The 144,179-nt window shown below is 40.7% G+C and overlaps 1 protein-coding gene across 3 annotated transcripts; it reads left to right on the plus strand.

Moving 5' to 3' along the window:
• The first annotated feature begins 9,346 nt into the window (after positions 1–9,346).
• LCLAT1 (lysocardiolipin acyltransferase 1) lies at positions 9,347–121,497 on the plus strand. Of its 3 annotated transcripts, XM_041424144.1 has the most exons (7): positions 9,347–9,454; positions 9,596–9,689; positions 46,969–47,137; positions 49,307–49,505; positions 61,921–62,067; positions 70,655–70,771; positions 117,336–121,497. In XM_041424144.1, exons 3-7 carry the CDS (start codon positions 46,973–46,975, stop codon positions 117,842–117,844), a joined length of 1,137 nt encoding a protein of 378 aa, XP_041280078.1. In that variant the 5' UTR covers positions 9,347–9,454; positions 9,596–9,689; positions 46,969–46,972; the 3' UTR covers positions 117,845–121,497. The 3 variants fall into 3 exon arrangements, with proteins under 3 accessions (XP_041280078.1, XP_041280079.1, XP_041280077.1); XM_041424145.1 differs by lacking the exon at positions 9,596–9,689 and having other exon boundaries at positions 9,362–9,454; XM_041424143.1 differs by lacking the exons at positions 9,347–9,454; positions 9,596–9,689 and adding an exon at positions 9,979–9,996.
• The last annotated feature ends 22,682 nt before the right edge of the window (positions 121,498–144,179 follow it).

Raw genomic sequence — 144,179 nt, forward strand, 5'->3', positions numbered from 1 at the left:
TGCAGGTACAACAGTAAATTACCCTGCCCCAAACCCTGTGTGCCTCAGAGGGCTGACGGCAGCGCTGAGCTCTGGGTGATGAAGAGCCAGGGCCCTGCAGCCAGAGGGGCAGATTCAGGTGCTGGTTACAGCACTGCAAATCTCCCTTTCAAGCACAAGCAGTGCTTTATGCTTCGCACAGGGAAAAGGAGAAAATACCACTGGGCAGTAAGTTGAGAGACCTGGAAGATTTTTACGTCTTAGTTAGGGCTCTTTGTGTTAGTGTCAGCTCTTCCACACTGATGCACATATGCTTTCCTAACCACAATGCTATCCAAAGCCTCCATCTTGGTTAACATTTCATCATTCACACTCCGGGAATTATCATTTCCTCTAGACATGCTGACAAAGCTCATTGTTTATTGCTCACAGCATGTCAGAACTGCTGGTTTTGCTTTGGACTGCAAGATGTTTGGAAAGCCACATGCTTTTTCTGAAGCCGGCTCAGTCCCCTCTGTGCCAGCTTCAGCTGCTGCGTTCGCTTTCGCCCAGAATGTCAGATCCTGTCCACATGCACCAGAGCAGAGGAGAGCGTCAGCTTCAGACTGACCAAACAGCACTGGATTTCATGTAACCATGGCCAAAGTCTTCCTGGCAGCCACAGGTTCAGACTTTACCGCAGAGAGGGCTGGCACTTTACTACCTTGCTCCCCTCCAGACCTGCAGATAAACCTGCTGCATGAGTGAGCCAGTGAGTGTGACTGGGACACGTGCCTGTTGTGCCATTTCCCAACCCAGGAGAGATTACAGCTCTTCCTGGCAGCAGAATTGCCCATGGAGAGACTCTAACAGGGAAGGAGGCCATGCACCACCCCTTCTGGAAAAGTAAATGATCTTCAGCCATGGTTCTGTGCTCCAGATCTCCCCAACCAGAAATGGGGGCAACACCTGTCTGCTCACTGACCTGTTACAACACTGCAGTCATGAGCAGTTGCTAAATGGTGCAGAAAAACAGGTCATTATTTATTAGTTACTGCATTTCATATGACAGGACATATATTTTTCCCTAAGTCCCTGAAAGCTGAACGAACACAGAAAACACGGGACTGTTCCTACAGATCTGTACAGCGTTACCTCTGGCTGAATGGCTGAGCTCTCCTCTCAGTCCAGGAAGGGTGAGAGCAGAGTATTTTGGTGAAAGCTTAATTTCTGTCTTGCAGGTAAAGTCCTGAGCCACATAATGTGACCTCCCCAGCTAAAATCTCTGCTGGAAGATCTGTCTTGCCCACAGCAGTACCACAGGCAGGAGAGGGGACACACAGCACAGGAGCTGCCTGTCCTGGGAGAAAGGGTGCAGCTGCACCCATCAGTAGAGGCAGAGCAGCAGGAATGGACTGAGAGCTGTAAGACCAGCAAAGCAGCAGTCAGGGGATGTCCTCAGCATGCAGCATTTTTTTTTTCTTTTAATAGCCAGGGATTAGCAGGGTGACCTCCACACTCCTCACTGCATGGGACAGACATGCTTAAAGGCACAGAACACATTCTCTACAGGATGGAGGTCCCTCTGCATCCAGTGATTGCTCCCGAGGTTGTTACTCTCCCCACAGTAAACCCAAAGGGACTAGTCCAGCCCAGGGAGGTAGTAAGGAGGGCTGGAGAGTCTGTTGTCAGTGGGAAATCAGTAAGTGGTTTGAGTAAGTTTTTTGGGAAAGCAGACAACTCCTAAGGGTCACTGGCACTGATGACAAGAGAAGCTTTACCACAAAGAGCCCAGGCAGATCCGTGTTCCTGGGAGCACTGCCATTCCTCACCCCTCACCTGCACCTCACTCTGTCTTGGCCTGACAAGCCCCTGTAGCTGTGACCTGTCTCTTGGAGCTTGTTATCCCACATCTTATTTGCATCGTGAAGGATCTGTCCAGGTGGTTAAACAAAAGACATCTTTTCATTATTGTTGTTGTTTTTACTGTGCCATTGCTATGTTCTTTATAAAAGCTTTGCTTTTCCTGTGAGGAATAATCTCTGGAAACTTGGATAGAATCCTTTGGCTCACACTAGAAAAGGTAATAAAATCCTGGGAACCCAAAATGTTTCTCTGTTTTTTTCACCAAACATATTTTTCCAGCTTGAAAAATGCATTTCTTGTTTCTGATTTGTTTCCTGATTTAGGGGAAATTTCTTTCTAACCGGCCAGTTTTCCTCCTGTCCAGCACACTTGGGCATTTGGAAGACTGTGCCCAAGTGTTCAGAGGGCTGCAGAGACCTTTCTCTTGCTCCCCACCACAACTCTCACTCTCCCTACAGTTACAAGGAAGCCACTCATTTCCTCATTGCTCTGGTTTCTCCATCTGCCACCTTATGATACAATATTTACTTATCTTTTCAAAGCATTTTAAATCTCTGTAGGAATGCATTATAAAAGTGCATTAATGTTATTACTTTACTCTGTTGTGTAACTTTGAGAAATGGCTTACGTAAGGCCGGCTCCTCTATCCCCTCTCTGACCCCCAGCCATTGTTGTGCTGCTCTTGCTGCCTCCTCCCATGACAGCAATAATTAAGCTCTGGTTTCCCAGTACCCTCCTTGGTTCCTACCCAGAGTTTGGGGAGTTGCCATCCAGTTCTCTCTACTTCAGTCCAGAGATTGGCAGCTTTGGATTCAAAGGTTCTGTTGCTTCTCTCTCCACACCTCTGTCGCCTGCATTAGGGTCACAAGATATATTTTCAGAGGCTACAGAATTAGTTGTATGAACTCAAAGCACCTTTTTCTGGCATCTAGAAGTACCCTATCAACAACAATCTTTGACACTTCCTTATAACTGACATGAGTTTTATTGGGAAAGCATTTGTAACCTCTTAGCCCCGTACTCTCTCAGGTTCAGCCTTCACAAACCAAGACAGCAGGAGCAGAGGAGCAGTCCAGCAATAACTTAAAGCAGAATGTATTCAGATGGTGTGGTGAGAGGAATGGAGTTCTTGATGAGACTGACATAGCTGACTCCTGATGTGCTACTGTGACCTGCTTTTTTTTCCACAGCATTTTTCTTTTTGGTAGGTAAGTGAAATTTTTTTGTTCCTTGTATTTTCTGTCATGCTGAAACACCTATTTTCAGTGAGATAAAAGGCTGTCAAAAAAGCAGGTACTTGAATTAACAACACTGTGTAGAAGAGCTTTCACTAAAGAGGCAGATGACAGGAATACAAAGGGTGCAAACTAGTCAGACTCCTCCATGCTCTTTTTCCTCTTTCTCTTCCTCTTTTCCTGAAGGATATTGGTCCACATCCTGACCATTTTATGTGAAACAGCTGCCAGGTTTCATGCCAGAGGTGACTGCATTTCAGAGACAAGCAAATGTGCTGCTGTACTACTGCCAGATACTGACCTCATGTGCATTAGCTTTGGCTTTTCAAAGTGCTCCATTGGACTTTGGTGGTGCAGCTCCAGCCTGACCCCAGCATAAAAGAGATCTGAGCCCATTCCACTAATTTTTGGCATTCAAAAACATAAAGTGTGTGTCCTATAACAATGTGTCCATACACTCTGCCACCCTGCTAACACCCATCTCACACAGGCTGTCTCTCTCTCAGTCAATTATTTGGACAAGAACTGGTGACTAATAGAAGCAATTTGTAGGAAACACGCTGTTCCCAAGTGACCAGCAGCAAATTGCTAATGACTGACATTAGAATGACCATTCTCCAAAGAGGAATAGTTGAAAGCTCACTGTGCACAGCACTGATCACATTTAGCAACAAAACAACCCCTCCTGATTCTGACATCTGCCATTTATGCTGGCTACTGCTTGCTTCCTTTCCCTGGTACATCCAGAAGACCAATTACACTGAAATTAAGCAACCACATACTATTTGTTGACATAAACATGAAATGTAATGAAAGGTACACTTCACTAATGTGACCTTATAAACTTGATGGACAAAACACTAAAAATGCAAATGCACTATAGGGAGAAATCCTGCATTTTTCAGGAGATGGATCATAGGGTTTAATAGATCATTTCCATCTCTGAAATTTCTGAGTTGTGATGAATGGAATTTCTTAGTATTTGAGGCAAGAGAGGGGCATGTTTAAACAGACTGGAGAGGGCTGCAGTGTAAAATCTTTGCACTATAAAAAAGGCAGCCTTGGTTTTTACTGCCCCTGTGGGGAGTCTCCTGTGAACCAAACAGCAACTAAATCAAATAAACATTTCTGAATCAACTCCATCTTCTCTTCAGCTTTGGAGAGTTTAAAAAACCCTGCAATTTATTGAATCGCCTTTTATGGTTGTACCTACAGATGTCTTTTGAATTTGATAGTAAAAACATTTAAACTCATAATGTTTCCCAAATCAGCTAAATCCATTATATCACCTGTGCCAGTTACTATATTTGTAGGGCAGTAAACAGTGGCCTTTATTGTTTGCTGTTCATGGGGCTGTGCATAAGAATGAGCTTAGTCTGTCTCCAGAGATATACGCCTACCTTGCAGGCACCAGAAATATTATACCAGCTTAAATCAGTTCAGGCTTTCCATGCTGTCACTGCCTCCCCTGTTTTGATTTGGTGACGGTAATCTCTATTCACTGCTGTGCTGATACCCTTCGAGTCAAGGCCCCTTCTCTACTTCTGCTGTTTCTGGAAGAAAAATTAACAAGTGCAGCTTAGGCATGTTATGAACAGTTAGCAAATTTCCACACCTAGGAGGGTATGTGGGCTCAGATATCTGATTTTCTTTGCAAGCAGATGGAGAGGTGCAAATCCTTATGTGGGCTTGTCATATCCTCATCTCAAACCCTCCAGAAAAGTAGGCAAATGGAGGTGAGACGGTGAATTATCCAGACATCAAGTAACTTAGCTCTTCTCACAGACAGTGAAATTTGCTCAGAAAACCCAGGAGAGAGGAAAAACCCAGGTGGATGTGGAGCATGGCAGTTTCAGTAAATGAGCTACACGAGGTCTGTTAGGGGAGAGCATGGGGGTGAGAGCAGAGCCATCCCAAGGTGCCCTTGGGTAAAGGCAGTGGGAGCCCTGAGGATCACATCTGCACTGCTCTCTGGGGCACAGGGCTTTGGGGAATGCACCTCATTGCCTCCCACCTCGGGCATTTAATGGCCCCTTCTCATCTTTCACTTTCCCTCATGCAATCCTTTCCTCTTCCTCTTCTTCCACTCATCGAATTTATCATTTAATACCATCTCTGGGGCTAATTTTGCCACTGTTTACATGGTATAGGACCATTAGGAAAGCAATTAACACATGCTGATGAGATTTAGGAAGTGGAAATAGCCATGTAAACTGCAGATTCATACGCAGCTTGTGAGACTCAATTTGAAAACCATTTGATGCAAGCACAGCCTAGGCCATTTCTCACCAAGAGCTCCTAGAAAGTCTCTTTATTCAAGTGACTGAGCCTTTTCCAAGGAACAGGAGAACATGAGTTATCTTTCTGCTGTTCTTTGGCAGTTATAGAGAGGCGTGACTGGCTGCCTAATGATATTTTCCATATTGTTTATCTTTTCTTCCCTTTGAGTGCCACATGGTCTATCATTCCCTCAGCTCAGATACAGGCCCCAAGGGGACTTAGTCTGCAAATAAAACACGGAGCTAAGCAATAGTGATTAAAACCCCAAATGTTTTAGGCATACTGCTCTTGTTAGTAACACTGGTTTCAAATGATTTCCCTCCTCTCTGTGTCCCCTCTTGGAGACTTGTTATGAGCTCCATGATGCCACTTGTCATCCAGCTGAGCTAACACAAGATGAATGGAGGGGTCCCACTACAAATCATATAGCCAAAAAAATGTTTAGTAAAGCTAATCCCAGATATAATAAAAAAAATTCCTTGCTCTTGTGTTCCTATGAAGACCTTAAATTCTTCATGCCATATGTTTGCAGGTCCTGTCAGTGGACAGATAGTAGCTTGTATAATTTTCTGTTTTCCCTTTCTGTTTCTCAGGTGCTAATACAACTTGAAGGACTCGATAATTTTCAATTTCATCCCATTGCAAAAGGATGTTAATTGTTGTGAGGTTTCCCCCCCATTGTGGGCAACTTTCTAGTTTTTCAGTCTGTTTTTTCACATGAACTTTGCTTATGTGGCCATGTTTTCAGTTTGGCTGCAAGTCCCTTTCCAAGAGCTTTTGAACCTTCTTGAGGAATTTTGCTTAAATTTGATGGAAGGGCAGAAAGGCAGAATTCTCAGAAATAATCACGCTCTTACAAGATCCGTTAATACAGACATTATGATAGAGGAGTGAGAACTAAATTCATGCCCTGACTGAGCAAACATTATTGTTTCTCTTGGCAGCTGGTACTCGCTGGCCCACCTGCACCTACTGCTTCTTGCTTTGCAAGGATGCTGTCCATGGGGTGGGAAGGAGACAAAATTAATGCAGTGGGGATGGAGATGGGTTGAGGGGCACAGGGAAGCACGTCTGTTGGGAATCAGAGCTTGCTGCTTCCAGGTCTCCCCACAGGAATTGTTGTGTGGCTAAATTAAATCTATATTGTTTTATTTCAAACACGTGGAAAGCTTGACTTCGGCATCAAATGGCATTCTTTTTGTGGACGTAAAGCCAGTACCTTAATATTATTTTAACAAAGCCTTCTGAAATGCACATACATTTCCAGTCAGCCGGATTCTTCCTTTTTGCTGAATACTGAACATTCTTTTCTTCCCCTCACTGTTGTCTTTGGCTGTAGAAATTGTACTTTCCACTTTCACAAAAACTGTAGGGGCATTATGAATGCCTGTATTTTTCTTGAGCAGACTTTTTGCTTTCTAACAAAATGCCTACACTAACTCACTTCACACAAGTTCAGCTTTCAGTGTCTGTGTGCAAAGCACAAGGTGCTTATCTACTTTGCCTGTGTAGTTGCAACTGAAAATTAAATTTGCCTTTGTATTTTCTACTAGAGTGCTATGGTGAAGGCTTGAAAAGATGTCATGTCCTTCTTCAGCTGCCTGCATGTCAATGTGATAGACAAAGAGATTTATCTCCAAATGGTACAAAATTGTTCTGGGGTTCTCAAGGAAAACAGGAACACCATTGCTCATTATTGTTTGTGTTACCAATTTTCTCCACAGTTTTAAGTATAAAATATCTTAACCGAAAGTTTATATAGTGAGGTGTTGGCATTGAAAGGAGTGCTGTATAATGTTTCACATTTCCTAATCAAATTACAAGCTTTGATTATCATCTCCTGACAGCACTCTCAGCAAGAAGAAAATGTCATTATTCTTACTACTCTGATAGGAAAGTGAGATGATTTATCCAGGGTCACCCTGGAAGTGGCGGAGAGTGGGCTGCATTTTTGTTTTCTGGTAGATTCTGGTCTACATTTTGGTGCACGGAGTGCCAAAGCTCCTTACTTAGCTACTTATGAAATCTTTCCCAGTATTTTATTAACCCATTTTAGCATGTATTTCTTCCATGCAGAGAGCTTCAACCCAAGAGGCAATTAGCCATATGCATTTTTGCCCAGTTTATCAAACTAATGAGAGAGCCATGACTGCCCTACAGTACAAATACCAAAAGCCACATGTAGACATGACTGTATTTTCACCCCTCTCACCTTCCTAGACTACAGCAGCATAAAAATTTTGGGACAGCTTTCCATTTAGCATTACAGGGTTGGACCGGGATTTTTGCAGATATTGCAGATGCCATCACTGCCCTGTTTCTGTTTGAAGCTTTGAGGCTGCCCAGGAGTCTGGCCACAAGTCCATGGCTCACAGCCCATGGCACATGCTACTCTTGGGGACATTCTGCTGATGCTATGTCTTTCATGCTAAGTTATTGCTATTTAAAATTCAGCAGTTTGCCTTGCTCTTGTCCTTATTTTCAGGAGGCACCAGTGAGGACTAATTTCACCTGGCTTTAACCGTGTCATCAGCCAGAGTGATCTCAAGGTGAGCCATTTCAGCTCCCCATGTGCTGGGCTGTTTTAGGCATCCAGTTTGGGATAGAATGGAGCTCTTTTTGGAGCTGCCTAGAGGAGGGAATCTTGGTGACTAAGTCTGACTAAATGCCTGTTTCCTGGTTAGCACAAGTCAGCTGAGGTGAATCACACAACAAAGAGCCTCCTGACACAAGAGGCAGAGCGCGCCAACACAGTTGCCTTGATCTCTTCAGCTAAAGCATTTCAAAGGATTTCAGATGCTATTGTTAATTTTGCATTAAGACCCGGTCCATTCTGGGTTTGAGATTGCACAAGGTCTTTGGGAAGCCCATTCCAGTGCTTGACTGCTCTAATGTTGAAGAATTCCTTCCTATTAACTAACTGGGATTTCTCCTGCTGCATCGTGGGACCAATGCCTCTCATCTGCCTGCTGTGCACCTCGGAGAAGAGTCTGGTGGTAATTTCTTAATTACCTTCCACCAGTTGTAGACAACAGCTAATTACTCCCCTCAGCTCCTACTCCTCCAGGCTGAATGAACAAATGAGAGCCTTCAAAAAGATATGACAGGAGAATTTCCAACATTTTTATGACTTTTAGGAAGAAATTCCCCAAAGGCTCATTCCCTTTTTTTTTTTTTTTTTTTTTTAAATTTCACGTATTGACGAAATTGATGACGGATTCTCAAGTCCACAAAGGTACTCTCTAAGGCAACAAATTCTCACTGGATCACTGTAGGCATATCAGATGAGGCAATGTAGCTGCAGTGGGAAAGAAGGATCTCAGAGGAGGAATGGCTATGCGGGGATATATCCCTAAGTGGATATGGGATCAGGTTGTGCCCTGGCATTTGTACTTTGCAGAAGTTTTGCAGAGGAACATGTTCATCTACAGACATGTGGAATCAGGCAGAGCACCCAGGTTGCTTTGGTCCTCATCCAGCAGCTCTTGTCAGCCGGGCATGGACTCACTTTGGTTTCACACAAACATAAAACTTTATTTAAAACCTCCTGGAGTTTCCATTCTTGGACTGGGGGTTTCACCAGGTTTGTTTACCTTATAAAAACATACATGTGGAAAGAGTGCAAAGAGGTTAACTCCATCAACAGTGAGCGGTGGCAAAGGCCGTGCAATAAAAACTGGAAATACGGCCCGTTTCGGGGAAAGTTAAGACAAACCATCTCCTCACAGCAGTGGAAATTATGCCACGGTCGTTTTCCACTACTCTCCCACCGCACAGGCTATTTTATGACAAATTCCGCAGCTGAACAGTAGTACGGTTTTCCCCTTGATGCAGCGCTGTGGGGGGGATGAGCCACTGTCCCTTTTGTGCTAATTCCCGAGTTGAGCCGCCCGCTTTCCCTGGGCGGTGCCCGCAGGCCCCGAGCCCCCGGCCCGCGCGGTCCCTTTAAGGAGCCCGGCCGGGAGCGCTGCCATGGCAACGGCGTGACAACCGTGACCGGAAGTGAGCGGGGTCAGAGGCCGCGGGAACATGGCGGCGGCCCTGGCGCCCACGGGCGGCGGCGGCGGCGCGGCGGCTCCCTGAGCGCCTCCCGCCGCGGCGCTGCCCTGTCCCAGGTGAGGGAGGGGCGGACGGAGGGGAGGCCGGACCGCGGTGCTGGCGGGGCTCCGCAGCTCCCCTGGCCCCGCCGGGTCGTTCTCGCCCGCCGGGCTCTCAGCCGCCTCCCGGGCTCTCACCTGTCACTTGTCCCACCCCAGGCATGGTTGCCGCGCTGTAGGACGGCCGGGAGCCGCGGCGATGGAGGAGAGCGCTTGAGCTTGTCTGCGGAGGCGTTCCGTGTGTGTGAGACGTGTACGGTACCCGAAACCTCGGTTTCACTGCTGCTGTTTTTGTTGCACTTGGAGGAATAAATAACCGGAGGCCTGTTGTTATAATGTCATCCTTAGTATCTTTCCTTTTGGGGAACAAACTGAGTGTCTTGTTTCTCTTGTACATACACAAGCCAGTCAGGTTTTTTTCCAGCTGTAACTGGGTGGTTTTCCTTGGTTATTGTGCCTGTTGTCACTTTTCCCGTTAGTACTGGCGTGTGTGCTGCCGTCTGGGCTGGAAGTGCCCTCTGGCAAAGCTAAACTTTGACCTGAATGGCCTCTTGTGCAGGGTGAGTGCTGCAACAAGGCTCGTAGCTTTGCACAACCGGGCTGCTCAGCACATAGCTGTGACTGCAAGAAGCTGCACACTAAAAATAAATGCTGGAGTTAAACTGGGCGTCCAGCTTCACACTGGTGCTTCTGTGTATTCATTGAAATACAGTTCTTGGTCACTGGAATTCTTTAATCTCTACTTTTTTAGTGCATGGAGTGGGCTACACTAATGGGTAGTGTATTTTACTTACTGATTGAAAGCATCACCATATCTCATGTACTTCATAGCAGCTGTGTGTTCTGTCCAAGGCACAACCCAGTCTCTGCTTTTGGACCATTGGACTTTCCAGTTGTAGATAGCATGGTGGCCTTCTTATGTTTCTCAAGCATGAGCTTCTTCCCCTGTAAAACAGAGATTAATAGATGGGTCCCCCCCATCCTGCTTCTTACTTAACAAATGGGGAAACTAGGATTAAAAAAAGCAGCAAAATATGTCTTAAATTGAACACAGAAATCTAAAATGAGTTGGTTGACTTTGCAGTCATGTTTTACAGTGTTAGCTCGTAGTCTGAATGCAGAGCTGCAGTAGAAGCTGTACCTCAGCAAATCAAGGTGCCCTTTACCAGTGTGAATTCATATTTGGTCAGTGTGTGGGCTGCAGCTGAAGAGTGTGGTCTCACTCTTTTCCATGGCTGGCCATGGGTTCTTGTTACTCTCTTTGTAGTGGATTTAGTGGTTGGATGATTTCAGGGACAGTTGATCTAACAGTTTTATGGGGATGGAAGTTATTCCAGTGAGTGCTTGCTCTGATATGAATGAAAGCTGTTTTTCCTTCTGTGTTAATGTAACCCAGCTGCGGGTCAACCATAATGTGAAACTGTACCTCACATGAGAAACCAAATCTCAGAGTGGTCATTCAGAAAATCAGAACTACACCTCAAACTTCTGAAAAGTTTCAGTTTTAAAAAAAGAAAAGTCAGCCATGTGTAGGGAGTATGTGGTAAGACTGAAGAGAGTATAAGCCTGTGAAGGAACTTTCTCATCTTCCAAGCGTTTTTGCTCCATTCACTGCTTGCCAGTGTTTCTGTGCTGAAAGAGGGAAGTCACTTGCAAACCTTTATTTAGTCCTCAGAGGCTAGTCCACCATGTGTACTCAGTGAGGCAGAATCTTGAAGCAAAGATAATTTTATACCCTACTGTGAAAACCAGACTGAGATTCCTCAGGGAAACCTTGATTCTGGTATGGTCCAGCTCCTCAGTCTCAATGAGTTTTGCTTTCATGGCGTTGCCCGCCTTCCCCACAAAAGCAATCTGGAAAGAAGATTGGAAGCGAAATAAGGTGTCATCTTCACACCTCCCTGGGGTTTTAGTGGTGTTAGGATTTGCTGGATCACATAACCCTTTCTCCAGCTGCTCATGTGGGAAACTCTCACGTGTTTCATCTGTTCCTGCAGAGTCTCTGCTCCTTCAGCAGCTATTTTTAGTAAAGCCAGATTTTTAATTCTTAGATTCTTAATCTGAACTGCCATGAGTGCAAATCCTCTTGTTGTTCTGCTGGCTTTCTACCTAATTCTGTCCAAGAGTTTTCCCCATAGAGTTTCCTTCTCTTAATTTTTGTTTGGACAGTCTCTGTGTGTCTTTCCTGTCACTTGTCCCATCCTTCAGTGTGCTGCTACCCCTTACTCCTCCCAACTCTGCTTTGCCAAAGCACCTTTTTTTTTTTACTTTTGCTGGCTGCTTCTTCCAGCTTCTTGGGATGTGCAGAGTCTTTGTCTCAATTTATGCTTTCTTCCTAACTCATCATTATTTACAAATAATTGTGTTTTCCTCTGTCCTTCTTTCCTTATTTCGTTCTCCTCTTCTCCACTTACAGTCTTGTTCAAGGCTGTCCCTTCCTTGTTCCCTTGTTTCTTCAGGTCGTGGTGCTGGGAACACACAGACATGAGGCACTAAGCTCCACAGTCTGGTTAAATGTATTCTTGGCACTGGCCTGAGGAGAGCTGGCTTGTTTGTGCCGTGTGTGTGTGGTGCTTGGTCAGCACTTAGGGCTAAGAGAGGGGGAGATGGAACCTTTACGGAGTTGAATTTTTGGAACGGGTCCCTGCTGACTGTGAGCAAAAGCTCACAGTTTGATTTTACTACTTGTTGCCTTTGCTTAACAAGTAAATTGCTCCTGAAAGACAATTCTGCATTGTGAATTGTCCAATTTTTTGCTATAGCAGGGCACAGTGAGATGTGATAGATCTATGATAGCAGAATTCTTCAAACATACCCAAAATGTCTCTTCATTTTCCTATTTTTTTTCTGTTAGCTGACCTAGTTTACTTGTGAACTTGACCTTGTTTTGATAAAATCAATTTAATTTACCTAATTACATTTGTTTGTATTAGAGTTCTTGTATGCTTAGGGGATAAAAACTGGGAGAGTCTTTACTTACCAATGCAAAATTAGTAGCTTCACACACTATCCTTTCATGAGTTTGAGGAAATTAATTTGCCTTTAATCCGATAGTAGGCTTAAGGTGGTTTCCCCTTGCTTTTTTCACCTTGCTTTTCCAAGATTTTGCTTGTATGATACTAAAACTCCCCTGACTCTTGAGGAACTTGTTTCAGACATCCTTTGGTGTAAAACCTGCTGTTGATGTTATTTTAGGTATCAAGGGAGCAGGTATTACTTTCATTACAGTGTTTCTGAAAGGTATTTCTTAATCTCAGGTGCTTTTTCATTGTGCTTACGATGGTTTTATTGTTTTTAAGGCATCCAGCATCTCTTAGTTTTGAGAGAAATTGATCTCTATTTGCTCTTCTCCTTTGATGGCAGCTCCAGAGGTGCCATCAAGGCTAAATGAAGACTGCCTCATGAGTGTGTATGAAGCAGTTATGTGGATCACCTCACAATGCTGGTAGAAAGAGAATTAATTTTTGCTGAAGAGTTTCTCTGGTCCATTATAAAATTACTCTTTGAATGATGGTGGTTCTGTGAACTGCTGTGTCCCCAGACATGCTCCTCTGAGTTCCTATGTGTTTTCATACATAAATGACAGATTGTTTTGTACTCCTTTCACCAAATCAGTGAAACAACAGACTGGACTGTAGTCAGAAGAGTCAAAAGATAACTGAACACTCAGGCTTTCACAGGAGACCCAAAAATAGAACACAACCAAATCATTAATTTTTCTTCCTAAATCAAAGATAGACAATCAAAGGCAGTGCAGGTACTGACAAGTATGTGCCATCATGATTTTGAAAGAAGAATGGAGTTACTTTGAATTTCTTGCAATCCTGCTAATTCCATCAAACTGTTAATGATTGTTGCAGATCAAGATTTAACTTTTCAAAGTAACTGGAATTTACAATGGTTATACATGAAATGGTCAAACAGATCTGGGGTGAGCATGTGATTATGTTTAATTATTGTTTCCTTTTAACTTTTGCATGGTCAAGTATGATAACGATCCCATGAAGATATGAATGTTAATTATGAAGTAACAGAACATATGTTCTATGACCCTTTGAATCTATTTGAAGACCCTCTCTGGTGTTTAAAGGTAAAAGTATTGCTGTCTTGCTACACGTGAGAGCTTGGATGCAATTCGTCCTGATGCAATTTTAACAGGGATAAAAGGGCTGAGGACCCTCTGTTCAGCTTGAGCAGCTCTTGGAGACAGAAGAGCAGAGAGAGATTCCAAGCCTTTTTTTTTTTTCTTCTCCTCAAAGAAAATTCTTGAAGTAATTAATTCCACATCACTTGGTAATTTTGCTCTTAGATTTCATTATGGTTACTCCTATCTGGTGTTGGTATTGATGTTTAACACTGATTTCCTCAGTCTTCACATAAACAGTCTGCTTTTGTTCAGATCGAGTATTAGCATTGTGTTTGAATTCAGAAGATAATTGCATATCTTGCAAATTACCCAATGGCTGTTTCATCTTGAAACATTTAGAAATCCATTTCAGTTTCTCATAATTATAATGTTTTAGTCAGACAGCAATCTAAACTTAGGACTGCACTTTGGCAGTGATATGCTTGTTTTTCTAAAATGAGCAAAGTTTTTGTGGTTAAATTTTCCTTTCATTTAAGTATAGATTTTAATCAGTGTAGGCCAAACTTTTCCAACCATCTTTAAAATTAGCTCAAGCCATATTTTAAAAACTGTGTTCTCCTAATAGGATTTAACTTACTTTGAAAAATGTATGCAGAAATTAATGTTTTTAAGCTGATTAATGCTTTTGAACTGTTTTTACAATTTGTTTATAGACAGCCTCAAATAGGATACTAGTAGTCTGTCTGTAATAAATACCACTGAAAGCACTTCATGCTGTATTTCTGAAATTTGAAAGGTAGCTGTTCAGAAATAAACTGTAAATTCCATTAATCAAGCAGCTAAATTACAACATCAAAACATAGTAAAATGCCTCTGTTTTTCCAGACTTCTTTGCAAGCAGTGTGTGAAGTTTTGGAGATTACTGAAGTTTTCATTGGTTCTCTTGTATGTCCTTGGGCAGGGTATGGTTACCATTTTCAGTTGGTGAGTTAAAGCTGTAAACAGATGTATAGCAAGTGTACAGCTCTGGCTAGGTGATATTCAGCATTTTATGTATTCCCACGCAGAAGTGGAAAGGAATCTGAATTGCCTCTATCAGGTGACTATTACAACCCTCTGAGTTGCTGCTAAACATTTGCTTGTTTCACTTTCTAGAAAAGTGCTAGAAAACCCCTCAACTAAAAAGACCCCAGAAACTGTTACCAATCTTGTATCACTGTTTTATACCCAAATGAAGAAAAAAAGGTCTTGGCTATACTGAGAGTTTTCCAGTTGGCAGAGTGTTCAGAGATCAAGGGAGTCAATCTGTCAGCAGACTTCTCTTCAGATAGACCATTTCTTCTGATCACAGGTAGAGTGAATTCCTTTCCCTAAGTGTGAGGAGAAATGTAAGAGAATGAGGAGTCCTCTGGATTTCCATTATGTGGTTTTATATGAGATGTGCTGGTTGGCTTTGATAAACTGTTTCTCTAGTGAAAATAATGTCAAAAAATTCTGTCCTCGTTTGGACATGGAATTGTGAGAAAGCTTATTCAGTTTTTTAGGCGCTTTATTTTATTATCTAGAAGACTAGATCCTGCTGGTTTTTAATACCTCTAGTAATCAGGCATTTGTTCAGATGATCAGTTCCATTTGTTATCAAGATCGTGTTTGTGATCTGCTTGAGTGTAAAGAGCATTGGTTTTGAAAAAGCAGATAGTACTTTAGCAAGAATAAAAAATAATAAATTTAATAATGACTGGTAAAGCTTTCCTTTTTTTCTAATTGCTGCAGCTTGTGCTATTACCTTTAAGAAATTTATATGATGAAGCACTTTTAATTTCACTCAATGATTTTGTCTTCTAAACTCAACTAACTCTTCCCCAGAATTCTTGTGGTACAGTGGGAATTTCTTAAGCATTCTGTTCACAGAACAGCAGTTACATGTTTTGTCCTCATTGAGAAACAACTTTTAACTCTTCTAATGATAAGCCAGGACACAGGTATGATAAGCCAGGACACAGTGATGACCACATGCTGATCCATGGAAGATAAAACTTTTCAAAGTGAGCCAAGCTGCAAATGGGCTTTCAGGCTATGGTCAGAACTTGGAGCTTGTTTCTGGTTCTGCTGGGTAAATTTTTGAGATTGTGTTATCAGCTGGAGCTGGGGGCCATGTGCTCCAGGGAAGTCGCTGCTTGGTTCTTTAACAAAGCCAAGGAAAACTGCAAAAGATTTCTCAAAGAGCAAAACAAGTAAAAGAAATTTAGTCTCTGTTGGGAACTAGCCCTTTTTTTTTTTTAACTCTTCACTCATGGAAATCCTCTTTCCTTGAAGAATCCAACATTTTAGAAAGCGTGAGGTAATACACTCCTGCCAAGGTTATCGAGACAACCTGTAGTCTGGTAAGGTAAGGCTAATAAATTCCTTTCAGCCTCCTAAACAGCAGCTTTCTTCTGGTCCTCCCTCTTCAGTGTGAAAACACTACTAATCTGTCAACTTACCTAGTGAATTCCTTTAAAAAAAACCCCAGTTTTAGAAATTTCTTTTAGGATCTCTTGCCCAGGTCAGTAGATTTGTCCTCAGGACAAGTAAAAATGGTGGGCTGCCAGCAAGCTATTTATGTGTAATTAATCATCAGATAGTGGATTTCCCAGTTAATGTCCTGGGTATTGGCATGCATCTCACATATGGAGAGGGGGTGTTTGGTTTGTTCAAAACTCTCTTAAATAATTACAGACTGTCTAGGAAGATGGAATGTAGTTTTCTGGTTATGTTTGATCTTTCTAAACTTTGGTGACAGACTGTTTGAGGAAAGGATTGGTCTTGCTGCATTTTGTGCTGCCTCCATGACATGGATAGATTTTGCACTAGTTTCCTTAAAAAAGTGCTGGTGTCTCAATATGATTTACAATAAATGTTTTGCAGACTCATCTATTTCTAACCATTGGAAGTGACAAAGGGTGTGTCTCTCCTAAAATTGTGGCTTTGCTCAGAGAAGTGTGTTCTTTTATTAGGAACATCAGGTTTAAATTTTCTCTTGAATACCAAGTTTGAAATGAAATCCTTACAGTTATCCACTATTTTGAGTCCTTGCATGGGTCTACCATTCATTACAGAATGAATACTTCATTAATTTGTCATAAATTATTCTATCTTGAGATGCCAATTTCCAAAATTTACTTATATTTTTATAGAAATTATTATTCTATCTCACAGAATATTTTTACTTGTGATGCATTAAAGGTAGGCATTGTATGTATTGTGTCTCAGTCCCACTATGAAGAAAGAATCTTGGTCTTTTTAAATACTGAGAAGCATTTAGTTTTGCACCTCTCTTGGATGCAGTGTTAGATGTTGAACAGTGTCAACTCCACTAAGCAATAAAAAAACCCACACTTTCAAACAATGTTTGAATTGAACAGCACATCTTATTTAGATTATGACAGTGGGTAAAAAAGCTGCCTGTTTGTCTTGTCTGCCACCTCAATAGTTTTTGAAAGACAAATGCTTGCAAAGTTGTCAGAGGTCAAACAGCTATTTTTTTGTGTGCGTGTTCTAATTACAGCAGGCCATCAAAGGATCTTTAGAGATGTCCGACCTGCAAAACTGAGACAATGGCTCTGTAGTTATGGAAGCATGGAAATTAAGTTCAGACAGAAACAAATGTGCCTGAAGTGGTCACAACATGGATATTGCTAAAATGGTTATTGATAGCACAGGAATACATATTCTATCTAAAGGGAAAAATAGCTGAAAAGACAGGGTTTTTTAAAGTAATTTGTTGAAGTAAATAGGCTGGTCTACTGAAGAACAAACATGATGTGTTACACAGCACTCTTGTGCAGTAGTTCTCTTTGAAAACATACTAATAGCAATTATTTTTAATTGGAAAGAACCTTATGACAAGTTTAGAGGATTTAGTAAAGTTTTTTTCTTTCAGTCACATGTTAGTTGGGTTTTCTGGTGGTCTGCCTTCTCTCTGTGCCTTTGCAGCTTGGCAGACTTTCACCCTCCTGCAACAGAACCAGGCCCCTGAAATGGCTGTAGGAAATCCTTCCCCTTTTTAAAGGGAAGGTGTAAGTTATTCCTGTGTTGTCTGTGATCCCAAGTTCCTTCAGGTCCTTGTTCATTTTACATGTCATCAGTGGCAAATAGAAGTGCTAAATACAGCTGTTCTTTCTTTTCTAACCTTATGGAAGGCATCCATAAAAATCTTTTAGGGAAACTGGCGCTGCACATATTGCCCAAAACTTTGTTATCATGAGCTTTGGGCATTCAGCTGGCCTTCAGAACTGAAGGTAGCATTGCTGTGAGCAGAAAGCTAAAATGTATTTGCATACTAGAAAGAAAGATTATATTCCCAGTCTCCATGATCTCTCACTGTATTGAAGTACAAAAGTTGCTGGAAAAGGCATATTTAGAATAGGGTTTTGTGAAATTTAGAAATATGTCATTTCTTCATAAGGTAGGCAAACCTTCAAATTTAGGGAAACTGTCCGGTAGCTTTGGATTTCAGTGCAAGATATTCTCTCTGAACACAGTATTAACACAGATGATAACATTTACTAGAAGTCTCACAAAATGGCATATTGACTAAGAGATGCCCAAAAATGGAAAGTAGTAACTGCAAAATATTGTTGTAAATATAGTTCCACAGGCGGCAGAATATTTTAGAATAAAAATTTTCAGCTGTACAGACAATTATTTGATCTGTTAGAAAAGTAATATTTTAGTGAGTGCTTATAGCGTAACAAGAGGAAAAAGAAATTATCAACAGGTATTTCTTTACATTTAGCTAAAGGTTTACAGCCTTTAAAGGGAGTGTATATTACAAGCTGCAAACCCAGTACCTTTGGCCTGAATATCCCGCAAAGATCCATTTCCCCAGGATTTTTACTTGTGGAACCTTAGTTCTTCTGCATCCAGCTGGTACAAGTCTCCCTCTTAAGAACTTGTGTTTTGATGTTAATATGGAGGAGTGGCCCACCCGTAAGAGCTGCATCTACTTCTGTGAGACCTCGGTATCTGTCCTCCTCCTGAGAAGGATTATGGTGTGCTTTTCTGCTGATTGCAGTGTTTTGAAAGATTTTGGAGGGAAGTCATAAGAACTTTCCTTTCTGGTTTGGGAGGTATTTGTTACAGAACTATCAGTCTGTTCTTGAAAACAATTGCCCAGTTAACATCTCTCTCCTAAGCTGAACCTTACTGAGATCTGTCAGATTTCACCAGACATGGGACTGAGGAGTAGAACATAAAAGAGAAGTTAATTTTGGAGTGGAATCTGGAGAGAAGCAGTGTTGTGGGCAAGTATTTTTCCGTTTTCCAAATGTTAAGCTTCAACCACGTTAATAATATTTCTACAAAAATGTTACTCGGCTAATTTAAAGCAAAACTCTAGAACTCTTATATCCCACATGACGTGAAACATTCCTGTTTTTTTTTTTTTTCTTGGTGTATTAACTTCTTACACAGAAAGGAAATGAATTTTAGAAAGAATGTTATACATAAACCATTTGAGACATTCTCTGTTAAGGAAATACCATCTGTCAAGAAAGATGCAGCCAATGTTGAGTTATATTAAAAACATTGTAAAGGAAACATTTCTCAAGGAAAAGTGGTTTAATTAAAACATTTTAACTGTTTTGCTCTGGAGAAAGCTTAAGAAATTTCTATATAAGCATTCTAAATGCAATCATAATAAAAGCTCAGTTAATTTTTTCAGAAGGAAGTTAGCTTGGATAAGTTGTTCCTTAATGTAGAATAAAGAATTTTCTGACTACAATGTAACTAGTAGGAAAAAAAGAAAAAGTCTTAGAATCATTATTTTATTACCTTCAAATTCTATAGTTTGATTGATTTAATTGATTTTTTCTTGATGGACAGAATTTATTTCAAAAGGAAAACAGGTTACATTTTAGGGTTTTCATATTAATGTTTTTATTTGAAAATCAGGGTTTTTTGAGCATTTAATAGCACTAGAAGGCATTATTTTGCTTCTGTGAAGGAAAAGTGAAGTATTCATAAAAAGGTACCTAGATTAAGAATGAGAAACATTAAATATGATAGGATTTGCTTTTTCTTTAACTCAGTCAAGCCTGCTGATTTAAGGAATTGTACATTGACTATACAGATTTACTCTAATGGCTTGAAATAAAAGCTTCTGCTTTAAGTAATACTTTGCTCTTTCATCTATTAACCTGTTGGTGTTATCAGACCTACCCTGAAATGTAGCAAATACAGAAACAGTTATGTCTGATTCTTTCTAGCTCCAATTGTTTGGGGTTTTGTTTTTTGGGGTGTTTTTTTGTGTTTTTTTTTTTTTTTTTTTTTTTTTTTTTTTTTTTGTTCTTTTTATCTATTTTTTTTTTTTTTTTTTTTTAATTTAGTTAAAGAATTTGAAGGCAATGCTTGGAAGTTAGGGGTTCTGGCCAACTTAAATACTTAGGTTTTGATTTTTAGGAAACCTACTTATTGTACATGGGAATGTTGGATCTTCCTCTGTTTAAGATATCCTACCTTGTCACTGGACTGTTTTCCTTTCCTTTCTTCCTTGAAAATAATAAAGTGACATTTCTTAAGTTACATGATTGCTATTAGAGATGAGCAGCTGTTATTCTCCCAGATTCTCTTCACAGTAGGCTCATGATCTTAGACTTCATTAAAATACCAACAGAAACATAAGTGACAAGTGATATATGGGCTAAGTTTCTTAATGTCACCCACATCTCCTTATTTGAATTGACAGGATGTATTTCCATTAACACATTATCTTTTTTTCCACCTTAAAAAACTTGCTGTTTACCATGGCTTGTATTTTAGGAACACCTTAGATTTAAAGAAAGTGGTCTGTAGAACCCATTTTACTTGTTGCATGTGCTGGATGTTGTATCCTGAACTGAACAAAAGATTGGAGATGATCATCTGAAGGTTTCTGTAGAAAAAAACAGAAGAAGATCTGGATTTTACTTTTTGCTTAAGAAGCAAGATATGTAACATTATTAACAGTAACCACTTGTGATCCTTGTATTTGAATAGAAAGGTTCCAAATTGGACATCTATAAAATAAAGAATGCAAAGCTTTCACAGCTGCTACTGTAGCTGATAACAACTGTGAATTGTGCTTGTGACAAATATTCTGAAAAAAAATTAGTCTGGAAACATTCCAGATTAAGCAGACACAATTCATATGCTGTGTGCTGAGTTGTAATATAGGCCTTGAGTTACAAAAATATAAATAGGATCTTTTGTAAAAATAAATTATTGAAATGCAACACTTTCATATAGCAGTATAATAAACTTAAGATGGAAGAAAAAGAGGAAAAAAAGGTTTTGCCCTCGAATTTTAATATGTGAGCACTCTACTATGGGAAGGGGAAAAAGAAATACAAAGTAATTTCTCCTTCACCCTGTGGTCACCCTGTGGTCAAGACCTGTGCATTAGATAAGGTGGAGTTCCTGTGTGAAAGAACAAACCAGACAGGGAGCAACAGCCTTACATCTGTTTTTTTTTTAATAATTTCTCTATGTTTCATTGTGCAGCTTCAGTATCCCAAATGGTTTTTTTGAGTGGTGCTGAATCCCCTGATCTCTGCTGTGATTGTAGCAAATTGTACTTACACTGAGGATGACCCCTTGCTAAATGTCATCTTCTCCCTTCTGTAAATTCTGATGTTGCTGTATCTGACCAAAACACTTTTTGGGCCAAAACTAATCATTATGTGTTAGATTTCCACAGAATCACTTCATCTGTAGTCTGAGACTGATTTCCTGGCACTCTGTTTTATTGTAGGCAAATGACAGATACTTGAGATCGGTGCTGACTCCACAGAGAGGTCACTGGATTGACTTCATGAATATAGGATCAAGAGCACCAGAAGAAGAAGTCTATTAGTATTCCAAGTTATTTCTACAAAGCCATTTACAATTGCAAATGGTTCTGCAGTTTGACTGAGTTCTGCTTTATGCCTCTCACTTAAATATTTCTGTGGTCCAGAGTGAAGCAGTTCCTTGTCTATTGACATGTGCATGATTGAGCACATAGGTTCTTGTCCCAAGAAGTAGGAGGAAAATAGCCTGTTCTAATTTTTCAACTCACATTCTGAAATTTTCCTCACAGTAACGTGTGAAAATTGTACTGGCCATCCAGGACCACTTGTTCTAGTTGCAGGCTGATAGCTCTGCAGTCAAGGTGAGGGATTTTGATTGGGATACCTTTCTCCTAAGGAATCAATACTGAACCTCTGTGCTTTGACTTTTACTGTCTAATTGGTGATAGACAGCTTTCCCTAATCTTGGTTGGCTTTCACAGTGAATTTCAGCCTCCTAAAAATGTACTTGAAGTTACTTGATGTAAATGCACCTTAGTCTTTTATGATATTTAGAATGAGACAAAGCTGATTTGCTGAACTGGCGGACATCTTTGCAGTACGTAACTTGGAGAGATGCATTTTGAATGAGGTGTGAAGTTTGGAGTTTTAGATTTATCATACTTTACCTTATTTGGTAATCAGTCTTTTTCAGCTTTTGATGGAGGGCACAGTGATTGCCTTTATTGGTACATCTGATAACAAATTATAATTAATGCCTTGAATTCCCTGCTAGTGGTAAAAAAAATAATGTTCCTCTATGCACCAAGTAAACTTTGATGGGAAAAAGTGTTACCATTTCTAAGTATATTTTTTGTTATGTGGTCTGCATAATAGAAAGTGAAATTGTGCTATCAAAATGTGTAACAGCTTTACAGAAATTGCAGGTTAGAGATGTTATGTTATGTGGTCTGTATAATAGAAAGTGACTAAATTGTGCTATCAAAATGTGTAACAGCTTTACAGAAATTGCAGGTTATAGATGTTATTTTATAGGGTATCTTGCAGCTGACTTGAGGTGGTTCATAATATATAGAAAAACCTACTTCGAGCTTAAAAGAATCAGTTATGGTATCTCTTCATGTAGTTTCCCATTTGTATGTTTGATATCTCTATCTGACAGTATGGAAGCTAGAAATAGAAAGTTATAAAGAGAAATTATTTGACTAGATAAAGTGTAATGGGAGAGTTCATATTGAGTCCCATTAGCTATGTTGTGTTGAACTGCAGCCAGACATTTTGAAATACTTTAAATCCCTAATGTTCCTGAACAACTGGAGGAGAATCCTGTTCTAATATTCCTTCTAAAAGGGATTATTATTTATTTTTGTTGTAGTTTGGTCTAAGAATTTCAGTGAAGTATCAGGAAATTATTATATTTTTCCTTACTGACTCATGCAGTCAAACCTGATTTGAAGCTTGGAGTCTGTTACGAGTAAAAAAGACTTCTAAATATGCTGTTAGACATTTTAGATCACTTTCAATTTTGTATTTTCCATAATGTACATAAAATCCCATTTCTTGCTTGCTCTGTTGCCATTAATCTCTTTCTTCTTTGCTACGGTGTTAGTTATTAAAAATTCTGACATCCTAAGAAATGCTCATCACATAACATCTCATTTTCTTTGTCTGTTACATTCCTTTTTCATAGTGCAGATTACTGTAAATTGCTCCGGAAGCACTATGAAAGAATAATGGCTTAATATAAATAAGTGTAAAGGAACTTGCAGTTGCTGCTCATGTCTTCTAGTCTGCCTAGGTATTTGGTTCTCTTACCAAAATGTGGAGGGAGAAAAGTTGGAAGATTGGTAAACTTTTTTTTTTTAAATATATTTACAGTTTCCTAAAGTAATTTGAACTATTTTGATAGGCCGTGCTGTGACACAGAGCTGCTAGGTTTTTCTCTCAGCCTTGCAATATTTCACAACAACATTATCAGCTTTATTATTTGCTTCACGAAGCTTAAACTGTTCGAAAGGAAACTGAGGACTGGTGAATTTTTAAGTGACTTTATAGTTTCCCTAATTTTGCAGCTAGCAGGGAGATATTTTCAGACAGAATTTAGTTTCCTGAAAGCTGGCCTTAATTGTTCTGCTCTGAGTTAGAACCAGGACCAAGGCTATTATTGTAGTGGCTAAAGCAGAAACCCCCTCAACAGTGAATTTGGTGGGCTCTTTGCCTTCTTGTAAAACCCTGTGCAGCAGCTTTGGTGAGACTTTCAACCCTTCAGGCTTAACTTCCCAGCTTATCAGGATACTCTATTTCTTCCAGAAATGTTTAGGATTGAGTTCCTGCGCAGACACATACTGGATATACAGGAGAGAGTTCAGTGAAGGGCCACAAAGATGGTGAGGGGACTGGAGCATCTCTGACATGTGAAGAGGGGGAGGGAGCTGGGGCTGTTCAGCCTGGAGGAGAAAAGGTTTGGGGAGGGACGTGTTATCAGTGTGTAAATGCCTGAAGGGACGATGCAGAGAGGACAGAACAAGGCTCTTCTCAGTGGTGCCCAGTGACAGGACCAGAGGCAGTGGGCGTAAGGAGAGACACATCAGAAAACACCTTTTTTGACTGGGAGGGTCAGTGAGCACCAGCACAGGTTGCCCACGGTGGTTATGGAGTCTCCCTCAGGTATTCATCAGCTCACTGGCTGATGGTCCTGCTTGAGAAGGATAGGACCAGAAGACCTCCAGAGATCCCAGCCATTCTGTGTGGATTTGTTGTCTGTAGGGTTTGTGTCTGTATGGGTTTGAGATGACTCATGGATGACTCTCTTTAAAAGAAAAAGATGTCTTATTAACTCCTGTAAAATTCTCACAGGAAATAACTACTTAGCTTTAAGTAAGCTGCAGAATAAGGGGTATTATTTAGGAACAAATTTCCTTTCCACTTCTAAGTCTAGGGAATCATGTGAATTGAAAGTAGAAGTTGTAGTTTTAGCTGTTGTTGGAGCAGCTTAAATGTGCATTTTAACTAAGCCACCCTAGGAAAATAATACTCTTTCCTGAGGAGGGGAAGGACAGAGGCACTTGCTATGTAGTCTTGCTATAGGTTGTTTGTCCTCCTGTGTTAATGGTCTTGCCCTGTAAGAAAGGAAAGAAGCACTTTAAAACATAGGAAAATGTGGTTGTTGAGCCACAAAAAGAAAATAAGTTTCAAGAGTGGTATTGATACTATTCACAATCTCTCTCATTCTTGATATTTGCTTTGATTTTGATAGTGACAGTTTAAAGAAAATTCATTGAAAACAATGGTTTTCCTTAAGGTAATGGAAATCTGCTTGTCATTTTTGTCATGCTTCCATTTTGAAAATGCTGGTTTGTTTTCATAACTCTAAACTCAGTGACTTCAAAACGTGCCTGTACATTTTAATTGGCCTTCTTAACACATGCTTGGTTGTTAAATGAAACATTTTTATTGGCACAAAGATATTTGCCCCACCTATTTTCATTTGCTAGTGGTGGGAATGGTAACATTAAAGGCTGTTTAAAATATATGAAGGGAGTTCTGGGGTCATTCCCCACCTGTTGTTTATTTTGGTTTATGCAAGAACAGTCAAAAGTAATCATGTTGGTGTAGCTCTGTCATTTAAGTAGTGCTTTTGGAGATTCATAATTTACACATCAACAGGTTTGGCTTCTTCAAGCAAAACTTGGGACTTTTATGTTAGTGAACAGTGAATGTTGGCAAGAAAGGTCACAGCTTTAAAGTAACCTAAAGTACATTGCACTGTGTTATGGAACAAAAGACAGTAAATACAGAAAGTCTTTGATTAACTTCTCCTTTTCAAAGTGTCTTGACCTTTATTGAGTTCCTCTAGCTGACATTTTTAGAAGACTTTTAGTATTCCTTTCATTATAAAGGGTTTATTTGTGTATTTGCTCCCACATATTTCATTGTCATCTTCTCTGCCATTTGACTTTCTTTAGTTACAATGCCATCTACATTTCATATCAGGATGGTTTCTGTAGTAGTGGAATGATGTAGTCCTTTTTTGTACAAAATTCTAGAAATGCATTTTTGTGACTAGATGGTATCTTGGTACACAAAAATAATAGAAAGCAAAATTGAGTGAAAAACAAAAAAATTACCAAAGCTGAAAGCACCTAGGAAAACATTTGAAAGACAGCATAATATGTTCATGTTAGGAGTAAGTCATATAGGATTCACATCACATATCTTTCTATTTTTAGTTTTAAAATTATTAGTTGCCATTTCTATTTAAAGATAATGACATATTTAGTCAGACTTAATGCAAGTGAATCATAGTATTGCATTATTATTGTATTAAACAGTGATTGTTGGTTGTGTTTCTTGTACTCCTTATATTCTGGAGGGCAAAAATAACTTCTCAGTGCTCTGGAAGTTGCTCAGACATTTCAGTCTGGGGTGGTGATGAATAAATTATACTCTAAATAAGGCAGGCAACAGGAATTCATATTTTTGTTTTCTTCGACCAGCCTTCTCCAGCTGGCCCCTTTCCTTCTCTTTACCCCCTGTGGTTTTAGCCATGTAGGCTGGATAAGATTACAGATACTTGTTTTACAAGGAGTCACTGCAGACTTGATCTTTTTACATGACTCTTTGTGCTGGTTCTGCTGTCTGAGCTGGTGGCTCCCAGCTGTTCTTTAAAGGCTGTGCCAGGGGTGCCTTTTTTTGCCCAGTTCCACTCCTGGGCTTGCTGCAGGAGAATGAGAACTTCCTCCAACAGTTAAAGGTTGATTAATCTTAGTAGTTGGCACCTTGGACAGCTGGCCAGCCCAACCAGACCTCCCTGGCTTGGAGAGGGAGCTTCTCAAGAGCATCCCTTGCTCTCTAATAACTGAACAAATCCCAGATGTAAGATTTAATATTCTCCTTACTACTTTCTTCCTCTGTAATACTGTGCTCCCTGAAGCCTTGAAGCTGTTTTACACACTCTGAACCACCATTCGCAGCTAACAATGCCTCCTAGTAAGATATTCCATAAAATGGGAACTTTTCCTTAGAACAAGATACAGCATTTAGACTTTATTTTAAAGTGACAGGATTTTAAGTGTGGGGTTTCTGACTGATTTCCTACTACTGGTAGCTGAGTGAACCCGAGGGTGTGATTTGTACCTTTGTTGCTTGAAGGGGCAGGTTGTCTGGCTGCTGTCAGTCCTTTTCCTTAATGAATCTGGGTACTCAGCAAGAGTGAAGAAGGCTTTAAAATTGCTTGTAGAACAAAAGGATTAGGTCTTTTTATATAGAAGACAAGAACAGTCTGCTAATGAGTGAGTAGTAGTGAGAAGAATGTGAGCCTGAGTATTTTATGGCATAAGATAAATGTTACCAGAGGCTAAGAATAAACTCACCATCTCTGTCTCTTGCAGGCTTTCTTCCTGCACGTTCTTATCGAGGTGTCTGACAAGACACTGTCAGACAGGACAACTAGCCAGCACTGCTGCTGATTGTTTGGCAGTTTCTGTGGTTTTTCCACTGGTCATTACTTTGAACATCATACAAGATAACAAAGTTTCCTAGGTCAAGACACTGGAAATATTAATTCTCCATAAATGTTGTTCTGTTCAGCACAAGTCAGATCTGAGTTTATAGAATACTTTCTTTCTTCAGCCTCGGCAATTTTCCAGTTTTCTGAGGGCAAGCAGCCCAGCAAACACTCCTTCAGACAATTCCTCATCTTTCTCCTTTTTCCAGAATGAAAATCCAAAAATCTTGGCAATGGGGGCCAAGATAACAAAAGAAAAGTGGGTGTTGCCACTTCTTGCCAAGTTTTTTGTAAATGTTTCTCTCCTTCCCTGTCCCAGCATAACAGCAAAACTTCCCAAAAAATCCACAAAATAAACCAGACTCTTTTTCAACCTCTGCTCTAATTCAGAATAGATGCCATAAGGAAAATGCTAGAGAACAAGTACTGTAAAGGGTATATGGTTTATCTGACTGTTAAGGTTTTATTCCTCATCAGTTAAGGTTGCAGAAAGCTCTAGGGCAACTGGTAGGTCCTTGATTATGCTCTGGTGTTACTCTTGTTTCTAGGGTATCCTTTGGGTTGGTGCCAGTTGCTTTTCTTTTACTTGGTTGCAAGGGGTCTTAACTGGGGCATGAGTGGATAGGTCTGTAGTTAAGGGCAGGCAGGAGTGAAATACTGTTTAAAGAAGTGGAAAACACAGAGGTACAAGCTCCAGAGAGTGATTCTAGGCTAGGTGTTCTCTCCTGCTTGCTTGTTCCTCCTCCAGTGTCAGTGAAATGATTAGAAATAGTAGGGAAGAGGAGGGGGCATGGTAGGCAGTGAGATCCAGGAATTAGTGTTAAGCAGGCCAGAGGTGGGATTAGAAACCAAGGCTGTGCTGGCAGAATGAGTTCATACAACTGAGGGGACAAAGAGCACTGCTGGATCAGAACTTAAGACCAAAGGGCAGCAAGAGGGACAGGAAGCAGGTTCTTAGAGCAATAAACAAGATGCTATCTGTAGCTGCAGAATAAACTCTGTTTGGGTTTCTTCTGTACCAGGAGTGTGTAGCAACCTCCATTGATGGAGTTCACAAGGTCAGCTCTTTGGCTCGTCTTATGCTGGTGGCTGGCTGCAGCTTTTGTCTTGAGTCACGTGTGCTGCTTTTTCTACAGATTGTTCTTATTTTAATTGAAGTTCTTGCAGCTACAATGAATTTACTAGTAGGAGAGTTTTAAGAGGTTTTTTTTCCCCCAGAGGTGTTTTTTTATTAACAAACCATTGAACTTAAACATATTCATGCGTGTGATAAGAAGGAATAATTTTTTGACCAGTGGCTTTACTAGAACTAATTCTGTTTGAATTTATACATTCAAACTGTTGAGTTTGCTGCTTTTTGCTGTGTCAGGTGTGCAAAATTGATCTGTATAATGAAATGGCTGTGTGTGAACTGTGCCATGACACATTCAAACAGCTAAAACTCGATTCCTTGAAACTATCTCTATATGTGTGAGCCATAGTGGGACTTGTGACCTCCCTAAAATGTTGGGGTTTTTTTTCAGGATCCTGATTGTGACCATTCCCCAAGAGTTAAGTATCTATAAAGTATTTCCAGGTCAATGACTGTCAAAGTAGAATTCCAAATCAAAGGGAACAGCTATCCAAATTGAGACATAGCCTGGAATCTAAGTACCATGTCTGTGTAGGAAAAGACCTTCTCAATTTCTGTGCTTTTGCTTCTATTTTGATTGCTAATATAGTTTCTTCTTTTATTTATTTTGGAAAATGCTAAAGCTAGAAAATCTGATTCACTGAATCCAGGCAATGTCTCACTGGAAGACTCCTGGAAAACCACACTTGTTCAAGACAAACATGATGTCATTTCAGTAGCAGAATCCTTTTGTGAGCCTCCTGGAAACAAATGTTTTGCATGAGGACTCAATTTTTCTTGTTCTGGATTAATTCAAACAAATTACCCTGCAGACTGTATTTGTGGTAAGCTTTTTTTGAGAAAGCCTTTTCTTCGGCCACATTCAGAGACAAAACTGACTCTGAGTGATGTTTAGAAGCTGCAGAGGTTTTTAGCTTGTGAACAGGTAAATGTATCAAGCAGAGCAGTGTGTTTCAGTCTTCTGAGCAGCTGGGAAGATCAGTGTTCTTTAGAGCTTCCAGCAGGTGTTTCCATCTGCTCTACAAACTATTGTGCTCTCCATAAGCAAAATATGTTGGTCTGGAACAGCAAAGCAGCTTGCTTTCCTTTCTTTAATTAGGTGATGACTTAAGATATTTACAGAGGAAAGAAGATAATTTGCTTAAGTAAAGCCAATTTATAATAGGGATGTTGAGGACTCAGCTTTATCTCTTGGAATCTTTTTTCCCCTTCTATATATGAACATTCCCAAGTTTCTGGTTTCTCTAGTGCAGGAGCAAAGACAGAAGGCTGCCTCTGAATGTCAGGGAGGGACTTAAGATATAAATCCAAATGACCTTATTGGGACTTTGACACATTTGCTTTCCAGCTGATTGAGAACATAGCCATGAGAAGAACGTGCTTGGGAATTTTCCACCTGCCCATTTGACGTAAGAGAAGAAAGAAACCATTCATTTCCTGACAGCATGTCTGAAAACTGGAGATGGAATGGTTATTTAATGTGTTTGGGTTTTGGCAATCTGATTCATAGTTTTTGAATGCTTGTAGTTGCCAGTTCTTGATGCAATGCATTTTTTTATTCCGTGAATAAAAAGATGCAGCAGACAAATCTTCAGAGTGTCAGAGCACACTGTGGCCTGTTCTCTGTCTTGTTCTCCCTCTAATAGCAGAATAAATAAAAGTATTTTGAGGCCTTTCCTCTTCCATCAAGCTTCTGGGAAAGAAAAAAGAAAGGGCGGGGGGGGGAGAGGGGGAGGACAACAGCATGGAAAACTTTATGAAATTGCTTATGGGTTTCCTTTTCATGTGAAATTTCCCTGAAATTTTCCCCATGACTCATTTCCTTCTTATTTCTTTTTAAGTCTGTAGTTTGGGCTTTTTAATTTTTTTTTTCTTTTCAAAGACAAGTTGGTAGCTTTTTCCGGCCCAGTGTGATGTTGATTTTGCAATGGTATAGTCTCCATATGGGCAGTTGTCCTCTTGTCTCTAATTTCTCTGCACAGAGCAAAGACAGGAAGCAAGGAATACACTTCCACAGAAAACAAATATAAATCATGTGTATTGTGTGAGGGAAGAGGTGGTAGGAAGCAGGTTTTTTATTTTAGCAGATGTGTATTGATGCTTACAAAGGTCCTGTGCTGAAAGAAGGTCAGTGAGAGAGTTTGTAATGATTTCATAGCTTCTGGCTTGCAGTTTTCCACTCATGCTGATGTACACTCCCTGCTGGGTGTAGAATTTTCTAGAACTCATTCCCTGAAATGTGATCCACCATCTTCTAAGTAATAAAGGCAGCTCTTTCCTGGATTGAAAACTTGTATAATTAACTCATTTTCCTCGTCCAGTGTGGGAGATGCGAAAGCTTGACAGAATGCCAGTCTTTAACCAAGACATAGTCATTGCTACACAAAAATGGAGCCCAAAAATACTTATATTTACTGTGAATCCATTCAGTCTGGCCCAACTCTTGCATATGCTTAAAACAGTACAATCTGACTTCTCTTGCAAAGGAAAAAATCAATACTCTCAGGGTTCTTGTTGTACTGCTAGGATAAGACTTACTTCTTTTACGGAAATATACACAAAAATGTGTTCCTCTTGTGCAACTAGTGTTTAATAAAGCAATTCAGTGCATCTGAAGAATTGTAAACTCTTCAGGACCTTGGCAGTGTTTCTTGGAATATCTGATTCCATAGAAGCTTGTGTGATCAGATCACCAAACTATCTGAGTGCTGCTCGCAGTGAATTAAGGCTACTCCTCTTCCCTACCCTCATCCAGGGCTCAAATAGATCAGTTGAGTATTTAAAAAAATCATGTGATCCCTCTAGTGAAGCAAAATTATTTAAATTCCCAATAATTCATTTACTGGGAAATAAAGCATAAATACTATAAGTAAAACTCTCTGCAGAGATTAATTAGATTTTGATCTCTACATTGGTAGAGGTCAAAACAATGACATAGTGATTTACATAAACACATACTACTTCTATAACTAACTGTTCCTTTTTTAAAACATAAGCAACTAAATGGAGAACCTTGGAAGAAGAATGTCACTTACTCTTTAATTAGAAATACCTGCTCTCCTCTTAAACAGTACAGTCCTCCTAAATGTTGAAAATTTAATGGTTTAGCATCCTCATTTTTTATGAAAAAAAGAGCTTTTCTTTTAGAGAAATTAAGTGACTTCTTATCTAGGCCCTTTTTACATCATTAATAGCATAATTTCTTCTAGTTGGACAAATTGCTACATCTGAAACCAGTTCAGGATACTCAAAAAGAGGTCTCAAGAACAAACTGGAAACTGAAATCCAAAATAAGATTAAAGTTAATAAAAAATATTAAACTACCCACACATGCCTTCCTATCCCAATATAACTAGAAAAATGTCCCCTGCATTAACTTAGAGCTGTTGCCTGGTAGGATGTTGCAAATACTAAGAGAAAGTGGCATTTTCCTCAGCTATGGCAATGCTGTCTTAGTTCCCTTTCCAAAGATGAAGTGAGTTTTCCATCCAGGAGTAAATAGCTGTGTTGCAGCTCACTTTCAATTCTGCATTTCCATGTGTAAAGGGTGAATTCTTAGCTTGTTTTTGGGTATCAATACATCTAAACATTGATAGATGCTCTCTAACTGTTCAGCCAGCTAGGAACCCTGAGCAAAAGCTTTGCAATCTAATTTTTATGTTCTTGTCTCTGAACATACAAATAAATGTAAGGAGTAGTTGTTGAAAGGCCAAGTTCTTCAAAATTGCTCAGAAAATTCCCTGTTCAACTAGGCAAACTAAATTTCTGAGCTTGGTCGCTGTTTATTCTTTTGGATTATGAATTATTTAACTGGAGACTGGCTGATCATGGTATATTACTATTGTCCAGTTTATCTAAGTGAAGACTGAAGTTTTGTGGTTAGCTTGCAATTCTCTTTACAGATCAAAGTTACCATATGAAAATATGGGGAAACCTTTTTGCAGACCAACTGTTGTTGAATATTGTGGAATGGCATTCAATAAACATTTCATTAAGTGAACCAATGACATCTTCTGGCCTTTAACTTTGAGGAGGACAAGTCCATGATAATTAAAATACCACCTCAATCTAACACAGTTTTTCCAAACTGGTGGCTTTGATTGAAGGATCTTTTGTATGTTCAAATCAGCAGGATCAAACTGAAAGAAAACTGAAGAGGGAGCTATTTTGCATAAGCAATTAATTTTGCAAACAGGGTTTTTTTCGTTACTGAAATTTGTTATGATTCTGCACATTTAGTAATTTTTTATATGTGAAGAGGAAAATGGCAATTTTATTGTCACTTTTTATCCTTTACATATCTCAATGAGTCTGATGACCTGGCTCTTGAACTGATCTCCAAACAGCTTGAAAGGGCTAAATTTCATTAGATTCTGAAATTCAGTTTAGAAATCCAAGATGTGTGGGTCTACAGAGATAAGCATGTTCTTGTAAAAAAACATTTTATTCCTAACAGGAAGCTCTTCCATGGCATCCTGTACCTTTTTCCCTCACCCCCTTTTCTCAGAGGAAAAACTTGAAAAATCTTTGCTTTCACAGTAATTTGCATCTGGAGTGTCCTAATGTCACAAAGATGTGAGGCATTCCTGAGGTTAAGTGTCTCTTTAGCTTTTCCTACTGTGATTGCAGATTTTACTTAGGAGTTCTAATATATTAACCCCCTGTAGATCAAGCCTTCATGAAAATAAGCTGTATGTATATTTGCTGCTTCACAGAGAGAGAAAGTGCAGTTTTCTTTTGTCAAATTAAGTTATAGGATGAGCCATCTGAATAGAGTGGGATGGGATGGGGAATGAGGGAGAATAATTCCAGTGACCCAACTTAAGGTACTTATGTAAATACCCAAAATTAAATGAAGGAAATCCTTCTTTGATGGATTGGTACTGGGCTTGGCAAATTCAAAATTGCATAAGGTAGTTTTGATCCAGGATTTAAAAAAGTCTGTACTACTTTGCTGGTAGGAAGCAGAAGGCAGCTAATTTCTTTTCAATTTAATCTTATCTCAAAGATTTTTAAAAAGTAAAAACAATCAAACCCTTACTCCAAAAACACAGTAATGTTTTGTATTATACATACAAAAGAGGTGAAAGCTGAGTTAGAAGGCCATTCTTAAAAGTACATTAATATCTATTTAAACTAAAACACTTGAAGAAATGTGCTCCTTTCTGTAAGCAGGTCTGACTATGGAAGCTGCTTGTGGTTTAATGTTTCATCACAATAATGGCAGCTTATATGTGCTTGCCAAGAGACCATTACTGTTTCTTCTGCTGCTCAGGCTCTTCCAGTTAAATATCTTTAAGGTGAGAAAATGCATATTTAACAGAACCTGTCATCACTGCCTGTGCAGTGAGAGCTTTGTGTGAACTTCTTACCCCATTCCACCAAGCATAATTGCTTATGTTTCTGTGGAGCAAAGTTTAATTAAAAAAAAAAAAAAGGAAAAAAGGATAAAATAAAACCGAATAATAGAATTAAATATGATTTACAAGGAGAGGTTTTAAAAGTGACTTTTGTAAATAATAAAGTTATTTGATTGTAAATACTGTAGCATTCTACAAAAAGTGTTTTCCTTTCTGTAAGGAAATAATGGGGAATGTTCATCTGATGTTGTCAGAAAATGGATTGTTCTGTAATAAAACCTGGATACTTTGAGTTTTTTATTTTTATCCCTTAATGATATTCCTTTCAAAGAACCAGCTGTACCTTTACCTCGACATCCTTTGCCTGATGGAAAGAAATCAACGAGCAGCACACGTTGGGACTAATGAGGGCTACCCATGTGCTGTTTGACCAGTCAGCTTCTTCCCAACAGTTCATATGGCTGTGTTACTTCACTGGGTTTGTATACATTGGTTATGTATTTCTCTTTGAAAAGGGTGTTAAATTGTCATATTAAACTAGTGAAGGTGGGGGAAGGATCTAAAAATGCTGGGTTTGATGACTGTTGCTAGCTTACCTTCTATAGCAGAAATCCTCAAAGGTGTCCATTTTTTGTCTGTTCCCATTTCTCTATAGCAAAAATCCCCAAACAAAATAAAACTTTGATTGCTTAGTAAGTACGCTAATTATTGATGAAGAGGATTGTTTGCATTTCTTAGTATTCAGTCCAGGGCAGAGGGAAAGTAAAGACTCAAAGAATAGTTTCATGGGCATTTGTCTTCAGTTTGTTTTCCTGAATACGCTGTTCTGAAGTTCTCATCAATACGTCAAAATTAATAATGGGATTTAATTGCCCAGCAATCCTTGACATCACTTAGTCTGATGATTGATTCCTCTTACGGGCATTGCTTTAATAATATATCTGTTTGATCCCAAAAGAAGAGAGCTTCATAAAGTTGTTGTGAAAGCTGCTTTTCTTACTGTAATGCTTCAATGAAATGTTCAGCTGTGGCTGAGTTGGAAAGGAAACACATGCTGTTGTAGCTTGTATCTATGTTGGAAAAAAATTTCAATACAATAAATCTTAGCTGTTGTTGAAAACTCTATGCTCAGCAGGAATCCGTGTTTCCTCAAGTTGTTTTCAAATTTTCTCCTTACTGCATTTTCAAAATTCTAAGCAGCTCTACCCCCCCTTCCACGCATTAGACAAGGATTCTTGGGAAATACGGGCGGTGGAAAACTCAGGCTCATCCACGCCTGAGTCAGTACATTAATCTTCTGGGTTGTAATTGGTTTCAAATTGTCTTTGTTAGAAGGCATGTTGTATTGCCTTGCTTAACTGGAGTACAGGGCTTTCCAATAGCTTTAGGCTTCCCCTTTGACACAGTGTGTTCCTTCATTCCCAACGCTGTGTTGTTTTGCTGCTGTCTGTCTTCTCTCCCTTGTTGCTCATCTGTAGCAGGAACAGGTGAAAATTATTTGTCTGAGAAGAAAGTTTTGAATGTTAAGCAACTTCCTGTAAAATTAATATTTATATGTTTTAGCCTTGAGAAGTTATGGCCTTCTTTCTTCTAAGCTATTTGTGTTAGTTCAAGTATATAACTGATACTTTAACTGCCGGGGGTTTTTCTCACAGCGTATTTGTAGGTACCAGTAGAATTTACAAACTTTATCTTCTATTTAAACTATGAAAAATGCATTATTTATCTTTAAATAAAACAATACAATGCTATGTGCATTTCTAAGGAGAGCTTTTAAAGCCATCTGCATATTAAGAGCTACCCTCATGGAAGCCTGTGCTCCTGTATAAATTTAGATCCAAGTATATACAAGAACTCATCTTTAGTGTTAGGAGTGGAAGCACTCAGAAGTGTCCACATATGTTCTCCTGTGGAAATTGTAGTTTTTAGCTTAACAATCACAGCTAACTTCTTCAGAAATGCCACTGCCTCAGCCACTGTTCAAGGTGGGTCTGTTGAGGGGAGAAGTCAGAGCTATGAAGAGCAAGACCTTGCTTGTCACTGGGGCTCTTATTTTAGTGCCATTGTGGAGAATTGGGTGTAAAACCCTGCTTAGTAGGAGTTAAGACATAGGAGTGAGTTATCTTCATTTGGTGCCTCTCCTAGAACAGAAATTCCCATACTATTCATTCTGCTCATGAACTTGGAAAGTGGCATCCCTGTGTGTTGTCTTGGGTTTATGCCTTTGGGAAAGACGGCAAGTTGACCCAGCTGCAAATTAATTAATTCATAACATTTTAGTAAAGGGTTAGAACAATTTTCCTGTGCCTTGTTTGATGAGGATTATGTAACTACAGTTTCTCTAAATAGTTGCCATGTATTTACTTATGTTAACATAAATTAATGGCTTTAATGGACTCCAAGTGATCCTGTGTAATTTCAGGTCTTTGATCTCTGTGTTACATCCTTTACTATCACTACTCTTGCTCTTGTTTATCAAACTGTTTGTGATGGTCTTTCTGGCAACAAAAATGTTTCAGAAGTGAACATCTCAGTGTAGGAGAATATAGTTGTCTCTTCATTGCTCAGGTGAAAAATGTCACTTAACTCTGGAACATAAGAATATTTCATAGTCAACACTCTTATTGCTGGTGTTTCTGTCTTTAACTTCGTACCTGTGTTTGTGATGTTTTTCTTAACTTGAGCATGCCTTGCAGTCATACTTAAGGTAGAGTAATTTTCTTGAGGCTGTTGTGTTTGAATGCAAAGTATCCCAGTAAGTAAAAGCATACTGTCCTTTGATTATTTGAAACTACTCTGGGAGTTTCAGCATCGTATTTACGTTCAGACAACACAGGGAGAGAAGCCTCAACCTGATGAGGAAGAGAGGGAAGTGGAATGTCATAAGCAACTATTTTTGAGAAGTCCATAATTTATAATTTCCCCAATAAAAACATCACTTCCTCAATGCCCATTGCAATGAACTCATTAAAAGGATTTCAGGAGTGTGGTTATATTTGAGAATCCTTCTACAAACTAGAAAGATGTGCTTGCTTTCTCACATATATCCTTAGTTGTCCAGTTACTTACTGATGAGCATGTTTTATACCTTGAAGGTAAGTTCTTGTTTCTGTGATATTACTGTGCTAATCAGAAAGAGCAAATTCTTTCCAGGAATTCTGTGTTTTTGTATAATCTTTTTCCTGCAAGGTCATGGCCCTTGCTAAAAGGGAAAGCGCACACCAGGGTGTGTTCCCACTTGGAAATAACTGAGACAATACTAGGTCTTGGAAGAGATTCTTGTAGCAAAATAAAAAAGGGGAAAAAATCCTTATAATGAATTAGTAGATCATTAAATCTTTCTGGCCCTAAGGAAAAGTCTAGAAATGGCTGATGTTAAATGTGTTCCATGACTGTAAGAGCTGCTGTGAGAAGATTCTTGATTTAGGTATTTCTGCTAGCATGATCTGCACAGCCAGATTTGAACAGTATCTTCCTTTTTTGGATAAGATTTATCTAGTGCAAAGATTGACTCATTGCATTTCCTCTTAGATTCCCTTTTTATTGTTATTTATTTTAAGAGGGAGGGGGGATACCAATAAATAACCTTTTCTAGACTATTTCTGCCTTGTCACCTGTTTCCTTTAACTTTCACATGATAGCTTTGGTGTAGGTCAGGTTGTTATTTATCTTTTGGCCTCTCATTCTCTGTGTATGTCCTGTGTACCTGTGTAGTTTTCTGAATGATCCAAATGAGTGGTGGTTTTTTGTTTGGGGTTTTTTTTTTTTGTTTTGTTTTGTTTGTTTGTTTTGGTTTTGGTTTTTTTTTTTTTTTTTGTTTTGGTTTTTTTTTTTTTTTTTGTTTTTTTTTTTTTTTTTGGTTTTTTTGTTTGTTTTGTTTTGTTTCAGTGGTCTTTTAAGAGTTGTTCTTTTTGGTTTTTTTCTGCTATCGCTTTTCAGCTTTTAAGGCACTTTTGTAGCAACATCAGTGGTACTGAGCCAGAGACTGGAAGGGGTTTTCCTTGCTCTGTAACAATGCCCCAGATGTTATTGGGAGGTTCTTTATCTGTAGCTCTTGCAGGCTTTCCTTCTTCCCCCCTTTTTTCCTAATAGCTCTTGTTAAGCCAGAGCATTGCTCACATGTCTAAAATCTAGTAGTCCCTGAGTAGCTGTAATAGGTTATTTCCCTGACTGGGTCACTTGCTGTTCTGCAATTATTTCATGGATACTTTGTTCTTGGATTGACTAGCATCTCTGTGTCTGCCCCAGCACGTCTGTCTAAAGCATCTGCAACTGCCAAATGTGTTTGTAGCTGACTTGAAGCTCATTCTTACTGTACACTGACTTGGTCTTTGTGATGGGAAATGCAGTACCTCTTAAACTACTTCTAATTATTTTTATAAGCTCCTTTCAGTTCTGGCAAACTTTATTAGAAACAGAGTGTCTATTTCAAATGAGCTACTACTTTACATAATGAAAGGCTAGAAAACTAAAAACCGTGGTCTTAGAGGTTGCTTTTTTCCCCCGTTTGTCTTCTGGCAGCTTAGTAAAATATTGCATAAGCACTGGCAGATAAACTTCCCCAGTTGTCTCAGCATTGAATCACTTTATTTAGCTTCTTATGCTGGTAATTTGTTTTAGGCTAAAATGACCTTGATAAATTTTCATGCAAAACATTTTGTTACTCATTTGTCAATAGCCCTGGATCCTTTGCATCTAAATGCCAAAAAATTTACAAGTAAGAATCAAATGGTTGCTCATATCTTTGTAGGTGTTTGAGGGACCAAAGCCATTCAGCTTTAACAAGGAACATGAGCTGCTTTATTGTACTGTACTCATGAGATATTTTCTGGCTTTGAGAGCATTTAAGTCTGAAGAAAAATGTTTTATCGAATCACATTCAGTAGCCCTGGAAGCAGAAGGAGCATGTCTGCATCAGGTTGCTGCCATAAGAATCCCTGCTGAATCATGGAGCTTTACTAGCACAAGTACAGATGGACCAACTTAGTTGTGCTTCTTCCCAGGCACAGCCTGCATCCGTGCACAGCACAATACCCACAGCTTACACCCAGAAATGCTCTGCTAGAAATGGCTTTGAAGACCTCAATCCACCTGAAACCCTGAGGACATCCTTTTGGAGTCTTGTCAGAAGAGAAAAGCTTCCCATTGCAACTGGTGGGAAGAGGAAATTACAGAGCTGGAGATGGGGTTAAAGCTACCCTTAGCAATGGTTTGTAATGTAATCTTAGAAATAGCCAGATATGCTGTTGACTGATCCTACTGGTGAGCTGTGCAAATGAGATGTGCAGGCTGTTGTTTAGAAGACTGAAAAGCACAGCAGATCTTCATCTCTGACTGTGAGGTCCTGAAGCAGAAATATTGCTAATTAATAGTGGGATGGTTTTTGGCTATGATTTGGATATTGTTCTGCACCAAAATATAATAGATTGAAAACAGGGTTTCATGTCCAGAAATGGAGCAAATGCAAATAAACTCTTTTCTGCTTCTTCTGGTGGGAATGAAACATTTATAAATTTTCTGCAGAACTGCTGCATTTTTCTTCTTTTGCTCTGGAGTCTGCCAGGTAACCCATCTATTGTTTGTTCTATGCTTACCTTGGAAAGCAGCCAGGTTGTAAGCACAGCTCACTAGAAAACTATAATTTATGTGACTTTTAAAGTTGTTATAAACTTGTGATACTTGCTGATGTGTAAGTATGCTTCAAAGTGCTGTGTACTCCTGACACAAAGGCAGCTCTGCAAAATTTCAAGTTCTCAAATGGAATTTTCCAATTAAATGGCTGGGACATTTTTAACGTTATTTGCAAATGGTTTTTTCTTTGATATTTGTCTTGGAAATACATTTTTAAAAGCCCAAGGTGGTTGCAGAGACTCAGAGGCTTGGCAAAGTTATATTCCATTGATAATAGCAATTTATCTTTATTATTATTGAAAAAAAATAATGACATAAATTTGTCTGTAGGTGCTCTTCTCCATCTCTCATCTAAGTACTGTTGAACCAGGATCACTTACATGGTGGGCAAATGAAGATAAGTGTCTAGTCTTTTTCTTCAGTCATTTAATAATTCTGAGAGTAGATAAAATCCATAATCTGATCTTGCAACTGATTTTAGATGGAAACTCACTGGCTTCACTGAGGTTGCTGTTGCATTTTTAGCATAGGGCCTGCTGAACTTTTGCAGCATATAATGTGCTACTGAGAAAAAGAATAAAGTAGTTTAGCAGTTGTTGTATAGGTGATGACTGTCACAGTATAAAAGATACTAAAAAACAACATAGCTGCAGCGGATAAGAAAAACAAACCACACTGCAGTATTACCCATCCAGAATCAAATTCATTTGCAGCATACATTATAGCTGGAAAAGGAGGAATTATTTGGGTCAATATTATTCTGTTATGAAACTGAGAGAGGTTTTTATAGAGGATGGTCACAAACACAGAACTCTCAATGAAACTTTTTCCAAGCTGGGTACCTTGCTTAAGACCTCTAAAAGTCTGGTTTTACATCCCCCCTCTTTATTTTCATAACTGAGCTCTCTGACTAATGAGTTATCATAAGTTGTCATGCTGTTACTGTCCTGATGATAGCCACTGGTTTTCCCAGGCTACATGAGTTTTCTTCATATGCCTTTCCTGTATTTCTTGAGTTGTTAACCTGATGAGAAAATTCTGTCTTGATGAGGGCAAAAAAAGCCACTTGAAGTTTCTTGGTGTTCCCTTCTCTGAGAGTGATTTTTAGTTCAGTGCCAGTGGCAGAGATTTAAAGATACTCCTGTGAAAATTACTAGTTTTCTATTTGAGTAACTGTTTTTCAGCATGAAGTCCTTTATTTCTGTTTCCCCACTGAGGATTTTGTTGTGAAATAGATACTTCTGAAATTATAAATGTCACCCCTTCCCACCAAGAATAGTTCTGAACTAAAGTGTTGGGGTGCCCTTATGCAGGGGAAAAGAAATTGATTTATTGGTTTGTTTGTAACATCTCCAGTTACAAAGTGGAATTTTTTTATCTGTTTTTCATAATTTCCACTTGGATTTGTTATCCATCAATGTTGGTCAGCTTTTTGGTCTGTAGACTTTGAAAACCAAAGGACTCAGATTTGCCAGCTGTTGACCACAAGTAACTTTTTTGAAAAATAGAGTGGGCCTCAAGCTGATTTGCAGGTTTTATATAAAGTACGTAATAAACCCCTAAAACTGACACTGCTCCATGTTTATTGCAAGGTTATGTTGGTTTTTTGTTTGTTTCTTTTATTTAAAGAGAAGATGGGAGGAATACAGCAGCTGTTTTTTATCTGCCAAACCTATTCTTGATGACTTGTCAGCCAGGGCACTCTATTTATATTGGTTGTTGTTTAATACAGGCTTGTGGGGCCCCAGCAGCTTGATGGATAGTGCAGAGCACAGCTCCATGCATGGAAAGCCATGAAGAAGGAATTCAGAATTATTAGTGTCTGTGCAATATGCATAACAACAAAAAAAAATGAGGTAGCTTTTGGGAGTAAAAGCTCTTGAGTAGTTATTCCTACAGCAAACTTGCAATTCATCTAGATTTTCTGATTATAGTAAGGAATAAAAGCAAGCTACTTTTCCATAAATCATTGGGGGGTTCAGGAAGCAGCTGTAGCTATTGCATGATACCCTCTTACCCTCTTACAAATTATTTCAAATACCTTAGCTCATGCTTTCATTCAAGCTTTATTGGTCTAATGGTTGTCTGGGGCAACAGTGGAAAGAGAACAGGTAAATGAAAGTGAAAAGGTATCAGACTGATTTGATGTCTGTACCCTGACTGAATTACCTGCTTACAGTGTCTAAAGGCTGTACTGCAAAGAATCTCAGCCAGCATTTTTGCATTTGGGAAGACAAAATTACTTTGGAAGAGCAAATTCAATATTCTATTAAATTTTTTATTGAATTATAATAGTCAGATTAAGTCTTGGCAAATAAAAGAGATAATAAATTGTAAGATGCAGTAATAATTATATTTTAGTCGTAATATTTACAGAAATTGCTCATTGAGTTTTGTACTTTCTGTATTTTATGTGTAAGCTAGTATCTGCTATACTGTCAGGGGTATGGCTTGTGATGATAATTATTGCCCTTTTATTGCCCTATCCTATATTGTTTTATGTTGAATGTATCTCTTAAGTTTTTTAAATGCAAGAATTGTATAAAAAGGAAGTAGTTTCAGTGGTCAAGTGCCTGTTTCTTCACATATTTTTTTGGTGATAGTGATCTATGCATATCTTAAAATACTGAAGTGCCCAAGAGAAGGATCAGAAACAAAATATAGTTCATAAAGAGTTCTGTGGAGACTGACGGAGCTTCCTGCCTGTGTTGCATGGACTTCTGATTAGAGTGGCTATATCTGCAATTAATAATTCAGCTTCCTCCTGCCATTGCTTCCCCTAGAACCTCTTCTAATTCTGCAGTTCTTTTTAACTGAGGCACAAGTGAGAAGTTATGTGATCAAAGAGATGGGGTGAGTTGTAGATCTGGAAATACAACTAAGTCAGTCTGCACAAACTTGCTGCGAGCAAGTTTCTTTTTAAATACGGTGCTACATAGAAAGTAGTTTCCTGCTCGGGGGGCAAGAATTGATAAAAATTTCCTTTGAAATGCTGTTATGGAAGAAAACCATAAAATGCTCAAATAGAAAAGCATGGTGATTTTGTTGGGCTTGAAACGTTCTGCTAGGATGTGTCATTTGCACTGAAACTTTGCATGGCTGATGTTCAGCACCTGCTCAGACCTCTCATTTGCATCACTAAAACTGGAAAGGGCTGTCAATCTGCCTGCTCTCTTGTCTAGATGATTTTGTTTAGTAACGTAAAAAAACAATAAACAAGTGAAAGTTTGGGTCATTCATTTGCTGGTTCATTTAATGGACACCTAAGCAGTTGGCAAACTTTTTTCCTCTCTTGCCCACCTCCTGGAACTTCAATTCATGGCACCCAGATCAAAGGTTGTAAAAATTGTTATGAAAATGGTATCTTCTGATTTGGAAATTATGTTTCCAAATGCAAAATTGAACATGGGAGCTGGAATTTACAGCTCACCTGTTTCACTTGCCCTGCTTGGAGGAAATGCAGAAGTTAAGTCAGTTTGGAGTTAAGTGCTTGCTTTCTTTGCAGAACTGTTAGAGAAGAGGCATTACTGGCTGTCTGTGTGAGTTTCTGCTTGATTTTAATTGAAGATGTTTACCTTTTCTACTGGTAATTGACTGGAAGAAGCATTAAATCCAGTGCCTAATATTTCCCATTCAGATTTGAAGACTAATGAGCAGTTTTATTGCCCGTACTGATTGAATGGAAATGTGCTGACCAGTTGTTTTATTGGCACTGAAGAGTGTTTCTTTATTTTTTCAATGGTGTAATAAAAACTGATTTCCTCACTTCGTAGTACTAAGTGCTTGAAAATTTCTCTTTTTATCAGGCAGCTGGCTCTGTTTGTCAGGTAGTATTGCTCAGTGCTATGCTGAGGCTAAAATCTTGTTTTACATTGAGCCTGGAAGATGAATTAACCTGTTTGTACAAGCACTTTGAATTAGCTGGGAGCTGTTAAGGAAATTTGAATCGTCTGGTGAGTGTTGACTCTGCTGAGACTTCCAGACCTTAAAGTTTAGAACTTTTTTGTTTCTTATCAGATACTTATTTTGCATCCTTTGCATCCCACTTACAAGCCACAGAAGCAGTTGTGAAGAAAAGTTTTGTTGTAGAGAACAGTAACTTTTGAAAATCATCATCACAACAAGCTGTGGTTTGTCTGTCATTCCAGCTGTACCTTCAATAAAAGCATTTAGATGTTAAACAAAACAAGCCAAAATCGCATCACAGGAAGATATCTTTGCTTTATCTTACTATGCAAATGTTTTGTTTGCATAAGATTATCGAAATAATTTCATGTAAATAGTCTCATAAAAATGAAGTTTACAAAATCTGTTTGGGAAAGTATTTTCTACCCTTGTAGCCAAGAATTTTTCAAATTAACTGAAATAGAAAGCAAAAATTGTATTTAAAGAATTATTATTTCCAGTTACCTGGAGACAGAGTATGTTTTCCTTCTGCTGTGGCAACAAGAATATGTGAAGTACAGTACCCCAATAACTTGGAGTTCTGCCATGAAATAGATGAAGAACTACAAGCCCAGTATGAGGGTGCTGGGTGCTGTCTTCATCACTGTGTGCAGCTTTCAGTCTGAATTGTAAAATAATTTTGACTGACTTCCCACAGCTCTGACCCACACAGCTAATGGAAAGTGGCTTTAAGATACATAAAGATCATCATACATGTTAAATTCAGTGTTGAGGGAGATTGCTGCATTAGAAAGAGAGTTGTCAGCAGCAGTAAGAGAATACTTCTGTACTTTGAAAATGCTTGCATCCTCTTCAAGCTTCCTGTTGAATCCTGTAATTCATTCCTTGGGTGTCTAATCTCTGACATGAGTCAGCTCCAATTTTCTTTGTTTTGAGATTTTTCACATTTGTTTTAGATCATTTTCCAAGTCCTCATTAAGTACTCCTTTCTTTGGCTGGTTTTTATCATGTTTTGAGGTTGCAGGCATGTATTTTGCATTGATTTGTAGCTGTTACTTGTTGAATTCAGTTGTTAGATTTGGGATGGCTGACATATCTTAGAGACAGTTTGTTTCTAAGGTAGGTATTTAAGGGCTGAGGAGTGCAAAAGGATGAAAATAGTCAGTTCCCTCCTGTCCTTGGTGGTAGGTGTGTGGAATGGTAAACTTTATACAACAGCCTGGGTTTGCAGAGCCTGGCCTGGCCCAGCTGTGTGCCAGCCCTACATCCTCAACCCTTACAAACTTGTGCACTGCACTCCCAGTTGGATCTGCTGAAACTTCCTCCATTTCTCTCCTTCATTGTGATGGAAATAATTCAAAGTCCAAGTCTATCTGTTATTCTAGATAAATGCATGTGTAAAGATATATAATGTGTTATATAGAAGCAATAACCAAAATGGGGTATTTATCACACTAAAAATGTGGCTTTAAGAGTGATAAAAGGCATCGATTGAAAACACACGTGGTATCTTTTGTGTCTAGAAATAAACAGCACAGTGTTTAACCCACTGGAATGCACTGTAACTTGCAATGTATACGCTGGAATGTAAAAGAAAGTATTGCTTGGTGCTGGTTGAAGAAGGGGAAATGCAGAACTTCCTCAGGTCTTTTCCATAGCTCAGATACTTTCATCTAAAGCAAATAAACAAACAAAAAGTATTTATGAGATAGTCTTTCACAGAAAATACAAGATTTTTTTTCCTTAAGTCTTTGGTTGTGTTTAACAATTTGAGGGAAGGACCATTGTAAACTGTGAAAAAGACAGCCCCTAAATAAGTGACTCACATTGCTTTTCTAGGAGTCTAGAAGGATGACAGAGCAGTATCTCCTCTGATTAGCTCTGGGGGTACCTGTGTGCAGCCGTCAGGTGTTTGGAACTGGAGCGTGTCCTCTGTCCCTGTTGTCTGGCAGCCTTTTGGAGCCGGCAGTGTCTGCCTGGCAAATGTCACTGCGTCTGACTGATGGCTCTGAGAGCCACACAGAGGAGCAGAGCAGCTGGCTAAAGCCTAACAAACTCCTGTTCTGTGTCTAGTAGCAGGTTTTACCTGTCTTAAAGCTGTTTCCAGTTGTTCCTCAAAAAATGCCTGTTCAGATCAAGCACATAGAATTTTAATTCTGTCTACTGCCTTTTTAGTAGGTCTCAAATCTTGATGTCAAGAGAAGGCTTTTTCTTCTATTTGTTGCAACTAATAATTCCTCCCAAACCCCCTCTCTGTTGGCTCCTGGTTTTTTTCTGGGTTTTTTGTTTTGGTTTTTGCTTTTTTTTTTTTTTTTTTTTTTGTCCTCTTCTGCCTTTATCGTGGACTTCCCCCACAGAGGTTTGCAATAACAAATAGAAAAAGTCCTAACAAAAAGAAAATTTCCTCCAGGGCCTTACTCTTCAAGGATCTCTTAATGTGTCAGAATTGATCCTACTTAGTGGATGCATATGTGCAGACATGGTTACTTAGTTCCTGGTTTTGGCAGAAAAGAGAGAGAGCACTGTACTCCAGGAGATAAATATTATGTATTCGTTTGAATTCAAATTTCATTGTGTCAAAATCTTTCCAATACAGCAATCAGCAAACATTTGTATTTAGTGTTGCTTTTTTTACTGTGCTGCAGAAGCAAAGTTAAATACAGCTTCCTATATCCTTGCATTAAAAATTTGTGTAGCCTCTTGTATCAGCCTTTCTCCAAATACAATACAGTTTAGGAAATTGTTTAAACCTAAAAGTATCTCAAGAGTAGAGCTACTTTCTTGTTATTTGTCAAGATGAAGTAGCAGAAGCAAATTTCATCTGCTAGCAACCCTAGTGTTGCCATTTCTCGACTGTCAAATACTTTGCTGTGCAAATATCACTGTTATGGACATTGTACAAAACATGCTTGAGATAAATCATGTATGTTACAATACACAAGGCTTAATGGATTGCTTTTCCATTGCTCATTTTAAAATTAAACCCACCAGCTTCCTGTTTTTCTTGTCCTGAAGTCCTGTCTATCTGAGCTCTTAAAATTTCTAAAATAGCCTGTCAAAAAAAGGAATTCACTAAAGTGACTAAAAAGTGACTTCTGCTTAACCTTTGGTTTTATAAACAATTGGCTGAGTCCTAAATAGATGAAAACAGTCTATTTTTAGGCCCTAATTTAGAGAATTGATATTTCCACATTTGCTTTGTCATAGCTGGTAGTAGTTGCTAAATTGTGAAAGCTTGTAGCTATTACAAATGCTTGGAGGATTGCTGAGTGTTCTGCCATAATGCACTAAGAAGCTCAGTGTACTGTACATTTCAATTTATAATAAGACAGTGTAGCTGATAGCACAGACACTGAAATATTTCAAGTCTAGACTATGCCTTAAGAAACATAGGCTATTGGCTTTTTGGTGCAGCAAGTTGGAAAATAACTGATAAGGGCAGTTGAAGTACAGCAGACTTCAGAAAGTGATGAGTTCTCTAAGCCAGGGTGGGTTGGGAGGGTTCAGCCACTGCTTGCCTGCCTTGTTGGGATGAAACGGGAACTGCTGTTTGAAAGGGCTGGTCAGTCTTGCCAGGTTTGAGTGGTTTGTGAGGGAGGTCACACATAGATGGGGAAGATGAGTTTCTGCAACACTGTGTTTACTAAGAAGAAATGGGATGGAGAAATAGAAGAGCAAAGTTTCCTGTCTTTAGAACATAGTAACATTAGTATTTCTCCACAGAAAAAGATAATGGCCAAAAAGTTTAATGTCACTGGTGTTCTCTTAATAGCCCTTTTGTACCTTTGGATAATAAAAATAGCTTGCTGAAGGTTTTGAGTGGAACTACATATCGTAGTAATGGGAGAAAATTATGATGTAGCTGATACTTTTATGGCCCCTTTAATATCCCAATTCACCTTACAAATCACTGTGTTTATAAAGCCCTTCTCTTACTGCTGCCGGGGAAAAAGAACATTTTGGTTGTGTTTACTGTTGTCCTGTGTTGTTAGCTGTGGAAAAAAGGAGGAATATTACCTCAGACCGGGCTTGTGGATGTGAAGAATTACATAATTTCTTTCAGTTTGTCTCTCTCTAACGTAATGCCAACCCTGTTTTTCAGAGCCATGGTGTCATGGAAGGGGATATACTTTGCACTTGCACTGTTCCTGGGAAGTTTCTTTGGAAGTATATTCATGCTGGGCCCTTTTCTGCCTTTGATGTTTATCTCTCCAGCCTGGTACCGCTGGATCACCGACTGCATTGTGGCCACTTGGCTCACACTCCCTGTGGTAAGTGGCTCATAATCCAGGGCTGGGCAACTCTCCATAATCCCACAATTTAGCTTGCTCACTAGCACTTTGGATTTTATTTTAGGGTTTTTAAAGTTACTTATGCTTCTGTCTAAACAGGTCCTTGCACACTTACTATCTGTGGAGACTTTGGGTTTAGCTCAGTGTTGTAAACTGTGTGCCTATTTGCAGTCCCCCTCTTCTTTCACAGTTTAATTTATAAATCAGCTAATATTGTGTGTTCATTTTATGCTTGAAAAGGTCTTTTTTTGACCTTTTTGACCTTCTCCATCCAGTGTCAGTCAGATGCAGAGAAGAGTAGGTGAAACTTTAATAAACAGAAGGAAGTTTTTTTAAACTGTTGACTTCCTAAATGAGTTGTCTTGTACACCGTTTCTTTGAATTGTGCTCCAAGTGTTGTATTAGGAAAATTATCCACTGTCTGGTGGATTGTTGTCAACCTTCACCATTCTGTTACTTAATCCTTGTAGAATTTAGCCCTTGTAGTTGAATTAGAGATAAATGTTTTCAGGGGAAAAAGAAGAGCTCCCCCTAGAAAGGATGTATTCCTCACGTATCATCAGCTTTACAGCTATATGAATCTGGAAATCAATAACAAAGCTCTTCCCTGAATTGTTCCAAAGGAAAGGAAATGTGAATGGGATCTGTCTCTTCTTCCGTTCTCTAAAAGCCAGGGAACATTGTTCCTCTAGGCCATTAGAGATTTGTTTAACTTTTTCTGAAGTAAAATGCCATATTTGTGTGAGAAGTATGTGTCTTGTGGCATAAAGGAAGTTCTGTCCTTATTGTAGATCAAATAGTTTCTGCTTTTGCTGTTTCTTCCTTCTGTGTTTTAAAGGGACCTCAGCTGTTTCTTATTTTAAAACTTTTGTTGTTTTTATCATTACTAAATGCAGTGAAATTAGGAGGGCTGATATAATCAACAGTAAAGGAAATAGATTATTACTTGTCATGATGAAATTTAACTGGGAACTGATACTGTCACAAAATAACTCTTTCTCTGTTTGTCTTCAATGTTTTTAATAATTTCAAACCCCCCAAAATCTAATACTAGTCTTTTCTTTGATTAGTTGCCTGGGCTTTATAATTTTGGGTTATTAAAACTAGTTTGTGATAACTGTTTCAGTCTAGAAGTTTGATTTTTAGCCCACACTAGAGCTAGACCAAAATAATTTTAATATCTTTGTGAAAACAGTTCTGTCTTCTGAGAATCTTGGGGATTTAGGTTCAGGAAGGGAGTCTCAAAAAGATTTTGTATCCAACCATTTTGAGGCTCAGACCTTGTCTGCCTTAGGTTTGTGTCCTTACGCTCACTGCATTCTTAGTCAGGAGAAACAGGTTCTTGGTTTGTGTCTCCAGACAATGAAGTGCTCTTGTGCCAGTTGGACTCCAGCAGGGAAACTCTGACCCTGACCTCTGTGATGTAAGAAATTTTCACCTTCCTCACTCTGCTATCATATTTTATTTCCTTTCTAGGAGTCAGCAGGATGGGACAGTGAGATGGGTCTGAAGTGTTTCAGTTTAGTTTGGCTTATGTTAGGCATACACAGAACTGGCAGAAATATGAACAGAAGTTGTTTTACTTTCTAGAGCTCTGTTTAAATCCCCAGTGTTTGTTCTTTTGTGGTTTTTGGTGGGTTTTTTTGTGGTTTTTTGTTTTGGTTTGGGTTTTTTTTGGAGAAAGAATGGGAAAGAGAGGGTTAGGAGGTAATTTGAAGGCCTTTTTCTTATGGTATTTTGCTGGTTTCTTCTTCTGTGCTGACCGGGGTGGACAGTGTGCTGTCGCTGACCCTGACCTTAGGGGCAATAGATGTTTGTGCAGCCAATCTCTCCTTAGATTACCTATCCATACTGAATCACTTACATTCCTACATTATAGTATTCCTGGAAAACCAGGGAAAGGTAAGTTTAATGCAGTGATGGGAATAGAGTGCTTTTTAAGAAGTGCTGCTTAATTGTTGCTTCCTCTTCCAGTGAAGAGCTATTACTGGACAAAAGCTGGCTGCTTTATTAGAAAACAGAAGTTTGTTTACCAGTTGTAATGTGAGCGAATAAGTGAAATGATATAATTCAAATTAATTTTTATTGCTAATGGAGTGATGCTTTTCTTCTGGGAGTAAAGCCATAATACTGAGATACTATTTCTAGGCCTTGCTGGAAATGGTGTGTGGTGCCAAGGTGGTTGTCACTGGAGATGGATTTGTTCCTGGAGAAAGGAGTGTCATTATCATGAACCATCGCACACGAATGGACTGGATGTTCCTGTGGAACTGCCTGCTGCGATACAGCTACCTCAGACTTGAAAAAATCTGTCTCAAATCCAGTCTCAAAAGCATTCCGGGATTTGGTATGTCACTAAACCCTTTAATTTGAAAGGAGAGTATGTTTAAATTATGTCCAGCACAGTTCATAACCCGCTAAATGACATAGGTTTAAATTCTGTTTCAGGATTTAAAAAAAAAACTTGTGTAAAATATGTGGCATGTGGAGCGATTAAACCGTAAATCTCCAGAGGACACCTGGACCACATGCCTAAGCATTTCTTTTTTAAGATACTGCATGTGCTGCTGTTGCTCGTAGGTAAATATATTTCTGCTTTACATACCAAAAGTATTTTTCAGGATGATGAAAAATGATTTTGAGTTTTTTCAAAGTCTCTTTCAGCATTGTGGTTTGGGTGCTATTTCACCCCCATATTGCAAATGCTCTCATCAAGCTTCTTTCTTCATTATCCAATGTAAACTATTGTGAAGATTAAAAAAAAAAGCCCTGTAGGCAATTCCAAAGTTAATGGTTCATTTTAATAACTAATTTTAAATTGAACTTGGCTATGCAAAATATTCTGTGCAGGATATGAAATCATCAGGATTTATAGTGATGTAGGCTGGAAAGAGATCTGAGTTGCACGTATTCAGAGAAATTGTTTCAGATAGTCCAAAAATTGTTGCACAAATGGTTTCTGAATAAATAGGCAGACTTATCTGAAATAAAAGCATCTCTGCATTTTATTTATCTCTTAGATTTATTTGCTGTTTTATACAAAACTAGCTTGGGCAGGATATGCGTCAACTTTATGATGTCGAAAGAGTAACCTTATTTATGGTTGCCTTTTGTCAGGCCATTTATCTGAGCAGATAATTTTGGCAGGATTCCATCCTGAGGAGCTCTCCTACTGTTGCATTGGATTGCATTCACTGTTGCATTGTGTTGCATTCAGTGCTCTTTAAGTAACAGCAGCAAGAGGGTAATGTGCTTTTATTTCCCTAACAGCCACATATTAAGGTCAATTTTACTTGACAAATGAAAAATCTCTTTTAACATGACAGGAAATGAGAAAATGCATATTAGGTATCTTCATTATACAGCAAAGATGTTTTGAAATCTTGGAATCAGCTGTGTGTGCAACTTTTTGTAGCATGATGGAAGATGAAGTCAGGAGTATCCTGGGGAAAATTCTTAGATTTCTGTCTTCAAAAGTAATATATGTCTTGTTATTAAAAAAACCCTTTGTATCTGTGCTTATTAATGCCATTAATAAAATTGAAAGGTCAGCTCCAGGAGCTTGGATGCTAAGCTATACTTGGTAAAATGCAGTTCCTGAAAGGATGTTAGGAGTCATTTAGGGATAGGGTTTTTGGGTGTTTTTGGTTTTTTTTAAATTTTATTTTATTTTTTTTAAATTCAATTCTCAGTTTTCTGCATAAACTGAGCACATCTAATAGATTTGATTAGTGGACTCAGGCAGATGGATCTCTGTCAGGTCACTATTAGCAGACCATGATGCCATCTTTGTTCTGATATAGCAGCTTAAGCCACTAACAAAATTCTGGGCTCATCCTCTACTTTGTGATGTAAAGGTGATACATGCAGACATTTGCTCCTGTTGTTTCCGTCACTGGATGACAATTTCTGGTGGTAGAGCTGACACTTGAGTCTGTAGTGTTACAAACAACTATTTTTATGCCAGATCCCCAAGAGTTCTCCACAGTACATGGGCTTTGAGGACTTCGGTTGCAATTTTGTGAATTATAGCTTATTTTCCAGTAAACTGTTAATGTTGGGTTATTAATCACAGAAGGGGAGTTCAGCTAAACTGCATCCTTCACTGAAGCCATGATTTGATGTCCTAAAATTCTGAAAGATAAACTTCTGTTTTATCTTAGTGTATCTAAAAAAGAGGCCTTAAAAATGTGTGTCTCTGTGTTCAGTCAGGCTGTGTTTTGGGTGGCATTTTCTTGCAAAAATAAAGTATTCTGTGTATCTATGTAATTGTTAGAAAGTGAGACTCTTGGATTAAATGAAGACTGATGGAAAAAGATGAATCTGTAGGAAGTTTGTTAGGGCAGGATCACTGCAGAGAATGGTGTCCAAAGAGGAGAACCCTAAATCTCATCAGTGACGGCAGAATTTCTCCCACTTATTGCTCTCAGCCATGCTGTGTTATATGATAGACCCTTAGTAAGTGTTTATTCAGGTTTTTGGCTTGTTTTTAAGTTGTGTCCTGTGGTTTTTAACTAAATGGTTTTTTTTATGAGCTTGTAAAAGCCAGAAGATCACTTGGAAATCAGCCAGACAATTTCAGTGCACTGCATCTGTAATTGATACTTTAGATGTTGATCATTTAAGATATAATATTTGTGATAATTCACTGAGCTATTTTCATCATGTCTTTCAGATTTATCTTTTCATGTATTTATATGGATTAGTTGTACATAGTCAGATGTATAGGGTTAGGGAAGTTTGATACACTGGCTAAATGCATCTTCTAATAAATCTTAACATAATGGTAATCATGCTCTGAGTTTCAGAAATATTTGAGTGACTATACCATATTTCTTTCTGTGCAATTTTTTGTGATCTTTCAAAGGCTTTTATTTTTTTAAACAAGCATTAAATTTAAAATTATGTTTAAGATAAGGTTTGTAATGCAAACCTTCCATATCCATGTTTCTGAAAGCCTTGCTCTATTCAGCATAGCACTTTTGTTGTCATAAGTAATTTCCCATTTGGGTGTAAAAATAGGTCTGTGAGAGATTATGCTCTTTCCAGTGGCATATATGATAGGTGAAAGGCAAAGCTGGGAATGGAAATAGATCCAGAGTTCTTGTGGCCCCCTTTGTAGGTTAAAAGTGTAAAGGTATCAGATTTAATGAGTCTGTATTACAAGTAGGCTGTTATTTTCTATTTAATTATAATTAAAATTAGAGGATTCACTATTTCAAGGAGACACATTGAGTCATTTATCTAGTTCTTAAGTTATTAATTCTTTGCATTCCAGTGAATGAAAAACTTTAAAATTGATTAAAGGTGAGCCTTAAAAAAAGAAGTCCAAAGAAAAACAGATGGTCCTTTCTTCCTGGAACTGTAGCTTTGGCTTGATGAATTGTGTGCAGTAAAGTTTTCAAAAAGAGATATTACGTTTCAGTAATCTCAATTTCAGAAACATTCTTGCAGCATTTCAGTACATCTTGCCAAAGCTGGTGTCTCCAGGGAGCACTACTCTGCTCTTGGCTGTTGCTGCAGTTTCTCATCTGACATCATCAGAAGCTACTGACACATTCTGCAGTATCAGTTTTCAAGGAGAATTTCTAATGGCATTGACAGTTTCCTGCATGGTCTGACATGATAGGACTTCTCTACAGCACTTGTAATAGATAGGAGCAATTAATATTCTCATCTATTCTCAATTAATTAGGAGTAGTTTGGGAAGTGATACAGATTATGGTGCAGTCATGTTAGAATGTGCTATGGAACACATACTGTTGCAGTAGGTACCAAGGAACATACAAGGTAGTGTGGGATGACCAGATAATGACTAGGAGATGGTTTTAATTTTTTTCTCAACAGTTTCATTTGTGGAAGTCTTCTTGTGATAACGAGTAAGACTTCACTGGAAATAGTTATGCGTTTCAATGATGGACGGTTTGGTTGTGTTGGATGAACTTACAGTAATATTTGAATTTTAATGGTTAAATGTACCTCAACATGTATGTGAACAATAAATGGAAATTGGGGGATAATTTGAGCGCTGTCAGATTAATTTATTGAAAAGTTAGGGAGGGTAACCAGAGGGACTAATGTCAGATCATGGTTGCCACATGAGATAATACTAATTCAAGTTTTGCTTAGTGCAGATGGAAAAGATAAATAATTCAGTGTACAAACGTAAAGTATGCAGGTGTTGCAGGCACCGTTAATGGACATATCTTGAAGACTTCCCTGTTTTGAAAAGGTCACTAAGGCTGCTAAAGGAGGGAATTATAGTTGAAGCAGACTGGACAGGAACAGGTAAAGTAAGGACAAGATGACAAAGAAAAAAGAGGAGAATAAGCAAAGCTGACAAGCCTGGAGTAGTTAGGAGCAGAGATAACTGAGTAACTCTGTCCAGATCTTCATCTCTGGATTCAAGTTATTCCATGGCTAACATTACTCTCTACAGAGAAGACTGCAAGATGTTGGAGCTTTTTAGTTGTTGTTTTTCACTCATCTGTTCACTCACATGTTGTAGCTCACAAAGGCTCAAGTTGAATGCCAGGGGGGAAAAAAGAGGAAGCTTGCTCTATTTCAGCACTGGGCTCAGCCCCACCAATCTTCTGCTACACGTCAGTTGATCCATTATAGCTGTCCAAGTGTGCGAGCCTCGCCCGAAGCAAGCTCAAAGTAATTTGAGTCATCTTGTTTTTCAATGAAGCAGGGCAAAACAACTCAAATTATCCTGCCTTTGCCACAGGCTAAGAGCATACACACCGACAGCTATGATGGATCAGCTACCATGAAGTAAAATATTGTTGTCACTAAGCCTAGAAAATTTTAACACTTAACTCAATTGGAATATAGCTAAAGCAGTGCACTGTGGAGGATCTGTACACATTTGTATTGACATGGAAATGTTTGTGCTGCCACAGCTACTTCCATAGGTAGGGATGGAAATGCTTCAGCATAAAGCTTCTTTGCTCAGGCAAAAGCAAATCTATAGCTGGATTTACATTAAAATTCTTACCAACAGAGTGTATTATTAAAAAAAAATAAAACTGTAACCTACTGAACTTTCTAGTACAGTTCCTGTGTCAAGTATCTTACATTAAAATAGGCTGAGTGTTTTGAGAAGCTGTGATGTTTTGTCTTCTAGCAATTCAATTATGGGCTGCCAGACTTAATTACCATAGAGTTGCTAACCTACGTGATTTTGAAAGTAGAAGTTGAAAAGCATGCTCTCTAATGGCAAGCACAATTGTTATTCTACCAGCTATTTCTGGTGGAGACTCTCTTGAAGAAATTTTAAGTGTGAATGAAGGATTGTTACTTTGCAGCAGAAATGCAGCTTAAGTTGGCTGTAACCTCAAAAGGCTTTTTTTTTTTTTCTTTTGTAGGGAAGAAAAGCTTAGGGGCCTGTTTCCCAGCTTGTCTCATCCAGGAAGGGCATAATAGGTTTCTCCCACCCCTGTCAGGGGAAAAAAAAAAATCCCACAACCAAAGCCAACAAGCATGTGTTCCATTAAACTTTCCTTATCCTTTCTATATAATAAGGACTCCATTTGTTCTCTACCTCTTTCCCTCTCCAAAATGCACATCAAAAGTGTGAGATGAGATGCTAACTTCTTTCATTCTTCCCATTTTACAAACAATAAGTGATGGAGGGAGAGGTTGTTTTGTCCAAACTCACAGAACAAATCAGAGCAAAATTAGGTTGGCGTCTTTTCCTGACTTGCATTCCTTTGCTGTTACCAGTGGGTTATGCAGCATCTGTACAGCTCAGCTCTTCAGGCTGGGTTCCTTTCATGGTCCCCCATGGAGGAGATGAAGCATCTGAAGAGGATGCAGGCCTTTGGAAGAGGTATTTTATTGTAGAATCTCTGACTGGCAGTTCAGATGACACATCCGTGGGAGAGTCTCACGCTGTTTGGTAGAGCCTGCTTGTTCTTCCTCACAGTCTCTCAACTGGAGGTTGTTTTCTGCATGTCTTTGGAGATTTTGGAGTGACGTAGGGCTTTTCTCCAGCTACGTATTGGGCAAGATTCATATTTTTTGACACTTAGGTTTTCATGTGCTGTTTCACTGTATTGATGTATTTTTAAAATGCATCAGAAAAAGCTACTTTCCAGCCATCCCAGAGCCTTTGCTTTAGCTTGCTTTGCTTTTGAGTGATGTCATGTGCTGTTATGCTATTCTGATTTTACACAGTGCATCAAATCAAATAAAATTCAAAATAAAATTTAAGATGCGTTCTGTAACCAAAGAGGTTTAACAGTCCGTAATGCCATTTATAGCATTTTGTAAGTAGCAATAATATAATGGTAGAGTTAATCATCTAATTGTCCATATTCTATAAAAATGGCATAATTTAGGAAATGAATTTTTGAATATGAAGTGGCCAAATAATATCCTTCCAAACCACAATTAAGGCACTGACTATTGAAAGAATGCTTTCCAAGAAGATGGTATATCTCTGGGTGCTTTATATATACGCATATCTTGCTTCTCCTGTATTGAGTTTTTCCCACATGCTCACGTGCTCTCTGTTTCTTCCTTGGCTGAGAGATACCAATTCTTCAATGGAATATTCTTTTTAGAAGGTTCCACAGTTATATTTTCACAGGTGAGACATAGGCCACTGTATCTGACTAGCTTGTTGACAACATTGTTCTTGCCCTGACCAGGAAACCTTGTGCTGCAAACCTCGTTTGAAGACGTTTCTAATTGTGTTCTCAGTAAAGAGTAAGCTAAAACAGGGGTTTGTAGGCACATCCTATATTCTTCCTCAAGAGAATGAAGCAGAGCAAAGGAAATGAAGAAAGCATTAAGACTTGAATGTGACTTAAATTAACATAAAATTTGGAATAGTTTGGTACTGAAATAAATGCATGAGAACTATGGGGAATTCAAAGATAAAACTAACTAATCAGAGCAAGACCAGAACATTTTTGGTTTTTTCCAGTTACCTTGAAAATCTTTGTTTTTAACATTGCTGTTTGTTAATTGTTTTGATAGGGCAAAAAAAGGTTGGTTAGGCTCCACATACATTGAAAGAGATGATATTCTGTAGAATGCATGGTAGACTACATAGTGATCCATATATATATATATATATATATATATATATATATATATATATGAAATATAATCTGAACATAAGATGGACATGACCATAAAAATAATTTTAAAACAAATGTTCAGAATCTGTTAGTGCAAGGCAATAGAAAAAGCATGGTGGTTTTTAAATGGGCACCTCACAGATTGAATCAAATTAATAAATAGACTGAATCAGATGATTCACTATAAAAACAAGAGAACTACTGTGAATATGTATTTGTGAATTTAATCTCTTATTTTATCTTGTAATTTGCTTAAAGAATTCACCCAATCAGATAGTAATCATTCAATTAATTATACTCCTATTAACTAAATTATTGGAAATGAGCATGGTGTAAGAAAACTTGCCAGGAGCAGAGATTGTACTTTACAAGATTGTTTCAGGAAGCATTTTTTCCTTTATTTTTCTAGTTTCTGCTCTCAAACCATTGCATGAAATATATTAAAAAAGTTGCTTTGGGCTTTTAGACATAAAACTACCTAGGAAATAGGAACAACAGCAAAATGCCCAATTCTAATTGAATTTGCAGAAATGTGCTTATGAGTCTATACTGATTAAAACTCAACAGTGTATATGCACAGTAACTTTACACCCTGGCTTCCTGTGTGATTTTCTATGAGCCAGCATCTTTTCAGTATCCACAGATCTCTGAAATAGGGGACATTCACAACTGCATACTTGTTGCCTTGTGGTAATTTTATACAGCAAAACACTGGGAGTAACAAACTGTTAATGGCCCAATTATTTGTGTACAGTGGGATCATGAGCTTCCGAGTGATTTCCCTTATTAAGCCTGGATGTCTGGTTCCCTGATGCCTCGAAAGCCCTGATCAGGACCAGACCCCTGCTGAATACAGACACACTGAATAAGGCTTTTATTTTTGACCAAGATAGTGCTATGAAGAAACAGTGAGTAATCCAGTTGTAGAAAAGAGAGAGGATGAATGAATATAATAGCAAATCCCATAGTTAGGCCTTTTACCTTCCTACTTGTTTTTGTAATTTTGAATAATTTATTGAATTTGTTTGCAGTGGGTTTAGTATTATAAGTTGTTCTTTTACATTGCTTCAGGTAACATACTGTAGATACCATTTTCTTGAGGTGTGTGTGTGTGTGTATGTGTATGTTTGCTTTCAATATCAGCCAAAATATCCCTCTTTGAGATGTGACATTTTGGGGGATATCTAATTTCTGAGGCTGTGTAGATGAAATTGTGACACGAAACCAAATAAAGGCTTTTTTTTTTGGCACAGCTCAGCTCTTTTTCACTTTTGTTTATTGTAACGTCCATGTTTGGTATCTGCTTACTTCCAAATTACCTTTGCAATGAAAACACATAAAGGGAATTTCAGCTTTGAGTGTTGTTTTCTTCTAAAGGATTTTGGGGTGAGGAAAATAGAAGTGCAGGGTCTTAGAATTTAAAAAGCTTTAGACTTGGAGCTAGCATTTTTAATACATTGCTGCAAATTCTCGACCTGCATAAGCTGTAGTTTGCTTTATCCCCAAGGCAGTAAGGAAATTCTGATGTACAGCACATCTCTCTATTTCAATAGCAGGCTTTTCTTTTTGTGCGAGCACTTTTTTTTTTTCTGTGCAGAATTACATCCTAATAGGATACATATCATTACTGTGTCTGTGCTCCTAGAGATTTTAAGCTGCTTGTTTATTTTTTCAGCTCTGAAATGTTGATTTAAAGGTCAGTGTGGCTAGCTATTCTCTCTGGTGGGTTTTTGCACTGCTGTTTGGCAATTTGGAACAAGAGCTGTGATGCTTTTTGTGTGCCTTTCCAAGTGATGTTAGTCATCCAAAATGTCGGCTCCGATAAGAAGATTATTTTAGCAAAGAAATGGATTTGCATTGTTATGGTTTCTTTAGCTTTGCTGTTTCTCTGCTGTGTTTTTGTCATCAATGATTTCTTAAGAATCTGCAAATCCAAAGGCAACCATTTTTTCCCAGTCAAGTAAATGCTGCCTTTGCTAGGAAAATTCCTGTTGTCCAGGAGCTTTTAGAAAACCAGAAATGCTGTGCAAAGAAAGCAAAATATATTTAATTCAGTTGAACAATATGTTGACATAAACTGAATAGCAAGTCTTACTGCAGGCTGCACATGAGAAGGGACTGCCTTCTGCTGCTTTTTCATAAATATTACTGATTAGCAAAACCTTTCATTCTGCCCAGTGATTTACTGAATTCCTCCTGTTTCCCCATGCATTCCCATTTGGCTCCCACGTCATGTCTTGGACTTGTAACATGTTATTTCTGCAGCAGCACAATGCAGACACACTGGAATGGAAATCAAAGCAAGAGCTGCTTTTGCTTTGCTCAAAGGCAAGCAAAAGTGGGGTTTCCTTACTCACTTGACACTGGTGGGGTGGTGAAACACGAGAACATCAGGCACTGTCCCCAGTGCTGCATGAACTAGGGCTTCACAGAAATCAGGAATTCACAGTTTTGTTCCCTGGAGACCTTGAAGCATGGGCAAATGTGGAAATTTCTCCACAGTCATAGATGGTAAAATAGCTTGGCCCAGTGTGCTGTGCTGGGGTAAGTCAGGAGGAAACCTGGGTCATTTACTCTTAGTCATCTATCTGTTAGATAATCTTTTTTGAACAGTCAGGACTGTTTTATCTAATTAGATATACATTAAAGACAGACACATTCTTCCAGAACATTTGATGTTATTTATTGGAAAGTTAGAAAATCAAACCTGTTGTTTATCTTAAAAACTGGATGCCTCCCAACTCCTTTCCCACTCCTTCTCCCTGATATTGTACTGTCACTACATTACTGCTTCTGTTTAATTATTCATAGCCCATGTATAACACCACCACTTAGAGCAGGAATGGGAAACTACTGCACTCTATCCTCTGCTTTATGCAGTTTAGTCAGGTAAAGTCACCCAAGTCACCCAAGCAGCATCTTTTGTTGGTAGCTAAAGGTGTTTGTAATTGGATGCTCATGGTGCTGTTGACGAATGATAACTAGAGTGAGTTTATGTGCAAGTTTTGATATAATTTAAAGCTTTGTGCTGCATGAAGAAGCACAAAGTATTCCCTTTGTTATGGACCCGAATGACTCCTAAGGAGCTGCTGACCTGGGAAAGTATCAGCAGGCTTCTTTAAGTGAGCATTTATTTTGCTTTTTGCTTGCATTCTTTTAGCCTACAGACTATGGTGCAGTGAGAACACAAGGACTGAATAATTTAGGCCTGGTGTGTGATACCACACAATAAAATAGCTTAGCACAGTACAGGTTTCCATATACTAGCTTAGGTGTAGTGTCCTGTGTACATAAAGCATACAAAAGGTCTGGGCTGAGGGCTAAGAAGGATTGGAAAACACTGAAACCACAGCAGAACTTTCCTAATATCTGTGTATTTTTCCACTCTGTCCTGTGGAGCATCTGCATTCTCACAGTTGCAAATGGTATAGTTCAAGGCATCTCTGTTTCTGCTCAGAGGGATTTTGTCCTTTGCATTGTCCATTTTTATGAATTTGATATCAGATGAAGTATCACAGAATATATCAAGTTGGAAGGGGCCCATAAGGACCATCAAGTCGAACTCCCTGCTCCTCACAGGACTGCCTAAAGCCGAACCATGATCAGGAGCACCACTCAGGTGCTCCTTGAACGCTGCCAGGGGAGATGCTGTGATGACTTCCCTGGTGACTGACCACCCTTTCAGTGAAGAACCTTTTCCTAACATCCAATCTGGACTTTCCCTGATGCAGCTTTGTGCAGTCCCCACCTGTCTTCTAGAGGAACCAAATGCTTGGGCCCCATTTGGTATGAAAAGATGTCCTCTTTATATAACACTAGTGTGGAAGTGAAGCCCTGATTAGTTCAATTTCAAATACTAGTGTGGCACCATTTTAATGCCATGTATTGTAACAGTAGGAGATGATTACATGCCAAAAGATAGCATAGTTAAATTGCATCAGTTATTTTAAAGTTACTGTAAAATGTACCTTTATTTTTTTCCTGCAAGCAATTTGTTAAACGTGGATGGCCTCTGTTAATAAAACTGTACTGACACTTCTTGATACTGCAGATGTGGGAATGTGATAAATGCACATAAAATGTTGTGGTCAAAGTTGAGTTTCCTTTACAAAGGGTTTTTCACAAATATAGTATGCAGATATGGAAAGATTTGCTGAGACTGCATTCTGGGCATTTCTTTTCTTAAGTCATGTAGCCACTTCTAGTATTCAGTTACTTGAATATCATTGATTATCTGGATATCTGACATGCATTAGGTCCAGATTGCTGACAGCTTGTTAGTTATTCATGTTCCATCTGTTTAACTGATTTAAAAATTAGAAGTATTTACCCCATGATATAGGTCACAAATCTTTAACAATACAATTGATGTTTCTAACCAATACAGAAAAGATAATGCAGCAGGTTAATGTATTGTCCAGGCTGAATGACTTACAAAGTTGATGGAAAAATGAGTGACTTTAATAAGTAGTTTTCTAGCATATGGTCCTTATGAGATACTGCTATGAACAGAATATAAAGGAATCCTGTGAAGAGGAGCTGAAATGAAGGGCAAGAATGACATGTTGTAAGTCACCAGCAAAGGAAAAACAGGCTTTGAGAATGGTGGTGAGCAAAGAGGAGAACGGGCAGCTGTGATGTTTTCTCTTTGATGTGCAGGATCTCTCTGCAGGTTTTCTGATGAGGTACAAGCTCGCCAAGTGCGGTGGCAAGGCAGTGTCATGCTCTTCTGAGCCCTGTTTAAGAAGGGAGCATTTCAGGCATGTGGTGGAGCTGGAGCCCTGATTTTTCATCCTGCTGTCTGAGCTAATGGACAGAACTTGTAATATTATGTGATGTGCTGTATACTTGTGCCAAAAAGAACCAAGAATACTTACTGAAGATAATGGGGTGGGACCCCTGAGCTGCAGGTTGAGCAGCAGTTGCACTTACCTTCACTGCCCTACATTGTCAGTTTGATGGCAGGCTGCAAATCTTTGTGTGTATTAGTACAAACAAATGGATATATATATAATTTTTTATTCTATAATCAAATGTGAAGAAAAGCTGAAAGTATTTTCTTCTGTGAGTAATGAAAATGATAAGGCGGTATATGTAATAAAGCCCTCAAAGGAACAGATACTTTCTGGTTTTAAATGCTTCACTTCAGAGAATCATGACATTGTTTAGGTTGGAAAAGACCTTTAAGATTAACAAGTCTGAGCACATCCCTAAGCAGCACATCTGCACAGCTTTTAAATACTCCTGGGGTGGTGACTCAAACACTTCTCTTGTAGTTTGTTCCTAGGGCTAACTTGACAATGCTTTTGGTGAAGAATTTTTTCCTAATATCCAATCTAAACCTGGTGCAACTTAAAACCATTTCATCTTGTCCTGGTACATGTTACCTGCGAGAAGAGATCAATCCCCCCACCTCACTACAACCTTGTTTCAGGACAGCATTGACCCTGTCCTTGGTCTGGTAACTTGAGTTTTGAATGCATTTATGCATTCTTTTTTTCATCATTCCAAAACTCTTTTTACAAGGTAACCAAGTGCTCTTAATCAGAGTTGATGAAAGGCAGGCAGCAGATTGGGTCTGACATAATTTATAAAATTCTTTGGAATTATAGACACTGTGGAAGTATCAGAGTGAAATGTTGCTGAAGGTGTATTTTTTTTAAACTTTAGGCTGGGCGATGCAGGTTGCAGCCTTTGTTTTCGTTCAGAGAAAGTGGGAAGATGACAAGAATCACTTCGAAAAAATGCTGGATTATTTCTGTGACATTCGTGAACCACTACAACTCCTCATCTTTCCAGAGGGAACTGATCTCACAGGTAGGCTGCATTTGTCATCTTCTCAGGGAATGTTCAACATGGAAATTCTTTGATGTTTATGGAAAGAGTTTAAGAAAGTCCAAGGCAGGAACAAGACTTGGTTCTCATGGGTAGTAGAAATTATAGTAAATGATCAAAGAATTGCTGATACATGTGAGAGGCACAAACATATTTCCACTGGGAGACTTGGCCAGTCTTCCTGAAATAACCTACGTTGCAAAGCATCTGCTGATTGACACTGCTTTTTATTGGTCAGTACTCTACATACACAGCATTAGCAAAAGCAGGATTTAAGACCTGGAATATATCACTTGCATTCCTATTTCCTGAATTACTGTGATAAAATCATTTCATACCAATGAAAGAGGGATTGAAAAAGACTAATGATTCTATTTCATTTCTTACCTAATGTTTTAAGAGGGGAACATGGAGATACTCGTTCCTTAGGCCACGTAAGCACTGGAAGCAGTCTCTATCTGCCTCTGTAAGGGAAATATCTGTAAAACAAATGTTGAGGTTATCATAGGAGTAAATGTAATGAGTTTGACCCTGTAGTATTAATTTTTCATCAAATATCTACCTTGATGCAGGTATCTTATGACATCATTAGGAAGCTCTTAATCAATGTTGAAGACAACTCAAGTGCCTATAAAAGAAAATATTGTATGAATGTTCTGTGGTGGTTTGTGCCTCCAGCATGATGACTGATTTGATAAGTGTTATCTTTAAATAGGAAATGAATTGCAATTAAGCTCCTAACTTTTTGCTTATTTTAAAGATTTTTGCTATACTTTTCGTTGCAGATATTCTCAAATCATATTTTATTGCAAAGCCATGTCAGTAAGAAGTAGACATGGTGTAAAAATAACTAGCATATGGTACTATTTTGCCTTCTGTATTCCAGATATCCTTAAAATGGATATGTGTGTAGTATTCAGATGCTATCACACTGTAGGGAATTATCATCACTTGATCAGCCTTCCTTAAAGAGGATAAATTCATTGGACATTCTTGTACTTCTTCACATGACATCTCTTATTAAATTGGTTATCTTGTATCTAAAGCTAGGGAGAAGGATGGAATTTTCTTCACTAAAAGAGTGGTGAGGCAGTTGGACAGGGTGCCCAGAGCAGCTGTGGATGTCCCATCCCTGGAGGTGTTCAAGGCCAGGCTGGATGGGGCTCTGAACAACTTGGGATAGTGGGAAATGTCCCACCCTGCCCATTCCTGGGGGTTCGAATGAGATGGTCTTTAAGGTCCTTCCAACCCAAACTATTTCAAGATTCTATGCAATTATCTCACTTCAACTTTTTTTCTTTGAATTCATGAGGAACTGTTTCCTCCTAGCTCTAAATTACGAGGTACAATCTTTATCTTACTCATGAAGTCAGGAGAAACCTTCTTAGAGCACTCCACTCTCTGAACAAGTGTTTCCATCTCAAGATGTCTGAAAGAATTGGATTGTTTGGAATTTATTCCATAAATTATGTATGCCTTCTAATCTCTAGAGGAATCTAATATTCCTGAGAGACAACAGATTTTTAATGAATTGAGGAAGCTTTGTACTCCAGCTTTAAAAAAGGTTCACTGAGACAGCCACAGTGTGTTAACATTTGTACTGCAGAGTCCAAAAGACAGTGGTGAGGATGCTCCCACCTGAATGTAAAGCTGCTTAAGGAAACACAGGGTTTTCTCTGTGCTGTAGTTACTGATATAAATGATTTAGACTAAACTTGGGTATAAGCTGTTGATACCCTTCACTGAGAAACTCATAGGAACAAGATTCTTTAATTAATAAAAAAAAATCTAATTAAATTTCTGAACACAGGTTGTTGACACATTTTTTTTCTCCTTTGGTAAGATAATTCTGTTGTTCTGATTTCTCTTCTTTATACCTGTGTAACATGTTCTCTTGAACTTCACAAAGCCCAATGGAGATGCACTAACTGTGCTGTTCTGCTGAGGCCACCACAGGTGGGTGTGAGCAGCCCAGGAGGAAGCAGAAAGGAGGGAAGGATGGAGTGATGAGTAGGGAAGACAATAGGGCGCTGCTGTGCTGGCTTCTGGCATGTTAAAGTGTCCTGAGTTTGCCACTCTTAAATTGCCATCAAGTATTGAATGCCACTTGAATACTACATTTGTACATAAAAGGATGACTAGAGATGGACAAACCCCTGTATTTTTTTCTCTGGAAGTAAATAGCTCTCCCTCTCTGATTGTCTTCGCAGGAAATATTGCTTAATATTTATTGTAAAACACTGTAGGAGACAGGAAAAAATCCCGTGACAAGCTAATCCTGACAAAGCAGTAAATGTATGCCATATGAGAATGCTAGAACATATGCACCGTTTTGAATTATTGAATTATTTGAAATAATTATGAAATTATTTTTAGAAAATGGTTGCATTATTGACATAATAGGACCTGTTGCAACCTCATGTTCCATCCTTTAGAGTAAGAAATAAACTGATTTTTTTCTGAACAGATGCTCAAAATTGTAGGGAACATTTTGCAAAAATAGAGGCAGTGACACTTGTTTTCTGGCCAAATGGTAAAACTGCTAATTACTTCTGAAAACAAAATTCCTCTGGTGTTAAAATGAAGAGTATCATTCTACATCACTGAATAGCAGAATTGCTGTATAGCTCTGTGCTGCTGTCATACTTTTATCCTCTCAGTGGCCATGTGACTGTGATAGATTTACTCCTCTTTGTAATATTTTCAGGTATTGGAGAATGAGATTTCAAAGAAATGTAAAATAAGACTGTGTTTATATATGGGCTACTGCCTGACTTTAAGGTGGTGAAGTACTTTGCTGTGGAAGATGCTACATAAATAAATTTTAGAAATAGTAATGTCATGAACCCTGAACATTGTATTTGCAGACTGGATTGTATAGGGGCTGAGGTGATAATTACATAATTGTATACTTATTTCTGATAGGTTGGCCTTCTTTTCACTCTGGAGTACTTGAAGGTTAAAGCTCAAAGGTATTTTATTGTAATTGCTTAAAAAGAAGTCCTCAGCAGGTAAACATGTAGCCAGACTTTCTGAAGCCCTGAAGAAAACAAAGCAACCATGAGTCTCATGCTTCCAGAAAGCTGGAATACAACCCCCCATATTGCCTGCTCTTTTGTTTTTCCTGGTGTTCCTTACAAGATTGTTTGTAGTAATTCTTCAGAAAACAATAACAGAAAAAAAACCCAACCGGTTGCTGTGTTGCTCTGTGCCTGGTGAAGCCTCATTTCCTCTGGATTTGTGTGTGCATCCCTGTACGTGGTCCTTTCTTCACTCCAGTGCTCCTTTTCCCGTGTGTTCCTTCCGTGTGACATTTCCTCCGCCAAGCTCCTGCCGCTGCCTCGGCTGTGGCTGCCCCTGGCCAGTCCCGTGTCACCAGAGGGACGCGCATGCCGTGCTGAGAGCCCTGGCTCCCCAACAGCCATGGACCTGCCCTGCGTCCTCCCGCACTCACATCTCTCCTCTCAGAAGCTTGCCTTTACCCAGGCTTTTCTAAAGCTTCTGCTGGGCCAGATTATCTTTGAATCTCTTGTCCCTAATAAACTGTATGTTTGCAGGGGACAATGGCTTCAAAAGTTAAGGGGAGCAAACAGGTGGACAGAGTGTGATTGCACAGAGCTTTTTTCCTTGAGGAACAACTAAAAATCAAGTAGGAAAGCTTGCTGAAGTTCAGATTGTGGCAGGAGTGATGTGATGTGGGTGACAGAAGGTAACAATGAACTGCAGTTGGATTTTTAACTATGCTAGTGAATGTGATGTGCTTTGGTGGTGCAAAGAAAATATTGATCAGAATCACTGAAAGGGGTTACTCTAACGGGGAATAGGTTGAAAGTAGCTCAAGTAAGAAAAAATGCTTCATTTTTTCTCAAAGTATTAACTGTGAGCCAATAAAGCTTTATCATTTCTATGCTAACCTCTGTAGGTAAATGAGGGTTTTATTTTTTATCCAATTTGAGAGACTTTTGGAGTACTCATTTACTCTTTCACTGTCTGGCACTAATATAATTTGAGAGTACTTGAAGTCATAGAAGAACATGCATGTTTTTATCAGTGTGTTTTTATCACAAGGGAAATTAAAGGAAATGGTAGTACTTAATATCAAATTTCAGCTCACAAACTAAAAATACCATTTTACTAAAAAAACCATAATTTGTTTGTTTTATGCACAGCTTTTTAGGAATAAAAGAGATTTAACTTCTTTAAAATCTGTAACTCAAAAATCAAGAAAATGTGTTAGTAGCATTTCTTCCTTCACTTACTTTAAATGAAATTTTGAAGTGTGGTGCTTCTAATAAATGCTGACTTTGAGCTTTTCCAGTAATTTTAAAGTGTGGCAAATTTAGAGTGTTTTCTCAATTTTTGGATAAAAATGGGAAAAAATATAATCAAATTATTTACCAAAGGTGGCACGGGAGCACAAAAAAAACCTAAGAACTTTTGGGAAGAACCCTTAAATTCTTGTATTTTTGTGTAGTTTGGTAGTTGCCCGGCAGAAGAGTCTAAAGACTCAAATAAACTGGATGGTTGCACCTGTCACCACCCCAAAGAACATGCTCTGAGAGACTGCATGCATTAGCTGAAGGACACAGGGGAGGAGAGGCATGTTGGTGTGAGACCTGAGGAAACAGGGCATGAAACAGCCCTGGAAATGTCCCACATCACCCTCAGTTGATAAACTGGTGCTTTCCTTAAAAATAAGTTATTCTCCTTATTCTTTTTTTAACAGCAAATAGAACCAATGGGTTAAAATAGTAGGAATAGGAATAGTAGGAATGATGAGCAAAAACCTGGGGACTAAATTTGCTTTGACTTAAGTACAGTGTAGGAAAGAAAATACTTGTTCCTAGAAAGCAACACTTGCTCAACTTTTCAGAGGGTTTGGTGATAGGGGACATTACCTTTAGCCAACCAAATTATGTGAGTGGCCTTTTGAGACTGAGGTAAACTGAGTGCATTTCTAGGCCATGTTTCAAGAGCTGCTTGATGCTATTTGTGTTGGTAGTTTGGAAGAACAGAACATATGTTTCCTTTTTTTGAGGAAGTTTTTAGGCATCTTTCTTTTTTTTTTATTATTCCACCTAAAACTGTAATAAACTTTCCTATGGAACAGTAAGCCATCTGCATAAGCTTTGCTGCACTGACAGTGTAGCCTGGTCTATTGATTATGGGATTTTAAAGAGGCGTTGGTTGTGTGAATTCCCTCAAGCTGCTGAGGATATGAAAATGGGTTTCTAATTTCCTGGATCAGTTTTCTAACCTGTAGATTTCATAGAATAAGGAGCATTGCATGTTCTGCCTTTTGTTGGCTCTGGTTCTGAGCGGAAGAATTTGCTCTGAATCTCCCCCCAAAAGTTTGGGCACTGGTGTCTGGCACAAGGATCCCAAACAGCAATGGGCACCAAGGTCCTTACATTGGATGAGATGGTAGTCAGAACATTTAGTCATAAGTAATAAAAGAGAAAGAAACTGAGGTTTTTTCCAATGCCAAGATTATAGAAGGGGGAGGAAGGGCATCATTCCTACTTTTTTTGTAGTGTGGAGGCTTATGCTACGCTTGCTTTCAGTATATCATCAAAGCACATTGACCTTCCTGACTTGCTGTAATAAATGTGTAATGCACAAAGACCTGTGGCTTTATAGTTGTTAGGAAGGGGAGAGGGAGATGATTTTTCCAGATGACAATGATCGCTGTTTTAGCTGGGAGCATTATTCTAGTTGTAAAATCCCATTACACTAGGGTCATGCAAAAGGGGAGGGGAACAGTCTCTGTTATATAAAACTTAGAGTCCAGAGGCAAGACAGGCATACAAATGTCAGGAAATAGCTGAATAGTGTTGGCCAGTGTGCTGATGTCCAGCTGTTCACACATTTCAGAAAGGCAGCTTAGTAAAGGGAAATTTGGAAGATGTTTTGCAGATGTTTACAGTGACTTCTTGCCAAGTACAGGGAGGTGGACTTAGAGGAAGTTTGAAGATGATTACTTCAAGGTGATGGGTGCTGGAGGTCCCAGATTTTACTTGCAGCATCAATTAGGTTTTACTGAGAGAACATAAGTGCCCTTTCACTCCTTGCTTATCTTTGGTGCAAGTAGGAGTGTTTTGCAAACACCAAGGAGCATTTTCATGCTCCCTCTCAGGCAAAGTGCTAGTGAGCAGACACACAAGAGGTAGTTCTTCTGAGTGCTCATTGACTGTGTGCACTTTGAGGTGCTTAAAACATAGAATTTTTTTTAGACTGCTTAACTTTATGTAGATGTATATGGCATTTGTGTCTCAAAGCTCTGATTGACTTGATCTGCAGATTGGAAATTTTCTGCAGTGAAACCCAAACTTGGATATCCTGAAAATGAAGAATATGATACTTCTGTCCTTTGGAAACAACAGTACATTATCTTAAGAACTTTTGTGATAAATAAAACATTTTACTTGAATCATTCCAGAATCTGGAAAGAAACTCTTGATTTTGGTATTCTTTATAGGAACACACTTGGTCATCAGTGTCATTTCTTAGAAAATAGTTTTAGTTCTTGAGCTAATACTGGTGCACCTGAGAGGTAGAACCTGTTTTTTTTTTGGAGGAGCATTTAATAATTACCAGATTACTGTTGCCTCTTCAGCCGTTCCAAGTCTGGCTCATGGCTCCCTTTGCAAGTTTTGCCATTGCAGTGGGAGTCTGCAAAGCAAGTCCCCTTTGCTGATTCAGAATAGTCATTTGCAGTATTAAATGGAGTAGTAGTTGAGCAGACAAAAATAGATATTCTGACCATGTGGTTAAAGACATAATGTATATGTCCAAGAGAAGATAAATTAAAGTTACCTTGCCAAGTGTAATTTTAGTATTTCACACATTCCGTAATTTTAGCAATGCTTTTTGAAGTTGTAATATTTTTCAAGTATTTGTATGTTTTGGCAATTTGGCAAGAATTAAATCTTTGGGTCCTCTTTGCTGAATCACTTGCTTGGCTACTGTGCAACAGCTTTCCTTTCCTCTAAATCACATGGTCAGGAGATCTCTGCCGTGAATCTTAAGGCTTGCACGTATGAAAAGCAGCACTCTCAGGCATGGAAACAGTAGGTCACAGGGAAAAGATATTTAGTATGGTAATATGTTATAGCATTTAATAATTGGTAGACAAACCTTTAGGGGGGGCACTGGCATTTTTGAGAAATAAAGAGGTCATATAATTTAGGGACAAAAGAAAGATGGGGGAATGTTGCATTACAGCAAAAAGGAAATCTCTCACTGCTGTTGATTTGTTCACTTGTGCTATTGTACTTTTACAGGAAAAATTAGGAGAATTGTAAAAGGAAGGATTTATCTCTAAGTATCACTTCTGTTAAATGATTAAACAGTGATATGTTTTCCATTACTTTATCTTCTATCTCTGTTAAGCTTAACTGTGAACCCTTAAAAAAGATTTTTTTTTTTTTTTTTTTTTTTTTGGCTTTAAAAATAAAATAGATTGCTTAAGCAGTGATTTTGTTCCATACATCTGTTGCTGGGATTTTGTCTTAAGCATCTGTAAAACTTCATAAGTATGAGTTATTAAATAAGTTATTTGCTCAAATTGATTTTTGCCATGTTGCCAAGGGAACACTGCATATGTCCATTGCCTTTTGGCCCCAGGGGAGGCACAGCAAGACCCACAGTAAAGAACTGAGTGTAGCCAGAAAAGTCCATTTGGCTGTTGACTGAGCCTGCTTGGGAGAGTCTCCTGCACATCACAGGAGAACAAATTGCCTCCTCTCCACCTGTCTCCAGAAGTTTTTGCTTTGTCTTGTCCTTGTCTTCTTTGCTTAGTGGGCTCTCTTAGCAGCCAGCTCTGGAAGGCCTTTGGTTTCTCATGAGAGATTTTTGATTACCAGCGGTTTGAAACATGTTTGTCATAGGGTTTAGCCGTGGTGCTTTCCAGCTGCCTTGTTTGTACTCTGTGTACAGTGGCAGGCATGTGTTGTGGCACTGAGGTCAAGTCCACTAAGGGTCAAAAAGTTAAAATGGGGAACTATGTGCAACACAGGTTGATGAATAAAACGTGGTGAGTTCAGAATGAAGATGTAAAATACCATTTTAAGCTATTAGATTAACTGCTTTCCTCTTTTTAATATTTTCTTTCTGAAATAAGTGTAACGTGGTTAACACTGACTTCAAGGTATTTCTGTTCATAATATCAAACCTACCTTATTATATGTTGTGTCTTTTGAGTTGAAAAAACCCTCAAAACACAATTGAGACAATTAATACATTTTACTGTAGAATGGGTATTGAAGTGTACAGAGAACTACTAACAGACTATTTATTAATTTATAAATTTCAGATTGCATTTGATAAAGTATGAAAGATTTGCTGATGATTTGCTAAAATGAAATGAGAGGGTAAAAAAGGCTTTTCTTGCAATCCACGTGGCTCTTCCTCATACCATGGTATGGCCAACTGAAAGCACACTTGTGTCTGCCTCCACATCCGTACTGTGTGAGCTGCTGTTGTACCATTCCTGTTGTGTAATCATTCCATTTAATCCATGGTCTGCTTGCACAGTAACAGAGAGTGCTGCTTCTCCTTCTCTCCCCAGACAATACCAAAGCCCGCAGTAATGAATTTGCTGAGAAGAACGGACTTAAAAAATACGAGTATGTCTTACACCCACGAACGACCGGATTCACCTTTGTGGTTGAGCGTCTAAGGGAAGGTAATCCTGCTCTGTCCTTGCTTTTCCTTTAAAATGATTGGAACATGGAGAGATTTGAGACTTGATAACAGACAGATATCATCAGGAGGTATGCAGGAAATGAAATCAACTTTTATGTTGTTTAGTTTTAAATATTTTAGCTTGTTTAGCAGTCTTACATCAGAAAACCAGTGGAAAAAGTCTCAAGGAAGTTCAGCCTGTACTGTCCTCAACCCCAAGTGGGTGGTTGACACTGAACACACAGGCACATATGTCACTGCCCTCTCTGAGAAGGCTTCTGGGTTTAATTCTGAGAGCTGAGTAAATGAATTGTTATGTTAAATGGACAAGGGGAATGCACAGCAGCGTGGAAATGCAGCAAGTCAGCTGTCCAGTGCTCCCAGGTGTTTTGGATGATGGTGACTCAGAGAAGCTGTGTGAAATACAAGTTGTGCTGCTTGGCAGGGTACTGGGCAAGAGAATGTGTGATACTTGCTTTTTACCCAGAAGCGGTTTTCCATCCCAATATTAATCTAGGGGTAAGGGTTGAGTCCCTTTTCTCAGGAGAACAGAGTATGAAGGTGTGATTGTTACACTGAGATGTCTGGGAGTTGTTTTGGGAATGGGCATATTAAGGAGATTCGAGGCCATCAGGATGTAACCTTTAAATGGCACAGATGTGGCAGGGATTCAGGTACAGATGAGTGAATATTTGCAGGATATATGGTTGAAGAAAATAAACATGTACAGTAGATATGAAGTGACTTTTTTATAGGCTGGTTCTTCAGGGAAAAGCAATTCTAGATCTTTAACACCTGCTGGTTATTTTGACTGCCAAAAGAAGAAGTTTGAGATTATTAAAAAGAATAGGGGCCTTCTGGTAGGTTTTTTTTGCTAGCTGGAATCTTTGCTTGGATTTTCGAAGCAGACCTGGCTTGCATTTTACCTGCTTCCTTCTAAGCAGATCTCCTAAAATCACTGCAAGCACTTTGGAATTTTGTCCAGCTGGACAATCCCATTTATCTATTTGACCCTATTGGTATTACACATTCAGAGCTGGACACCTTAGATTTTTGTCTCTCTTGGATGTTTATTACTCAATTTGCTGTAGTAAAAAAATTTGCCACATACACAATTTCAAAAGCTTGCTTTACTTAAAACTTCACAGCATTAAGTTAACCTAGTGCATAACAGTATTTCAAACCTGGAATAAATTTTCAGTTAAAGAAATGTTTTCCACTTGAAATATTAATAACTTCTAAAAAATTCTGTATTTGCTGCAGGAGCAAGCTTTGTGGTATACAGTAATTTTCTAATTTTATAAAAATGTTTTTCTCTTCCATTGCTGTATGAGCCATTTTTGCAAATTAGGCGGTTGGGTTATGAAAAGGAAAATATTTGAGGCTGATTAACTGATTTTATGCAGTAGAAGGCTGGGGAAAAAACAATAACGGTCCAGCCTTTGAAGTGGTTTTACATCTCCTTTTTATTTAAGGCAGGCAAATATTGTGTGAAATATTAATGTCCCTTTTGTGTTGAATGTACTAGATATTGGATATTTTGATAGGCATTATAAGCTATATATATTATAACTGTATGCTATTATGTAGTAAATTGTGTGTGAGAAGGTATTTTAAAGTACTTGGTTATTACTTGTTAATTTAAGAATTGGTTTTCAACTGCTTCCAGGTGTGTGAAATGGGGACCGTTTGTGTTGAAAAGTTTTGGGGTTTTTTATATGTGTGTGTATATATATATATATACAACCCAACTGTAGTTATTTGTGTTGAAAAGTTTTGGGTTTTTTTATATGTGTGTATATATATATATATACAACCCAACTGTAGTTGCTGGACTTTAAAATACTTCATTATATTATATATAGATGTGCAAATCTATATCTACCTTTTAATCCCTACAATATAGATATCAAGGCTGATATTCAGATGCAGGTGGTCCAGTTGGTACTTGGTGTTATTGTGCAGCTCTGGTTTGAGTTATAACTGAAACTGATAGAATGCTTTCTTACAATCCCAATTTCTGATACTAGCAGTAGTCAATAAAACCAGGACTGTCGAGGGATATAGTGTTAACCTGAGTCTCCATTTCTGAATTGTCTTAATGCTACAATCATAGTAATAATCATAAAAGCAGATGTATTTTCTTTTTTTACTCCTCATACCTGCAGGCTCAAAGCAGTGTGTGTGACTTCAACATGGAGGGGGCAGTGGTGGAGATTTTAACATTATGTTTACGTCTTTGAAAGCATTTTTGTGCATAGATGACAACCTTACTGCCCTATAGCTCTCCTGTGAATACATTTTGGCTCGTGGCTGTTTTCCATTCCTGAGGCTCAAGTGTCTTTTCTTCAGGCCTGAGTACATTATTTTGCTCCAAAAATAGGTTGATGAAAAGAGGGGGAAAATGTTGTTAGAAGTTTAACTGCTTTTCAAATGTTCAAGAAACTAATTTAATTTGGTAAGAAGCCTGATTAATATGCATCACAAGCTGTAGCATGAAAGAATTACCTTTTATTATATAAAAATGACTATTAGTGACCCTTCTGAATAGGAAATGAAGATTCAGGTGAAAATAACCTTCAGTAATATTTTGCCTGTGTCTGTGCAAAGGAGTTTGTTATGTGAGGAAGCACTGTCTGCACCCTGCCAGGATAAACCAAGCAGTTACCTGCTCTTTGCTTTTCATAGGTAGCAAAAATCCACTCAAACTCCTCTGGCTGGCATCTCTTTCTTTTAGGGTCATTATTTCAACTATTTGGTTTCTTTGGCCCATAGATGCTGCTGTGATGGTTTCTAAGTCACTGCTGAGATTTTGGCAGCTAAGAAAAAAAGACCTATATGATGTCCACCAAAAAACAATAAAAGTTGTTTACATAGTGCATCTCCTTGGCTTTTAAGTCATACCTTTTCTTTCCCCATTCTGGTTTATCTAAGTGGTAGCTCTTCCCCCCTAAGCTGTCTCTTCTAAGCAGAAACCCGCATAGAAGCTGACTGGTTTTTCCTTTCATTAAGCTCAGGTGCCAGAACAGTGAAAATACGGTTTTATTTTTAAATTATCACATTATTGTCTTCTTATTCATAGAAACCATAGAATCACACAAGAGTAAACACAGACTGTGAACAAGCTTTAGATGTATAATTAATAATATATATACTCAAGAGAATAAGGACTTAAGCTGTCGCTAGTTTTCAAGCAAGAGATACCTGGTTGGTTGACTTTGATGGAAAGCTAGGAGAAATAAAATCGGTGATTTGCATCTTTCTACTTCTGTTCACTTGGTCAAGTGAATAATTTGTCTTGTCTGAGCTGTAAGGAATCCTGATTTCAATCAGCACCTGGTAAAAAACTACTAGAGATTTTTGCTGTATTTCTTTGGGGAATAAGGATGAGCATTTTTTGAAAGACAGAGTAAGAACATGCGAATGTGCAGCAGAAAGTGAACTCCAGGCTCCAAAATGAGGATTGACCATTACTTTTTTTAGTTAATCCCTCTCTTTAGCCATTTCCTAAAATCATATTTAATCCTTTTTTTAAGCCTGAAATTTTGAGTAGATGTTATGTGTGGAGTAATTTTTGGCAGAACTTGGGTTAAGGTAACTCATCTCCTTTTACAAAATGTGGGACTTCGAAAAGGGCTGAAATGTGAAGGAATTTAAATAAGACTTTTATAAAATCATGCCATTAGCAGTGTTAATTGAAAACATTTGTGGTTTATATAATGTTCTTGAAGATCCACTTTGTGAGATCCTTCTATAACTCAGAAATTACGTATAGGTTTTCGGACCTGTTTGTGTTTTGTAAAGTTTTTTTCTGAAGTGCCAAATGACATTGAAAGTTCAGCTGACTTGAATGCTCAGTTTCAAAGAGATGGAAAATAATACTGGTTTGATTTGATTCAATATTGTCTGGATTCATTGAATTACATATATTATCTTGGCATAATATCTGTAATTGTAGCCAAATAGTCTGTCAAGAGAAAATAGCTGTTTACAAATGTTTTCTTAAAATTGCTTCATGGCTTTTAAGCATTTTCTCAGGACTAAATAAACAGTAAGTGTTAAGACAGAGCTAACACTTTAAAGCATCATTAGAAGATTATTCATGCTTTTGTAGACAATCATTTCTGCCAACATTAAATTTAAACTGACCTCTTTTTGACACTTCCTCTACAGCCATCAACCATCTTTAATAGCTGGATACATTGGACTGGATGTTCCCATTATGGGGTTTATATTTTACTGGTTGTACAGTATAATGACTAGTCAGAATTAGTTGTCTTATTATAGTATTTCAGCTTTGAATTTAGTTCTGGTTCATAATTACCCAACAGAAAAAAAATATTGCAGATAACATCTGCCAACTGCAGGATCCCAAAATAAACAAAGATACAAATTTAACATGCTTGCCTTCATTGTACATCCTTACTGATGGAAAGAAACTGATTCTCGTCCTTTCTCCATGATTGGTTCAGAATTGATAATTTTGCCCTAAAATTAATGTTTATACACACACAGTTGAAGCTAATCTGTATCTTCTAATGTTCAGACCTGGGTTTTAAAGTTGCTTCAGTAATTACATGCAGGTATTCAACCTGATTCATTGCTAGGGCAGGAAAGTTTTCTTTAGGTGTTCAGTCCATATTATCTCTATATAAAACTGTAAATGCTTTAATCCTGGGATGCTTAGTGACTATTACGTAGATTCAGTAGTAGTGCAGATTCAGATTTTCTTGAGTTAGAGTATCCAGATGTGCATATTTATATACTGAACTCTTCATGGCATTTATTTGGGTTCTGGTGCAATTTGCTTACACGGCACTTTTGAGCTAATAATGTAGGGAGGCAGTTTGTGATTTGCAGATCAATATAGAGGGCAGTCAGTAGGAGCTGATGATTAACAGTTCCTGAAAGCTGACACACAGTTTGGCTCCCCTTTGCTGGGGTGTGAAGTAGCCAGGGTTAGGCAGCAGGTCTTTGTGAGCAGTGCCTGGACATCCTTGCTGTGCACCAAGAATATTCATTAATGAAACCCTTCAGCTTGAAGTAGCCAGAGTTTATGAGCTCTCAGAGCTTTTTTCTTACTCCAGCTTTGAAAGAGAGGCAGAAGGTTGCTTGTATGAGTTGATGAAAAGTCAGTGAGAAATGCTACCAGGAGACTGCCAAGGACTTGTCTTCTGGTGTTGATGACACTTATGTCCAAAGCACCTACAACTTACCAGACAGATGCTATTCGTTCTTTCAAACATAAATCAAAGTAATAACAATTTCTAAGTGTGTTGCATTTTTTAAAGAGAAAATTGATGTGAGTGTGAAAATCAGGTCTACTCATTGACTGAAATGTTCAGGCTGTGGTAAGAGGGGTGTATGAATGAATAAATGTACATATTAAATATGTACTGCTTTTTATTTTGATTACATAGTTTCTTTCCTCTTCACGTATATATATTGGGTGAGGCATGTGGGTCTCAATCACAGAAGTGTCTGCTGAAGTACCTGCAGAGGTTTTATGTGCCCAAACAGAGCTATGTAGCAGGATTGCAGCAGTTTCCAGGTTTGTACATAATTTGTCTTGTGTGTAACAAAGGTAGGACATAGAAAGACCCCACATCAAATGACAGAAAAGGTTAGATTTGTTGTTTCAACGAAATTTACCCTCCCTCTTTGTGACTGAACAGATTTCTGACTCCTAGGATCATATGTTGGGCCGCTGCCAAAATTTCTGTGGGTTTTGGCAAGGCCAGAGCTTGCACGCTGACCAGCACTGCCATCTCTCAGAGCAGCTCTTGCCTGTTTGTGCTGGTTGCTCAGTTGTGTAAACTAAAACCAGTCTGTTTTTGAAATAGGAAAACATAAGTGTCCACATCATCCTTAGCTTTCGGTCCTCAGTCAACTAATTTCACCCGTATGTCCATCAGATATGCAGAGATTAAACAGCAGCTCTAAACCATCATTCCTTAATGCAAGGAAATTCTTTCTTCATGATTCCTTTTTCTTCTGTGCATGTGTTCCTCCCAGAGTCATGTTACTAAGTAGATTGATACTCTGAAATTACTGAGCTATTGTGAAAGTGCTTTGAGCAAGTTTTTAGCTGAAAATGCAGTATTAGAGCTTCACTGACTGCTGTAATTGATCTTCTGGTTTTATGAGAATTGGATCCTGTGCATTAAATAGCATAGCCTTTGATACAGAAATATCACTATGTAAATTTAAGCTTGCATACTTTTTATGCCTTTTGTGTGTCAGTAAAAAATTCATAACATTAGTTATATTTAAAAAAAAAAAAGCAGGGACCTGGTTCAAAAGCATGCTTTTATCACTGGGCATGTCTGTGAAATTCAGCAAAGCAGAAAATCGGATGCAGGCTGTTGTGCTTTATTGCAAATGCTGACAGTTGTCTCTGTACTCTGGAACATGGGAAAGGGCAGCTCGACTTTTTCCAGAATCATGTTAACCGCTGATGATTTCCATGTCTTGCAAACATCTGCGTGTGTTGGCTGTGATGTACTTCTCAGAATGAGCACCAGCTTTCTGTTAGCTATTTTCTGGCCTTTGGTACACGTTGAAGTTTCTGTTTCTCTTCTTTCATGTCTTACTGGAGCAACATTCTACACTGCTCGCCCCACCTCTGGAAAACAGTCCATTGTTTCATTCCTCCTGGGAAGGATTTGCTTTTTCCAAACCACTCTTTTCTGTCAGCCCCCATCCTTTCCTCTTTCCACCCCGCACTGCTATTGAGAAGGGAGTAGAGCCTTTCCACTGGAGGGTTTATGGTGTAAGAATCGCTGCCCCTTTAGTGTTGCAGGGTGACACGTTTGAGTCACCACACATCTGTGGTATTCATCGGAAATATTTCAGGTTTTACCTTCTCGAGCCTCTCAGCGTCCACCTACTGCAGTAATTCCCTTGCAGTCTCTCACGTGTGAGTCATGGCTTGTGACAAGCAGATACACCATGCAGTGGATCATTTTCCATTTACCTCCTCACAGGTTATTAATAGTTGCAGTGGTAACCATACTAAAAACTTATCATTTGCCAGCAGTTACCCCACAGTGGTATTAGAGGTTTCCACTGTTTTCCCTTGACTCAGAATACACAGTATCTGTGGTAACGATGTGGTAATGTTTGGCGAGTTTGGACTTCTTTAATTGCTTCAACTGGAGGCCTTGGAACGATGCTAGCTCATCAGATTGCATATGTAAAAATGAAGCTTGGCCACCGATGAGTTCAGGAAAAATGATTTTTCAGGAAAAACTAGAATTATTTTCTTCAGAATTATGAAAATGTCCTGCTCTTTGATTTTGATCTAATGTTTATTTCCTCTTGAAGATATTTTTAAGAAAGGCTTTTCTAGTAGTTAATGTGCTCTGACTAGGTGGTGGACCAGGAGTGTGAGTAACAAGGTGTATCTGCTGGTCTAGACTGGGTCAGCATCTCTCTGGGTGTGTGTTTTGAAAGGTCATTCATCGATTTGAGTGTTTTGAGTACTGAGCTTTATGGTTCTTTTTAAAGACTTAGGACAGACAATAGGTGAGCCTGAGATAAAGTACAAGTTCATTAATTACTGCTCATTCTTGTCAGCCAGTGATCCAAGAATTTGCAGGTGATGTTGGTTGAATTGGTAGCATATTTAATTATTGCTAAGTTGAAATTAATTCCTATAAACAGAGGAATAGTATTGGCATCTATTTTTTTCACATGCTATTACCACATGCTTTACACAGCTTACCCATTTCTCAGCTCAGTTTATTAGTAAGGCAGATAATTGCTTCAAGCAGTCTTGAGTAGAGAGGAACCTAAACATGCTTTTTCCATAGTCTCTTTTTATTTTTTTTTTTAACTGCTTTAGTTTCCGTTTGGAGATGATGTTTCCTGATGTGTTTTATTAGAAAAATAGCAGCATCTACAGGCTGAATAGACTAATCCCAAATCAAGAGTCCTATTGTACAGGGGAGTCTCAGTAATTTTTTTGGATTCTCCACTCTTCCACTTTTTGCAGATGCCAGCTGTTTTTATTTCCAGCTGCATTAAGGTTGCTGCAAATGTGTTTTGTGTATTCTTGATAAGCACTTTTCTGTATGAGTAATTACTGGCAGGGGAGAAGGTCCATGGAGTATACTTTCAGTTACTGGAAATGTTGGAATCCTCAAACTGTTCAGATATAGCCTCCAAATCTGTAAGATAGTAATAAAGCTTTCAATCTCATCTACTTGCAAAATATGTTGCTTATGTATCATTAAACCTTAAGTAGTTTGTTTCTTTCATTCCTTTCTGCTGTTGCAGTTTCAGCTCTCCTTCCCTTTGCCCTCCTCCCAGTCCCCTGCCACTATTTTCAGGATATAAAAAATGAGCCCAGCATCAGACTTTTCCAAGCTGACTCAGATCTCTGAGTTTAGCAATCATTTGCAAAGGCTCTGCTCCAGAGATGTTTGAGCTGTGCCACAGCCGTGAATCCTGGATGTTGCTATGGGACTGATACTGAAAAATGAAAAACATCAGGGGGCAGAGGAGCTTGGGAAAAATTGTAGTAGAGCATAAATGCTTTTTAAAATAGATTTTTATCAAAACATAAACTTCAGCATAAATTCACCTCTACACTTCATTCATCACTTTATATGTAATCTGAAATATTCCTGTCTTTGGGACTTATTTTGTCAACCTTTTTCTGAACTGCAGGGTTTTGGAGGGCAGGAAGTAAGGTCTTGGCTCTCTGTGTTCTCACTAAAAGTTGGTGGGATATAGGAAGGGTTTCCCTTTACTGCCTGTGTGCCATGCCACTAATTTGAAGTGCAACATGCAGGAAGTGTTGTAGTGAAGTATACTACAGCTATAGGGTTTGAATATATTTTCCCATAAATTCATTTATTTGTAGAATGATTACCAATTAAGAGTTGGAGAACTGTTTCAATACACATTTGACTCATTAGTGTCCCTAATTCTATTTCATACCATTAAAAACAATTAATATCTTAAAATAAGCATCTCTGAAATGCCTATCATCTATATTTAGACTTATGCAAAACTGTCATTTTGTTTGCATAGATAGTCATTGTTGCCCTTGCAGTGCAGCAATAAAAATAAATGCTCTTGATGATTATTAAATAATTCCAGAAGTAGGGACCTGAGCAGGGCTTCTCCTGGTCACCTGCTCTGCTCTGAAAGGAGCCAGCCTGGCCTGATGGATTGTGGCATGGCAGACAGTAAGGACATCTATTAGGAAAAAAGAAGAGCATGCACAATAAATAAAAAGAAGAGAGGCATTTTCAAAATGCTTCAGAGTCTTTGGAATTTGTGAGCAATGGCACGTTTGCGTTGCCTTGAAGTTGCTATGGGTACTGGCGTTTAAAAGCCAAACACAGAGGGCAGGCCTTAGGGACATAAGTCCCATTTAAGATCCTGTAAGAATGAGTGTTCTTTTAAATTTGCTTGGATGCTTTTGAAAAATCATCCCTCAAAAGCATTCTTTGTCTAAGTGCTCTGCAGGTTCATCCTGTCAGCAGCACCATTGTGATTTAACCGGTTGACTTCTGCCTTCACTTATCCAAAAAGCATTCCTTCCAACAGACCTGAAAGCTCCCTGCCATCCTTTATCAGCCCTTTTCTTGCCTGCTTTTGTAGCTCGTATCAGAGAATTAAATGAAACATATGCTCAGCAGCTTTGTGGCTTTTTCTTTCCTTCCTGTTGCTCCCACCCCATCTGTGAGGCCTGTGTCTTTTTGAGGCAGGGATTTTGTTTTGGTGTGTCTGAAACACCCAACTCACTGATGTATAAGCTTTGCTGGAACAGGTAGCAGTTAAGCCATAGCTGTCTCAAACAGTGCACTCTGCATGCACACAGCATTGCAAATATTTAATAAACCTGTTAATAATACATTCCAAGCCATAGAGGCTGTGGAGATTCATCAGAATTTATGCTACCTGTGGTGCTGACAAATTCAGTTGACATTACACACTGAGACACACACGTAAGCATGCACTCAATGTTCAAATATATACATAAGTTCTGATTTATAATAGCAGTATTGTACATTAGGATAGAACATTTTCAAAGGATTATTCTCCTCCTTGAAGGGGTAAATTCTCTTGACTTTCAGTCTTGTGCCTTTCTGTATTCTGGCACATGAAATCAACTAGCAGCATATTCTTTTTCATGTCTTCTTGTTTGAACAGTAGTGGACAGCACAGAATTCATTAAAACTGAACAGCCAAAATGCTGATAGAATATAATGTGCCTGTGACTTAAATGGTGGGGCTTTTTCCTGTAAGGTGTGGTATACTGTGAACATACAGAACTGTGTGTATGTATATGGAGGAGTTTTGGTGGCAGATTTCCATCTCTCTTGGCAAGCTATTTAGGAGGAGGATCATATGGTAAAAACCCCATTAACACAATTGCAGAAAACAAATCTTACTTAGCCTTCGAGAATTTATGCATACGGATGTATGCCCCATGATTTTTTACAAGCAAAATGGTTTTACTTTGCCCCTCCCTCTCAGCTGACTGAAAGCACTGTGGGCAGACCAGGGCTGCTTTACACCCAAACTGAAGAGATCGTGGTTCAGAATGAGTTTCACTGGCCTCTTGCTGAAGGCCCATTGCTGCCTCTGAGCTGGGCAGGAACTCGATTAAGTGGGTAGACATTGCTTGGAAGCTGTTCAAGCATCTGCTGTCCAGGATGCCCTGTCCTGATCTACAAGTGAAAAGACTTCACAGGGCACTGCTTCTTTTCAAAGTAACACAGGAGGAAAGTGTCAAGCATTCAGATTGTGTAACTAAATACTGAGAAATGGGAATTTTAGGAAGGGAGATTGAATGCAGCCCTCTTGTGGTGCTCGCTTTGGAACAAGAGAACAAACGTGTTTTGCCAGTTTGGTATTTTCTTTGCTTAGAATGGCAAGCTTCTAACAATGCATTTCATGCTTTTTCATTTCAAACTACAGTAAAAAAAAGTCAGAATGGAGAGCTTTTGCTGGCAGGACTTTGAAGCTGATCTGCTGTCTGAGAAGCTATGAGAGGATAAAGAAAATTCCATAATCTGTAACATTCTCTGGAAGAGCCCAAGAGCTGTGAACCTGAGGAAATGCATTTTCTTCCTAGGAGAGAGGTGGAATTTGGGAGTATCTGGTCATAACTCCTGAAATGTTGCCTTCATTTTCAAATATTCTATGGTAACTCTTTTACAGCTGTTATTTCAGCATTGTTTTCTCAAAATATTTTGCTATCCAGAAACACATTCCTAAGATATTTTCATTATTTTAGCAGAAGAGTTGTGGCAAATACAAAAGGATGGAAATAATGGAGATAGATGAAAGAAATTAGAGGCTTGAAGATTCATACTTTTACAGCAGCACATGCATCCACATCTTGTAAACACAATACAATACAATAATGGGGTTTATGCCCATGAGTAATCCAGACTACACTTTGGGAAACAGTGGTCTGTCAAAGAGATACTTGCACATAGTTACATAATAGGCATCTAGCCCTAAGATTTTGTTCTCTTAAAAAAAAAAAAAAAAAGAAAAGGACAAAACCCTCCACAACAAAGAAATAAAAGACCACACAAAAGCTTTTCTAATTTTCAAGTGATATATTTCTTTGTTAACTTTCATTACAAAATTTTACTTCTGCTTTATGGAGCAGAAATGTCACGTTGCTTTTTTTCTTCCCTGGAATTTGCTATGCACACCTGATGTGGAAAGAAAAAAATCAAGAGCTGTCTTGAAAAGGAGCACCAGCATAGTTTTAATCCCAGGAGTATGACACTTCACAATAATCATTCTCTGAAAAATACTAAACACACTAAGAAACTAATAGGAACATGAACAGTATGCTGGTCAGGCTTTTGTCACAAAATAAACAAAGACTGTTGAGACCTGCATGTAAAATATATTTTGTCTGCTACTTTGCACACACTGTAGCTAAAATGGAAAATTCTGTAGAGTCGAATGATAGCACTAAGTGAATTGGCATTTGCAATTAGTTTTCCAGTGGTTTGGCAGTATTAATAATGCAGCAGAAGGACAGGATATCCTTCAACTAAGTCAGTATGAAAAAAGGTTTTCATTAGCATTACAATGAACTCTGAGAACCAGGTATTCTTACTCAAGGGAAATAAGGTTTGGGGAAACAAATTTTGTGTTTGAAAATGTTGGGTGAATTTTGAAGCATATCTAAATGTGACTATTATCGGAAAATGGTTTTAGAATAGTGTAAGGATAAAGTCTCTTTTTCAGGCTGTTATTGTAATTCATAAGATATTATTTTCGGCAGTGTTTATTATACAAAAGAATGTTCAGAACCAGATAAATACACTAGGGAGCCTGGTTAAATAGAAATAAACCAAAGGAGTCACTTAAAGTTACAAGAGAAACAAAATGCTGACATAGATGAGATAAATTATTCTTTCTCTTGTTTTTCCATAATACTCCACTTTGGTCAAAACCAAAGAGCAGTAGCTAATATATTTGCATATTTGTGGTTCAAATTTACATGAAGATCTCAAACATTCTGATTTATCAACCAAGGTAAAATGAGATTGAAGCAATTCAGTCCAGAGGAGCAGATTCTTATCAGCACAACCTTGGCACTGAAATAGATTAATTGGAAGCCATCTGATGCAAGTTGCTGACAAGGAAGGGGTAGAAGAGGAAGCAGAGTGCCTTTATGTAACTGATGTCACCACAGGCCACTTGTGTTTGTCACAATGGTCAAATTAATCTAGCCTTAATACCATAGTGGGCAATTCTGGTAAAATGGAGCTGCCTTTCTGGCAGCCTACAGCAGCTTTGGAATTTGGTGCCTTTGCCAGTATACTCCATCCTGAACAGCAGCATGCTTAGATTTTGGCCTGATGGCCAACTACCTCTTTATCAGCCAGAAAGATCTTTTAGGTGAATTACAATGTGTGCTATTACACAATAGCTCAGGGTCATCCAAATTCTTAATCTTTTCCACATACTTGGTTAGAACACTAGCAGGGTTTTTAGGAAGGCTCTCTTCCTACACTTGCCTGCTGCAAGCACTCCAAATACACTTCCATGTAATACTTTCAAGTCTGTAGAGTGAGTCTGTCCTCTGCGTGTCCTGATGCCCCTGCCTCAGATAGGCCTGCAGGAATGTCCTAAGTGGCGTCAAAGTTCTGCAGAAGACTGTTCATTCTTCAGTGTTCCTTCTCTCTTACACCACCTGGCTTTTTTCAGTCTTCATCTGAGAGCAAAGGGAGGAAACTCTCCAGTTCAAGAGAATTAAGAAATCTTAAGCATTCCTGATTTTGGAATGCTTAAGATTTCTTTATTGGACATTTCTTCTTTCTTCTCTGTGCACCCAACACCATATTCTGGCTCTGGAACTGACTACAGTGCAAGTAATTGCTAGTAATTTCTGTGTGTTTTGCTCAGCTTGTTGTCTTGAAAGAAGCCATAATTTGGATAGGCCTCTCTCTCGAATATGAAAAACACGATGCTTTGCTAATTTTCTTCAAGAAAGTCACTCCAGATAAGGCATTTGTCAGAAGGACTCTTCTCTTCTCTGCATACCTCCATCCAAGGCATCCCTGGTTGTGCTGGTGCCTCGAAGTTGCCCAGTACAATGTTTTAATTCAGCATACAATGCATAGAATTTCTTGCCAGACAACAGACACTTGTGATAGTAAACTTTCCAACTCAACTCTGCTGAAACGTAGTTGGTTCCTTTTTTTTTGTTCGATGTAAATAATGCACCCCATAGATGACATTCTGAGTGAAATTCAATGAGCTCTCTTTATGAACAGTCATGATCAGTAGAGTCCCCCAAACTCGTATTTTAGACAGCCAGTTGGTCAGTGTCAAAGGAATTTGCTTTCTGTGGGTGGTGTGCTTGAATGATCTTACCTATCAGATTGGAAGGCAGATCCATGCTGAGGAAAGCTCCCAGAGGATGTGTGAGGAAAGCTCGGTGAGGGACAGGAACATCTGTACCAGAACTTCAGTGATGCTCTGGGCAGGAGGCACAGACTTGGGGGGAGATGTCCAGCTGTAGCTTTGCATAAATTTTTGATTAGCCTTAAAAATAAATACCTGGAACACCAAGTCTGGAAAGGAAAAGGGATTAAGCCTCTGCTAGCAAACAAACAGCATGTAGTCACCTTGGTAAGTGTAGGTGACATTTGGTGCAAAGTGTCTAGCCCAGGAATAGCAGATGTGAGTGGAACCTAATCCCAGAACTGAAAACTGGTTTAGGTATCTTAAGAGACAAGGAAATGGCAAAGTTGTTTTTGTCAAACCTGTGCCCCAGATATTCCAATACCTTGGTGTTGCCCAGTCTTAGTGTACTGTCAAAATACAAACATTTTTAATGTTTTGTGTTGCCTTTTTGTTTTTAATACAGCAGTTCTGTCTTATCTAGTCATCTAGAAATTCCTTTCCAGAAATTTCAGTGGCTTTTAGCACAGGATTGCATTAAGATAATTTTAGGTGTCTGTTTTGGCCACCAGATCTTTGCAGAATCCCTCCCTTGTTGAAGTTAGTCGAAAATTTCATATTGACTGTACTAGAAAGGCAGTTGCATGCATTCTTGCATGTGACAAAAAATAATGTATAATGTCTATATACAGCAATTTTTAAAATCCCACTGTGTCAAACAGATATTGATGTATTTATTCTAAATTTCAGTGAGGCTTTCTCTGAGTATCTTGTATGTCAGTATGTTGGGATAGGTAGAATGACTTTGAGAAGGGGCAGTACAGAGGAGGGGAGAGCTTTAGATGTGTGTTTGAACTCAGTTGAATGAAACCGAAATGCGCATCTCCTTTAAATGTAAAACACCAGAAAAAAAAGAATCAAAACACAGAAGAGGTGAAGATGAGGGGAAATTGCTACTCATCTATTGAATGGAAACTTGATGTTAAATAAGATCTTCTTATGTTTCACCATTTGAAACACAGTAAGAGTTCCAGGAACTAATTACCTAGCAATGGATGATGACATGGAAATATATTAAATATACATAGATAGCTAACCATGAATACTTGATGCATGCAAAAGAAGAGTCTAGTTAATTTTTATGTAAATTAAGCAACTTTGAAAGTGGCAATATAATAAGCAACAACAATGTTTTGCATTTGAATAGAACAAAGCAGCAAATTCACACTTGAAACAGAGCCTTTCTTCTTAAACTGTCTTTTCCTGGGTAAATATCTTAATGTCTGCTTTATTCACAGTAAAAAACCCTGTGGTCCTCATAGGTAAAATCTTCTCCAGAAACAATCAATTTAGACTTTTAAAAGCGAATTTAATTCTTTGGTGGGTTTCATGTCTGTGTTCTCTCTTACAATGATGAAAGGGGTTCATGTTGAATCAGTGTGGTAAGAAAGCATAGTTAATGCCAAGATTGTGTAAGGATTAGATTATTTCCAAAACTTCGTGGAAGTAATGAAAAGGGGTGCTCCCTCCCAAGGAAGTGTGTTGTGAGACTGGTCTGGCAGAGGTGGAGATGCTCTGAGGGTGGGCTCAGGTGCTGCTTCCTTGGGGAACAGCTCCAGCACAAATTCAGCTCAAGCCTGTTACCTGAAAGAAAGAAAACTCACCTGTGGTGACTGAGTGGAGTATAAAAACTGCACTGAGGAGGAGGAAAAAGTTCTTTCAAAAAGAAGGTGCATTTGTTTTCAGCCTTCTACTGCAGGTTGCTTGATAGATAGCAATGTTTATAATGACTTTATGCATGGTTTATTTATGGTCCTCATATTACTTCAGTTCAGAGTTGTCCATGGATACACAAAAAGTTCAGATGTAGATGTATATACCTTTTAAAACTCTCTTGGAGCTGTTCGTCTTTGAGAGTCAGGGAGGAAGGTATTAAAGCCATTATTAAATGTATTTTTATTAATATGTACTGGTAAACAAACTTCAAGCCCTGTGGAAGAACAGCTGCCTTTGGCACGTTTCGGTGGTAAGCATATGGCTATTCAAGTTTGCAGTACAAATCCCAAGGCATTTAGATCAGTGACTGTCAAATAGTTTGTCATGACACAGAGTTCAGCTTGAAGCTGCAAATTTGGTGCTATTCCTTCTTTCTAATCTACTGTAGAATTTGATTAGTTGAGCCACCACTCAGCTTCCTGTAAGAAGGAGTCCTTCATCAGCAAATAAACTGCCAGAGGCATGCAGGGCACAGTGTTTTACCTCTGTGTTATACAGTGCTGTGTATTACAAAGGTTTGAATAACTTTGGAAGGGCTGAGGAAAAGTGTTCATATTAGGGATCATTAACAAAAATTAAAAGCATCATCTGAGTTCATATTATAATGGCCAAAATAAAAATAGGCTCTTATTGCAAACAGCTTACTTGTGCAAAGTTTGTGGGTGAGGCTTTAACAACTGAGCTGAAAATCAAAATGACAAAATTCTATTTTTTTCCTTAGCTTGTTTCCAAATCTACAACTTTCATATGAAGTCTAAAATAAATTAATAACTTTATTTATATATGTCTGAAAAACAGAATCAGAAAGATCATAGTGAATTAGCTTTACAGGTGCTAATGAGATTGGTTTTATGCATGCAAAGTGCTAAGGATTGATCATTGACATTATAAAATTTGGGTCTTCCTGCACAGATAGGTTTGGACTTTGAATTTAAAAGCTGGTACAAAACTGAATATTTGAAGGTCTGACATATTCTTTAGGACTGAGGCCAGATTTCTTTCACAAGCTTCTGCATCCAATATCATTAAATCTTAAAAGATTATTTTATTTCATTAGTTGCAGAACTGGTAATTTTAATTGGATGAAACCAACAATGAAAGCAAAATCAAAAAGAGAAAGAGGAAAAAAAAAAGTACAGCATTTAGAAAATTTGACACTCAGAAGTTAACAAACATCATAAAGCTATTTGTGGAATCTTAATTTGGCTTTCTTGCATGTATATATGATATGATTTGGTCTTTAGCTAAATGATTGCATGCCATTCTCTCCACACACACATCCTCTGCCTCATTGAGCACTCACTGAAGGAGCAACTTTTAAATATTTTGTTTTCCTCTCCTCTTCAGTGTGTGGCCCTGGGGCTTATGTGCTGCATTATTCAAACTCTTCTCTGAAAACAGATTTTCTATGTAAGCATCACTGCTGCTTGCTGCTCTAGTGCTAGAGTGCATCCTGATTTTGAAAGAATTTATTTTCACAATGCCTGTATTTCTCATGTGTGTGGGAAATGGACGTGTGCAGCAAGACTAAGGTCAGGTCTGCTGTGTGGTTTCAGCCACCTGTGAGTTTGTTTTCCAGCCAAGGTGCTTTCCATGCCCCGTGCAGCTCAGCCTGCTCAGCAGCACTGCAAAACTGACCCCAGAAACGTCCACTCAGCCCAGCCAGAAGATGAGAAATTCAAGTCTGTTTATGAAAAAGGCAGAAATAGCATGCAGTTCTCTTGGGTTTTATTTAGCATGAAGAGTGGTTTGAGACTCAGCTGCCTAAAGTTGAACTTGTCCTCTTTGCTCCCCCCTCCCTCTGTTTTGTTTGTTGCAGACCTTTGTGCAGCAGATGAAGCAAAGCTCCTACATTCAGCTGTTAGACAGCCCTGATTCACTGGAGGTTCAGGTCCTGGGGCAAAGTAGTATATCATCACAGAACTAAAGATAATATCCATTATATAGGCAGAGGCAACCTTAGATCTGGCGTTTCCCTAGATCTGAGAAATGAACTTTACAACCTAATGTTCTTCACTACTGATGTTTCAAACACTAAATCAGCTGCTGATCACACAACAGATACTGCCACCATCCCTCCGCAGGCTGGGTCTCTGCTTTTGGCTGCCAAATTCCCTTCAAGAGTTGTTAAATAGTTTTCCCCTTTGTATTTGAATCAGATGGCTTCCTTCCCTGTGCTGCATGGGTGGTCACATGCAGGAGCCACAAGGGGATGGGGATATAGCACGGTCCTTTACTCAGAGGGAATCGTGCATGAATTAAGGACCAGAAGTTGAGAATACTCAGTAAGGACAGATTCTTTTTAAATTTCAGCTGCAAACTCTACAAAATGTTTGCTGAGCATGTGCAAAATTAAGATTCTTCAAAGGCTCGTAGTTGTTGGCCAAATTTGGGATGTTTTCTTGAAAGTTGGCAAAAGGCATATTACTGACACAAATACCATCTCCTGCCAAACTTCAAGTCCTGGCTCCAAGGCTTGGGGATGTTATTCCCTTCCAAAGAATAAACCATCTGAAATTCTTTGTGACTTTTTAAGTTACAAAAACATTTTTTCCATAGCCTCAGTCTTTGATATAGCTGAATTGCTTTAACTGAGATTGTGGTGCTCCTTCTTCCCTTAAAAAAAATAAAAGAAGGAATCTGACTCTGAAAGAGCCTGCAAATTTAAACCACTTCAGTGTGAGAGGTTTAAACTTGTTGTAACGCATAGCAATTACAGTAGGTTCTTGTAATGAAAGAGTTGGGAAATTGTAATGTGACGGTACTAAGCCTGCTTTATAGTAAAAGAAATTGGCTGTTGTCATCTGAATTGTTTCATAATAACATAAAACTGGTGTTCAGAAACTCTTCTTTTTAGATGAAATAGCCCAGTCTGGACTGGACAATCTGTCCTACTTTGATTTTTGCTTGGCTGAGAGAATGTGTGCTATGTTGGCATTGCCACCGTGCAGACCTGGTCCAGCCATCTAAGGCTGGTTTGTTAGGGTATCGTCTTGCAATAGGAAACATCTTTTTGTTACAAGAATGTGAAGAATTTTGTTACTAATAGCATCTTGCCCTTTATGGGTAAAGTTATTTTGCTGCCTTCCAAGTTGAATCCAGCTCTCACTGCTTTTCTGCCTTACTGTTGCAAGTCTGGGGTGAAGTAGTTCAGCACTCTTGAAATACACTGTACATCCAGTGGAGTATTTGCACTTCTTTTAGCTAGAATGTGTGGATTTGCACTTGGAAGCTCAGGTTTTTATCTCCTAGCTAAACTTTAGTAAAGATAAACCAGGAAGCCAATTGTAAGTTGCTTTGCTTCTCAACAGGTTACACAACTGGGGTGGAGGGGATTGGGGGATTATTAGTCCACCCAAAAGCTTTGTAACCAACTGTGTAGTTTTATGTGCATGTAAACCAGCGACTGTCACTGGGGAAAAATACAGGAAAAGGATTGTTTTACAACAGGAGAATTTTTCTTATATGATTCACCATCTGGCCTGCAAATCCTGATGTCATAGCAGTGGTTGTAGGGGAAGGAGCAAACCTGCAATGCCACAGCCAGAAAGCAAGGGAGCTGGTTGAAGCTGTTTCATTTTGTTAGCAGTGGAGAATGCCACCTCAAGTGCTGCAGCTTCATCTAAAGCAGCAGGACAATCAGACCAGTTGGCAAAAGAAATCATTGATTCTTTCATGCATGAATAGGCACATGACTCAGTTTGATACATCTGAAAAGACCACAGGGTATTAAACTGTTTTGCTTTCATAGGGGGTGGGCACATGACGAGTCTAGATCTCTGCAAAACCTCCTCTTCACACTGATGTGTTTGCTGGACTACAGAATAAATTGGTAAATCTGGTACATATGCCATTTTCTGCGATACTGTTCTTCTCCCATTGACTGTCATCTCATGAAATTTAGTATTTGCTGTCTCCTCTTGTACATGAGCAGAGGTTGCTGAGAATTCAATGCTTTATTCAATGCTTTATTCAATGCTTTATCAATTCAATGCTTCTATGGATCAAGATAAAAACACAAATTCATTTAAAGTCAGCTTGATATTAGGTGTCGATGTTGCTGGTTTTAAATTTCTCAAGTCTTGTTGATACAGATGAATCAAAAACATAACCCACAGCTATTAACAAGTGTGAATCCCTTCTAATACTCTCTGGTCAATTTGTTATTATTTCAAGCTCTTCGAGCCCCTTGTTGGGTTCCAAAAAGCATTGTTCCATCCCCTGCTATGGGCAGGGCCACTTTCCACTAGACCAGCCTGCTCAAAGCCCCATCCAACGTGGCAAAGCAATTAATTACAAATATTTAACAAGGAACAGTTAAACATTTTTCTTTTCTAGAATATCTTTTAGGTTGTGGAATTCTTTTTATATTTTAATTTTTTTTAAGCTTAAAAAAACCACTGTGCTTGGTATAAAATAATTCAGTAAAATACTGGTAGTCTCTATATTCAGATTGGTCTCTCTTTGAAAATGAATGTGTTAGAAATACCAAAAGAGAAAATATATTTACTGGAATTTATAGAGCTTCATCACTTGTTTTTGTTTAATGTATGCTCTTTCTTATACAAATACTACATATATTGTTTGACTGGATTTCTCTTTTGCTTTTTAAACAACATGCGTCAGCAAAAGAAACTAAATGTTCCACTAAGTGTGGCTATTATCTTGTATTTAAAGCTAATTAACTTGAAATTATAATCCAGCAGTGGCTTGTGTGTTGTAATGATCCTAATAAAGAAATGGTTTTGATAAAATCATGACATGGCCTGCTCTACTTCGTATGAGATAGGATCATTCTAAAATCAACAAATATCCTCCTCACTCCAGACAAACAAACAAAAACCCTTAGACAGAAACAAAACAACTTCTTGTACTTCATGAGCTTGTTTGGTAGCTTTACCAGCAGTTGCAATTTTAGTGGTTTTGCAAGAGATTGCATAATTTAAGTTTAACACGTGAATACTTAAAAAGGAGCAGTAAAAGCTGAACTTCTGAACCTAAAGCAGCCAGTTTTAGGGTAACAATGGGAACAATCTATCTGCAGGCACAGCCTTAGGAGCAAATGCCTTTCTTCCTGACCATCCTAAGAGTTTAAAGTAAGCAGGAGTATTTTCAGAAGATTGTTTTAGAGATCTGAAGAGTAATTGCATGTATCTAATGCAAAATCTGTCACCTGTGGTGACAGTTGTTCTGGCAATTTAAGAAATTGTTCATTTTGTGCTGACTGCTGTAGCTTCTCTGGGAACATATGATGAATTGAAACTCCTAAGGAATATGCAGTCAGTTGTAATAAGTGAATATAAAAACAACTGTGTTTTTTGAAGGACACCAAAATACAGGCTAAGTCATGCTTGTAAAACAGTGATAACCTATTTTCTCCTCTGAATTTCCAAGAATAAGAGACACTTTCTTGTTTTTCTTTCTTGGCTAGAGCTTGAAATTCAAAGCCTCGGCCATGGAAGGGTTTCCTTAAAACATTGTCTTTAAATGTCCATTAATCTATCAGTGGTTTTGATACAGTTTCTTACATGAAGATTTGTTTGGGAACCTGACTTTTTGCCAGTTTCAGTTCTATTTAGCCTCCTGTCCTCTTTTCTCTCTTGTTTTCCTGAAAAGGGAACATATAAGTGTTGGTTGAGTTAAAGCTTCCATTTGGTGGTTTCTTGAATTAGGCCTTACTTCCCCTGTCCTCCCACTCCACCCAGCATTTTCTTCATGACTCATGCTAGTTTGTAGGTATTAAAAGTATTGGGAGCTACAGATTGTCCCTTTGCCACTACTGATTTTCTTCCAGGAATTATTTTAAACTGTAACAGAGCATATCTGTCAGGCTCTCTGCAAATTGTGCCTGAGTCTCCACCTCTTAGTAACTTGCATGAAGTCTGGCTTGTTTGGGACACATTGCTCTGTTTTGTTGGGTTTTTTTTAATATATAGTTCTTTCTTCATTCCACTGTAGTTTAAAATGCTGAACCAAGGAACTCACAGTCAAAATAAAAAGAATATCAGGCAGAACACTGCAAAGGGATGGTGTAGCAGCAGGTCTCCTGTGGTCCCATTGAAGACTTCAGGAAACAGAGCCCTGTCCACTGAAATTGTGGTTGAGAGGATGGGGTTTGAGAAGGCATTGTAGTGCAATGGCAAAGGTCTTTTAAAAGAAAGAAAAATTAAATAACTCATATCCAAACTCCTTCAGCAGCTGCTTTGGGAAGAGATACAAGAAACAAAGAAATTGTGTAATAACCAGCCTATCTAGGAATCACCTAGAGATGTAAATGCTCTGAGTCTACCACCTAGATCATTGCTGGTTAGCTACAGAGAGAAACATGGGTTTGTACATGCTATAAATCTGTGTCTAGCAAAATTTACTTCTGTGAGCTGTGGCAGTAGGCAGACAGACTGAAGGGACACATTCTGCAGCTCTGTAGTGTCATGTACCAGGTGTGTGAGGAAATGGCTGAGCTTAAAAATTGAGGTTTTCAGTAAAAGAGGTGCAAAATATACCTTATCAGATACTACCAAAACTCTTAATGAGATTCTGCTCCTTCAAGTATGGGAGCCTTGTGAAATGTTGGTTCTTCCATCACTATTTACAACCCTGTAGCAAAAATGCCATATCTGGTTTTTTATGTGTGTGTCTGTACTTATTACCCTATTGTTTTGTAGCCTTAAATGGGACTTAAGTTTTCATGTATTGTCTGGTTTTATTCAGTCTTAATTCCGTTGAGTTTAGTTTTTTGGAGGGTTCCAATTATTGATGCATTGAAGACTATCATGGACAGAGGTTACCAAAAAAGGGTGTGACTTGGGAGTGGAATAAATTTAGCACATCCACATTTTATTAAATTTATGACTCATAAAATGCTCAATATTTCACAGAATAGCCAACTGACCCTCATTTTGCTTATGCTGATGGATGTCCTGAAGTTTTGCCAAATAGTTTTGGAATTATATCCTCCAGAAAATGTTATTGCCTATTAAAAGCTTTTTCCTGCTTTCTCCTTTCTCTTTTCTCTGACCTTGTTCTCTGGACATATCCCATATTGAAATTCTTTTTTTTTCTCTGTCCATTTGGCAGAAGGAGAATGTGACCTTTTCTCCTTTCTCTTTTCTCTGACCTTGTTCTCTGGACATATCCCATATTGAAATTCTTTTTTTTCTCTGTCCATTTGGCAGAAGGATTCTACCTCCTGCACACAACTCTGTTGTGTTTTAGTAGATGTGAAAATGGACATTTTTGCATGCAGGATTATCTTCAGAGTGACATCTGTCTTTGTATATGATCTTTGTTTCTGCATCTGGACAATCTGATACTTTTAGACAGGATATTTGTAATAAGCTTCAGCGCTTCAGTGAAAAACTGCTTAATTGTTAAGAGGGTTTTTTTTTTTTTGTTTAATCTTGTTATGAAATGTTGCTTTTTGTTTTGTGGGTGGTTTTTTCCATACAGCTGTTGATATTGTAAACTGCACATTTGCAGGGACACATGTGTCTGCAGCGTATGAAGCTGTCGGCTTCTTAGTAGTTTTTCCTGTTTATGGACTAGAGAGCATTTCAGATGGAGAGGAGCAGCTGGAGGGAGAGCAATGTCAGCATACCCTACTGGGATTTTGATCACACTAAATTCTGTTAATAAAATTCAGGGTCTATATATCAACATAGAATAACTTGGAAATGTTATATAAACATTTTCCAGTGAGGACCAAGTGTCTGTGAGATGCAACTTAAAAGGTATTATCTTTCTTTAAATCTTTTCAATTCAGAACTGTAAAAAAGCCAAGGTTTTCCTAGCTTCACTGGCAGATTTTAAAAAACAAAGATTTAGGAGTTCTTTTTGGTAAATGTTAGAGGTAATACTTTTAATCATGAGCTAAGTCAAATCTATGAAAATAACCTTTAGTGCTGGTTTTAAAAATTACAGCACTAGAGATAGGTGGGCTTACAGCAAACTCTGTAGGTCGGGATATGCAGATGTACTTTCCAGAATGACAGTGTGCACTCACCTGACCTGTGTCCTGTTACAGCAACTGCGTGTGCAAACAGAGAGTCCTGGGCTCTGTGTTCCTCCTTTTAAACTGTGTGTCCGAGAAAATCAAATAATGTATATGAGGAGAGAATAACACGTTATATGATGCTCTGCTTCTCTTACTCACTGCCTAAGCAAGCTCATTTGGCCACTTCATGGCTTCTCCTGCCTGCACGAATGTGGTTTGTGGATTGCAGGAAATAAGGAGAAATGAAAGAGCTGGCACAGGGAAAATTAATAAGCGTACACAGAGGGGTTGTAAACTGTTCAAGGCACTGGTGGCCGTGCATATGAATAAACAGGTACAAGAGGTGAAAGGGGCTTCTTTAAATTTTACATCCTAATCTAGCAATTTCATTTGTGGTCAAGGGACTGCACAAATACACAGGGCAAGTTATGCACATCTGATTTCAGGACTGTTAGTGCATTAGGTTTCTGAAAATAAAAATAAAGCAATTTATATGAAACTCAAGCAGCGTTCCTTATGTAATTCATCTTCTGCAGGCATCTTCTCTCAAACATGTTGAAATACAATATATTTTTATTAGTTACCCTGTCAACTAAAAAAACCAGGCCTGATCTCTGTTTTATTGTGTTTTTCCCCCAAATGTATTTTGCACATTTGGTTAAATGCTGTCAGTAGTCACTTTCTGTCCAATTTGAATAATTTTTTACTCTAAAACCACAGGAATTAGGACCTTCAACTTGCTTTTTTAAGACATGTAGATAAACAGATACAGCTGCATATATATATTTTTTCTATATGTAGTTTTCCAGATGAGCGGTTCATATTTTTAATAGTAAATTTTAATAACTCTAGTTGCATTCCTTTTTAAGCTAATTTTGTAAGGTTTGGTATATGAAAATATATTTACAGAATGCTAAAGTAGGTTAGAATTGCCTTTGCATTTCTCTCAAAACCAAAATTGGCCATTTTTTGTGTGGTACCTGGCTTTGGGTCTTTTTCACACATAGGATATCCAGTGCTATAATGTGGTTGAGGAATACAGATTTTTACCTCAACCAATGCAATGCAATCATCCTCAATTCAGAATGGCTGCATGTTTTTTTCCAAATAGCCCATCTCCTTTCTGTTTTGGAGTGGAATATAAAAATATCTTTTCTGAAACCTTGGTTGATCTCCTCTCTGAATGTATGAGGTTAACATTTAATTACAATTCTGTGCTTGAAGCAAGAAGTGAACATAGCATTTAGTTGTGTGATTTTGTTTCCACTTGAGAAAAGGAAAAGTACCAACTCAAGTTCTGTTTGTGAGGAATCCTTAAGCTGTCAAGTACTTCAGTTAAGCAACAGGAGAAAGTGAATCTACTACACTTAGAAGCTAATTTTCAGACACAAGCAGTGAAACATCACAGAAACCATTTAAAAACCTGAACCAAGCTTTTCAGCAACCAGTCTGGGTAATTTTAAATATAAATTATGTGTTCTGTCCTAGTAAGAGCCTCCCAGGAACCCACAGGATTGTTTTGAAATTCATCCATAAAGCTGAAAGTTGTTGTAATGAATTGCATTTTAATAATGTTCTGCAGGTTCCAACCAGGACCCAAAGGTTTGATTCATATCTGCCAAGCACAGAGAACACATGATAAACAGACTACAATACTGATCCTCCCTGGAAGAAAATTGTTTCCATGCAGAACTTTGGTCATTTTGCACATGGTGTGAGCATTCCCAAAAAGCAGCATGAAGCATCTTTGAACTTTAACACTTTGGAGATCAGTTTTTGGTGGGTGAGAGAGCAGGGACTGAGGTAATCCATGTGCAGGGGTGCCAGTAATGTGCCTGCCATGCAGTTTTTGGCAGGTTACCTATACAGGGGTGAGTCACATCATTTGCAATAAAGAATCCTAGGTGTAATTGTGGATGGAAATTCTAGATGCGTTTCATAAAGGCAGAAAATAAAATTAAGCAGGTTTAAGATGCTTGTTTCTTGTAGGCATTGTGTGTGGAAAAAATATTCCTGTCTCCTAAATCATTGTAAATTCCAAGTGTTAGGCATGCAGACTACAATCTGGTTTTGAGAAAATGCATTAACCATCATTTTATAGCTACTTTTTCATACCTGTAACAAAGGTCACAGTGGAGGATGCCTGTGTCTAGTTTAGGCTTGTCTTTTACATGCCCATTTGATGGCAAATCTCTTTTCTTTGTCTAAATCAGGTTTTTTGCAGCCATTTACTCAAGAGTTCTATTACTGTATAGGTGTGTTCAGGCCTCACATGGTTTCTTATAAACAACCCTAGCTAGGATTTGGTTACTGTTTCTGAAGATAATTTTTTGGTCAAGCACTTTGCCATTCGGAAAGCAGTATAAACTCAAGGAAGCAAGACTGAAGGAGTAAGCAAAGCAGGGGTTGTTTTCTTTCTTTTTATTTTTTTTAAAACATGGTTACTCATTTTCAACAGTGCTTTCTGTAGCAAAAGTAATTATGTTGCATCAAGCGTTAGCACTGTTTGATCTGTCAGTTTACAAGTGTATGTATTAAGCCTTCAGTAGGAATTCTTACGTTGAAACTGAAAAGCACTGAAAGGCAGAAATGCTCTGTTTACTAAGACAATATCAGCTCAATATGTCATAGAGGGAGCTTTAAGCATCTTGCAGTGTAATAAGGAATATATGTGTCTTGTCAGTTCCCCATCAGTTAAGATCAAGAGCTGGGTGACTGATGGGAGGCAGGAAGCATCTTGTAAACATTGCTGTTTTGAAACACAGGCCCTCAGTTTGGAAAAGAATGGAAACAACCCCCAAACCTAAAATTATAAATTTAATTCAGTCCTGACTTTTTTTCTGCTGGTGGAGAGGAGGGAAAATAAAACCCTAAGAAACTATTCCACTTGTTTTTCTGTTTGCACTTTTATTTTGCTTTTAAGATGGAATCTGTAACATTCCAATATCCAGGAGTTCAGTGCAATGTGTCTGGACGCAATGACATAGCCCAGTCTTCATTTCCACTCTTCTTGTAAGGCATTGCTGTTTTGAGTATCTCCTATTGACAACAGGAACCCTTTTATTAGTGGGAAGGTGCCAGAGCTGATCACTGACTGATGTCACAGGGTGATATTTTAATATGGATTTCTTCCTGAAAGTTTTTAACTTCAGGAATATGCAGCAGCTTTTGCTGTTCTAGATAAATGAATGAATAAGGATACTGGGGGAGGGATTAAAAAGTGCTAAACCCCACAGTTTCTTGACAACTTGAGTCCATCATTGCTGTTTTCTTCTCACCTAGTTTGGGGATGTTTGTGACAAAGCACACGAGGCAGGTACCTGTTCTGTAATGCAGTCTCTCTTGTGCTTTGTCAGTGGTGAAGAGATTGGGTTCTGAGCAGCAGCGCCGTGCATGTTTGTCTGCAGGGATGGAGTGAGTGCCTGCACCTCTGGAGGGTGGAGGGAGGGTGTGCCCCTCACTTCTGATGGAGTTTGTAGCTCAGAGGTCCTCTTGGGCCCTTCAGCATTTCAGAAAAGGAACAGCTGTGGTTCCATGCCTTTGTTTTTTCCATCTGTTGCTAGCCAGGAATTTGTGAACATCCTCCTCGGATGTGGATCTTGCTGAGGTTATTCGTGTCTTTGTCACCTCCCAGGCTGAAATACTGCAATCCATACTTGGAGTAAATGTTCCTAAGTCTCCCGAGCATTTAGTGTGGTGTGTACAAAGCAGTGGCATACTTCCCAATGGGTTTAATCAGCATGGGCTTGATTTTTTCAGATAGCTTTTAGCCCTTTAGCTCTGTGATGAATTTGCTGAAAGCTGCAGGTGTGTTGTATCTCTGAAAATCAGGTCTTGGGAACACACTGAGCTCATGTCTGTTACTCTCCTCTGGCTACCTAACTTGTTCCAGATGCTCCTTCTAGGCAATAGCAACTAATAGAGGAAAATGCTACTCTAGGCAGTAGGAGAATAATGAAGAAAAAATGTCCCAACCCTTGGCCCAGAATTCATATGAATTGCAGGAGGACACTGTGTTCTGTGTAATCTTGTTTTTGCATCTTACCAACACAACAGATGTCAGCTGCAGGTTGGGTCTTCTGCCATGGGAAGACAAGCCTGGACCCACATCTTGGATGGGTGGGGGAAACAGCACTTACCCTCTTTGGTGGATGAAGGAATGGGTTTCTAGTAAGAAAACACACTGTTCCTATAGCATCCAGCCTGATGAACTTCCCTGGCTCCGCAGGCTAGCAGTAGGAATTCCTGTGGCCCGCTTCTATCCATAGTCAGGGGTTCAGATTCCTCAGCAGCCCCACTACAGCTTTTCAACAGGTCTGGCTTCTGCTGACTCCACATGCTGAAAGGACTCAGTGCAGGATCTGGTGAAGCAAAGGGAGCATCCAGTGTGGGGCAGCAAGATAGTTCCTTTCAGAGATGGAATAATGCTGGATTGGTTATCACCTGCATCCCAAGAATAAAAGTGTCTTTTGGAGGGAAAGGTGTTTGTTGTCAGACTGAACAGGCTACACTTCTGGTTTGGTAGCATACTGAGCATTCATGTTCTTCTCTAGCCCTCAGTCCAGGACAGTTGTCTCAACAATTAAAGGAGAGCAAGCAGCAGATCAGAAGATCCATATTCAAGGTGTTCCCAGGGGCAGAGAGCAGTCTTGAGCGCAGATGTGTTTATTTGCCTGTGAGAACATGGGTCGTTGTGCTGATGATGCACAATCATCATATCCCCCATATCTGTCTGCCAGCTATACCTCCTGCTCCCAGCAGTCCCTTTCCCTTTCCTCTTGCAGGGCATGGAGCACATTCCATTAAGTTCTTCCAAACAGTCTCTCTGTGCCTCATAAGATCACAGAATCACAGAATGGTTTGGGTTGGAAGGGACCTTAAAGATCATCTCGTTTCAGCCCCCTGCCAGGGACAGGGACACCTCCCACTATCCCAGGTTGCCCAGAGCCCCATCCATCCTGGCCTTGAACACCTCCAGGGGCAGGGCAGCCACAGCTTCTCTGGCAACCTGTGCCAGTGCCTCACCACCCTCACAGTGAAGAATTTCTTCCTGGTACCTAACTTAAACCTACCTCTTTCAATTTAAAATATTCTTCCTTGTGTCACTATATGACCTTATAAAAAGGCCCTCACCATTTTTCTTGGAGACCTCAAGATCTCAAACAGGAAGAAATTTCTGGAAATTTCCACCTTCACAGGCAGGAAGATTGTTTGGCCGTGCTGTGTAGGGGTTAGGGGTAGCTTAGCCATGGTATGACTCTTACATTACCAGTGGGGCCATTTTTTAAACCTAGTTACAGTCCTTAAATGTAATCCGTGTGCAACAGTCCTTGTTCCCATGGGGAAGAGGGGAAAAAAAGAAGAAAAATAAAAAGGAAAAAGAATTAGGAATGTAAATATATATATTGTATCCAGAGATGCCTCTTGCCTGGAAAGCTGATGTCTATAAAAGGCTTACAGGCAGTCTGCTAAAAGTAGTAAATATTAGTGGTCCCATCTTACAGAGAAACAAGGGGCTTTCCTGTGAGGTTTTTAGATTTTAAAAAGAGCAAGGAGCTGTTGATGAGCTACCTTTACTCTTGCTACGAGCCTAAAACGATGTATGATGTAATGGACAAAATAGAGAATATCTAAAATAAATCCCCTCATGTCTCTTCTTCAGCTCTAGATAGAAAAGAGCTGAGGTGGAAGGCAAGTCAATTTATTGTCTGTGTTTCTCTAGCCCTACTCCAGTCTCTACTGCTGATCAATTATAACAGCAGTAGCAGATTGCATGTCAGGACATCTTTGGAAGTGAGAAATTAGAACTGTTGAAGACTACTTCACAGATGTGCCAACCCAGGAATTAAGTGAGAATTAGACTAAATAATATGTATGGTCTTAAGAACTGGCTTTGGGTTAGGTTTTTTATTTATTTTTTTGATATGGTGTCAATGGGTTAAAAGTGAAACAGTACTAAACTATTCACAGGATTTCACAGAAATTGTGAGGGTATGTCCCCAGCAAAATGATTGTCTTGTTCTCTAGGTAGAAATACAGCATTTAAGGCAAAACCAGTGTCATTTCATTCCTCTAATAAAAAATAATGAAAAAATATTTATACACATCTATTCACTATGGGTAGTGAAGACAGAAAATGAAACACAGTGCTCTCAGTGGCATTTAGGAATTTATGATGTGCTGCAGTTCCTTGTATATTGTGTTTATTGTGTTTCACAATATATGGTGGTCTCACATTTCCATCAGTGTGCCTTAATGCCTGACATACCTCTGGTGCCAAAACATCTCACTGTGGGTTATCCACAGGCTATGCTGGATTTACAATTTCCTATTTCACCTTCGTAAGCAGAATGTTTTCTGTGCCTGGATATATAAATGAGCACATCTTGCAGTAAAAATTTTATATGGGAATTCCTGGAGCAACCAGCACAAAAGCTGCGGCGTGCTATACAATTAATGATAAGACTTGGGCTTTCCATTTGTGTTGAATTGTGAAAGGAAGACTGAAATCCCTTTTCTTAACATAAAATATTTAAAATCAAGCATTTATTATGCCTAGATTTGATAAGGCTACTTACCAGCCTAGACATGTTTGCACACAGCAGTATCTTCTCATTTAAATTCAATCACAGTCACAAAACAAGGCTGGCTTAGACTAGCTGAAGATATAAACTTCATTTTCATCTCATTAGGCCACCTGGAAGCAACAATCAGTGAGTAGTCCTGACGTCAATGGTCTCTCTACTTCATTAAAATGTTAATTTCATGGCTTTAATTCCCTTTGTAAAACGTGCTGCTGCAGGACACTATATGCAGATTTATTCTGAAGCAGACAAATCTGCATGCCATATTCCTTTTTAGTGCCTTAGGTTTCTTTGGATTTTTATTTTTAGCCATCCCTATTTTTATAAACTGCTGTGAAAAGATGATCACCATAACAACCAAAAAGTAAATATTTTCTTAAAACAGCCCTTTGAGAATGTGTACTTAAGAGTCAGGAATTCAGGGCATCATGCATTTACTGGTATTTTGCTCTGCTGTTCCCTTTTTCAGCCTTTAAAAATGAGACAGGTATTGTTACTGGCTAACATTTCCAGACCATGGATCATGAAGGGAAAGCAATGTGTGGTAAATCAGAAGCAGCTACATAGATCAGCTATAGCATCAACATTTTTAGTTGAGGTTCTGCTTAATGACAGAACAAAATGATGGTCTTCTCAATTTTGGAATCCTTCCTTGATAATAAGTACTTCCTCAGCATTTAGTCATCTTCATCTTGCTTTAGGGGACACATTTCTGGTTGTGTACTTCAAATTTGTACGTCATAGTTTGAGTTCAACTGTGAGCAGTAGAAGTGTGTCTTCAGTGCAGGAAAACAAGAGAAGGTAATTGTTCATCTGGTCTTTTCCCCTTTTATTGCATGCAGTTCTTTTTAAGAGTACAAGCACTCCTGGGTATTTTTCAAAGTGCTGTGTAAATGATTATTGTGTGTTAGTGTGCCTGTGGCATCTCTAGATGGATGAGCTGTTTGCTCCTGCTGCAGATGGTCAGTCCAGATCTCAGGCTTCTCAGGACCCATGGCTGGTGGAGCTGCCTGGCTCAGGAGTGCCCTGCTCAGCCAGCTCTCATGGCACACTTGGGGCTGGGCTGGTGACAGCGCTCAGCAGCACAGTCCTCCTGCTCTCCCCTGGCTGATGCTGTCACTTTAGGTGCTGTACAAATCCCACGGAGGCCCGGCTGGCATGTGGTGCCAGGACCCTTCTGTGCAGGACCTTGGGCAATGTATAGGGTCTGCCTGGTGTTACCCTGGCTGGAGAGGACACAGCAAATACAGTAAATTAGGGAGAGCGTCCTTGCTAAGCACTGGACGCATCTGAAGCTTTCCCTCTGAGAGTCTCTGTGGGATTTCCCTGTTGCTTGCCCCAGAATGGTGTTCCTGATAAGTAATTAGGAGCAGGTAGTAAATTTGGCCTCCTGCCTGCCCTGAGACTGCAGGGAGAGCAGTGGAGATGCAGCTTTATCAGTCTACTGCTGTGTACATCTCTGCTGCTTCTCTGAAGATGTGTAGCACAGGGAGCAATATAGAAATGTACCCTGCAATTGTAACTGAGAAGCAGTCAAAATAGCTTCAAAGGTGTGAATAAAGTTAGTGTTCCAGACTTCTGTAAGTTTCCTATTTCAGATTAAGTAAGATAATTTACCAGCGAGTCTAAAAACATGTTGGTACCTAGTTTTTCACTCTTAGTGTCAAGGGAGAAGTTTTTTGAAAGTCAGTGAAGACAGATGGACAGTAGCCAATTCATTTCCATCTTGGGTCTCTTGCCTACAATGTTATTTCATCACAGGCAGTGCCATAACTCAATGTACTAGTCACTTTAAAATGCCAAAATGTGCCAGGGTTTTACTCTATGGATAGAATTATTCATTCATGTCTGCAGTTGGTGAGTGGAGTGATACTATGACAGCTTCTCAGATCACAGGCTGATCTAGAAAAATATTTCGTTTGTAACCTGAGACATTAGCTGTTACTGCAGCAGTGTCCTTACTCTTCTAACACTGTGTTTTGATTTGTCCTACAAAATCTCTTATAAGCGAATGAAAAAATGTATCACTTTGGTGTGCAAGCCACTTAAACATGAGTTACCACAGGTGCCTGGACAGTTGTCATTAGATGGACAAATGAATTTTTTTTGTAGCCTGGATATTTGAAAGGCCATTTCTATGATAGAGCAACACAGTTAATGTTGCTGTCATCACTTTAAGAACTCATGACTGTGGATTGACATGGCATTGGGAGAATAAAAATAAGAGGTCTTACTGTTTGGTTTGCATTTCTTTTGTCTCAGACACTAAGTGTGTGTAGTTCTAGAGATATTCATGCTATAATTGCTTATTGTTTGGTGTGTTTATTTGTTTTAGTGCTTCTGGAAGCAGGGCAGATGGAAGAGTTGGTGGGAGGTAGTTTGTGTCACTGTTGCTTAGGCAGCAAATATACTGAGTGGTGGACTGTAGGTTTCAGCATTCCATGCATTCCATGTTTCAAAAAGTATATCTAAGCTAGTGAAGTTCTCCTTGGCTTGTGTTTGCCCAAAGAGAGAAAGGTTTCAACCAAAATTACCTTTTAGAGCTGAACTATCTTTGCTCAGCCAAGCTACACTGGATTTTTCATTACCCACCCCATTGTTTATTTTTGGAAGACTAACTGGCAGTTCATCATTCAGCAGCTCTTGAAAAGCCTGTCTCTTCCTCAGAAGAGAGATTATGCTCTTCAGATAAACTTCATCTCTCTCACCACCTTTGTTGACCTGCCATGTGATCCAATGGCAACTTCTTTGTTCCTGTTTGTAAGGACAGCCTTTTCCCTTCCCACTGGGATGGAACTTGGCAGACATCCATTTGCACCGGGCTGGTGAAGACATCATACTGTACCTCAGCAGAGCCTTCCTGCAGGCAGTTCAGAGTTTTACATCAGCCCGGGGCTGGGTCTCTTCCTTGGCCCTCATTCCTCCAGAGCAGAGGTGTTGGTGTGTTCAGTGGTGTTCAGGAGGTCTCCTGTCCTTTCCCTCCTGCCTGAAGCCCTCCACAGCTGTTTGTGTCCATAGGCCAAATGTGAGTGGGAATAGCAGTCTTCCCCTGAAGGCTGTGCAGATGGTGTGTAGCTTGTCCATGGGCACTGAGACAGAATTTACAAAGGCTAAGTGTCGTTTGCAGTGAACAGGGTTATGTTCAGGAGCACTTGAGGGAAAATAGCGACGTTCTGCTGAGGAACATGGAGTTTTCTGGGAAACTGACCTCCCAGTGTGAGTGTTTCCCATCTGTTTGCTGTTCTTGTACACCTTGGGATCTCCCAGTGGAGGAAGCTGTGGAATGAAGATTTTTGTGATGCCTTTTGTGCTTTCAGTGGTAAGCCTTAGGGGAGCAACATGCAGATAGAATGATTGTTCAGGTGGTTTTGAGGGAAACTGTTTCTGAACTCAAATGTCTTAGGTGTAGCAAAGAGTATTAGTGGAAAACATTGCTCAGAAGGATTTTCTGTTGTGACACATAGTTTCTCCCTTTAATTAAGCATTGTCCTTTCCATGCACTGTGTGAAATTTAGGGGGCTACATTTTTCCTTGAGTTAAAATATTTAAGGAAAACAATTGTGTACTGACAACAATGGGCTTTTTAAATTGGAGGCCATTTGTTTCTGTAATTCCTATGAAATAAATTCAACTGCCTAAGTTGATTCTATTCATTGTGGTTTAGTTATGTACATACTCATATTTGTGTTAAAAAGCAATGTTAAAAACACTAGTGATGAGTGCTCTCAAAGCTTTCTAGCATGCAGTGCCAGTGGAGTTAAATGTTCCACTGGAGTTCAGAAATCGAAGTTTATACCAGATGTTTTTAGGAAACCAATTTTAGACTTCTGTTCAAAGATGCCTCTACAAGAAGGATTTACAACGTCTCATCTGTGACTTCAGCTGCCAGCATGGGTTTGCCTTCTGATCAGTATAAAAACCAGCAGACCACTGCTGTACACATCTTTAATAGGAGGTACAAAGCACAGAGGCTGACCCTACACCTGGTTGTCTTTGCTTGAGCAGAGAAGCACATTGGCACAGCGTTGGGCCATTGCATTGGGATAAATGGCCTCTTTCAGTCTTGTTCTTGTGACACTGAGACCAGGTCTGAAGGTGAACCACTGGCCTCTATCTGACTCTTTCACTGTCCTTGCAAAAGGAATTCAGTTTTTACTTCTCTGACTGCCAGACTGACAGCACCACTCATGTAGGAGTACAAGATGGGTGCCCAAAATTCACTGTCCATCTCAGCACAGGAATGGCTATCCAGGCACTCCCAGCAGTCTTCGTTCATTTTCATCTAAGGAATTGACTTTAGTGTAATTCTTCTAAGCATCTCTGTGAATAGCAGTAGCTGAGAAAAGACATTAGCAAATCCTTTTATCACTAGAGACAGATCTTTTTGTTGCTGTACATTTAAAATTGCTGCAATTCCTCATGCATCCATAAGGCCTACTGTACTGTGTTTCCATACATCCCATGGCATGTAGCATTCCTTTCTGTTTTCTGTGGCATTGTCATGAGAGCTTCTGTTAGTACAGCCATTCTTACATCATCATAACTAAGCTGGAGCTGAGAGAATTGTTCAGTGCCTCCAGCAGTCACTGTCAGAGGAAGCTCATTTTGCTCCTGGACCTCTCTGTGTCTGTTTTCTGCAGGGCACTGTGGGGTAGAGGAGCACTTCCTTCAGTTTTCCTACCATTTTGCCAGTGAAGGGGAGAAACATTGTTTGCTCTGACACTCTGGAAATGTGCTGTAGGATAAACAGCTCATGTCCTTCACCTTGGCTTGAGTGAAGGGAGAGGTAGCAACTAGTGTTCTGTGGGGACCGCCTTGCCAGTGCCACCAGGATGCCATCAGGAGGGTGTTTGGTTTTGCAAGGAGAGTGAATTGGGCAGCTTTTTATGTTTATTTAGGAAAAAAAAAAAGAGGAGACATTCAGTTATGTGCCATGGGTACCTGTAGGGCCATCCCTTCTGAGAGAAGTGCATCCTAATCAGGAACAGTCAGTCCTGCAGTCAGTTCCTACAGGTAGGAAAGGCTGGAGGGGTCTACACTGGTTTTCCTTTCTCCTTTTATAGTAGCTGGGAGGGTACTTGTGTTATGTGAGGCTTCTCTGCATGAGGAGGATCCAAAGACCATTAGACCCTTCAATGTTATGGCTCATTTCCATCAGAGGAGCTCCACCAAGTAGCTGCAATGGGGTTTGGGTCTGATCCTGTGTCATTAGGAGGAAAACTATATAATCATTATCCTGTTTAGAAAGTTTAATCACAGCCTGCGGAGGGATGGCAGTGTTTTATCTGACAAATATGTCACTGTCTTTCATCAGTTGATTATAATCATCTTGGAAGTTCCAGTGTGTCTGTTTTTCCCTCTTCTTTTTTGCTATCGTGTTTTGTTTAACTTTCCCTAATGAGCCCAGTGAAAAGCAATTGTTCTAAATAAATCATGTGCACTACAAAGCAGTATATCACAATTAGGTTTCCATTATACTTTAATTAGGCATTCCATTATTAAATTGATGTCTTTGGCTTCTTGCAGGTCTCAGACTAATCCTGAAACAAATTCCTCTTTGTGGATAAATATTAGTCAGTCGTAATTAAAGAGTATTCATTGGCGTTGCAGCTTTTCATTAAATCCCTTTCTGATTAAGATGGCTCCCCCAAGTACTGGGCTGATTAAATTTAACAAGATTTGTTCACTTGTGTGTATCATGGTCTGGTGGAAACTGTTTTAGCACCAGGGGATTGGAAACTATAAGTTCATATCTTGGTGCAGGCAGCCGTGGGTCTAAATGCCTGTTGTGCGCAGTGCTGTAGACTTCTTGTTTCAGGGGGCTCTATGGTTTGTGTGGTCAGCCAGCAGTGGAAAAAAAACATGGAAATTGAATTAGCAGTGTTAGAGTTGAATTTCAAAGGGCTAAGTTACATCTAGAGGGTTACAATAAAGAAGGGAAGATTAAAGTATGTTCAAGGCTCTGTTTTCTTGACTCTTTCATGACTGGGGCTTTGCTGCTGAGTTGAAACCTGAGTGCTTTTCTACCCCAAACCATTTTCTCTCCCTGAGATGTATAGATGAGCTCATTTCTATGTAAATATGTCTCAGCTGAAAATTCAGATAGTAAAACAGATGCTCCTGACAGAAGTTCTTCTAACAGCAGAGAATGAAATGTTTTCAGAGTAAAATCCTTGTCCTGGGTTTCAAAATCAAGGTTAAACTGAAGCGTTGATATGGCTTTAGTGTATATATCCATTGAAGAGAGCTTATAAGCATCACTATTTTCTGTGTGCTGAAATTATGCCTTCTTGTGGAACTGCTGGTGCTGTTCTGCATTCCTCCTGCTTTGTACACAGAAATGAAAACAAACCACTGTGACCAAGAATGGCAATAGCACAAATCAGTGAGGCGTGCAAGAGATCGGCTCAGGACATCTGCAGAAGCACTCCATCCAAATATTTGAGGTGGCAGCTAGCAGGTGTTTTTTTCAATATCCAGTTCATACTCTATTTTTGGTGCGGGTACATTTTCATTTAGTGTTTTGGTTTGGGATGGGCCATATTTGTAATATCAAATATCTGAAAATGCGTTTTCAGTGTCGTGTATCCCAAATGTAATGGTACTGGCTATATCATCTAGCCAATCTGTCATATTGCATGGTATCAGAGTTGCCCCCTGATTCCTGACTGCCCTTCCTGGGGCTGCTGAGGGCTGAGTGATGCCTGGGACGGTGGGAAGGGCAGGGTTGGAGGCGGTGTCAGGTCAGTGCGCAGCTGAAGAGTTCTCTCTAGCGGTTGGCTGTGGGTAGTGAGGACAGACAGCAAAGTGCCCTGAATTAAGGGAAGGGTACTCATCTGTAGCAACTGGAAAAAGGGAGAAACACCGAGTAAGGTGAGGAAAGGAAGCCGACCTTAAAATTATAGAAAAGAATAGTTGTAATGTGCTAGAAGCCAAGAATAAAATGTCTTTTCTCTAACAGTTATAAGTTATTTTCTTATTGCTGCTGTTGCAGTACAGCAGTGGATGGTGTTATGCTGTTCATAGCACCATCCTTCCACTGGACTGAAGTGAGGGGTGATGGACAGCAAGAATTCATGGCATTTCCGAGGAGATGGGGTGCACTTTGATGTCTTGATTACCAAGCAAGAACTGCCACAGCTGCTTCCTTCTGAGTATCTGTGGTGAATTAGTTTCTTCTAGTCACAGTGACTCACACTGATTTTGTAGTGACTTTACCAAAGACAAGGCTCAAAATAAGTTGCATGCTCAGTCTGCAGGTTTGGCAAAATGTTTATTTAAGGCAGTGATTAAAAATGATGAGAAAATGATGAGAAAATTCCTACTTTACATGCTGACAAATCCTAGAAGTATAGAAAAGAAATGGAAGCATTTGAAAAGAATATGACCAAGGGGTATTGGAAGAATTGAGGGAATTAAGTAACATCTAATAAGAAGACCAGGGAGATTGAGAAGTATAACTTCTTTAACCCTTGTATTTTAATTGGGATCCCAAAAGCCTTTGTATGCTGTTGTACTACAGCATGGCAGTTTATACATACTGCTACTGCTTGCATCTTTAAAAATGTACCACTTTTCTTCTCCAAAAATTCCAGGGTTTAAGCCAGCTCCATTGTTTACCTAGCAGTAACATCCTGCAATGTTGAGCATCATTGGTATGACAGTTGTGTATGTAAACTGTTCCAGAGTGTTTTGCTTTGCTGTTAACTCAGTGAGACCAGTCAGAAATGGCAGTGGAAATTGCAGATACAACAGCTGGATTCTGGTAGAACTGGATTACCTCAAATAGGAATGTGTTTTCTGTTGTAGAGATTGATGCTTAATTTCATCTGCATTGGGGGGAGATTGTTCATTCAAGTAGACAGCAAAGAAATGCACATTCATACAGGGCTGGATTATTTCTTTCCCAGATTCCCAGGGATTTGAAATGTCCAACAAGTAACAGAAAAATTAGGTGAATAATCTGTTATTTTATAGATAAGTATAAGCTCTGTATGTCTGTGTATGATTTATTTTAAGGGTATCTGGTGTCTTATTTTTGCTTAATTGTAATGATACTTAGCTTTCCAGAAATACCTGGATGACTAGTTAAGTGTTTTTTAAAAATAAAAATAACTCAGCCATTTCCTAATTTAGGTACATTTGCCTGCCTAGCAAGACATCTTATTGTAACATGGTAGAGTACACATGATGTTTTTTGAAAAGATTTCACTGAAGTGTAGCAAATTATCTTCATTTCAAGCAGAATTGTGATTCAAGTCTGAGCTGGTTGGCTGTTTGCCAGGAAATGCATGTTTGAGCTCAGAGGACTTGGAAAGTTGCATACCAGTGTGTCAGTGTATCTCTGTTACATAAAACATCATTTTTCTGTTTGAAAAACCAGTAGTGTCCTATAAGCCTAGAAACAGCAATGTCTTCTTCTACCTAACTTGTAACATACCTGTGAAAACCAAATCCCGTATGTGTGTGTCAAGACTTGTAGCAGGGGAGGCTGGGAGAGAGCAGATATGCAGGCAAGGGAATAAACATGGCATTTTTGTTATCTGGATTTGATAAATATAGTTTGGGAATGATGGAGTAAAGAGTGGTGAGTCAGTTTTGCCTGGTCATCTCCAGTGACTGAAAATAACTTGTTATTCCAATCCTTTTATCCCTTCATTCCTTTCTCTCCACATATTTTTGTGTTTTATTTATAGCTTGGCCAGCTTTTCCTTTGCAATTTGTAAAATAACCCTTCAGAGTCAGGGAGGGAAGACTGAGGAGCCGCAGCTCCTGGGCAGGCTTGTGGATAGAGCCTCTGGATCATTCCCTGTTGCTGTGCCTGGATCCCCCCTTTCCTGCACATCCTTCTTCATCTGCACAGAGATTCATTCCTCTTTTAACAGGCAGCCTCGGTTCCTGAAGTCATTAATAGGTTTGTGCTGACAGGAGCCACGTGAGGTGTTTCAGACCAGCTGGCTGTGACTTTGACAGCAGCAGGGTCAGAGGCCTCAAGTCTGGAGAGGTGGGAAGGCTGAGTTTTATCAGTGAAACCTCAGTGGAGGCTGTAAGCTGTCCTGAAACACACGAAATCCACCACCATGACCCGTACTTGCATGTATCCTGCAAAGCACAGCTGTGTAAACAATGCTTGCAGTAATTCTGAGCTAAATCTTCTGTGTTTTGCTTCAATTCCCGTGCCCAACATTTTTGTCCAGTTTAATCCACAACCTGAGGGTCAGTTTAGCACTTGATACATCTTAACTTGCAGATCAGGATAAGATACTTCCTGGTCTGCTCTTAGGTCTTCCACAGTACTGACTTCTTATAGCATAACTGGACTACTCCATATTAAACCATCTGATTTGGTCTGGAGAGGAGGAAGGGTGCTGGCAGGCTTGACTGCAGTCCTCCTTATTAATTTATCAATGGAGAGGGCAAGGGGAGAGGTGTGTTCAAGCAATAAATGTGAATCATAAAATCACAGAATGGTTTGGGTTGGAAGGGACCTTAAAGATCATTGGGTTCTAAGCCCTCTGCCATGGGCAGGGACATCTTCCACTAGATCAGGTTTCTCCAATCCCCATCCAGCCTGGCCTTGAACACTTCAAGTGATGGGGCATCTACAGCTTCTTTGGGCCAATGTGAGCCAGTGCTTTAGCACCCCCACAGTAAGGAATTTCTTCCTAGTGTCTAATCGAACCCTACCCTCCTTCACTTTCAAGCCATTCCTGTTTGTCCTGTCACTACCTGCCTTGTAAAAAGTGCCTCTCCAGCTCTCCTGTAGCCCCCCTCAGGTACTGGAAGGTGCTCTGAGGTCTCCACAGGGCTCTTCTCCAGGCTGAGCAACCCCAACTGTTTCAGCCTGTCTGTAGCAGAGATGTTCCAGCATTCTGAGCATCTTCATGGCCTCTGCTGGCCTTATTCTGACAAGCCCATGTCTTTCTAATGCTGGGGATCCCACAGCTGGATGCCGCACTCCAGGTGGGGTCATTAGAGTGAAACAGAGGGAGAGAATCCCCTTCCTGGACCTGCTAGCCACAGTGCTTGGGATGCAGCCCAGCATGCAGCTGGTGGAGCCAGACACCAGCCTGGGGTGTGAGAATCTCAGACTCTGTCACAAGTAAGAGTGGAAAAACAAGAAGCTGGTAGAATGTTAGTACTAGATGCCTGTGTATGGACTTAATGAGGCCATTTCGGGAAATTCTGCTGGTTTCAGCACCCATGCTTTGAAAAGTATATTGAAATATTAGAAGAGAATTGAGAGAGCTACTAAAGGGGTTTGAGCTTTAAAAGCCATGCTTGATATTGAGATCTCAGCAATTAAGTAGGTTTAGTTTGTTCAGGAGCAACTTCCAAGGTTGACAGATCATACCACTACTTACCTCTGTGAGCAGACAGGTCTCTAATTTAGCCAAGTTACGTGGTCAGGAAGTAGAAGTACAAAAATAATGCACACAGACACATGCACGCCCCCCTGATTAATTAGGGGAACTTGTCTCCTGGTTAAAAGCTTTAGGGCAGTGGGGGATGTCTGTCTCACCACATCCCATGACAGAACCAAAAGCATTGTGCCTAAGCTCCTGTGTCATTCGGGAGATCAGATTAGATGATGATAACATTCCTCTGGTCTTAGAATAATTAAATGAAGTATTTACAAAGATTTCAAAGTCAAATCTGACCTTCCCCACCACCGCCCTCTCAGCAGCTTCAGTTACTGGTATTGTTTACATATTAATGAGATGTAGCATCAGGCTGCAAAACTATGTGATTTAAATGTATGTAGCAACAGCATTAAGCACATCTAATGGTTGCTGATAGCCATGAGGATGTCCTTACATCTCTTGATCTTTGTACTGTCTGGGCTGGAGGTACCTGGTATGGGATCCCAGTAGTCCTCTACTCCTGTATGCAGCACCCAGAGCACATTTCCTTCCTGCTGGACAGCAGAAAGCAGACAGAGCTGGCTCCCACCCTCAGGGACCAGAGGGGCAGTGTCCTTAACTCCTTAGTGTCAGCAGGTGAAAGGGCTCCCTCTCTCCTTGTATCACAAAGCCAGTGGAAAAGCAGATAGGCACAGAAAGAATTGGTATGCAGGATCACTCTTCTCTGTTAATCAAAGCAGCATTATCATTCTGTCTTTTTTTGTTTGCTTATTTGATTGCTACACTTACCTAAAAAAGATTTCCAATAACTACTGAGTTGAAAGTGATTTAGATTAACCCCAGCTGACACCGCTGCTTTAAAGAGGGCTGCCTGAAGTTTTAAATCCTCACAAGCGTGATACTTCCCAGGAGGAGCTGTAAATTCTTGAAGCTGCTCCCTCCTGATACTGTGTTCTCAAAGAAAAATCACTCAAACCTTGTGAGCCAAGACAGTAATATTTCCCAGTAAGCAGTTTTAGATAGCTTTTGTTTCAATGTCCAGAAGTGTATCCGTATTTAAGGCTAACATAAAATACAGATATTGTATAACCTGACAAGTTTTCTTCTTTCCATATTTTCTTTCATTATCTTGCTGATCGGTTTATTTACAGAAGTGCCAAGCCTCCTCCATTGGGTTTCCTAAGGAAATGTGAAGAGGGTGGAGGATATTAAGGCATAGGTGGGTGAGCATCAACCAGTGTTTCATGGAAACCTGGAAATATATGAAGTATCTGGAGCTGTGCAATGAAGGGACAGGTATGTCACTTTGCATAAGAAAGCAGTTGTATTGAGCTGGAGGTAGGGAGGTAGGATGGAGGGGGGGCCTCACATATAGGTTCTACTTTCAACAGAGCAGCTTAATTTAAGAATGGATATTCTGTTGTGAGAGCATTTCTGTGTGCCTCTCCCCGTGGTGGCTCAGCAGCTCATCAGCTGCTGTTCTGTGAGGTACCCTGGTTAAGAATAGCATCTTCTCTGCTGGATCAGAGCAGGGAAAGAGCCAATATAATCCTAGTGAGGTGTAAAGGAATGTCAATGATAGCCAAGTAGGACAAATTAGGGCTGCTGAGATCCTTGGTGGGGATGGAAATGAGTAACAGCCACCCCCGTTAATGCCAAGGAGGCTTGAATTCACCTTTGAGGCTGCTGAGAGTCTGAGCAGTTCATTGCATGGATTTGCCTTGGGGCCATGCTCTTTTTTAGCTCACTGGTAGTCATTTTGGCTTTCAGAGCTCCTGTTCTGAGTCATTAATTTGGCCCTGGTTTGTACAGATCTCTTTGTCTCACAGTGAGCTTGCTCAGCATCGCTGGGTAGGAGCAAGCAAGTGTCCTTGTGGTTGGTGTGAGTCAGAACTGAGGAACAGACTGTGCTTGAGCTCCCAAGCAAAGCTTTAGCACAGGGAATGGGCCCATCCATCCATCCATCCATCCATCCATCCATCCATCCAGGACCAGGAGCTGGGTCCATCCCACTTACTTGGGATTGTGCTGTAGGCCTGAGCTTCACCTCTGGCAGTTGTCTCCAATTGTAGCTGCACTGCAATATTCTCTTTGTGAATGTGTTTGAAGGAAGCTGAAAATCATTTAATCCTGCCTTTTACATTCAGTCTGGGTTTTTCCCCCTGGAATTAAAATACTGTGCTGGCATGGTATTATTGAACACACAATTAAAAGTAATTTTCAGTTTGCCTGTATCATCTTTATTTTGAACCTAGTAAGAGGCTCTTTGTTGTAAAGTTTTATGATAAGTGATGAGATAAAAGATGCTGTCTGGCTGTGCCAGTGTATAGTGCACATGTATTGTGTGTGAGCATCTTGGGAATGTGTGCTCAGGTTTGCTGGGGCAGGGGGTTGCAGAAACTGAGCTGTACAGGGCTACCAGATGCTGCAGGATAAAAATTCTAGTTGAACAACTGGTGTAGTGAAAGAAAACGTCCTCATTTTTTCTTGGAAGTGTTTTTTTAAAAATCATGTCTTTCTCTGATGCTGGTGTTTTGGTCCTGAGCCTGGTCAAGTTCTCCCCATGCCACCTCTGAATCTAGAGCCCAAAGCAACCAGCTGTGCATTGTAATTGCCTGAAGTAATGTCGTGTATCAACAGAGCTGAACTATAAATAACTTTGATTGGGCACAGAAAGTTCAGTAAGTTAAAGAATAGTGCTTCTGAGGCATTTTGTCATCCCAAAATGGAGACTGCCACATGGATTAATCATCATCTGCATGTTGTGCAGTTTACAGCCGCTTAACAATAGTTAGAAATAAACTTTATATTCACCCCTGAGCACTGCAGTAAGCTTTCCTTTTCTGAGGTGCTCTTATAGAGCATAGGACAAAATATTATTCTTGGGTAAGAAGGAGACATAGTTCTACTTCTGCAGGAAGAAAGTCATGGAACTGTAAAGCTACTGAAATCAGTGTCTATTTGTCCTGAGGAGCTGGGCTACCTGCCTAATGTTTTAGCCTAAATAGCAGTTTCGTAGCTTAATTAGATTTCAGATGCAAATCTCTGAACATTATTTGATTTCCTTTGTCCTTCACTCCTTCCTCAAGGGGTCATGGATACTCACAGGATAAAGATGATCCCTCAGATGGCACCGAAAATATTGCAAGAATATTTCTCAGCTTCTCTGAGCTGTGAATAGATATGTTTGCTTACTTCTTTTTTGACCCACCAGAGATGTAGAATGATGTGGTTTCCCAAGGGGAAATTTTTTTTCAAAACAAGCTGAAACGGTTGTTGAAGCAGGTCTTTAAATTCAGGTGGAATAAACATTCTTAAGTCAGTGACTGCCCCGTGTCTTCACTTCTGATCACTTGATTTTCTGGTTGACTGGCACTTTGCTATGGATCTGAGATGCATGTTGTTAAATATCTCCAGATTGCAGAGACAACAGCCTAACTTCACAGGGAAAGAGACAGTAAAAATGCTCAAAGGATGCAGGTTCAGAGCTGCCTGATTAAACCTAGCCTAAGGGAATTCTGTCCCTTTCTCATGAGTGGTCTACCTTTGTCTGCTATGGTGACTTTTCTTCCTTTTAGCAGATTGTCTTGTAGCTTGCCTTGCCAGGGATTTAAAGCTTCAGGCTGCCATTTGTGTGGAGTTATTAAATATGGATGACCCAAGCAAGGGGACTCTTGCATATTAAACCTGGTATTCTGGTCTTCTCTCTTTCTGATATTTCTGTTCTTTCAGATATGCTAAATATACCTTTGAAGTTTCTTTACTTCTTGTGTAAAATACACTTTCATAGGTGAATCTTGCAGCTGGAATTAGGAGATACTGGTTCCAGCTGGACACACAGAGCAGGCCATGTAATCATTCTTTGCCTCAGTTTCCCCATGTGTAATGTTGAAGCAGTAATATCCACCCTCCTCTGTGCAGCTCTTTGAGCTTTCTTCTGGGTGACTAACTAAGGAGCCATAATGTAGTCTAGACCTTCTGCAGTCTGGTGGGAAGCCCTGCTATAAGGTATCTTGTGTGGGGAGGCTGTGGATCCATAGGCAAGGAGTGGAGACTTTCCTGTTTCTGATCAGGAATTCATGGGGAGAAATATTCCTGCATGCTAAAGACATCAGACCAGCTATGTGAGTGCAGGGAATCCTGCCAGTCCTGCTTGCAGAGAGTCAGAAAATTTGTGTCTTATGCAGATCTGATGATTATTACCTGTGGTCTGTATGCCAGTGGCCGTTAAGTGTAAAGCCTTGATTTTTCAAGTAGTTCATGTAGCTGGCAGACTGATAGTTTAGCTGCCCAGACGTGAATGACTGCAAGATGTACAAGAAATTCATCTGGCCAAAATCTTATTTCATGAAAGTCTTTCTTGATGCAAGGATATCAGGAAGGCTGGACTTTTCTAGCCTCCCTTTTGGGGTAAAGTGTGTAGGTTTTATGTTCCACTAGACCTGGGGAGCTATGGAGGATCAGGAGGAAGGAGGTTGTAAGATATGGAAATCTCTTGGAGGTTTATGTAGCAGCCCTTCCCCTGGTTGGGCCAGGAAGTAAGGGATGGGTGTCTGTCCTGCAGGATGACTGTAAATCTGGTGGTAGAAACATTTGGAACAGGGGAGTTAAAATACAAGGTGTTGTCAAAACTAAAATGTTTTGTGCTAAGGTGCAACAGGCTGGCAATTATTTCCCTTTGTAAGGGCTGAGTTTCTAAGACGTGATCAATTTTGGCATCTCTTGGAAGGAGATCTGATAGGTTTTACCTGTGCAGAACACAGGGATAGTCTGCTCAGTTCAGAGGTGATCCCAGAGCTAGACGAAAGATGGAATATTGAGTTTTGCTCTGATAGGCCTCCAAGAAGCCATATAAATCTCTTTAAAACCCCAAGTAACCTACCACAAAACTGTCCAAGAGAGATTGCTTCAAGACAGCACAGTTATAAAATACTGTGAAAGGCTGAATAGGGCTTTTCCCCCTCTTGTGATATTTGGAGTTGAACTTTATATACATCATTTTGAACATGGCCTTTTAAAGTAACTTTCTATTCTGGCCCTGTCATTTTTAGGGCTGTAAAGGAAAACTAAAATGCCAGGGAAGGAGAGGAAATGAAAATGAAGAGTGGGGCTAAAGAGTAGGTTTTTATCATCTTTGCAAGAAGTGGCATCATCTGTGAGAACAAAAGTCTTCAATTGCTGCAACTGGAGACAGCTTTTAGTCTCCAATTCTATTTTGCCCTGAGCCAGCCAGCCAAATAAAAACAGCAACATAAATCACTGCTGGCAGAACTTAGCAGTTATGCAACGTCCAGTGCACCACATGCCTATTTTTAGATCAGTTTTACACTAGCAGAATTCACTTTATGAAATCTAAAAAGAATGTCTGTTCAGAGGCTGGGGGATAAAGACGGTATTTAAAAAGTGCAAAATGTAAAAACACTTAGTACAAGGATGCTCTAGCAAGCCCTGCTTTGGCTATACTAACATCCTTTCAAAAATGTTGGCTCAATCAGGCATGCTAATGAAGGCTAGGGGGTTTTTTCATCAATAGCCCCTTGAATTTCTAACGTGCAATTGCTGTTTGAATGGTTAGCTGTGCTCCCTTTACCCAAACAGCTGAACTCACATACAGCGCTCGTTATCCAAGACCAGATGTGCCTCTTCTCTCCTTTACATTTGACTTAATTCTCTTACTATTGTAATTCTGCATTAGTTTGTACTGTGTATAATCTTGTTCCCAAAGCTTTTTGTTCAGATTCAGAACAGGCAGTGATTGGGAAAAGTTTGACCTTTCAGCCTTTAGATAGTCTAGCAGATGAAACACAGTCTGCATAGTTAATGTATCTCTGGAATTTCTGGGATTTCTGCCATAATTTTGATAGTTTTCAATCATGTCTTGAAGCAGATTAGTATTCTGACTGTTGCATGATCTGTATTGATCTTTTTTCCCCCAAACCTTTCTTCTAGGTGACAACCTCGATGCCATCCATGACATAACCGTGGCGTACCCCCAAAACATTCCTCAGACAGAGAAGCACCTTTTGAAAGGAAACTTCCCAAAGGAGATTCACTTCCACGTCCAGAGATACCCCATAGAGACAGTGCCCACTTCCAAGGAGGAGCTGCAGCTTTGGTGCCGGCAGCGCTGGGAAGAGAAGGAGGAGAGACTGCGGCGCTTCTACGAAGGTGGAAGATGCTTCAGTGCAGCTGGGCAAAGCATTGTCCCGCCCTGCAAATCCGAGCTCAGGGTCCTGGCGGTGAAGTGCGCCTCCCTCCTCTACTGGACGGTGTTCCCGCTGGGAATGCTGGTGCTGCTCTACCTGTACAGCTTTGCACAGTGGTACTTTGCAGCCATGATCGTCTTTTTCGTTGTGCAGCAAAAGATATTTGGTGGGCTGGAACTCATTGAACTCGCTTGCCATCAGTATTTTAAAAAGCAACAGAAATTTCACGACGCGAAAGTAAAAATCAATTAGTTCTGGGGTAGAGGAAGGGTAGTTTTGGGATGCCCTGCAAATTTTATGCACAGGGAACAATTTTTGCATGAGAAGTGTCTTTTACTATCGCCATTGTTAGACGTTTGCACATGATTCTGTGAAGAGAAAGAAAAATGTTAGTTATTGCTACGCGTGAAAATGGTAGTTTTTAATCTCTGAATGTAATTTCAACATTGCTCTCACAAGCAGCTAGCAGCTGCATTCTGCTGTCATTGAGAAACAAATTGCTGGATTACTGAACAATCATAAGGACATTAATAAATGTGACATGCACTGAAGTTTCATGTAGAAACCCAAACAGTTCAGCAAAGAGAGGCAGATGTATGATTTCTTTAGAGTCACGTTGGTGTGAAGTTAGCACCGAATTTGGAAAACTGGTAAGTTTTGATGGTTGCTGAAAGTTGAAGGAGAAGTTGTTCTGTTTCTTTTTTCTATTTAAAATACTCAAACTTATTTTGTAGTAATATTTTTGCATAAGCTTTTCCAAACACTACTGAACCTATCACCTATTCAACTATTCTGGCTTGGTCACTCAGGAGGATTTTTATGCCTTGCAGTCTTGTGTCATACTGCAGAAAGCAGTACAGTGCTCACTCTGCCTCCACTGCTTATTATTTAATAGACCTGTGCAGTTAAGTTTTTATCTCTCACTGTTTCATACTCTTCTAGTCTCCCTGTTAGCTGTGGGAGACTTGTTCCTACTGTAGTATGCAGAGCTGCAGGATAGAGGAGCTGGTTTTTTGTTGATTTATTGGTATTTTTTTTCTCACAGAGGCAAAAATAGCTGTTTGTCTCTGAGTAACTGGAAAATGTTTATAAAAAAGGCTTCCTTGTATCCTCGTAGACATTCTTTGGTTGAAAACATTTTATTTAGTTTTCAAAGTAGGAAAGATAGGTTTTTTTCTTTTTTAAATTTTTCGTAGTATTAATTTTGGTTTTCACGTTGCTTCCTTTGGCATTTCACATGTCCACGTACACAAGCAGGAAGACTGCTTGTTTCTTGCATGTCAGGCAGACCAGTTGAAGTGCAACAGTTCTCTCCTTGGTGGTGCAAGAGGTGGGTTTGAGTTTTAGACTTAGCCCAGGGAAGAGCTGGGTGTGAGTTTTTTGGACTTAGCACAGGGAAGAGCTGCATCTTCCCTTTGCATACTGGCTTTGTTTCCTGATGACATCATTACTTTTTCAACCTCCTTCACAACTTTTGGTACTTTCCCTTATTTTCATGACATTCACAAAACCTGAAGTCTTAAACTCAGACAAGGCACTTTGAAGTGCATCCCTTGTGATATATAATAAAAGTAATGTTCATGCTCACCTAGAAAAAGACAAATACATTGCCAGCACTTTGGAGATACTTCAGGTTGAATTGTTTTGCAACCTCCAAAATTTTAGACAAATTGAACAAATTTTAGACAAATTGAATTGCATTGCTGCAAAACCTTCCTGACTTATGAAATATTTGTTTTTTATTGCATGAGGGCTTGTTTGAGCTGGACCCAGATGGCCTGGCTCCGTTTGGTGGGTGGTGTTGATGTGAAATGTGAAAGTCCAGAGTGCAAACTGTACCTCGTACTGTGCTGCGTGTCTCAAGCATTGGACTGGCATGGTGGACACACCTGTTTGCTCCTAAATTACAACACTAAGCATGTTGTCTAATGTGTTTGTTTTAAAGACCATTTTTTGGACAAATCACCAGCCTCTATTCAACTGTCCCTTGCAAGGTGACAGGTCTTTTTTAATCTGTGCTTATAATAACTAATTGTTTATTATGCGGAAAGTACTTGAAGCCATCTGGTTTACTCCAAATTTTTAAATCCCTTTTTTCTTAAAAATAAATAAAAGTAGGTTTATATTTAGGGTTATATTGCTTAATGATTTTTTCATGTTTGTATTTGTGTACCTGACAACTGGTGTTGCATTGTCATGAGTGGAAGGAGGTCTTTTTTTAAAGCAGTTCTGTGATCTCACAGGCATGGCTGCATCTTAAACTTCCATAGCCTGTCTTCTCTTCAACCAATATCCTGCACATTCAGGTAACCCACTGCAAGGGAAAATCTAAAAACCTCATTTGTGGTTAATGCAGAGGAGACCTAAAAGGCTTCTTCCAGTCTGTCCTGAGCCACGGCTGTGCTTTCATACCAGGAGTAACCATAGCCAGCCTACTCCAATAGCCTTAACATCATCTTCAGGAGTGACTTCAGAGGACAGGTTCCATGTGTTGGTGACATAAAGCACCAGCTATGCTTTTCTTGGTCGTTCAGAGAACTTTGTGGTGTCATCAGATGTCCAGGAACATCAGTGTGAGTCTTGGTCCTGGCACGGTTCAGGATTTATGTCTCTGTGTAATTCAAGTTGGGCTCTGAAAATGAAGTCAATGCAATCCATCGCTGACCCTTACAAGGGATTTCATCCCAGCTGAAGTCAAACATGTAGCCTACTGTAATGTGGTAAAAACATCCTGCAAAATCTGTCATTCATCTTCCTCCCTCATGTGTTTGGATCAAAGAGGAAGAATAATCTGCTTTTCAGCTGGTAATGTCATGTTTGCAATGCCCAACTCCATGATGCAGAGTGAGTGGTAAGTGAAGAATCCTCCTCCATGTGTTTGATGTAGATGTTTAGATTATGTGCATCATTTTTCAGATCAATTAGAAATGCAAGGTGGTAAAAATATTGAATAAAAACTAAAAGTTTTATGGATGGAGAAGCTTCTTTATTTAAAAAGTGATTAAGGAACGGGGGGAGGATTTTTCTGTGAATGCTTTTTTCCCCTCTGGTGAAAATGTAGCTTTTTAATCAAAAGGTTCCGATGCACAGATTTCTTGGAGACTACTTTGTTTCTAGCCTGTCTCCCTTTTCAAAGATCACAAAGTTGGCATTTAAGGACGTGGTTTAGTGGTGGACTTGGCAGTGCTGGGTTTACAGTTAGACTCAGTGATCTGTTCTCACCTAAATCATTCTGTGATTCTGTGCTGGGTGAATCACTTGGATAATGCTTCAGTGCTGTTGGGATAAAGGTGCTAGTCCTCCAGGAGTCCCATAGCCCTCTTCCATGGGACATGGATTGGCGCTGGGTGTTTCTCCCAGTTCACCTCCTTTTGTAGTGCCAGCAGCTGCCCCTCTGAGCTCTGTCTGCAGGGCCTGCAGTCTTGCTGGGTCTTGCATTTTTTGGGATCTTGCATTGTTTGGGATCAATGCTCTGCTTTAAGGAGGCTGCTCCCCTTTGCTCAATCAAATGTTTCCTCATCAGCATCAGGGGGTTTCTTTCTGCTCAGAACAGAAGGTTGAAACCGTGCTGTCTCTGTGTCATCAGGCTCATTTGGGTAGCAGGATGTCAGACCAAGACGTTTTTCTCTTGACTTCAAAGCTGCAAGGCCCAAAGCTGGTCTGTAAGGTGTTGTCTTAATCATAGGAAATGTAGTTCCTAGTTTTGTGCATTGCATCAATCGATGTTGTTTAAAAAAGATCTGTGTTTTGATAACTTGATTTTATATGTGCACTGTGTGAAAGGAAACACCAGGACACTACAAACCTACAGAAAGCCTTAGTTTTCAGATTTCACTGATGATATTATTAGAATGTTTTAACCATGTACCAGTTACTCTACAGCAACAATAAAGACCTGAAGCATTGCATGTGTTTAATTTTGCTGTTTTCTTTTACTGCACCTGTAAGGAACAAACCTTGTCTCCAATGACATGGCTGGCTGGCTCAGGCAGACTGGTGTCTGTTTCCATGCTTGACTCTTGGATTGTGGCTGTTGAGGGAGGAGAACCCTCCATCTCTCCATGAGAGGCTGGAAAGGGGTGTCTGGCTCTACCCTCCCTTCCAGCTTCTTCATGTGAAGAAGGCACAGAAACCTTTGAGTGTGCAAGAACTACAGCTCAGCTTTAGCCTTGCTATGCTGCTTAACGAGGATTGCTGAAGAATAACCTGTTTTGGGTAGTGATAGGTGGGTAAGTCCTCCATTTTAGCTGTATTCTGTTACCTCCCATGGTGCTGCTTAACCAGGATTGCTGAAGAATAACCTGTCTTGGGTAGTGATAGGTGGGGTGGGTAAGTCCTCCATTTTAGCTGTATTCTGTTACCTCCCATGTAATTACTGACACAAGAAACCATCTATGGCAAGTTGCACATAGGTTCACATTCTTAGAGGACCTTTCTTTAATGTAACTTCAGGTCACAGGCCCCTCGATTTCTCTCTCCATTGCTTGAGTGTTAATCCAGTGTGGAGGCACAAGGGCTGTGTTTCTCAGCTCCTCATTACCCAATGAGAATAGCCTGGCTGTGCTGGCTCTAGGGAAATACCACATCTCCAGCAGGTATCCTGTGGCAGAAAGAAGAAACAGAGACCCCAGTAGCAGTTTCTGCAGCTGGAAATGATAATTGGCCATGTCTGTATATGCTCGGAGCATTCAAATCCTTTCCCCAAAGTCAAAATGAGTGGCTTGTCTCTCTGGAAAGGTGGTTGTCTCTTCCTCGGTTTCGTCACAAATATGCAATGAAAAAATGTACTTCTCTGTCTTACCTGTCCTTACAGGAAACATTAGTAGTGGAGGCCAAAGCTTTCACCCTCCAGCTGCCCCAAACCCCACCTTTGCAGCTCCATATAATGGGGGGAAATGGTCTTATTTCCTGAGGAAATAGGAACTTTGAATTACACTGCATGCAATCTCAACCAGACAATGCTCCTGGGAGCAGGGAGCATGGTCTGTGCTTATAACATGGTTGGGTTACTGTCACCCTGGAGGGTTTGGGCTGAAGCATGTGAAGGAGAGGGAGTTTGCCTCTGTCCTTGCTGGGCAAGCAGTTTTATTAAGAGCTGATATCAGGCCCTGAGTTTTTAAGTAGATGTCTTTGTTCTGTTACATAGGGCCTCCAGATGGTTTGTCATCCCCTTTTCTCAAGGTCTTTGTCTAGGAGGTTTTTTTCTCAGGTGGGCATTGCTGCTCTCAGTAGAAGATGGGAGAGTGTTTGCTGCATCTGAGATGCTTCATGCATGAGAGAGGCAGATGTGCAGGTGCAGGTAAGTGTAAAGGTTTTGGTGGTCAGAAACCTCTTCCCTGCATTTCTCTCTCCATCTTGCTTGTCTGAGGGAGAAGGTGAGGGCTCCTTCACCCACGGATCCAGGGAGCAGAGAAGCACCTCCAGCTTTATCAGAGAGAAGAGCTAAAGGGGCTCAGGCCTCAGTATTGCTTCTGCACCCCCAGGACAGGTAGCAGAGCAGGATGAGCTGCTGCATGGTGTGAGAGCACGAGGAGATGCTGTGGGGGGAGCAGGAGGCATGTCTTTCTGCAGAGCTGTAACCAGGCACTCACATCACTGCTGGGTCTTGCCCTCTGCCCCCCTGCACTATTTCTTCTCCTTCCTTCAAGGCTTGCTCTGCTCTTTGAACAGCTGGGTATCCAGTCAGCCAGGGGAAGGGATGTAGATTAACACTGAGCCCAAAGAGGAGGGAAATGTTAGGGATAACAGGACAGAGGTGCTAGGGAAGGTGTTGGCTCCTGCCAGTGCTGGGTGCAGCTGTTGGGAGCATGTCAAACTGTTTTAGAGACTGAAGGGAAAGGTCTGTGTTAAAATACTTCTTTACTTAGATGTGTTTTGAGAAAGTGAGACGAGAAAGAACATCCACCATAGGGTGGTTCCCAGCAGGACCATTGGACTGCCCCCAGAGTCTGTTCTTACCTGACAGGCTGCCCACCAATGCTGCCATTGCCTGTGTGTCCCTGTAGCTACTCGGGGTGCTGTCTCCTCTCTGCTCACATTTCTCACTTGATGTCCTGTGTTTAAAGATATGCAAATAGCTCCTCCTGCTTCTTCTCCTGGCAGTTGTGCAAGACCCTGAGTTCTTTAAGGATAGAATAATCCCTCACTGTCAGTAAGATTCCCACTGGCAGGCTGGGAAGCTATCCACCTTTCCAGGCAAGCTCGCAGAATCACTTGTAACAGTGCTGCCTTATGCAATCCATGCTTTGCCTGGCAGCCAGGTGCTTCCTCACCTTCCTGGCCAGGAGCTGCCTCATCATCCCCCTCCCCACTGGCACAGTTAGTTTCCCTTCCCGATCATCCACTAAAATTATTCAAGTGGAGTTGTTCTGCCTACTGGTAGGTCCCGAGGTTTGCTTCCTACAGCTTTGCACCCCCTGCCAGTGCTCTTCAAAGAGCTCTCTGAAACTCAGCTCTGAACTCACTTCATTCAAGTGCCCTTTTTATAGCTACCTAAGCAAAGGTCCCCACTTTCCCAGGGCTTTTCTTGGTGCTTTGTGATGGGCACAAATGATCAGCCAGTGGGTCAGTCTCAAGGTCACAGCAGGGAAACCTTCTGGCACTTGATGATCAGACAGACTTGCACAGTCCTGGACATGGGCAGGTCAGGATCTGAAATTGTGCTGTTCCTCACATGCCTTAACACCAGTCCCTGCAGGAGCAAAACCAGCATTTAAAGGAAATGAGCTAAACCTGTCTTGGCAGCAAACAAAACTTTTGTGAGTCCTTTCTTGCTCTATACCTTCCTTCTCCTCTCTACCTCCCAGGAGTAAGAGATGAGAAGGTTTTGGGACACCCTCTGTTGCTTGAAGCAGGAGAATAATGATCCTGGAGCCACTGTCCTATGTGGATCAGGCTGTGCTGGCCAAGTTCACAAAGCAGGACTTGAGGACTGCTTGACACTGAGGCTCCCTGCGCCTGTCTGTGTCTGGAGAGCCACACAAGGAGAGACAGACTGGGTCCAGTTCCTCACCCACACTGGGCTCTGCTGTGGGCACCTGCCAGCTCCTTCATCTGCGTGAAGAATGTGAGGTCCTCATGGCCAACACAAGGACGAAGGGACATGGAGCATCATCCCACAGGATCCCAGAGCTTCAGCCAGCAGCTGGGAAGCCAGAGAGGAGCACCTGGGAAAGGATCTGCTGACCAACAGCCCTCAGGTGGCCTTGGTGCTCTTATCAGAGATGCTGTGAGTGATGTGGGCCAAGGGTATGGACGGAGCACAGGCACCCTTACAGCCAGGGCTGGGTCTGGCACCAGGCTCTAACACTCACCTGTGGGTTTGGTGCTGCATGTCCATCTGGGACAGGTATTATTCCTGGCCCCCAAAGCCTTAGCTGGGACAAGGGCAGGACAGCATAGGATGCAGCAGGATAATGACAGCAAATGCCACATTGCCAGCAGCAGTGAGGGCTGGCACAGATATTCCAGCTACAGCAACCCAGGGGCCTGCCTGGGCCTGTCCCTACCATGTGCTCAGCACCCGCCCCCCCCCTCCAGGTGTTCGTCCTGCTGATTTGGTGGGATTTTTTCTGACAGAGCTGGGAGCTGATGTTCAGCTGTGATCTCTGCTCTCTCGCAGTTCCTGCTCCTCACCATGTGTTGTGTGGTCTCAGAACGTGGGATGCCTCAGCCTCCATGCCCAGCCTGGCTTTAAATTAAGGTGTCGAAGCTCTCGGAATAGTCTGGTCTCCTTCTCTACTCCTGCACTGGGATGAGTGACCAGGGGCAGGGCAGTTGTCTCAGGCCTCTCTGGTCCATCACAGGGCTCTTGGAGCAGGGCAAGGGCAAGCCTGATCCTGTGTGTCACATCCAGTGGACATCTCCAGCCTCTCTCTACAGATGCTGCGCTCCTCTAGAGGTTTTGCTTTTTACTTGCACTGAGGAAAGGGAGATTCTTTTCCAGGAGCCCCTGAGAGGCAGCACAAGGAGATGTTTTATGCAAGATCACAGCAAGGTGTTCAGGTCTGTCTCCTCACAACATGTGAAGGTTAAAGGCAGGCTCTCAGCTTTCCTCTGCTAATGACAGAAAGTGCTTTGTGAGTGAGAGAGAGCATAATTAGGGATTAATGAGAAAGGAGCCTGTGGTTTTATTACCCGTTGGACATCAGTCCCGTGGATGAACAAGAGAGGTTGCATTAGCTGCTTCCTGCTGAGTCCTTCCAGCAGGAAAGTCCTTAGCAGACTTTCTGCATCATTTAAAGACAGGAGGTAGAGGAGGGCACTGCAGGCAAGGAGTGCTGGGGCTTGGTGTCCTCTGCTGCAGGCTGGGACAGGCCCCAGATCTGTGGCCCCACGGGGGGACTGTGGACCTTGGGGCAAAGACATTGGGCTCTACTCTTGGCTCTGCCATTGCCCAGTGGCGTGTGTCACACACCTCCTGCATCCCAGGCGGGTCAGCAGGACTGGAGACATCTCCTCAGGTGGTGCCCAGTGGCAGCCACAGCGTGCCAGGAGAGGCACAGTCCAAGTGCAAAACAGAACATATCTCACCACCTTGGGATGAGCCTTCTGCCCTGCTTCAGCCTGAATCCAACAGTGAGGGGAGATGGAAGAGACCAGATAAAGACAGGAATAAAACCAGGCAGGTTAAACACCTGATCTTGAATTAGCCTCATCATTCCTAGCCATTGCATAAAAGCTATTAAAGTTATTACAGGACATGCTGGATGCTGGCACAGCAGGAACAACAAATATCAGTAGAGTGGTCCTTGTCATAAATATCACCCAAGCTGTTTTGACAGCCCTCTGCCATCCTGGCGCTGCTCGCAGCCAGCCTGGCTGAGCGCTGCCAAACCATGGGTGCAGCTGATGGGAACGGCTCCTTCTCTCTCTCAATGACACAAGGCTTGCATCCTCAAGCAAAGAAACCTCCTGCTGTGGGGCAGACCTGCTTTCCCTGGGTCCTCTCCACAGGGATCTTGCTGCAAGTGCCACAAGGAGCCAGAGGCCAGGATTTGAAAACCATGGCACAAAAAGAAATCATTCCACTTGTGCATGCATTTGTCAAGTCTATTAATAATGTGCTTCGCACTGTACTTTGAATGCACTTTTTAATGATTGCTCTGCATTTTGCCACTCAGCCATTGCAGTCACATCTAAGTCCTAAAATTATCAGACATTCAGCTTGTAAAATCACAGCCTGACTCCGCTGATATCTCACTCCTTGATACCAAGGCATCTTCATTGCCAAGCACATGGATTTCTCAAGCCTGACACAGCACACAGGTAGGTGCTTTTGCTGCTCTGTTAGCTAATCCAGGTGCCTTTTCCAGTGACAGAGCATTGCACCCCCTTGGTATAAAGTCGTCTGGTTACCCCTCGTCTGCCAAATGCTCTGACACATCCAGTTAGGAAACAAAGCCAACTTTTAGCTCAGTGTCTCCAAATCCTAAGCCTCCTATTCTACCACATCTCCCTGAGCAGAGGGAAGAATTAGGAAGGGGGGCCTTGCCCCCCACACCAGCAGGGATGGGCAGAGTGGAGAGGTTGCCCTGAACCTGGACTGCTCCCAGGGCCATCGACCCTCACTGAGTCAGTCATTAAGAGGATGCAGCAGGAAGTCATTGAAAACAGAAGACAATGGAAATAGAATGAAGAGCGAGGCATCCATTCACACCCTTGGCAGAGGCATTTCTGTTCCCGGTCCCCGCCTGCCCGCAGGGAGGATGGGTGCTGCTTATTAGACAGGTTATGTAATTGAAGTGGTCTATATTTATCAGGAGAGCATGGCGTACACACCTCGAGGGTCAGAAAGCCCAGCAGTTTGGAGAACATTACCTCCCCTAATGAATCAGCAGGGAGAAGGACCTAAAAATATGACTCGGTTGCAGAAGGACATCATCGGGTGGCTGGGGGAGCCAAGGTCAGGAGGCCCCGATGTGCCTTTCCAGCTCTGGCTGGAGTGGTGATGCTGTGCTCAGATGGTCATTGCCTCAGAAAAGGCAAAATCCACTTGTGCTAAACTCCTTTCAAACTTTGGCTGTGGTGTTGGATGTTGAGCTGTGCTTAAAGGAGAAGGGAGACCCCCAATGCATGCCATAAGCGCTGTGTTGTGAAGTCAGCCTCCTTTTTGCATAATTTTCCCTCTGAGCCTGAAACCTCAACACTCGTGGGATCCATCCTCCTTTTTAGGGCATAGAACCACTGTAAATGGTTGGTTTCCTTCAGGGTCAGGGTAGTCCTTGACTGGTCCCAGACATGGAGGCTGGTTTGTGCTCCCTGTGCTGAGCCCTGCTGTGGGGGCTGGTCCGATGTGAGCTTTGTGCCTGCTCCTCAGCGCTGGGGAAACTTGGGGCAGGTTCTTCATCATGCTCGGTGCCCAGCCTTCAGGAGCAGCTGTGCCACCCCACAGTCCCCCAGCTGTCATCACAGTGGGGAAGCTGCAGCACACCAGCAGTGGCCCACAGTCACCCTGCGTCAGACTGGGGACATCCAGGTGAGCCGGCAGCTTGAGGGGTGTTCCTGCTGCTTTGCATGGATGGAGATGTTAGTGACAGTTATTTTTAGGGAACTGGAGAGGGTGGAAGGAAATAACAGACAGTCTTTGTTTTCTTGGTTTCTGCTATTTTAAGTGAATTTGTTTGCCTGTGGTGCCAGGGAGCTCAGCTTAGTGCCCTGGTTTACTCAGGGTGTAGGCAAAGAGTGGCCCTTACCCCATGCTGTTTGTGTAGTGTCCACACTGTAATTTACCTTTATAAGATCTTGAATACTGTGCCCTGGACCAAATTCTGCCTTCTTGTAGATGAGTTGGTGGGCCTGCCTACCCAGGGCAGAGAGCAGAGCCTGGACACTCAGTCTGTCCCCTGAGACTGGCCAGGCCCCAATGGCTGTGCATTCCTGCCACATCCCCAGTAATGTTTTGGTCCTTGGCTTCACATGATTCAGACAAGCTCTGAGCCCTGCCTACCACTTGGCAGACACTAAAACTATAGAGGGGTAGATTTACCCCTCTAATTTATATTGTTAGATTGATTTATCGAAGCTGCTTAGTGACCCATCGCAGCCAGGGCTGATGTCCCTCTCAGTGGGGTTTGCAGAGCAATGGTGCCTGATTCAAATACTGCACTCCCAGGGGCTCCCTCTGATCCACCTGGAGCCTCCATGCTTGGTTGTGTTTGGAAAAGTTTGGTCACAAGGTGCTTTCTTGTTGGTATTTTTGTGTGATTCTGAAGAAGAACTCTCCCCCGTGGATGTCAGGTTACCTACAGGAGCAGTACAGCTCCCCAACTGCTCCAGCTGGTACAAACCAAGCCTTGAGAGGAGGATCCTGCTGAGCTCTGAGGAGCAGCAGTGTCTTGGGGGCAGTGCAGGAAGAGGTCAGAGAGAAGAGCTCAGGGGATGGAGGATGCAGGCAGGTGTGGTCACTCTGTCAGTGCTCCTTGTGGAGCTCTGCAGTCATGCACAAGCTGGGATCCTGTTCCCTACACCTGGAGACGCTGGCAGCCCTGGTGGCAAGCACAGGCTCCTGGAGAAGGACCAGGAGGTGAACAGCAGTGGTCACATCTGTGCTGTGGGCCAGGGCACTGGTAAGGCATCCATCTGTGCTGTGCATAGTCTCAGGCCTTCCTTCAGTGTAAAACTTTGGTGTGTTTAACACAAACCACAGGAGGATGTTCTCCCATCACACTCTTACTTCTTGTCTGTGGGGTCTCTGTGGTCACTGCAAAGTCCTGCCATGCCACTGGGTCAGTCCTTCTGGGCTCTCACTTGGTCGAACACCTGGGTGCCAGCTCCTCTCCATTCCCAGCAATGTCACTGGCTGAGGCTCAGAGACCCAGCCCACCAGCAGCACTGGCCAGCAGCCCTGGCCTCTCTGGGATCAGGCTCTGTCCCAGAGCAAACAAGGAAAAGGACTGATTCAAGCATAGCCATGGGGCTGGTCTGCCCCCTGCATATTTCCTGAGCAAGGTAATTTATTTGGAGAGTTGGTCTTGGTAGAGGTGTTTGATTACATTTCTCTGCTCCCATCCATCCTCTCTGCTGATAACTCAGCTGCCACAGCAGCTCCTGCTCCCCTGGCCCCACCTCTCCTGGACAGGCTCACAAGGCACATCCTGCTCCTGCAGTGGCTGCCGAAATTGCTTTTTATTTTTAAACCCTGGGACACAAAAGCCCTACCTTTATCATTTGCCTGCAGTCCCAGCAGCTCCACATATCCTCATTAAATAACCACTGATCATCAAGTGAATCTGACAGGCCCCAAAAGCAAGGGAGATCCAGATGTCTGGTGTGCCGTGGCTGGTCCCAGCTCCCTGTGGCTGCAAAATATGGGGATTCTCCTCCCTGGGGGGTGGGGAGAAGGGCTGCCAGGAGCCCAAAGGAATGGTGAGTTTGTGCTTTTGCACTGCAATGTGAGGGCAGGTCGCTGCAAGAACTGAGGTTATCCCAGCCCCACCAGAATTTATACAGACAAACGATAATAGTGGTTCTTTACAAGGGGTTATTGAGATGGAAAAGTGGTAAACTGGATTATGGCCTGTGCAATTTCATATTCCTCTTATGAGACACAATTTAAATAATCCTTTTACATAATTTATTTTTAATCTCTGTAGCACAGACCCTGAGGGAGGATGTTGCCAGAGCAGGAGGACTCCCAGCCATTGGTCAGCTGTGTGTGAGGAGCTGGGTGTCCATGGGGCAATTTGGGCGCCAACCTGACCCCCAGATAGAGAAGATTTGAAGGGAGGGATGGATCATGCAGGGATATTGATGCAGCTCTCTGTCCAGGGCAAACCTCAGTCTGATTTGTCCTTAAATGCCCAAATTTCAGAAGCGTTTGGACTCGATGAGTGAAGCTTGTGTTTTGGTTGGGATTAGCTCCCCGACAGCTTTTCCAGCCACCAGCCTTGCTACAGTGTCTCCCAGGGGAAAGGCCACCGTGCATTTTGGGAGAGATCATGCAAAGATTGGTACATGCACAGAGGGAGTCTCGATGTGAAACATTCCGATGAACTCAGTGATGGGAAATCAGGAATCACACCTGAGAGAGATGACATGAGAAAACGTGGTCACTGGGGGTTGTTGAGGTACAGGAGTGTGCTTTCTGGAACAGCTGGGCCTGCAGCAAATTTGCAGCTTGACAAGGATGCTCAGGAGTCCCTGCTGGGGTTCACTTCACCCTGAGACAGGCACCAGCTGATGCATAAATGAACTGGGTTTTCCCCCCAGCTTTCCCAAAGGCTGGTGCTGGGCTCTGTAATTGCACAAAGTTTTAGTACAGCTCCTATCTCGACTAAATATCTTCAGGCATCACTAATTAAATTGAATTTGCTGGGATGACAAGTGTCTCTCTCTTCTCAGCCACAGATGTTGTAAGTGCAGCTCAGGCTCCAGCACAGCCTGGTTGGATCTGCTGCAGGACCCTCAGGCTTCTCTGGCTCAGGGGCACTGCCTGGGTGCCTCTCCCAGTGTGAAAACCAATGGGCAGAGCGAGCATCGCCCCAGCATGGTTTTATTTCTGAAAAAAACTCAGATGGCCACAGATCTGTCTGTATATCCTTCGTCCTCCTCTCCGTGCCCGGTGGGGAGAGTTAATAATAGATGTTGGATGCTGCAGGAAAATGTAGAATGTAAATGAATTCCCTTTCCTTCTCAGTAATAAAAATGTTTCTCCCCTAAGAGTCCCTTGATTAATTGATCCGGCAATTGACAAATCAAGGATGGGAATGCATAAAACCCAATAGAAAGGGATGAAAATAGCATTATGTACCATCTGATGCAGTCAGCAATGTCACGCAACCAAGTGACGGCAGAAAACTGGGGCCTTGGGCTGGAGGAACCTTCATTAAGATGTGGCATGAGTATTATTAAGTAAAAGAACATTGATTTTGTTTGAAAGATTTGGCCATCCATATGAAATATAATCTCTGTAATGTAATCTTGGGAGTTGCTTTAAATGTCAGTGTCACTTGGCTACATCTGCTCGCTGGGGCTGCTGCTCCAAAATGAAGATGGAAACTTCATTCTCCATCACCCATTGTGCCCCCTTAGCAGCTTGATAGGCTGTGCCCATGCAGGGGAACATCAGCATACAGGTTCCCCACAGGGAATACGGGTGTGCCAGAAAGGCCTCTCCATCTAAAGCATATGTGACTCTAACAAAACAAGGCATTTACTGAGGCAGAAACAGCCAACAAATAGGATATTTCAAAGCCATAAATTGCTTTAAACTCTGGGCTTTCATGTGAGACTTGAACACCTGGCTAAATTCTCAGCAGCAATTAACCCATGTAGCTCCAATCAAAGTCCTTGGAAGATGAACCCCCTATTCCAAGTCCAAACTAACAAATTCTGGTAAAGATTTTTCTTTTCTGTCTCACAGATGTCCAGATCCAGCAACAGCAATGCCCTCTCAGGGCTGCCATGGGTTTGTGTGGGCTGACTGGAGAGAGGTGGCACTTGCTGATGTCCCCATAGCTCATCAGAGAAGCAGATGCCTCAAGACTGGTGACAACCACCTTGGAACCCCCAGGCCTGCAGCACAGCTGATGCCAAGGTCCTCACCCAGGTGAGTGTTTCCACACGGAAATGGAGTACGGCACCACTGGTCCCAGCTGTGAGCATGGGCACGGTCCCAAAGAGCCATGAATCTCACGTCTCCCAAACCTCAGAGGATTTAGAGACATCCCAACTGTCCCTGGGCCACAGTGTGGGAAGGAGGTGAGGAGCAGGATCTCTGACGGGGCCATGAAGCCAAAACCCAGCAATGGTTGGTAGGAGTGCTCTTTGCTGGCTCCCAGGGGCATCTGCAGTCAGAAATCCAGCCCAGCACATGCAGATGACTCTCGCTGTCAGAGACAGAGAAGATTCTATGACTATGGGCTCGAAAGCACCTGGGAAAGCATTAGTAGGGCCAAGGGAAGATTGGAGACTTTCAATGCAGTTATTCCTGCCTCCCACGGGTCCAGTGGGCACAGAGAAGGCAGTAGTGTGAAGAGCAGGTGCCTGAGCACATGGGCTGCATGGTCTGCTAAAGGAGCTCGACAAAAGGCATCAAAACAATTTCCTTGAGAATCAGAAGTGTCCAGACACAGCTGAAGGCACTGAGCCACTTGACTGTAAAGGAGTCAATTTTCTCCTTAAAAGTGCAGCATATAAACCTTTTTATAGCCGTGCACCAGCAGAGCTATTTTTATTCCCTGCCAGCTGTTGGAAGCCATTTCTGTGGCTCCCTCTCCATGCCCTTGCCCACCATCCCACAGTCACCATTTCATTGCCCGCTTGAGCACTTGGGACCTGAATGACAAAGAAACAGAAGTTATCACTCCACTCTGGCACTGCTTTGGGGCCAGGAAGGAATTCTGTATGGCTGGGCCTGGCAGGAGATGGGGAGGGGGGCAGTGGCAGCAGTCACATGTGGCAGGGCTCTCCCCATGTCCCTCCAACTGCTCTGTCTGCTCTGTGCATTGCTTGTGGTTCTGGGGCCACAGCAACCAAGAGCTGGACCTTTGTGTGGTGAGGAGAAAAAAAAGCAGGGTCCAAGGGAAAAGCAGGCACACTAACAGAAGAAGACCCTTTGGAGGCCCAGAAAATGTCTCTGGTGCCAAGTTCCTCAACACCATCCTGCTGGAGATTGTAGGGTTTGTGAGTAAGAACGCTTGTGCCCTAATTTTATTCTTTTCCCAAGAGCTCCTTTTCAGGTAATGGGCTGTGCAAACCTTTGCTCTGACCAGCTTCTACCTGGCCTGGTGTGGGAGCAAAACAAACCTTCCCATGGGTCCATTGACTATTTTTCCATCTCTGTTCTGACTGTGAAACAAGAAATGAGATAAAATCACTCAAGATCACCCTGGGCAAAGCCCATGCTGTCCTAAGGTAACTCTGAACTAACTGTTAGGCTTGAAACAAAAGGGGTTTGCCCCCATGTCTTTTGTAACTGCAAAGGAGGAGCAGCATTACCTTTCCCTATGGAAAAAGACAGGGTCGCCTGCCTGTGACCTGTGTCACCACAACTGTGATTCTAAGGATCAAGTGTAGAGCTCAACATCTGGGGCACAGATGAGGCACAAACTCTTGCCTCCACTCTCAATCAGTCCCATGGGGTGCCCGAAGGAAACACAAATGCAACCTCTCTTTGGGGAAAAAAAAAATAAATAAAAAGGAGAAGAAAAAGAAGGAGAAGATGGAAAGAAAATAGATTTGTGTTGGTTGGGTGAATCCAGTCATTTTGAAAAGCTGCAGAGCACAAAGGTGAAAACAAACATGGAAAGCGAAATACAGGAGCTTTTGTGTGCTGCCAGCAATTTTCCTTCCCTTCACTGAGAAAGGAGCTGCCTGGATGTGTGGTGGTACAATCTGCTCTTTCAAATGGCTGAGTCAAATACCAGCTAAATTACAAAGAGTTGTACAGAAACATGAAGGACACATAATGACAATATTTTGTTGTTCTTCCCTCAGATGGATGTGGAAAATGGGAAGGAGAAAAAATAATTACATTAGGGTTCAGATAGTATTTTGATAACAGTTATTAAATGAAATGTAAAGGTTATTTTCAAACCCAGACCCTGGATACTGCTCCAAGCATGAACAGACTGGCAAATGATCTGAATTTTTCCATTTTCTTGATATTGTTTCTATGGATGTGTTTACCACATAGTCTGGCATTGCAAACTTAAATTTAAAAAAAAGGAAAGGGACAAGCATTTTGCTGGGTACCCAGGCAAAACACACACTGGCAGAGCAAGGGCTGGATTTGATATTTCATTGCCAGAACACCTTGGTCTGAGATAAGAACAATGAGCAGGATTGGGATTCAGACTACATGAAACAGAGTATTCTGTTTCTGCTCTCACGCTTCAGTTCTTAAACCCTGAGCACAGCCTGCAGCAGATATTGGTATTCAGAGAAGGAAATGTACCTGGTACTGTCCAAACCTGGCTGAAAAACCTCTGTATTGATGGCTGTTGACTTTGATGAGTCGGTCTTGGACACATGGCAGCCAGAGCAGGTAGGAGACTGGCAGGGCTTCTGGAGGCATCCAGGCAGCCTTCACACCTGAATTCATAGGAAGCTCCTGCATGTCCTGTTTCTGGTATTTAATCTGGCCAAGTTTACGTTGGATTCAGCTGTGCCTGAAGGTCTTGTCTGAGAAAAGGAAAGAAAAGGGCTTCTTGTTGATCAAACCAGAAAAGTCAGTCTTGAAATCAGTCCATCAGCCCTAGTGAGGTGCTCAGCATTGCAGAGGGGAACCATCAGCCCAACCACATCAGGGCTGACCTTCTCCCTTGTATCCCAGTGTGCAGGCAGCACTTCCCACAGTGTTCAACACCACCTGCCCCTTCTTCCATCTCACTGGGCTGCAATCTTATTTTTGAACAGCTCCTCAGAGTGACTTGTTTCAGATCCTCCTCTCCAGGTGTGTCTTTATCTCCTCCCTCCCTGCCCTTATGTTTTATCTGTCAGGGCTGGTCCCATGTCACCTCCGAATTACTCACCTGACAGCTTGAGGTCATCTGTCATTTCATCTGCCTGGCAGTGAAAACCCACTTGTGATCCCGCCAGTGTTTTTGGGGCCAGAACTGACTATTGCACCTGCCTGGCAAGATTTTCCTCTCTAAAATTTTCCTCTTCTTTCCATAATCTGCTGTGCTTGGGGCACTGGCAGCTGATGCTGGTTTTTGCAAATGAGCAAATAAGTTCCCATGGCAGAAGGTGAGAGTGGAGCAGGGCAGTAAAGATGATTGATGGTCACAATTTTCCATAGTTATTTTCCATTGTTATTTTCCATAGTGGAGCAGAGACTGTGTTCAGTACCATCCCTTTCCTCTTGTTGTAGTATGGTTGTTGGTGTTGGCTTTTGCTGACCTGTGGTCTCAGTATTGATGCCTGATTAACAATGTGCCTGTTTTCCTTTTATTCTCTTCAAAGCCTTTTCTTCTCTTCCCATTTCTGATGAGCTCAACACTGCAGAATCATAGAATTGTGATTGGTTTGGGTTGGAATTGTCCTTAAAGATCCCTAGCCGTACCTAGACAGTGACACCAAGCTGAGGTTACCTATACAAGCTCCTGCTTGCTCATCCTTCCTGGGTTAGTGAGGCATCCTGTGGCATTCCAGCTGTCTTTAACACTGTCACCATATCATTTTTGGTGCTATTCACCATGAGCATCAAGCACAGTTGTAGTCATACTATTGCTGTGAGAGCCTGGGAAGCAGCATGTGCTGTCAGTGACACACCAGCAGCTCCCTCCCTCCCCAGATGGGGTATTTAGGTATTTTCCCTCCCTTACCAGCTTCCCCTGGCTGCTGCCATTCCCTGGCAAGTGGTGAGGGTAGAAGGATGCTGCCACCTTCCCCAAAGTGGGTTGCCCATCTGCATGCTGTGCGTGGCTGGTATAGATATCAGACATGGCATCATCTGAGAAACGCCAGAGAAAAATGCTGAAGCACAAAGTACTAAGAGGAAAAGGTTAAAGACCTCTCCGAGCAGCCCTGCGTGCCTTGCCCGAGTGAGAGACTGACTGCAGCACCCCCGCCCACCGCGCTGCCGAGCTCCTGCTTGATCCCGCATTTTTCTGTCCCGGAATGTGCGCAGGGAGGACTGGCTGCACTCCTCGGAGCTGTGCACTGAATGATGATGAAGCGGCATCGTCATGGCAACACGTGCAGATTTCCTGGTCGCGTAGCAACCTGATGCAGGCTGATGTAAGCTGTGTGCCGGCTTCCTCTGCTGGCTGCACTCCTCCGATGTGTCCGGGAGATTTGTGGTGGCTTTAGGTGGAGTTTGTCATCGGTCGGACGTGCCGTGACATCAGAATGATGTGGATGTTGTTCTGTGTGTGCACAGAGGGGAAGGGATGGAGATTATCTCCCCTGAGAGCCCTCATCCCGGGTGCTGTCTTGCTCAGGGGCACTAATGTGCACAGCTTGTTTTTAGAGGCTTGATAGTACTTAATTTTGTACTTACTGTAAATGCTTTGTGTAACACAGACTTGAAGAGACACAAAGTTGCCTTTAAGTGATTTTGTCTCAAGCTATCCCTCTTGATTTTTGCGTTAGTCTTCTCAAAGATACAATATTTTTGGGCATGAAGCAGCTGTAAACAGGTCTGATTTTTTCACAGTATGGCAGCACATCAGAGCTGCAAGGGAAAGTTGTAGGCCTGATTTTTGTGCAGACCAGGTACCTGCAGATGTGACCGACCCATTAGTTGTTTCACGGGTCATCTGCAGTGCAGCAAGACGAAATCCTTCTTCACAGTCACACCAAATCTCTGTACGCAACATGAAATGGCAAAAGCCTGCAGCATCCTTCTAGCTTAAGGCTGTGTTTCTTTATATGGAGCAGAAAAATACCTTTACAGTGATGGGTGTGACTTCAGTCTCTGCTGATGGCCAAATCAGGATCTACAGATGCCAGAAGCGTCTGCCAAATGAGTCTCAGCTCAGTGACAGTGAGGACCCAGGTAAGATGCAGGAGGTACTCATTAGAAGCGCACGTTGCATCAGTCGCCCCCTCACTTTGGAAAATCACTTTGGAAAATCTGATGCTCAGCCTCAGGAAGCAAATTAGCACTTTGATAGCCAGTAGCCTTAGTGGAAGGTGTTCATTCAATTAGCACAAAGTGATTAGACTTTTGGACAGCCCTGCTCTGCTGCAGATGACAGGGAGGCAGCTCCTGTGAGCCACAGCACAAAGCAATGAGGGAAATGTTCTTGGAGAGGAATGTCCAAGGGCCCTGCACCAGTCAGCACATGTGCAAAATAAGCAGAACAGGTCTTGTAGGAACAGCAAAGCTCCTCAGACTCCTCCACTGTCCTGGTAAGGGTGAGAAAGAATCCCAGGCTGACATGAGGAGCTTTGTCTCTGGCATCTCTCCTAAGCTTATGGTGGGTTCTCAATCACCCTGTGGTGAACAACAGCTGCAATCTCAATCTCAATATTCCCAAACCTATCTGGGAATAAAGAGCAACAGTACAAAGCAGGGGAAGCTGAATTAGAGCTGGGGAATCAACATCATTCAGCAAGTCCTTCCAGATCTACCGGATTATCCATTTCTGCCTGCTTAGCCCTTTGTTTGTCCTACATAGATCAATGCAAATGATGAAATACTTCTGGTGATGCTCCATATGGCCCAAGGAGAGAAGCAATGAGACACAGCCTGAAAGAGGGAAGGAAAGCAAGCCTTTATTGGGCCAGAATCTGCATTACCAGGGTAACAGAGAGGGCAGGCAGTCCTGGGGGAGGCCAGGACCACCTCAGTCAGGCACTCGCCCTTGCTGAGAGAAGCCCTCCTGCTTACAGACCTGTCCTGGTATCTTCTTGTGCTTTATGGGCTAAGAAGTGCTCCATGGGCACTGAGCAAATGATGCCATCCATGCCATCATTCATGAGCAGACAATGCCCTCAGTGGTTTGGGAGAGGTGGAGTGTAAAGGAAAAAGTCCCCTGGCTCAGGCAGGAAATCCATGCATGTCCCAATAATTCCAAAATATAAGAAGGGCCAGTCATGATAAATAAATAAGTAAATAACATAATAAGCAATATATAAAAAATATTGCTGGCAGGTTTCATCAATATGGCACACCAATTATGCAAGGAAGTGTTTCAGAAGAGTCAGAAGGGATTTATTTCCCAGGTTTCTCATCATCAGGACCAGAAGATGCAGATGAATAAACCTGTAAGGAGATTGAGCTGAAGGCTTCTATCATCTCAAAGACAGGTGGAATGGCTGTACAGAGCACTCCTCAAACATGCAGAGTGTTTTTTAGAGACAACAGTCTCCAAACAGCTCTTCCACATGATTGATGGTAGTAAAAAGGAATCCGTCACTGTTTGGCTTCAGGCTTTCCACTCAAAACCATGTTTTATACTGTGTTTGCTCACAGAAAGAAAAAGAATTACTTCAACAAAGACTTTATTTAATTGCCAGTAAATTGCAGAGAACATGAAAAATGAGCATACCAAACTGGTGGTGCTTTTCCCCAAGTCACTGGGATGTGATTTCCCAAGGGCTGATGCCAGACAGGCAGTCAACACCAGTGGTCATACAGGTAACTCCTACCCTGAAGCAGCCCCTTGTAGAATATGCTTTTTTGATATCTTTCAGGGTTTATCATCACACAGAAATTTCCTGCTGTGAAGCCTGTGTTTCTGGAGCAAAAATCAGAAGAGCCTTTCTGGATGCCTGCTTGTCAGGTGCTGTGGAAGTGCCAAACTAAATAAAATTACTGTTGTCTTTTAAGACATGTGCCTAGGAGAGGTTGTGGAAGGCTTTAAAAAAGCCTCTTCAGTGTCATAGACCTTGATACCACAGTTCTTCCTCTTCTCATCCCTTACCCATCACCTCTCTTGCCAACAACTCATAAATGGAGAATCTCTTTCTCACTTAAAAAAAAATTAATTAATTTGTTCTCTTTTCCTTTTGAACATCGAAAACACTGCATTTATTATTTCTTCCTCGTCCTGTCCTGTCCTATTTGGTCAAGTAATTTCTTTGAAGGGATACACCTGGAGCAGTATCTCCAGCTTCACTCTCATGGCTGCTCCAGGCCCAAGGTTGTATGGCTCAGGGCAGGATACTCAGATTGCTCACATGGGAGCATTTTCTCCCCAGTGCAACATTTTTGGCTGAAAACTGACTTCTTTGCTGCCAGAGAGGTGACATTTCTGTGAGAAAGGCAGCTTTTCCACCAAAACTCTGAAACACCTGGAAACAACGTGATAGAGGACATGATAGATTTGTTATCCCTTGGGAAGTTGTACCAATGCTTATGAACCCCTAGGAGATGCCTGAATGGCACCTCTGGCCAAACCTGCATCCCTCTGGCAGTGGGAGGTCTATCCCTGCAGCATTCCTTGCTTCCATGCAGCCTTGGCCACCAGCAGCTCTCCAGCGTGAGGCCACCAGGAAGGGTTTGGGTCCTGCCAGGATCCCCCTTGGCTTCTCCTCTGCCTCCCACCACGGGCCTGCTGCAACCACAGTGTTGGGGGAACATTTGTGGTGAGAACAGGGATGAAGGTCGGTTTTACCAAAGCCATCATGAGGAAGAGCTTATCGTCTGTCTTAACAGTGCCAAGGTATGCAGGCATTGCACCAGCAAGGACTGGAATCATAAATGGGTTTGCAAACTGGCTTGATGCCAGCCAGGACCAATTCTTGCAGGCTACAAGCACAAAAACTCTATATGACACTTGGAGAATTTTAGTGTTTTTAATATTCTGCACACACAAATCACTCCTTAGGTGGGCAAATGCGACCTCATCTTCAGGCTTCTTACCAGGCATAAAGCCTGCCCTGGGGGGTGTATCACAAAACTGCTAGAAACTGCAAGGAGGTAAGAAATCTTGACTTGTTTACAGCCTCTCTTCTTCTGGCTGTTGTGTTTGGGTGAATGGTTTATTATCTTCTGCCTAATTGCTTTGCTTCCCAGCCCATTCACAGAAAATCTGGGAGCAGCAGCCATCTGCCTCCCTCTGGGAGTGGAAATATCAGTACTGGCAGATGAGTTTTGCAGGGGGTTTTTTTGAGGGAAAGGAAAAACTGTTCCTTTCATTTTTTGTTTATGAAAGACTGAGAAAAGCCTCTCTGTTTGCAGATTGATCTGTTTGCTTTAGTTTTGTCCCATTTGATTGATTTTCTGGAAATCAGACACAGCTAGCTTTGTGGAGGAGACCTCTTCCATGTTCTTGGCATCAAGCTTGTTCAAGAAAAGAGGGAATGCAATCTGGGATAATGGCAGGCAGAGACTGTTCTTACCTCTGCACTGCCAGGCCACCAGCCCTCACCATCTGTGGTGGACATGGCATTGCCCATGGAGGTGATGACAGCTTCCCACTTCCCTCTTGGGAAGGGCAACACATCCTAGAGACAGCCCTGCAGCTGCTGTCTGGCTCCTTCAAACAGTGGCTGAGCTGAGGGCATTAAGGGTATCTGAGTCTCTTCCCAGCTACCCCACTGTTTGGGGTTGAAGAAGATATTCAAATTCTTCATTTTTATTTCTTTTTTTGGTCTCTCATAAATACAACACGGAGATTATTCTGGAGCTTGGAAGGAAGACACTGCCATTGCTGCTGCTGGTATTATTGAGATTGGTATTGCTGCTTGAACACCTCCAGGGATGGGGCATCCACAGCTTCCGTGGGTAGCCTGTTGCAGTGCTTCACCTCCCTCAGTGTGAAGAATTTCTTGCTAATATCTGACCTAAACCTACCCTCTTTCAGTTGAAAGCCATTCCTCCTTGTCCTGTTGCTACATACCCTTGTAAAAAAATCCATCTCCAGCTTTCTTGTAGGGCCCCTTGGAAACTTATTTCTGGATCTTCCTGTCCTGGCAGACTTTGGGCTGGAAAACCCATCTCTGTCCTGGGTCTGTGGGGCAGGAGAGGGTAGCAAAAGTGTTGTCCTGATCTGCTCAGCCCAAGGTCTGGCTGCAGAGCTGGATTCAAGGCTCAGGAGCTGTTTCTGTCTGTCCTGGAGGAGAAGGATAGGTCGGGTTTCGATTACTGCTGATAATGTAAGGCAGAATTTCTGCTTTGCACCCAAGCCTTGCACTTCCTTCTCCTTGCCCTGGAACAGCCATGAGCATGTAGCCACTCAACTCTGCATCTTGAATTTTTCTGAGCAATCCTGTTTTTCACCAGAAGGCTGAAATTTTCAGCCCCACATGTGAAACACAAGCAGGGGTAACCACAGGATGGGAGCCTTTTCCAGAGGTGGCCCTGGGTGTTTTCTGTGCTGCTCTCCCCACGGAAGGTTGGTGTGGGGCAGAGTGGGTTGCAGGGCCCCTCCAGCCCCTTGGAGCTGCCTCCTGTTGAGGAGCAAACCGAGACAAGCAGCAGTGAAGCCACAGAAACAGAGCAGGTCCATGAGAGCTGCAGCCTCCAGGTAAAACACATCTGGAGCTGGGAAAACAGGAGATGCTGGAAACAGCTAAAGGCACTTGGCAGCCTTTTGACTCTCAGCAGAAATGTTCTGCAATGTTCATAGTGAAAGAGAAAGAAATTTTGCCGAATAGGGAAGTAAGGAATTGGTCTGGGCTGCTGCTGAGCAGGGAGTCTGTCAGGGGGAATGACTGCCTGTGTCTTTGCATTTCTGGACAGGTATTGCTGAACTGGTTCTTAAGGAGGGCCTGGGATGGGTGTTGGCAAGATCTCCAGGCATTCCTTACTGTTGGAAAAACCTGCTCACTGTCCAGCCTTTCATTACTGTTGGAAAGACCTTTCCATTATTCAACCCAACCATTTGTCCCTTCTTTGACCCGCACAGCACTGGTTCAATCTATTTTTCTTCTCAGGTCATTTTGTTAACACCAGTGGTGGCTGTCACTGTGGATGCTGGGAGCTGTCCCCTGGACACCCCTCTTGATTCAGGGACTCTCTCTGACGTGGCTTTGTGGCAGTTGTCAAGGCTGGACCATGCTGGAGGGGAGAAGACAAAGCAAGAGATAGAAATCAAAGCCAAAAAGCAAGAGTGAGGACAAGTGGTAGCAATTTGCCTCCCAAGTTGCTCATTCCAAGCATACTTGAACAGTGCTTTTGCATAATGTGTAGGGCTATATTTGTCCATGAGACAGAAAGGCAGAGAGAGGGAAATATTTTTACATTGAGGTCATTCTTGCTCACTTTTTCCTCTAAGAAAATCAGTCCTCTCCAGTCTTTTCAGCTCCCTTTCCCTCCACCCTGCAGAGTGAATTTGATTCACATGGAAACAACAGTTTCCTGATGTCAGTTTGCAGGAGGTGCTCGGCACTGCCAGGGCATCCCAAGTTGTAGGTGGTGGGAATATGCAGAAAGACTCTAAAGCTCAAAGTGAGTTATAAAATAGGTATGTACTTTCTGTGGGACGCATGCCGGGTACCTCAGCAAAGGCACATGGATCTACCTGCTCTCACTGTTCATTTTATCCTCTAAATGTTACATACACGTTAGGTTTTGCAATACATTTAAGCATATTCATTTCCTGGCTCCACCCTGTCCCACTTTGTATGCTAATTAACTTATCAGTACCTTGCACCTGCGTGCTTGTCTCTGGTGGTCCTCTAGGGGGTCACAGGGGAATGAAGTAAGTAGTCTTCATCAGAGCTGACCTTCTCCCCTCGTCTTCTTGCGCATGCTTACTGATCCCTTGGTCACAGTCCAAACCATGAGGTTGGTTTGATCTGCTTCGGGGGTCCAGAGGAGCCTTGTGATCTTGGTTGCCTTGTAACTTTGTCCTGCTCTGATGAACATCATCCTTCCCTTATCACACATCCCGAATTCTTTCATGTTGCTCTCGCATGTATACCCTGTCTTCCCTTTACAGGCAGTAAGCACAGTAAAATGCAGCAAATATTAAACAATATTCCATTTAAATATCTATTTCTAATCAATACCCCTCTAATCCCTAACCACATGTCTCAGTCACCCTTTTTTATAAGGCAGTAAATTCTTTTACTTAGTACAGAAATGCTTTTTCCCAATCTCTATGATACATGTCTCTCAATGCAGTGCCATGTACTCAGGATAAAGAGGTTTATATTGCTTCTTGTTGTAGTATCTTCCAATTTCAGGTAAGTATTGCAAGACACAGTGCTAAGCTTATACCAACTAATACCAATAAAACAATAATGGGGTGATGTAATGTATTTAGAATCCCAGTTGCAGTCAGTGACCATCCAAAAAGTGAATCCCACCAGTTGTGACTCGTGTCTTGTTTGACCCTTTGCAGGACCTTGTTTATTTCTTTTGTGTCATGATGGACAGTGAGTAAAGTTTTCTTCCTGGCTTCTTGAATATTTTTTAGAATTTTGACAAGGTCCTGATGCTTAATTAATTGTCTCACTAAGGTGAAGGTCATTCCAATAGGTATAGGTAACAACTTGTGATACATTGTGTGGTTTGACCTAATTAGCTGGTGGGATACAACTGGTGCTAAATACAGAAAGCCACATCCAACAATCTTAACAAAATTACAGATACAAAAGTTAGAATGATTATTACTGAGTAAAATTACATTATCCTTCTCTATTTCTACAAAAGCACAGTTCTGGGTTTAGTCTGAATTCGCAGCAATGCTGACAGGAGGGACTGGGGCCAAGGTAAATTAACTTCTTGTCCTAATCTCACAATTTTTGCTTGATCAAATAATTCATTTTCTCAACTTGGCCGCTTGACTGGGGCCAGTATGGCATGTGACGTTCCCAGTCTATGCCCAGATGCTGACTGATTTCTTGTACTATTTTTGAAATAAAATATGGTCCCCTATCTGAGGATATTGTGGCTGGTACTCCAAAGCGTGGTATCATTTCTTGCAACAGCACCTCTCGGGCTTTGGCAGTCCTGTTGGGGAAAACTTCTGGCCATACTGAAAAGGTATCTGTTAGTACTAACAAATATCAGCACCCCCCTCCTCTTGGTAATTCCGAAAAATCAATTTGCCACTGCTGGCCAGGTCCATGGCCCTTTCCAATTTGGACAAGTTTTGGTTTAGGGGTATTCTTGGGCTAGTCGGGAGGCAAAGTTCCCACTGCCAGGCCACTTGAGTGATAGTGGCATATAAGTTCCTGGCAGTGATCTTTCCAATCAAATAATAGTACAAAGTGCCAAATTCCCCAGTGTGTTTTCTGATGT

This window comes from Onychostruthus taczanowskii, unplaced genomic scaffold (genome assembly GCF_017590055.1).
Source record: "Onychostruthus taczanowskii isolate IOZ18803 unplaced genomic scaffold, ASM1759005v1 scaffold80, whole genome shotgun sequence".
Lineage (NCBI taxonomy): Eukaryota > Metazoa > Chordata > Aves > Passeriformes > Passeridae > Onychostruthus > Onychostruthus taczanowskii.

Bases quoted from the DNA above. Each gene is read 5' to 3' on its own strand.
- LCLAT1 (XM_041424143.1), top strand. The intron at 62,068-70,654 runs GTAGGCTGCATT...TTCTCTCCCCAG, and splicing joins AGAGGGAACTGATCTCACAG to ACAATACCAAAGCCCGCAGT. The intron at 70,772-117,335 runs GTAATCCTGCTC...CCTTTCTTCTAG, and splicing joins GGTTGAGCGTCTAAGGGAAG to GTGACAACCTCGATGCCATC.